Source organism: Dryas octopetala, chromosome 6 (assembly GCF_963921425.1).
Source record: "Dryas octopetala chromosome 6, drDryOcto1.1, whole genome shotgun sequence".
In the NCBI taxonomy this organism is placed as follows: Eukaryota; Viridiplantae; Streptophyta; class Magnoliopsida; order Rosales; family Rosaceae; genus Dryas; species Dryas octopetala.
In genome coordinates, this window is record NC_141371.1 from 16954536 (window position 1) to 17072805 (window position 118270).

General features: G+C 36.2%; 9 protein-coding genes, 1 long non-coding RNA gene and 3 other non-coding genes across 13 annotated transcripts in view; 5 read left to right on the forward strand and 8 right to left on the reverse strand.

The window, feature by feature from the left end:
* The window catches only part of LOC147282883 (PKS-NRPS hybrid synthetase cheA-like), a 3043-nt gene extending 2337 nt beyond the window's left edge, over positions 1–706 (forward strand). Inside the window, exon 6 of the mRNA XM_086248294.1 lies at positions 73–706. Within this exon, the coding sequence (XP_086104420.1) occupies positions 73–706 (634 nt within the window). The remainder of the gene's footprint in view (positions 1–72) is intronic.
* Positions 707–1557: 851 nt separating this feature from the next.
* LOC147282884 (uncharacterized) lies at positions 1558–2911 on the reverse strand. Its single transcript, XR_015123095.1, has 3 exons — positions 2416–2911; positions 1894–2310; positions 1558–1771 (listed from the first exon to the last, which is right to left on the reverse strand). It is a non-coding gene; the product is annotated as an uncharacterized LOC147282884 (long non-coding RNA).
* Positions 2912–3102: 191 nt separating this feature from the next.
* Positions 3103–4384, reverse strand: LOC147282885 (uncharacterized). The gene is made up of 3 exons (XM_086248295.1): positions 4341–4384; positions 3396–3691; positions 3103–3297 (listed from the first exon to the last, which is right to left on the reverse strand). The coding sequence occupies exons 2-3, from the start codon at positions 3687–3689 to the stop codon at positions 3103–3105; spliced, it is 489 nt and encodes a 162-aa protein (XP_086104421.1). The 5' UTR covers positions 3690–3691; positions 4341–4384.
* A 4626-nt stretch (positions 4385–9010) lies between these two features.
* Positions 9011–10066, forward strand: LOC147282886 (uncharacterized). Its single transcript, XM_086248296.1, has 2 exons — positions 9011–9220; positions 9308–10066. The coding sequence occupies exons 1-2, from the start codon at positions 9011–9013 to the stop codon at positions 10064–10066; spliced, it is 969 nt and encodes a 322-aa protein (XP_086104422.1).
* A 147-nt stretch (positions 10067–10213) lies between these two features.
* On the reverse strand, positions 10214–12669 carry LOC147282887 (uncharacterized). Its single transcript, XM_086248297.1, has 2 exons — positions 12535–12669; positions 10214–12493 (listed from the first exon to the last, which is right to left on the reverse strand). Exons 1-2 carry the CDS (start codon positions 12667–12669, stop codon positions 10214–10216), a joined length of 2415 nt encoding a protein of 804 aa, XP_086104423.1.
* Positions 12670–13382: 713 nt separating this feature from the next.
* Positions 13383–14399, forward strand: LOC147282888 (uncharacterized). Its single transcript, XM_086248298.1, has one exon. It carries the CDS (start codon positions 13383–13385, stop codon positions 14397–14399), a length of 1017 nt encoding a protein of 338 aa, XP_086104424.1.
* Positions 14400–28567: 14168 nt separating this feature from the next.
* On the reverse strand, positions 28568–31207 carry LOC147282889 (Ribosomal protein L25/Gln-tRNA synthetase, anti-codon-binding domain-containing protein). Its single transcript, XM_086248075.1, has 3 exons — positions 30692–31207; positions 30379–30508; positions 28568–29176 (listed from the first exon to the last, which is right to left on the reverse strand). The coding sequence occupies exons 1-3, from the start codon at positions 31112–31114 to the stop codon at positions 28953–28955; spliced, it is 777 nt and encodes a 258-aa protein (XP_086104201.1). The 5' UTR covers positions 31115–31207; the 3' UTR covers positions 28568–28952.
* Positions 31208–34206: 2999 nt separating this feature from the next.
* Positions 34207–40759, reverse strand: LOC147282890 (guanosine-3',5'-bis (diphosphate) 3'-pyrophosphohydrolase, putative (DUF2215)). The gene is made up of 10 exons (XM_086248074.1): positions 40613–40759; positions 39679–39901; positions 39283–39440; positions 39045–39190; positions 38268–38330; positions 38071–38163; positions 36910–37071; positions 36210–36301; positions 35672–35829; positions 34207–35051 (listed from the first exon to the last, which is right to left on the reverse strand). The coding sequence occupies exons 1-10, from the start codon at positions 40716–40718 to the stop codon at positions 34750–34752; spliced, it is 1503 nt and encodes a 500-aa protein (XP_086104200.1). The 5' UTR covers positions 40719–40759; the 3' UTR covers positions 34207–34749.
* Positions 40760–50801: 10042 nt separating this feature from the next.
* On the reverse strand, positions 50802–50882 carry LOC147282891 (small nucleolar RNA snoR118). The gene has a single exon (XR_015123166.1). It is a non-coding gene; the product is annotated as a small nucleolar RNA snoR118 (small nucleolar RNA).
* Positions 50883–55824: 4942 nt separating this feature from the next.
* Positions 55825–55917, reverse strand: LOC147282892 (small nucleolar RNA snoR118). Its single transcript, XR_015123163.1, has one exon. It is a non-coding gene; the product is annotated as a small nucleolar RNA snoR118 (small nucleolar RNA).
* Positions 55918–58500: 2583 nt separating this feature from the next.
* LOC147282893 (small nucleolar RNA snoR118) lies at positions 58501–58593 on the reverse strand. The gene has a single exon (XR_015123164.1). It is a non-coding gene; the product is annotated as a small nucleolar RNA snoR118 (small nucleolar RNA).
* A 20037-nt stretch (positions 58594–78630) lies between these two features.
* On the forward strand, positions 78631–87573 carry EGY1 (Peptidase M50 family protein). The gene is made up of 10 exons (XM_086247369.1): positions 78631–79134; positions 80018–80482; positions 80596–80736; positions 81566–81667; positions 84027–84238; positions 84445–84495; positions 84575–84644; positions 86762–86830; positions 87036–87086; positions 87205–87573. The coding sequence occupies exons 1-10, from the start codon at positions 78772–78774 to the stop codon at positions 87361–87363; spliced, it is 1683 nt and encodes a 560-aa protein (XP_086103495.1). The 5' UTR covers positions 78631–78771; the 3' UTR covers positions 87364–87573.
* Positions 87574–98934: 11361 nt separating this feature from the next.
* SDG20 (SET domain protein 20) lies at positions 98935–103928 on the forward strand. The gene is made up of 2 exons (XM_086247582.1): positions 98935–99649; positions 102965–103928. The coding sequence occupies exons 1-2, from the start codon at positions 98998–99000 to the stop codon at positions 103351–103353; spliced, it is 1041 nt and encodes a 346-aa protein (XP_086103708.1). The 5' UTR covers positions 98935–98997; the 3' UTR covers positions 103354–103928.
* The last annotated feature ends 14342 nt before the right edge of the window (positions 103929–118270 follow it).

A 118270-nucleotide genomic window follows, 5' to 3' on the forward strand; every position in this document is an offset into this window, starting at 1 on the left:
ACCTTCATTCTACGCATTAAACACTTATTTAGTTTGTACCAATAATTTATTCACTTCTTTCATATTGTACAGGGCTGAATGGATTGGAGGTGCCTTACCATGTGATTGCACCATTCGTCGGACACACGAGTTGCCATGTGCACATGAGATTTTGTCGTATAGACGACGTAACCGGCCTATTCCACTTGACTCCCTTCATCCTTATTGGAGAAAGTTGGATTACAATAGGGAACCGGAGGTCACAAAACTCTCAGATCCTCCAGTTAATGCCACAGTAGATAGACTAATAAAATGGATGGAAGAGCAAGATGCAGACACCCAGAAGCACATAAGTTTGAAGTTAGAAGAGCTTATAAATCCAAGTTCCACTACTCTGAGGGAACCACAAGTGAAGACCAAGACTAGGGGCCGCCCAAGTAAAGCTGAAACCTCTACTAGGCGTTTGCCATCCGCATTTGAGTACGTACTTTCCGGTTGTGACAGTCATTCACCCTCAACGTCCATTGGCAATGTTGGCTGTACCTCGCCAAAAAAGAAACTAAAAAAACGGGCCAACAAAGTGAAGACGAGTTCGCCCATTCCATTTGCTCAGCCACATCGGTATATAGACCAGTTTCAACCCATCATGAGACCGTACATTTCTGGTGTAACCGACGTCTTACCAGATGGTAATTGTGGATATAGAGTTGTAGCTGCAGCTATGTAATTTGGAGTGGATGCTTGGCGAAAGGTACGCACAGACTTATCCAGGACACTGCTACATACACCGGCTTTGTTTGAGTCAGTTTTCCATGTGCGCGAGCGAGTTATGGAGTTTCAGAGGGTACTTGACTATTTTGATGACACCCCTGCACCCAGAGATCATTGGATGACTATGCCCGAGATGGGATATATTATCGCCACATGTTATGGTGTAACCGTGATCCATTTATGTAGATCGTTATGCCTTACGTGTCTCCCACTATATGCACACTCAGAAGCACATCAGGACGTTGACCTCCGTGAGATTTGCATTGGTTTTGTCAACGGTGATCATTTTGTACAGGTACGGCTATAAATTGTGTAATTGTAAATTTATAGTAGAAAAATTGTCATTGCTAAGTTATTCACTTAATTAATATGTGTAGGTACACTTGTCCCCGGGCCATCCTATGCCACCTATTTCAGATGATTGGCATAAACATGCCGACGCGTATGCCGCACGTGGTTGGTACATTGGATATCAAAATCGCCTTGAGGAGTTCAAGCGAATTAATGGTGACGTGCCTACGCCGGAAATTGTGTCTCTTGATAATGATTGAATTTCAACTTAATTAAATCTAGTGAATTTTTTTTAACCTTTATGGCGTACGTAACATGTATGTGGGATGATATTAACCTTTATTAGATCTTGACTCATGCATAATATTATCATAATATGTGGTGCTCCAATATTTGTTCGGATTGTTTTTATGCAATTTCAAAGTCACTAAATTAAGATGCTCCAATTTTAGCCAAAATAAAAAACATAAGGTCCTAATTACAAATAACTCTCATAATTAGTCATTAACTTTTGGCCCTTGTGTTCATCAAAAAAACTTCTGAACATGAAAGCGGGTGATCACTGCCGAGTGCGGCGCTGGTAGGTCATGGTGCTGCTCAAGTGTGTGCCCTCCAAGATATGTTGTAGACTGTCAATCGCCCTGTAAAGGTGAGAGGGACGCCTTGTGGCCTCATCCTCGCCCAATGCCACAATAGGGCGAGTGATATGCAACATACGGTCAACACAGTCCTGTAAGTAACAAAATCATATATAAGCAACAATTTATATACCATGTCAAAATATAAGCCAATTTGAGCCTAAATAAACAATTTTCACCACCAATTTCAAAATTTAAGCCTTTGGATCCATACCCTGCCAAATCCTGGTGCCACGGTCCTGTGGGGGTCAAATGCAGTCCTCAGTGCTGGATTTTGGATGTACGGATGAGATACATAATGGAACCACTGGAGGTAGCCGTCAACGGTGTCAGATGGAGCCTTCACTGGTACACTGCGACTATCTTCAGACAATAAGTGGTCCGGCCACCTCTCCCACGTACTATCAAAGTACTCGTAAAAGGGATTGTACGATTGTGCATAAGCACCTCGTCCACCACGCTGAGGAGCACGTGGTGCAGGGGGGATAGTTTGTACCCGTCCAAATTGCCTTAAGACTCTCTCCGGATAATATGGCTCCACAATGTCGAAACACTTGATCAATCCTGTGTAAAATGCCACATCTAGTAATGGATGTTGTTATCTACTGGATTTGTAGGGTTCCCATATAACCTGAAGAAAGAAAAAAACCCAAAATAAGTTAGTATCAAATAATTCATCCAAGAGCAACAAATGCAAAATTAAGTCTAATTTTTCATTATCACTATAAATATATACCTCATCCGCCTTCAAATCGTCAAGTCGTTGTCTCAGTTTCTGCACATCTTCACAAGTTGTCCCGGTATCCCTCCTCGGAGTCCATCGGAGCGCACGGGGGCTACTCTCTAAGTAGTTAATGTCATAGCCCGGACTAACAATATGGTGCATATGCTCATACACCCATGCCTCCAACAAGGTCATATATCCACACATTTGCTTAACCTTAGACCTAGAAGCAACACCTAACTGCCGATATAGGAAAGATAAGGCCCCTGCACCCCATGCATAATGGCTAGTGGTGTCGAGATTAGTAAGTAATCGTAGATACTGGACTTGTACCCTTGTGCCAGTCTTATCGGCAAAAAGGGTACATCCCAATAAGAACAATAAATAGGCTCTAGCAGCACACCTCACTAGCTCATCATCATCTGTATCACACACATGGCCAAACCTCGACCGTAACCACTCGAGACGCACATACTCACCAGAATAGTCATCCAACTCCGATGTGGCATCTGCCTCACTCACCCCTATGTATGTTCTCAATAACAAATTTGATGCAATATGATCATGAGAGGGTGTAGAAAGTGATAAACCCACAACCGGAATTCCCAAAATGTTTGACACATCATCTAGTGTGATGGTCATCTCACCGAATGGCATATGGAAAGTATTAGTCTCAGGCTGCCACCTCTCAACAAAGGCTTAGACCACTACCTTATCAACAGTACGGTACGAGCATGACACTACCTTATCAACAGTACGGTACGAGCATGACACCAGTGGTCCGAGCCCAGATCTAATCACATACCCCTTCACATTGTTATTATCATTTCTACTCCACAAGTCCCATGTGCGCAGCTTTGTTGTTTTGGACATGCATCTTAGGGGCTCACGTTCCTATTTTCAAAAACAAGCCACAAGTCAATTACAATATTGCAAACTATATAGTTATAAAATTTTAAATTATATAAGTCATTATGTATAATCTCTAATACCTCATTTTTCCAAATGGAGGCAGCAATGTGACTGTTGAAGCTCCTAAGCAATGACATATCAGTGGGACCTCCAGGGAAAGGCCCATCTGGATCATTGTTGTCATCTTCCATTACATTCTCTTCCGGCTGGACATCATCCCCCCTCTCTTCGTAAATAGTTTTGCCCGTCCTCCTACGCCTCTCTGAAGCTGTAGGACGTGTTCGATCTTCATTTGCATCACCACCTTTAGAAGATCTACCTCTACAAGTTTCGCCTCGAGCAGATTTACCTCTAGATGCTCCTCTCTTATCCATACCTATATTCAAAAATTGAAATCATGTTTAGAATACAGAGAATATAAGTTATCATGAAATATAGAATAAGAGAAAAGTGTATGTAAAAATATTTTATATTCATGTCATTCGGCAGATGTCTACCGAAAATTTCAGATCTATTCGGTAGATGTCCACCGAAATATTAAGATCCATTCGACAGACACCCACCGAACATATATCAATGTTTCGACAGATGCCCGTCGAATGGAACCAGCACCAGTTAAATCAATATATTCATTCGACAGAGACCCACCGAATGACATTTGATATTTCGGAGGATATCTACCGAATAAATGTAAATAATTCGGAACTGAACTACCGAATGAATTTGTAACACATTTCCAGCAAATTCTGTTCGGAAGTATACTGTCGAATATTTTGAAATAATTCGACAGTATACTTCCGAACAAGTTAAGAAATTTCGGTACACCAGTACCGAATGAAATTCGAAATCATATCCTATTTTGCAGACACCCACTTTCAAAATCTCATTCTAATTTCTCTAAAATATCACATATCTGTGTAATTGGAAGGCCAAATATATATATTAATGCATTATACAACCCTAATGTAGGAGGGAGAGAGTGACAGAGAGTGAGTCAGGGAGAGTAAGAGGGAGAAAGCAACCACCTGAAATTGCAGAGGAGGAATCGGCGGTGGAGGGGAGGACCGGCGACGGCGGGGAGGAACGGCAACGGCGGGGCCGGAGGACCGGCGACAGCGGGGAGGACCGGCGACTGGTGGCGTGTAGGCGGGGGTGGGGTCTGCAGGTAGGCCAGGGGGTGGGGTCTGCGGGTAGGCATGGGTGGGGTATACTGGTGGGGTGTTTGTTTGGGTGGGGTAGGTGGGTTTAGATAGTAAAAATGATGTATTTTGTGAAATAAGGGGTATTTCTGTCATTTTAGGGTGGTTAACTCAGTAGAAATTAAAAAAATTATACAAGGGGGTGGTGAACTCAGCAAGGGTGGTCAACTCAGCACAAAATGGTGGTGTGCATAGCCCCCCCCATTCTAAAATACCATACATTTGCAGCAGGGCTGTGAATGGGTCGGGTTGGGCCTATATCGCCCAAACAACCGACCCACTCGACTCAACCTTCAACTTTCTAAAGATTAGAGATGGACTTACTTAGGGCCCGTTTAACACTGTTTTTAGAATTGCCAAAAAGGCTTATAAATTAATAGAAGCGCTTTTGGTAAAGTTTAACAAAAATAAATAAAAGTACTTTTAGGTTCTAAAAGCGCTGTTAAGGGATTTTTTGAGAAGCACCTGTCAAGTGAGTCCTCATAAAGCACTTTCAAGTGTTTTTGCATGAACTACTTAGAATGTTTTTAAAAATATTTTTGTGTTTCTTAGCAAAAGCACTTCAATAAAAGCGCTACTAAGTAAAAGCACTTCCAAGAAGCAGTACCAAATGGGGCCCCAAGTTTAGCAGCTTAGGGATTTAAGGAATTGCAGAGAGTAGAGGAGAGGAGCAGCGGAGGTGGGAGAGGTCGAGGTTGCGCAACGAAGGCCTTCTTGGTCGCCGACGAGAGAGCAGAGATCGTTGTCGCAGATTACGGCCGCGAGAGTGAGAGTGAGTGATGGGATTCTTATTCTCGATGGGCAGCTCACAGCTGAGACAGAGAGGTAGAGGAGTTGGGTCTTGGGCCACATAGTCACAGACAGACACAGCCTGGGTTATAGATTCTAAGACTCAGAGAGACGAAAGACGAAGAGAGTGAATGGGTGTGTGATTGTGATTAGGGTTGAGAGAGAGAGAGAGAGGCTTCTGAGTTGGGTTTGGGCCTAGGTAAATTTGTTCCACTCACACACAGCCCAAGCTTTCCAAAGGCCCAAAATCAATCTCTCATAGTCGGTTGTTTGGGTAACCGACTTTAGCCCTTTTTTCACAACAGCCAACTGAACCAACTTTACCAAGTCAGGTGGGAACAACCGACCCCTTTGTGGGTCAATTGCATATCGGCCACAAAAACATGTTGGTTTTGGGTAAAAATCGACCTATTCTCAGCCCTATATTTAAGGTCCGTTTGATATTGCTTTTAGAATTGGCAAAAACGCTTTCAGATTAGTAAAATCGCTTTTGGTTGTATTTAGCATAAACAAATAAAAGTGCTTATGGATTATAAAAACGCTTTTAAGTGGTTTTTTGAGAAGCACTTCCAAGTGTTTTTGCAAGAAGTACTTGAACTTTTTATAAAAATTTGTATGTGATTATGAGCATAAGCGCTTCCAACAAAAGCGTTACTGATTATAAGCGCTTCTAAGAAGCAATGTCAAATGGACCCTTACTTTCTAAACCCCACATACTGCTTGTTTATTCATTTTCTTTCATTTTGTTTATTCAACCTGTTAAGTTTAGAACATGGGATTAGGTTTACGAAAAAAACTTAGGACCCCTCCGATACCGTTTTACAAAATGAAGTTTTTTGGGAAAATTGTACAAGTACCCCTTCGGCATGGAATCCTATATGCACTTTTAAACAATGAGATTTTTTTTAGAAATTTCCATTTTTTTTAATCCGCACGTTAAGTTTAGAACATGAGATTTGGTTTTACGAAAACAATTTAGGACCCCTCTAGTAATGTTTTACAAAATTTTTTTTTTTTTTGAAAAATTGCACTAGTACCATCCAAACTATGAGTGATTCTTGCATCCACATATGTGGCCTATATGGAATGAGATATGACAATCCTATATGCACTTTATATAACAACCCTATCATCCTATATGGTCAATGAAATATAGCACTAACCATAGACCCTTGTTGTTGTATTGGATGACGAGCTCCTGTTATAGAAGTGCACATATGATTGACTTAAAGAATTTCATGCTGACCACATGTGGATGCGAGAATTTCTGTTCAAACTATAGGGCAGTTTACCATTAGCAAAATAATTTATTATTTGCCACCCAAATTTGTCATTGTCTAGCACTATGGCACCTCCATCTATTTTTTTTCAAATCGAAAATTTGTTTAGCCAAACTTCTCATTCCGTCATTGGATAAAATTCAAAAACTAAAATATTTTTTTAAAACATGAAAAGTATTTCTAAATAATTTTTTTAGCAAAAAATGTTTAGTTTAAACTTAAATCAATTTGAAAAGAAAAATCAATTAAATCCCCATCCAATGCACAGCTCCACACCCTCACCCCTTCCTTCTTTCCAACACAATTCATCCAACAACTACAATTCAAGCCCAATTATGAGAATTCAATAATTAACAACCATCTAAAACTCACACAATATGTAAGATTTTGCATACGTGTACAATCAAATTAAACTAAAAATTTGCACACCCAAATCACATTGCTCTAGGGGTCGGCAATGGGTCAGACCGAGCCAACTCGGCCCAAATCTTTTGGGCTCGGGCCGGGCTTGAGCTTGAATTAGAGGAGCCCAATAAGGCTTTTGGGCTGGACTGGGCTGGGCCTGGGCCTTAATACACAAGCCCAAGGCCCGCCTATTGGGCTTGGGGCTTGCGAGCTTGGAGGGCCTGGCCGGGCTAGACCCAAACGGGAGGCCCAGAATGGGCCCAAAGCCTATTGACACACATATATATCTTCAATAAAAAAATATAGGATTTTGGCTATGTTGTGAATCAAACATGAGACCTCACATAACAAGCTTCAACTCTCAACCAACTGAGCTGACTAGTTTATTTATCTAGTTTTTGAATCATAACATATTTAATAGTTTTTTCGTTTGTTTACTCCAATAAATTATTAATATGTTTATTAAGTTATTATTTTGTTTACTCTAATAAATTATTAATATGTTTATTAAGTTATTATATAATACTATTATGTTAGTAATAGTGTAATAGCATAAATAATAACCTTTTAAAATTATATACAATATTACAACTATAATAAAACATAAATGTATATGTGTATATACAACTTTTATAATACAACTATAATTAAAGTTATTAAATTACAATCGTTCATTAATTCGATCATCGTTATCTCATTTTTATATTTTCGATTGAGTTAATTTTTTGCATAGTTTATCTTTGAGTGGGGAACTAAAACATGAACGATTCGGATTGTTGAAAACACGATTGAGATGTGAGCTTCTACATATAAATACACTTGAATAGTATAATTCTAATAACTTTCCCGTTGAAAGCTTGTCGTTTCCATAATTGTGAAGACAACAACGTGATTTTAACAATTTGAGCCGTTCATTTTCTATGTTCATAGTCAAAGATCATCCTTACAAAAAATCGGCCAAATCAGAATTCATCTACCCGTTCGATTATCATTAGAAAAACCACGATCGTTCATAAGTTGGACCACCGTTACCTAACTTCTACATCTCCGATTGAGCTAATTTTTTACAGGGATAATCTTTGAGTGAAAAACTAAAAAATGAACAGTTCAGATTGTTGAAAACACAATTGCATCGTATATTTATACAACATATGTAACAAAAACTCTAAACCCTAAACCAAACCCCAAATAATACTTTTAAAACAATCCAAACCCTAAATAATCCATTTAAATACAAAACTTGTGATTCCTTATATATTAAATTATTAATACATTATATAAAACCTAATTTATTGGAGTAAACAAATGAAAAACCTATTAAATATGTTATGATTCATAAACTAGACAAATAAACTAGTCAGCTTAGTTGGTTGAGAGTTGAAGTTAGTTTTATGTGAGGTCTCATGTTCGAATCAAAACATAGCCAAAATCTTATATTTCTTTTATTGAAGATATATATATATCTTAACTAGTTAGTAAATTAATACGAAACTAACTATGATTTTGGGCCCACAACATAACTAATCTCATAATCCGAATCGTCCATTATTTAGGTTATATTTTAAAGATTATCATTGTAAAAAATCAACTACATTAAAAATCATTTAGTCATCTAATTGTGATCAAATAAATAGACAACCACTGTTTTCGATAAAAGTATATAAATAATTGTTATCATAATCAAATGGCTAAATGACTTTCGATTTTGGAGATTTTTTATAGAGATGATCTTTGAAGTAAGACCTAAAAAATGGATGGTTCGAATTTTGAGATTACATTATGCAGTGGGCCCAACATAGTGGTTAGCTTTGTATTAACTTACTAACCAAATTTCGGGCCAGATCGGGCTTCGGGCCTTGGGCTTTTTGGTGAGGTCTACATTGCTCCTTAGTCATTGTTATCATAATCAAATGGCTGCCTGGACCTTTCACAACTCGCATCCTGTCCACTCCTCCGGTTGGCGACATTCGGCCTTCTAAGATAACTCCGTATACGGGGAAGGAAGACCCATATGACCACCTCATGAGTTTCCAGTCAGCCCTGGAGTCCAAAGGTGTTGATGACATTACGAAGTGTCGAATCTTCCCTTCCACCCTCTCTGGCAGTGCAAGGGACTGGTTCTACCAACTTCCTCCGGGCTCGGTTGATTGTTTCAACGAGCTCCGAGAGCTCTTCCTAGGCCAGTATATCATCCAGACCGATAGGATTTACACCACGGATGACCTGACATGGGTCCAACAGGGCAGCAGGGAATCTCTTCGGGAATATATCAACTGATTTCATCTAGAGCGATCTCGGTGTCGCGACTGTGATGAGAAGGTAGCCTTCGCTGCTTTCAAGGGTGGTCTCCTAGAGGGGGACTTCTTGTTTGAAATCAACCGCCGCAATCCGCATACCTACAAGGAACTCATGCAAGAGGCCATTGCCTATGCCACAGCTGAATTCAAAACATATGGAAAGAAGCCGCCCACCATGGATCGCCCAAGTACCGACCAGGCCATCATAGTGCCACCCCAGCCCAAGCTCTACTCGGGTAACCAGTATGGGGGGTCAGGGAAAAAGTTCAATAAATTCACCAAGAAACAATTTGGTGATGGTAGAGGCGGAGGACAACGAAGGGAGGAAACTTATCAGACATTCTATGCCTCCAGGTTCAAAGTCTATACAATTCTCACTGTTACTTATACAAAATTGTATTCGCAGATCAAGGACATACTTCCTAAGCTCCCACCCCGCCCACCACAAACACAGTATCGGGCTAATAAAAACTTTTTTTGCCTTTACCATGACAACCATGACCATGACACCGAAGCATGCAGAGCCTTTAAGGAGGCAATAGAGATTTTGGTACAGGAAGGGAAGTTAGATGGTTTTGTAGACAAGGAAGCCACCGAGAAGGCCAAGACCGAAGGACAACGACGGGGGCGAGTCAATACCATCTGTGGGGGCCCGACCCTCGCTGACAACTCCAACAGGGCTAGCAAGGAATACGCCCGAAGTGCTCAACAATGCTCCCAGGGACGGAGCCAGGATTTAGAACTCGAGGGGGCTAAATTAAAAAAAACATCGACGGTATGATGAAATTTCATTAATAAATAAAAAAGAAACACCTAGTTAGGGGGGGACATAGTGAGCCATACCCCTCAAAATGAATATCTATACAAAAACATAGACTAGAAAATAACAACAAAACAATGAAACATGCAATGCAAATACAAGATAAGACTATGCAAATTGAACCCTGCGCTTCTTCAAAACATAAAAATCCTTAATTACTGAATCTGTACTTATAGTATCAGAAACCTCTCTTTCAATGTGGAGAATCATACAATCATCAAGAAACTCATCTTCTATCTTGTTTCGAAGTCGAGTTTTAATAATCTTCAAAGATGAAAATGCTCGCTCCGTTGTTGCAGTAGAAACAGGAAGAGTCAACACTAGACAAATCAATCTATATATCATGGGAAAAAAATCTGACTTCCTTGTTTCAACTAACTGATGACATAAATCAGAAATAGAAGATGTATTATGAAACTTGGGATCAGAACGCATGTCTACCTCATAAAATGGGTATTCCATTCTTAAACTAACTAACTCAGCATGAGTGAAATCTTGAGGGTAGAACTTCATAGCAAGATCACATATATGTTCAGTTTTAAATGATCTGAAACTATCACGAGGATCCAATGATGAGCTAAGAGTAAGAAGTTCCACTGCTTGGGGGTTAAATCTAGTATCTAACTCCACCAACTGAAAATCTATAACAGCATAAAATACATTTACACGATAATGATGTTCAACTGTTATAGAATTCCTTTGTTGACAAGAACGACCTGTACCCACCCTATAACGAGCACCCAAATCAGGCATAATGATTTCATGTAATTCACAAAATGATTCCACTGTTTTCAGAAAAGTATCCCATCCATTTTCTCTCAAGTCTTGGAGAAATAATTTTGTTGTTGAAACAAAATTCAAAGCATGTACAATGTCTTGAGATTTGTTCTGCAATGCTTGAGAAAGAAAGTTAGTGATTTCCATAACCTTATTCAACAAAAGCAAGTTAAACACAAAACCAAAAGATGTCATCCAATTAAGAAGACTATTGGCTTCCCCACGCATATCTTCGTTGATTCCACTTAAAAGCATTCTTTGAAGCATTGTACTAGTTGAAGCAAATAACTCAATCAAGCTTCTACGAGAACGAAAATGAGACCCCCAGCGAGTAGCTCCTACTCGTGACAAAACACACATTTGATTTTTCCCTGTACCTGTCTCAAGTTTTCCAACATCTAACAAATCTTGAATTTCCTCTTGCCGAATAGCTTGTAATTCACAATGACGCTTGGCAGAAGAATCAACAAAATTCACAATGGAAGTTAACATAGAATAAAAATCCCAAGTATTAGACACACCTCTAGCTGCAGCATTTAAAGCTAGTTGAAGGCGATGAGCAAAACAATGCACATAATATGCATATGGGCAATCTTGAAGGAATAATGCTTGTAACCCGTTCCATGCACCACGCATATTGCTAGCACCATCATATCCTTGGCCACGCATATTTTCCACTTGAAGATTGTAGCTAGTAAGCACCTTGCATATATGATTCTTAAGAGTTATGGATGTAGTGTTGGGAACACTCCCAATGGCAAAAAATCGTTCTTGAATAAGGCCATTACAATCAACAAACCTCAAAATAATAGCCATTTGTTCCTTACTAGATACATCAACTGATTCCTCAACAAGAATACAATATGGTTTATCCCCAATTTCCTCACGAATCTTCTTCCTCACTTTGTTAGCCATAATATGTAGGATTTCCTTTTGAATTTCGGGTGCAATATACTTTCCATTATGAGGAGCATTCTCTAAGACAACATCTGCAATGTTAGTATTCAATTTCGCAAACATTTTAACAAGTTCAATGAAGTTGCCTCGATTGGATGAGCTACTAGATTCATCATCACCTCTAAAAGCCAATCCTTGATTTGCTAGAAGCCTAACACCCTCTATTGTTGTCCTAAGACGCAATCGGTTTTGCTCCACTTGTTTTGATGATTGTGTATTCATCTGTACATCAATATGTGTAGAGGGGTTTTTCAAGAGATCCCAATTCTGCATATTTTGATGATGAGTTGAGTTTACAGCCCCTATATACTTACGAACACCACATTTTTTCTCATCATTAACCCTTTTCCAATGTGGATACCCATCCATAGTAAATGTAGGATGAGAAGGCGGGTTAGTATCAAAAAAGAAGCAAGTAAAACAAAATGCCTTGTCACTACTAATTGAATACTCAAGCCAAGGCCATTGAGAATACCAAGAAGCTTGAAATCGGCGCATTTGTCGTCCGTCAAAAGAGGAAGGGTAATCTTTTAATTTCGGTTGACATGGTCCTAAGTGAATATAAGCTCTTTGAACATTATCATGTTCATTAACAGGATACTTCCATATTGCTTGACGTAATCCCGGATCACGTTCAAGAGTACTAGTAGTAATCTCAATATTTTTGGATCAACCTCAACTCTTTCAGTCTCAACTCTTTCACTTTGAAACTCAGAATGATGTTGCTCATCACAAATTGGTGTAGATGAAGAAGGATCGTTTGTTTTCTTAAAATATGAAAGAATACTTTTTCTTTTCTTCGGAATTTGTTGATGATTCGACTCCGACATGACAAACTAAAACCTATTCACCATATATTATAAACATGATATGTAAGGATATGCTAAAATGAAAATCCCTAAATCAAATCCCTAAATTGATAAATACTAAAATACACATTCCATAATACTTTGTAAATTCAATTGAGTCTCAATATATGCATAACTTAATCCCTAAATGACTAAATTCACACCTTAAATTAAATCCCTAATAATAGAATAAAAAATCTAAATTCAGCTCCAATGCCCAAATATTTAAATCTAAATTAAATTTAAAAACAAAAGAAATATAATAGAGTTAGAAATTATAAATACCAAGAGGCAAGAGAAGATGTTGATTGTTGCACTTGCAAAGAGAGGCACGTGAGAGCAGATGCAGACCACTAGAGAGATTGGGGCCACAGCCACTGCGTGTCGGCGATAGAGACGAGAGAAGAAAGTTTTGGCTGTTTGCACTTTTGTGTCTCTGTGATGATCGACAATATGTTGGGGAGCTGTGGTGATGTTTGTTTGTTTTCTTCTTTTTAATTTAGGTGGGTTGTGAGCAGTGGGCTTCGCTTTTTAAAACAAACAATTAAGGTTGGCAGGGGCTGGATATGTGTAAGTAGTGTTTTGTCTTTTTTAATTGGGGTGGGCTCTGGGCTGTATACATACATAGCTTAAAAAAAAAAAATTATGAGGGTGGGCTGGAGCACGTCCAGCCCACTATGATGATCCGTCCCTGAATGCTCCGGTGTTATGGCTGTAGACTTCCACCGTGGAAAAAGACTCCTAAGCTCGGGTGGTCGCCCATTTCCTTTGCTGAGGAAGAGGAACGTGATTTAATCTTTCCACACGATGACTCTTTAGTCATTGAGGCCACCATAGCTAACTTCGACGTGGCTCGGATCCTTGTCAATTGTGGTAGCTCCGTCAACATCGTCTTCGCCTCAGCCTTCACAGCTCTTGGAATTGACCAAGTGAGGCTTGACCGGTCGGTCGCTCCTTTACTTAGCTTTTCGGGCGATATGGTCACCCCTCTTGGTGGAATCTACCTTCCCCTCACCCTCGGGAGGTATCCTTCGTCCGTTACCACGACCACTCAGTTTTTGGTGGTCGACTGCCCCACAGCTTACAACGTCATCCTGGGACGACCGGTCTTTAACCAGCTGAAGGTTATGATTTCCACTCACTTGCTTTTGATCAAGTTCCCGACCCCATGTGGAACGGGGGTAGTCAAAGGCAATCAGGTGTCAGCCAGGTCATGCTATACGACTTCCGTTAAGAAGAAGAAAGAGGCCAAGCCTTCTATGGCTGTTTCTGTTTCCCCTACCTGCCCCACCCCGAATCCTCCTGAAGATCCCCGTGATTCGTCTTTCAAAGCTATTGCCCAACCAGATGACAATCATGTGGAAGAAGTTCTCATCTCACCTGCCTACTCGGACCGCAAGGTACTGGTCGGAACCCAGCTCAGTGTTGTTCTCCGAGAAGAACTCATCCACTTCCTTCGTGCCAATGCCGAAGTCTTTACATGGTCCTATGATGACATGCCCGGGATCTCTCCGGTGGTAATCTCCCATCGCCTGAGTCTTAATCCGCGGCACCGCCCCATCCGCCAAAAGCATAGGCAGTACAAGCCCGAAATCAATGCCGCTATGAAGGACGAAGTCGACAAATTACAGAAAATTGGTTTCATCCGCGAGGTTTCCTACCCGGATTGGCTGGCCAATGTTGTGTTGGTCAAAAAATCAAATGGCAAGTAGCGGATGTGCGTGGACTTCACCGACCTCAACAAGGCCTGCCCTAACGATAGTTTTCCTCTTCCACGAATTGACCAACTGGTTGATGCCACAGCAGGCCATGCACTCCTTAGTTTCATGGACGCCTATTCCGGCTATAACCAAATCCTTATGCACAGCTCCGACCAGGACAATACAGCCTTCATTACTGACAGGGGCCTATATTGTTACAAAGTCATGTCTTTCGGACTTAAAAATGCCGGGGCCACCTACCAGCGTTTGGTCAACTTCATCTTCTCAGAATATGTGGACGACATGCTTGTCAAGAGTGTCCAGGCAGAGGACCACGTCCACAAACTTTCCGAGATGTTTTTCGTGCTCAAGAAGTACCAAATGCGCCTGAACCCTGCCAAGTGCACGTTTGGCGTATTTTCGGGAAAATTCCTTGGTTTCATGGTGAGCCAAAGGGGGATCGAGGCCAACCCTGAAAAAATCAAAGCCTTGATCGATATGCAATCTCCCAGGACTCAGAAGGAAGTCCAGAGCCTAACGGGCCGGGTCGCCGCCTTGACACGATTCATATCTAAGGCTACCGACCGTTGCGCCCCATTCTTCAAAACCTTCAAGGCTCGGACAAAATGCATTGACTGGACTCTGGAGTGTGAGAAGGCCTTCCAAGATCTAAAAGAGTACATGGGCAAATCACCTCTACATTCTAAACCCGAGCCAGGGGAAGAGCTACTCCTCTACTTGTCCGTTTCCCTGACAGCCACCAGCTCAGTCCTAATTCGTCTTGAGGATAGGGTTGAGCACCCGGTGTACTATACCAGCAAGGCTCTGCAAGATGCTGAGACCAGATATCCAGAGATAGAAAAATTAGCCCTTGCCTTGGTCACATCAGCCCGGCGCCTCCGCCCATACTTCCAGGCTCACCCTATCGTGGTTCTCACCAATCAACCACTTAGGCAAGTATTGCAGCGACCCGAGGTCTCTGGCCGACTTATCAAATGGTCCATTGAGCTAAGCGAATTTGACATTTCCTACCGCCCATGGCCCGCGATCAAGGGACAAACCATTGCAGACTTCATTTCAGAGTCTACATTCCTACCCGAGGCTGAGCCCTCCTCCGCCATTGTGTCGACCACCGACCCACCAACTTCTTCAACCCCAGCAATCAGGTTAGATCACCCAATCTAGTCTTTATATGTTGATGGATCTTTTAATCAGCAGGGCAGTGGAGCCGGACTTGTTTTGATCGCCCCTAACCAGACCACCATTGAGTATGCTCTTCGATTCGGCTTCCAAGCATCCAACAATGAGGCTGAATATGAGGCCCTCATTGCCGGCTTATCTTTGGCACTACATATGAACGTTGAGCAACTCAGAATCTACACCTGTTCGTATGATTAATCATCTGGGCATAACGACAAGTCACACAAGGCTTAACATCATGTTGTTTGGGCCTAGGCCCAAAAGCTAAGCCTCTCCTAAACTTATGGGCTGTTAGGCATCAACTTCCTAGGCCGAAAGACTAAGTCCTTCCGGGGCTCCTAGCCCCTGACCTCCTAGGCTCCGGCCCCTGACCTCCTAGGCTCCGGCCTCCTAGGCCATGACCTCCTAGGCTCCGGCCCCCTAGGTCCTGGCCTCCTAGGCTTCGGCCTCCCAAGCTCAAACCTCCTGGACCCCCGACCCGTGTCAACTCACTCGGATCCTCGAGACCGATGACACGTGGCGCTCCTACAGTGCAAGTCATCACAAGGGACACGTGTCATCACCGGATTGGTTGACACTCTTCCAAAAGTACTATAAAAGAGGTACTTTCTTATCACAAAAGGACAATTTCAATCAATATTATACTATTCACTCACTCTGCTCACAGATTCTCTGAACACTGACTTGAGCGTCGGAGGAGCTTTGGCCGGTACCACACCTGTGCCCTTCCCGCTCACTTTTGTGTACTTGTGCAGGGTGCATTGGATATCATTCTCTCTCATTACTCACCAGTCGGACCCAGCTACCCGTTCCTACCCCACTTCGACGTGTCATTCACTCAGTGGTGGGTCAACGGGCCCACGTGGTTCGACTCGACGTTGACTGCTTGACCATTTTTTAGCATCAACAATACCTTAGGAGGGGATGAAGCAAAAAGATTGAGATTTACCCTCAAAACTCGGGGAAGGAAGCATCATGGCCGAGCTAAACAATGTATAATGCCTTTTAAAAAAGTTACAATGTATTTATCAAATAGTTCAACTAAAAAAATATTTCCTTGCATAATTTAAAAGTAAAGATTAAAACAAACTTCAAAAGCCATTTAACAGTACAGAAAATAATTAAGGCTAAAATGCTTTTGAAAAATTGGTTGAAGGACAAGTAGGATCACATGTTTCAATGCTTATGTGTGTCGAATATGAGATTTGAGTATTTGACACGCAGGTTACAATGAGAAATTGAGAATGGTGGACAACCTCTCTAAAACCAGTTTTATTGGACTTGAATAGAATTGAAATTCAACTATAAGATTGGCTGGGATTACAACTTCTACATTTACTGCATCAACATAATTCTTGCCTGGTTATTATATGTATCAATTTATCGATGTTAACATTTTCTTTGAAACATTAAAAATATTTCAAGACTACGCTTTTTTTTTTTTGTCAATTACAACATTTGAAAAGAAAAAAATGGAACTTGGAATTTTCTTTTCATACAAGAGATGTCTAGGCCATGCCTAAGCTAACTGCTCATCTTGAAGAACTCCTTTAATTTACGACCTACATAGTTTCTTCATAATGATCACAATGGTGATAGCATAGTCCAGGACATTAATCCAGATATAGCTTCACCCTAAATTCAATATAAATGAAGACATACTAAACAAGATGTACCACTTAAATAGATATCATGGTCCAAAACCATAGTTACATGGTTTGCTTCTTCGGCATCGACCCATGATCCAGATTGAGCGACCCAAAACGCAGTGCATTCGTGCACCAGTTCTCTGTTGCAAGCGACCCTGGTTCTAATTCTTCTCTGCCTCTTTTCTCTGGTTCTAATTCCTCTCAGCCTCTTTCTTTCATAATTGTTCTCTTTATTGTTTTCTGATTCTATAGCTTTAAGGATGATGAAGCCCTGTGGTAGGAAAATGAAGATGAAATCTGAAGCCCTGTGGTAGGAAGATGAAGAAAAAGTCATGTGGTAGTAACATGGATGCTGTTGTTACTTCCAAATCGGTTACACCTCAACGACTTCCAATGCTCATGATCCTCTCAGATAGTCAGATTTACCCCAAGAACGATTTTACAGCATTTTTGAAAAGAGTGGAAAATTGCAGATTACATAAGGTGGGGAAGAAGAGGCTTTTATGAGAGAAAAAGAAGAGTTTTGAGATTAGGAGAGAAAATGAAGAGTTCTGAGATTTTGAGGCTCTTAATTTTTTAGGAGAGAAAATGAAGGGTTTTGGAATTTGGATGCTTAATCAATGTTGTAGTGACCTTTGATATTGTGTCCGAGTATCAATGATATTGATTAAGCAATACCTATCGCATGTGGAGAGACCTTGATTAAGCATTAATTAAGCATATATCAATGATATTGTGACCTTTGATTAAACATTGATTAAGCAATACCGATCTCATGTCTCTCCGAGAGGACCGAGACTCTTATTAGAATGTCAACATACTTTTCTTTTTTTAAAGAATGTTAATAGACTCTTATTTAGGAATGTATTTCAATAAATTTTTTGAAATAAATTAACAATTAACACATTGTATTTCATTAAATTAACAATTAACACAATGTATTTCATTAAATGTTGTGATTAATTATTTGATGAGAAGAACTACTATAAATTGCCAATCCCAACGTTGATTTTATCATACAATTACATACTTCTCAATTTCAACAAACATAAAAAAAAAAAAAAAAAAAAAAAAAAAAAAAAAAAAAACAAGATGGTTTTGGAAAAAGAAGATATCAAGAACAAGTGTTTTCATCTGTTGGAGAAGAGCATGATGTTCATTCAATGTCAAACGATGAGCATGAAGGCGATGATTGTGTTGAAGTCACTCAAGCAAGTAATACCAGCCAACCATCTTAAACTCACACCGAAGAAGATCAACTTCTTGTGGATTCCAATTTAAAGCCATTACTCAATGAAGTTATTCTCATTGGTGCAGCACAAGGAAAAACTCATGGTGGATCAAAGGCTTGGTCATGCAAACATTGCAATTGTAACTTTACAAGTGCGTACACTCGAATGCACTACCATTTTTTTGGTCCTCCTCCAGGGACAAAACCAAGGATCAAACGTTGTCAAAAATTGATGAATAACTGGGAAAAATATTATGAGAAGAAGAGTACAAGAAGCAGAAAAAAAAAAAAAAAAAGAAGTTTCTTCATCTTTGAAAAATTCTACACTCTTGAAGTGACAATCATCATCAACAACAAGGCCATTGGAGGATGCGTTCAAAGTTATGGGTAGAGATATGGTTGATATGAAGGTAATGAGATTTTTATGTGCTAATGGTATTTCATTCAATGTATTGAGAAATCCCCAATTTCATGAAATGGTTTCAGCAATTAATCATGAGCTTAAGGGTTACAAGGATCATTCATAGGATAAGACTAGAACTACGTTCCTAGATGAGTGCAAAAGAAACGTGGAAAATGAGTTGGATCTAGTCAAAGATACATGGTGTATCTATTATATCATATGGATGGTCAAACGTGAAGCATAATCCACTCCTCAATATAATTGCTGCAAACAGTCGGGGAGCTATGTTTTTGCTGATGATTTTTTCAGAGATTGAAAAAACAGGTCTTGAAATTTCTAAATATCTACTGAAGGCAATTAAAAAAGTGAGACCATTAAACGTCCTCCAAGTGGTGACTGACAAAGAAGTGGAGAAAGTACACAAACATATATCTTGGTCTCCATGTATTGTTCATACTCTGAATCTAATTTTCAAAGATCTTGCAAATGAGTTTGAGTGGTTTATAAATACTTATAGAATTGTGAAAAATATTGTCAAATATTTTTTGAACCACACTTATGCTTTAGTAATTTTTAGAAGTCAGTCAAAATTGGAGTTATTGAAAGTGGCAGAAACATGGTTTGCATCACATTATAATTTGTTGAAGTGACTTCTTGACTGTAGAGAAGCATTAGCAACCATAGTTGTTCTTCAAAAAATGAAAGAATGGTTGAAAAATGGCGATGAACACACAAGAAAGTTAGGTGCTACAGTTACGGAAACTGTGAACAATGACAACTTTTGGGATGATGTGGTGAGTGTTTGTACCATGAATTTCAGATGACATAAAATGAGCCCGAAGGAAATGCTAGCCCAAGTCCAAAGCCCAATTTCAAGGCCCATATGGGATGTCTCTGGTGAATAAGAAATGCCTTGGCGAAATTCTCAGCTATAGCAAGCCGAAAAAATTATGAGATGAGACCATTAAAGGTGCAACACGTGTTCCCATGAAGTTGTCAAAAGTTGGGTGGAAGCTGTCACAAGGGATAAGCACAAAGTCCTAGGCGTGTTTAGGGCCACACACGTGTTGGCTATCCATGAAAAGTACCTAGGGTTTTGGGATCCCAAATTCAAGAAGAAATACCAAGTTACAGCTAAAGTGAAAGTCTCTTCAACAACTCATACACAAACCCAGATTCATTCTCTGAAAATTCTCTGCCAAATGACTTGATCATTCACTTTGTCTGCCCTTTATTTTCGTTAATGCATTGATCTTATTTCTTTTATTACAATTTTGTTTGTTCTTGCACATTTATTAGTTTTATTTACTACTCTTTTTCTCGCATTTATTTTTGAAATTTAATGTATTTCCTCATTGAGAATTAATCAAGGAAGCATTTACTTTCTCAATCATTAAGTGTTTATTATTAGTCCATTATCATTCATTTTCCTGAATTTTGCAATCATTATCTATGACTTGTGATTCCAATTGACATCATTGTCAGATTTGCATCTCCGTAATTTTTTAATTTATTTACTTGTTTTATTTAATCATTTACCAAGAACAACATGAACACATCTTGAGAAGAACCAGTTACAATCGTTTGATTCCCTTTATATTTTATTTTATTTTGTCTTATTTCTATCATTTTAGTTATTTTGCAATCTTTCCAAGTACGATCTATACTTGGTGGCACGCCCCTTCGCTCAGATAAATTAGTGATATGGATCAAATCTCAACCTTACACGTGGCCGAAGCATTTTTGACAATAACATAAATTGGCACGCCTGATTGGATTGTATCGTGCTAATAGTTTTTTAGTGTTCAAGTGTTGTTGGTTTTCAGATTTTAATTTTGATTTTCTTTTGCCATCACGCGATTCTGCGATTCCATTTTCGCCATTTCATGTTTGTTTAGTTTCTTTTAGTTTATGGTAGAAACCCGTAGCCAATTTGCATTAAGAGTTGCCCAAGAGATTAGTGAGCAAAGAGTGACTTTTGAATTCCAAGAGATGGCAGACGAACAAGGACCTTTCGGTGTTTTGGGACCCCTATAATTGAATCAACTTGATTATGGCCTGATTAATACTGACGAACAGGTTCCTAGTGAAGATTTAAGCCAACGATTGAATGAAGTACATGCATCGAACATTCACATTAAAGGAGGACTCAATGGTGATTTCACTGGAATGAATGCTGGCATTCGTGAATTGAGGCAGTCAATTGAAAACATGCAAAATGCAATTGTTTAGGCAATACAAGACCAAGGCTTACAAGGAAGGCAAGACGAGACACCTGAGCGAGTAGTACCAGCATTGGCGACACCAATCTTGAGTTGTACTTCCTCAAGTGCAACGAGCAGCCGCTCTAGAGCAAGCCAATGGTGCCCAGCCTCAAGGAGGAGCTTATGTACCACCACATAATAGAGCACCAGCAACGAATGCTTTCGAGGAGAATGGAGAAGGTGTACGAGCAGAAGTGCAGAGGAATGAACTACCAAGGAACGAGATTCCTCGGCAGCAGGCGCGCCAGCAAAATAATCTAGTGACTAGACCAGTGGAAAGCACATTGACATGTTGGGAGAAATTAAAGATATTATGAGTAGTGGGAAGCACATTGACAAATTTTCACAAGTTGAAAACATTGTGCTTTAAAGGTAAGGAAAGATGAACTGGCCTTTGCATTGTCTTGGATTTGCTCTAACACCCGGAGGCACTATTAGAAGGAGCCCAAATCAAAACAAGGAAGTAGTCATGTGTGTGATGGAAGCCTTTAAAAAGATAGCCGATAGTGAAGAAGAAGCACAAATGTTACGTGATCAGTATGCAATATTCCACTAACAAAAGGGTCTTTATGCTATGGCGGCTACGTAAACTAATATTGTAACTATGGATGTCATTGATTGGTGGTTAACTTATAGTTCAGAAACTCAAGAATTAGTGGAGGTTGCCAAAAAGGTAATGGTTTAATTTTATAATTATTGATTATAATGAATGACTTAAGACCGTTATGACTTAAGACAATACTTGAGTTCCAACTTTCCATTCTCCAACATCAATAATTATGGCTGCTCATATATATTGACTAGTTTATAACTTATATTGGCTTTGTTGACTATGTTTGGGAGTGGAGTTTATATGACCTATTTATAGTGACGGATCCAAGAATTTTAATCCCCGGGGGTCATAGTGTAAAATTCGGCAAGAGGCAAATAGAAGAAACATAGATTAGGTCCAAACATCATAACACTGTAGAATGAGAGAATTTATAACTTGGTTAAATCACAACAAAATAGAAATGAACACCTTCACTATCAATATCATAATAAAATAAAGAAGAAGAAAGAAAGGAAAAAAACAGAAGAAAAAAGCCTACAATCAAAGAGAATCTTGCATTGAGGTAACCGAGCATAAATACTGATGAATCAGGGAAGACATCACAAGTCTGAAACCTAGAAATACAAAATTACCTCCAGTTCACGATTGCACAACTTAAACCAAAGCATTTATTTTAAAGATTTTACATTTCACTTCAAACACAAATCTAGACACACAGTTCAAACCATATTTTGCCCTAAAAGCAGGTTTTGATTTCAAATCATGCAAGGCCATATAATCATCAGGAGCATTAGTCTATACCTGGATATAAAAGCATATTAGTTGTGATGAATGGAGCATCCACTCTTCCCTTATTCGTCTTCAGATAAGATATGATAGTAAATATTTTTGTTTGTTTTTTTATATTTCTTTCGTGTTCTTTCATTTTTTGTCATGATTCGTTCGGCCAACCAGGGCCGAATGGTTCTAAAAATTTTGGCAGGTACTTGCCGAATAATAGAAAATGGTTCGACGGGGGGGGTTTTTTTTTTTAATTATGATTTTCGTTCAGCCTGTTTTGTCGAACCTACATATTCTATTCGGCAGATTGTTGTCGAATGAACCCAATGCCGAACAACCCGCAAACATGTTCACCCCCCAACACGAAATTTCAATCTTAAACCTTAAACACCCACAGTTCAAATCATCAATCTCAAAGAAAAAACAAAGGTGTTGGGATGGATTCAACAATTGAAATTAGATAGGAAAACCTTAGATTAATTTACATTTGAATCAAACAAATTAAAGTTAGGGCATAACTCCAAGTGTTAACAATGGCTATGGCTGTGGAAGAGTAAAGGTTGCAGCAAATCCGGTCGTTGTGAGAGGTCCGACAATGTTGACGATGGCAGCTCCAGCAACGAAGAATCACAAGTGGTGGGGGTGGTGGTTTGGGAGTGTAGGGTGGGTGTGTAGTGAGAAAATTTGTTGAAAGAAATTAGTTTGAATGTAATAGGGGTAGTTAATAATGTGAGGGGTGTTTTATGAGAAATTACATAAAAAGTTGGACGGATGTATAATGAGAAATAGGTGTGTAGAGAGAGGAAATGGGGTGAGCATATATATAGCACAACTCTTTATGTTTTTGTCATTTTTTAGTTTTTATTCATTAAGTCATTTAATTTAGGTTTCTAGTTTATTTCGTTTGAGTCCGTTTTAGTCTGTGTTTTGCTTCTAAGTTCTCGATTCTCAATTTTGATTTTCTACTTGCCGATTTGTAACTCGATATTCTTGTTCATGGATCGAGATTTGGTATGGTTTTTTGTGCTTTGATTAAATAAAAATAGCTTTCAAGAAGGATTAATTATGAGAAACTATGAGGTATTGTTTTATAAGAGTTATTAGATTAATCCAATGACATATTTTTATTAACAGTAAATGTTTTTAACAAATAAAGTGTTTTTTTTTTCTCTTGAAATTGGGCTTAATATTGTTATTGTTTGACAGTGGCAATTAATAACAATCATTTTTATGTTATAATGCGACTGGATGTGACTCCATAAGCTTGAATTTTGCGTTTTATGTTGGTTTAATTAGTTTTTAGCGTATTTATGTAAGAAAAGACATAAGATATATTTACAAGTATCATTTTTATGCAATTTCAAAGAATTACTATTGCACACTGTCTGATAGTGACAATTTTCGAGTGCTCGGTGAATAGTATTAAGCGCTTAACTCATTAAAGTGAATCGGGCTATCACCGTATTTTGGTAAGTGGGCCACCCAATCATGGCCTTTTTAATTTTGGACTTAAAAAAAAAAACCTTTTTATTAACTTAAAACCTCAATTGCCCAATAACCCGTTTAAAATAACTAACCTTAAAAAATAAAAACAAAATCACCCAAACCCAATTTATACTTCGCCCCATTTTTTACCCCATCTGTTGATGGGTTCACCTCATACCCTTCTAAAGTGTAAAATGAGGCTTGTGAAAGCTGCATGTTACGTTTTAATTCTTTCCAAAATCTCAGAGTTAAAACCTAACGTAAAGCTAAAAAATCATGTGCCGTTTAATAAATCTAAAAACTCTTATAAAAAGTTCCTCATAATTAATTTCTCATAGGAGCCGGACTCTTGATAGAATTGGTTTTTGCAAATAATACACTTTTTCTTGCAAGACTTTGAATCTCTTTTTTATTGAAGTAAGGGCTAGAGTTGTCATCTGTATATAAACATGATAGAGTTGGAGTATGTGGAGTACACTTATAAAAGAAATACGAAGAAAAAAAAAACTAATTTGTCATGCCCTATTTGTAAAATTACTATTGTAGTTGCCCATTATTTTCTATTTATATAAATTAATGACATAAAACAGAGAATAAAAATCAATTGGAAATGCATATACAATTGCAAATCTAGTTGCAAAGCATACCTAAGTCACTTTTATCAATAATGTAAAAAGAAACAATTTGCAGTCTTATTTAACATTTTTTTTTTAGTATTAACAATAATGGGGAGGGGGATTCAAACACAAGACCTTTGGTGCACAAGTAAATGCTCTTGACAACTTGAGCTACAAACCCCTTCGGTCTCATTTAAATTTAAATTAGAATTACTCAATTTGCAATTTGATTGTAGGCTCTAACAAAAAAAATGATGACAACATGATGTGTGCAGGGGCAATGTGGTGTAGTAAAAACTGTAATTAATGAGCTCAAACTTTAAGGCGTGTAAGTGAAATTGTTCCTTTTAAAAATAGACTTGCATGTTAAGTAATGGCCCTTTATTTTTAGAAATAATTACCATATACTACATGTCAACTCATGTATGTAACCATACACACCCTATGCTTGATTATGCAACAATTAGATAATGTGTAATTAACAGTCAGGTACTCATTTTATGCATCAAGCAAGGGCCAGCCTACCATGTTTCCTTTAAGTTGTCACTTTTATTGTTTTGTTTTCATTTCTTCTTTTTTTCTTCGATATCTTTCCAAATCTCACAATTAAGCTCCAGATCTCTCTCTCTCTCTCTCTCTCTCTCTCTCTCTCTCTCTCTCTCTCTCTCTCTCTCTCTCTCTCTCTCTCTCCACAAATCATATGAGTTCGAAGAGCTCAGAAATGAAAGATGGCATCTAGATCTTTGTCTCTCTATCTCCCTATTATATCTCCTTGTTGTCCATAAATCGTGTGAGTTTGCAGAGATCGGAAATGAAGGACGGCTGCAGATCACAACCTGAAGTACTAGGCTCCGCTGCTGGCGAAGGAGAGATCGTCGTTGCAGCTGAACTCGTTCTTCGAAAGAGAAGAGAAAGGAAAGTCGCCACCCACATCCGACGTGACATTTTCTAAAGGCCATGAACTCGAGAGATGACTCGGATCCTCGTGGTGAAGGCCTGGTAGCGTCCCAGTGGTAGAAATCACATGAGGGACGTGCTGTTGGTGGCGAGATTGTTTTGTAAAATTATAAGTGTTGATTTCTTTGTGGCCTCTGTTTTCGTATTGATTTTGATATTGAAATCGATTTTGCACATTTTATTGTTGTTGTAGCTACAGTTTCAATTGCAATTGCAGTTTCAGTTGCGGGTTTAGGGTAGTTTCAATTTAGGGTTTAGGTGCAGTTTCAGTTGCATGTTTGGTTGAAATTTTAGTTGTAGTTTCAGAATTCTCAAATTTGTTATACCAATTTGAATATGAGAGGTCTCGGGAATCTTAAATTTTTTGTTATGTAGCAATTTCAGTTTGATCTTGGAGATGAGATTGTAGTTTCAGGTGGTGGTTTCTGATCGTGGGTGAGTTGTGCGCATGAAATTTGGTAAATTGTAAATGAGTAGTGTTTGGATAGTTTGTTTTTTCTTTTTCAAAATGACTTAAGTTGAGACCGGTTTGGAGGGTTGGGTTTGTTATTTTTGTCTTTGTCACAAATGACTAGATGTTGGCCTTCTAAAGTGTGACCTGTGAGTTAAATTTGTGAGATTGAGTACTTTTGGTTAACTTTTTAGGTTGTCAGTACCTTAAAGTTAACAGACTCTTATTCTCATGGCCAAATAAGAATTTCTACTTTTACTATAGTGATAATTTTATATTTATTTATTATTTAGGTTGATTTTAAATTCATATCATAAACTTAAAACTCAACCTAGCTTAGAGTCGGGACACATTTAAATACTTGTTGTTCTCGTGTTGGGTTTTAAATGGGTCGGTCTGATTACTCTCTTAAGTACTTAAGGTGAGTATAGAGTAAGGTTGTATGCCCTAGTTAAAGTTATTAAAGCATTTAACCTAAAATCAGCCAATGTAATAATTGGAGAATGCCAAAGCCTTATGCTAAGCTATGTTTTCCAACACTAACACTAACATTAGTGCAACTTAAATAATATAATTACATTAATAAAAAAATAAGAATTACATATATTTGATATAAATGAAAAATCTAATATTTAGATGATGAGATAGAAACTAAATCTATTCATAAATAAGCTAAACTAAATGAGAGAAACTTAATGAAGTTTAAATGAGTTTACTTTCTAGTGTTGAGAAGTACACGAAGATGAAAGGAGATGAAGAAGAACACAATCCACAGAAGAGACGAAGACCAAGAGATCGCTAAGGTTGAAGACGAAGAGTAGAGTCGCAAACTCACAAACCAAGCCTAGCGTCGCAGACGATGACAGAGAAAAAAACACAAGGGAAACGATGATTTTGTGTATTTAGAAAGTAGAAAATTAGGATTAAATACTAAATATTAATAGTTTTTCAATAAAGCAACAAGACATTAATTTTTTTTAGTTTAAGTACTAGCCTAGAACAAGACATTTTGAATTAGGTCACAAATCAATTTGCTATATAGTTGACAGTCATAGTTGTGACTGTTTTAAATTCATAAAAATTCAAAATTTACAAGGGTTTAATACTTTGATTTAGGCTTGGGGAAAGAAGTCCTATAACCCAGAGACTAAACATTAAAGTTTAAGCCTTGCAAATATTGAAAAAACAACAAATCAATAAAATCGTTATGACTGTTAGACAGTCACAGCTCAGTATAACTATGTTTTTAAAATTTGTACCTAAACTGAAGTTTAGTATCTAAAGTGAAATAACATAAACGTGTTGGTAGTTAAAATAAGAAAATATTGTAATTTGGTACCTAAACTCAATGAACCTTTTAGAAAAAGAAAAATTTGAGGGAAATGACTCCAACTTGTGTGTTGGAGTTAGATCAGGACTCCTGCTTTAAAAGTGCATCTGTTAGGACTATTACTTCACTTAAATGTCAAATGAGGCTATTCCGTCAAATTCATTAACATTTTCCGTTTAAAATATTATTTTTTCACTATTAAAATATTTATAAAATTAATAAAAATTAAAAAACTAAGGACCTATTTGGTATTCTATTCAGAAACAAATTTTTCTTTTCAAAAACACAGAATCCTCTAAAAACAAAAAAATCATGTTTGGCAGCCCCTTTTCTAAGTTGAGTATCCAAAAAACACTCAAAAATGGCCCCTTTTTAAGAAACGATAAAATGCCATTTTTCCCCTTTTTTTTTCTTTAGCATCATCGACGCATCGTTTCCTTCTGAAGCTTCTTTCTTCTTTCTTCTGTGTCAGTTTTTTTTCTTCCCCATGAAGCTGCTTCATCTCCAAACCCAAACCCTCCATCGCTCATTTCCTTTTGGTGTTTTCCAAAGTGCTTGATCCTCTGCTTCTGCTTCTAAATTGTGTTTGAGCATGCCCTCTGATTTCAAAGATGGTTCCAATAAATTTGGGGCTGCATCCATTGAGATCTTTCAGTGGGTGAATATCAAAGTTCATCACTTTTTACTTTCATGTTCTTTGTTGCGACTCTTAACCTTTCATTTCCTCTTAGTCTTTCATCAAACGTTACCTCCCTTCCAAAAATCTTGACAAATAATTTCCTTAACAATTTCTTTAATTTTCTCGAGTCTGTTTTCCATGGAAGTTCCTTCAATTTCTTCAAGATTTTTCCTTATTTTCCATGCCCACCACACACAGCCAAGGAACAATTGCTCTAAACCAAAATGATGGAATCCCCTACCTTCTAGGCTAGCCAATTATACATTTCACAAGCCAGCATTATCACAATTAACAGCTTATATAACTGGTGCAAGCAAGGCTAAAGCCTCACTCATTCTCAACTCGATTAGCCGACAAACTAATCCTGCTAACTGACCCACTGCTGACTTGGCAAGATCGCACCCTGTACATAGCTTCCTAACATAATGTTTTAATGACACCTAATAAATCAAACACAAGAAACCTGCCATTAAAAAAAAAATGTCGAACTGTTGTACTACAATAGTCCTGGATGCATGTGTGTGTGTGTGTGTGTGTGTGTGTGTGTGAGAGAGAGAGAGAGAGAGAGAGAGAGAGAGAGAGAGAGAGAGAATTTGACAAAGAAACACAGCAATTGAACAAGTGACATATCCGTTCATAATTCATTGAGAACATTTATGAACTAACATGTTTATTGCAATAGAATTCTGGACCAGATTCACAAGAACTTCGAAGCTGACCCTGTGTCTTTCTCCCTTCTATGGCTTACTGACCACCAAACCCCGTGTTCTCTCATCCAAAAGAGCAGCAAAGCCAAAAATGTGCAAAATAGGGTGAAAAATCACAATCACATTCCATAGCCTTTTCCTTCACAGCCATTACAGATCAAAAGATATGTGGTCAAACATGTAAACATGTTAGCTGTGAAGGGATAGAGGTGGCAGTGAATTTTCTTAATAATGGGCAACCAAAATCGAAACATAGCAGTTATTTAGTTTTCTTTTGTTGGTCAGAAACTCTCGACCCCATGATCTTACAAACAGGCTCGTCTTTTGACTGAACAAGCTTCAGAGCCGGATGAACCTTGAGGTCTCCCATCACTAGCTTTTGGCCAACATCCAACTCACTCAGATCCACATCAATATATGGAGGAATCAAATCCGCAGGACAAAGGTACTTTACAGTTCTCTTGATTGTATTTAAATAAGCACCTGCCAAGTTATAAAAAGTCGTTTAACTCAATGAGATCATTCAATTTTTTTAATTTTTTTTTATGAGAGAGATCATAAAATTATCTTAACAAAAAAAAAAAAAAAAACAAACTAATAGCAAATAAAGTAACCAGCTTGCACAGGAAACCAATAGCAAATAAATCTATTTGAAAATATATGGAGCTAAATTTAATTTATATGATAGATAGTTAAGCATATGAGCAGTGAAGCCATGATCAAATTCAAGTCATCTCCAAAGATTAAAAATATTTTGAAACTAACCTACACATCCATGATTTTAGCATGCTAAACAAAATACAACAGGCCATCCAACAATGCCTTATCTCCCTATTTTCTACATGCCAAATTTGTTATATTACAATTCCAGTTCAAGAAATGCATTAGCAATTTAGAGTTTTTGTGTTGCAGATCTAGGACTTGTACTACGTACAAGGTATTGTATAAATTGTAAACACTGTAGAATTTCCTTTATCCTATTCCCCAATTTAGAGTTTTTGTGTTGCAGATCTAGGACTTGTACTACATACAAGGTATTGTATAAATACTGTAGAATTTCCTTTATTCCCCCCCACAAAAAAATAAAAAAGACTATTTGGTATTGTTAGTATCTTAGAGTAGAATAGCACCCCCACCATAATCAGTTTGGTAAAAGAATAGCCATAAAATACTTTGATGCAATGGGTCTCCTGGAAAAGGAACGTGGTAAGAATTGTTCCCATAATAATTGTAACTCTTTGCATTCAACAAAAAACTCGTCTGATTCGCTGATAATAGCTGGAGTCAAGTTAAGTAGCTAACCAATTGCTTTACTAACATGTTCCATAGCAAAAACTGCCAATCACCCATGTCATAATTCCAGCTTTGGCAAAGAAAAGACTGCCAATCATTTCATGATCGCTCAAATCTAAGAGACAATGATTTCCCTCCCACATAGACCATTCTACTACAAAAACTAAACTGGAGGGGAATCTATATGGTGGAAAACAAACACAAATATTCTACAACAATTCAATTATATTAGAAGACTCCACGCAAGTCTTGAAATGAATTAATCATCATGACTAAAACCCAGAAACGAAAATGAGTTTATGAAATATGAACAATCAATTGCATACACACAAAGGTCATTTAGATAAGAAACTGCAATTGGAACAATGAAATCCCACATTACATGAGCTTACCTTTCTTCAACCCAGGAGACACATCATCTCCTCGAAACACAAGAGGGATGTCGACTTTCAACAAAGCATGTGAAGGGGCCCTTATGAAGGTTACATTAAGCGGTGCGTCAGTGCCCGAGTGCAGATGAATCTAACAAAATGTCAAATGCGGCATGGAAAACCAAAATCAGAACCCATTTCAAATTTCACATAATAGGTACTCCCAGTTGCTCAAAATTTGTCCTTTCCGAAGAAAACCTCATTTCCCAGAATTTCTGAGCAACCAAACATAAAATTAAGTAAGAGGAGTAATCCTAGTATTAGTGATTATTACCGAGCGGGGCAAAACGCGGACTTTCTCGACGACGTCGTTTGGAGAGTCGAAGTCGGAGAGGACCTCGAGTTCGAAGAGCCTGGAGAGGAAGAAAGAGCGGCCGAGATGGTTGACGAGCTTACGGATCTGGTTGGTGCGGACGGAGATGAGGCGCTTGTTGCCGCCGTGCTGGCCGTCCTCTTGCTCGAACACGATGCTGGGGAGGCGGCCGGCCTTGCGCTCTTTGGCGGAGATGCTTTTGCCGGAGTCTGCGCGCGGGACGGCGAAGATGGTCTCGGCGTATTTTGGGTCGGGTCGAGGGAAGGAGTCGAGGTCAGGGTCGAGCGGGTCGGGGTGGAGAAGAGCGGCTGCGGCGGAGGATTGGGTGTAGCGTCGGATTTGGAGGGCTTTGGTTAGTAAGGGGCGGTGGAGGAACATTGTCATTGTGATTGTGATTGTGATTGTGTTGCTCTCTCAGGAGTGGAGTGGGGGGGAGAGTTGGAGAGGAGGAAAGAGGGTTTAAAGAGGGGTTTTTTGTTTTTTGTTTTGTTTTTTTTTTTTTTGGCTGTTGGGACTCTGGGGAGGCTGTATGTTGTATTTACCAAACTACAAAGTTGAGAATTGAGAAGCTTTATATTTAAAAGGGATTAATACCATTTTGCTCCCCAGACTATTGCACTTGTATCAGTTTGCTCCCCAGACTTCTAATTTGGAAAATTAAGGACTCTGACTTTTTCAATTTTGCCAATTGAGGTTCTTCCTTCAATTTACACATTTTTTATCCAAATCTTTGAGGGCAAAATAGTCCCTTCCATTTAGATCTTATCATTTTTTCCTTATGCATCATTTTTCCTTTTTTATTTCTCGCTAAATTCTGGTTGATCATCTTGACATTTTAGATGAAAAATGTATAAATTGACGGAATAACCTTAATTGACAAAATTGAAAAAGTCAGGGTCCTTAATTTTCCAAATTAGAAGTCTGGGGAGCAAACTGATACATGTGTAATATTCTGGGGAGCAAAATGACATTAATCCCTATTTAAAATGTTGTCTTGTCTATATTTTTGCCTTTCATTTTATAACAGTTCAGTTCAATAATATGCTTTTTTTTTCCATTGGAAGAAAGCATATATTTGTTGGGTTATTGATTAGAGGGAAAATTACATTTGTGGTCTGGTCTCAGTAATTTTGGTTAGGTTTCATTAAGTATTGGTTTAGTTTGCAGATTTGCAGTTTGGGAATAAATTTCATTTTATGTTTGGTAAATTTGTTGTTTTTTATGTGGGGTATGACTGTATGAGATACCCATTAAGAGGGGAATTTTGAAGCCCTTGGGCTTCCTTGGTTGACCTGATAAAAATTTAGGCTATTATTTATTTGTTGGAGTTGTTTTTCTTTAAAATGTTTTAGGACTTTGTTACATAATGTGTTAACTCGGTATTCTAAGATGTTTTATCTATGTTATACTTAGTATTTTTAATGTAATTTTGGACATTAGTTGATTAGTTGACAAAAAAATAAGAAAATTTGGTAAAACACGAAACGACACGAAAATTAACGAGTCAAGTTTGAGCTTAGCATAATTGCAAATGAGACGAAAACAACACAACATGAACACGCTAAAACACGATGCATTGCCAAGTCTACGATTTGGGCTTGATATTCCCAATGTCTATGAAGCATTTATTGTGGGCACTTGTTAACAAATGGCATCCACTAAAAATATTATTTTAAACATAATAAATGAGGATATTATTGGAAATCATTATGCAAACCAAACAAGACCTAAGATTCTTGTAGTTCCAATTATGGTAATTTTGCCCATGTAATTTCCTAACGGAAAATGCTAAGAGTCTCAACATTTGCTAAATCTATGATATGCTCACTCGTCCACATTGCAGTGTTATTTTTGTCAAACAAATTGACAGAATTAAGTAGGGGAGGGAAAATCATCCAACAAACCGCCCGAAGCACAACCGAAACAATCAAAGGGGAGGGAAATCGATCCAACGGCAGGCGGTTTTCTACCGAACCGACGGTTGTCGGTAGCAGTTTGAAAATCTCAAACCATCGGAAAACCGCTATTGACCGACTCTATATTTTTCTTCTCTGCTTCATCTTCTTCTTTTTTTCTTTGCTTATTCGTACCAGCCACCAAACTCAACAACACCTAGCTGCAAGTCTGCAACGTGGCTGCCGCCAGCTCTGCCCTCCTCAAAACTGCCCAACTTCGGTGCTGTGTTGCCAGAGGTGTTGCAGGTGATGGAGCCGAAGAAGAAGAGATCGTGGCAATGCCCAGAGCTGGCAGTGTTCCCGAAGAAGAAGAAAGAGGAGAGAGAAATTGACCGACCACCACCGATACTGAAGTTGTCGGTAACCAAAGGTGTCAGAGGCGGTAGCGGTTGCGTTTCTCCCCCTTTCGCCAGTGTCAACACGATTATCAGTTGCGTAATATCGGTTCAGTTATCGAACAGATTCCACCCCTAGAATTAAGTATGTTTCTTCAAAGTGAAACCATTAGAAAATTATCGGGACAAAATTGACACAACAAAAACTTTAGTGAAATCTGGCTCTAACAGTAAGGAGCAAAACCTTAATTCCACCTTAACTAAAGTGATTCAAATTTAAAATTAAAATTAATTATAATCCTATTAAACTTTCTTAAACATAAGACAACATTCTACATTAGGTTTGGGCATCAACCCTGAAAAACCGACCAACTTGCTCGAGTCTGATTAAGTCGGGTCTAGGTCATCGCGAGTGAGCCAACACTACCAAGCTGCCAAACCGGATTATAATTGGGCCGATATTGGTTTTGAGCCTCCACCGACCGAAACCAATCCAACCGGCCCGCTTCATCCCCATCACCTTCACTAGACCATCACCATCACCCGACCAACTAGACCTTCATCATCACCATCACATTCACCTTCAGTCGATCTCCTCCACCAACGAGCTCCACCACCACCACCATCATCGATCTCCTCCACCACAAACTCCATCACCATCAAATCGACTCTCTCTCTCTCTCTTTCTCTGCGCTGTTGATCTCCTCCACCCATTATCCGACCCACCATCCAACCACGACCCGCACCAACAAACTGACTAGAGAACTAGTCAATTACGACTTGGAAGAATGGCAAACAGCCACCTCGGTTTGCCCGGCAGTTTGGGCACCCACCCAACCCACTCCGCTCGAGGCCCACCCCTATTCTACATGATCATTACTTGAACATTCAAATCCAGCCATTTTAAGTTCGATCGAGTCCAAGGCTTATGAAAGTCAGGCTAATCTACATCTTTGGTGAAAATGATTGATTGGTTGGCTCATGAGAGGTTTGAAATCAAATATCTAACCTCCCATGCATCATGAATCCCTTCAAATTTAGGACAAGACTGGACTTGAAACTTACAGCAGATAACAATAAGAGATGAATAAAAATAAATAATTAAGAAGGTACGAAGAAGAATGCACCTTTAGAGAAGATATAGAATCATAAATCATTTCCAAGAGATGAATAAAAATAAATAATTAAGAAGGTACGAAGAAGAATGCAACTTTAGAGAAGAAATAGAATCATAAATCCTTTCCGCATTCAGTACAAGACTGCAGTTAACTTACATCAGGTTCAATGTGCCTTGAATTACTAAGGCCTAGAAAAGCAGTATGAAAAAAGCTGTGCCTATGACATGGTTAACTAGCTTCACCAAAATCGCCATGAGGTTGACAATAATGCTGAACAGTATAAAAACTTAAGTCCTTCCTACCCAGGTCTATACACCTCTACATGTTCCTTCAAAGAGGCAGTCCAAGTCAGTGTGATCTACATCAGCAGTTACGAAATATAACCTAAGCCAACTGCAAATAGCAAACCCCAAGATTGTTGATATGATATTCTATGCCAGTCACTACCACTTCAGAAAACCAAACCGATCCTTGCTTCCCACAACATTCTCATTGGTAGAATCTGACTCACTTCCCACAGTTTCATCTACATCAGAAGTTAAAAAATACAACCTAAGCCAACTTCAAAAAGCGCACTGCATGGTTGTTGATATGATATTCTTCGCCAGTCACTACCAATTAAGAAAACCAAACCGATCCTTGCTTGCCACGACATTCTCATCGGTAGAATCTGATTCACTGCCCACAGTTTCTTCTGAGCTTTCGCTTGGAAGGAGTTGTATGCGGTCAGCATGCTCAATGATCCAATCAGTGAATTCAGGAGATGCTGCCCATTCTGCTAGAGCTTGCCGGGTTGATTCCTGTGTGAAATCATCCCACTCTTTCTTTGTGAACTTCTTTCGGTTTCGCATCTTGTGGAAGGTTGAATAGTGTTCTGGTTGATTACGTGCCCCAAAGGATGCTGACATGACACCTGCAACAAACAGAAACAAATAGAATAATTGAAAGTGTCAAATGGCAGTCACACAACCTTGCCCGATGTGTCAGACATTTATAAAGTGATCGGTGAAACAAGACACTACAAAACTTCACTGGGTTAAAGGAACAGAAATTGCAAGGGCATCTGACTTTGTTTCACCCGAACATTAAAAAAGAAAGTAATGAGAAAGTCGAGGGGCATAAGAGCCACAAAATAGAGAGAAAAATCTTAAAGAATGATTCACGCTTTAAAAATCACAAGTGGAAAACAATTTCTTCCACTCGAAAAATCAATATCTTGGTCATCAGAACTATATGATAAATTCATTTTTAAAAGTTTTAAGATTCAGGCAAAAGATCTGAAAATGCTTGCAAAGAACTAAAAATTACAGATTGTGCAAAAACATGCACTCTAAGGGATTCCTCTTGCATGATAATTAAGGCTGAAAGGGAATGAATATTGCAATTGTTTAACAAAACAAATAACCAACCCAAACTCTGTAAAAGTAGATAAGATAAGGATATTTCTACTACTGAGCAGTTGCAACAAATGATCAATCAAAACATATATCTTTGTAACAACACACCAAAAAAGCCAACAACAGAAAGTAATACCTTTAACAGGAGAGTCAGACCAAGCAGATGGACTCCTTGGACCGTTCCAGTTCTTCCCTTGAGGGCTGGACCTGCTAAGAAATTCTGGACGACTGTGCTTTCGGGCTTCTCTTCCCTGCTGCAGCCAAGGACTCCCACTTCCAGCATAGGACTGATGCCTGGATGAAATCATGGGAAAATGTTTTAATGTGAAAAACGTAGGATGAAATGGACCAGCTGCAAATTAATCTGGGATACAAATTGTTGTCATTAAATGCTAAGAACATAATGACCATATTCCCATGAAAATTAAAATAATCTCTTAATCAATAATCAGGACTGCATCTATTCATCTAACCAAATTTTCTTGAACTACTCATTTTTCCCTTCCAAATACAAAATTTAGTCAGAATTGCTACACTTATTTCAAGGAAAATATACTGTTCATGATAAAGTTTCAATTAATTGAATGATCAGACAGTAATAAATTATACCTACAACATAAAAACTTGAAAACTATTCCCAGTAAGATGCATTCACTTATTTAATGACGACTTACATTGTTGGATGCCATTTCAGAGAAGTGGTAAGCTTGCAGATAGCCCAGCAAGAAACCAAAGCCCCCATTGCTAAAGGAGTATCGAGAGTGCTCTGAGAAATAATGAAACAGGGGAAAAACTTAGATAATAATAACATATGAGAAATGCAAAAGCAAACACACAAAACCTTGGCAATTACATCAATATATAAAACTAGTTTTAACAGTAGACTACTCCTGTACTCCAGAATCAACCAATCCAATAGCAAGTGACCGTGGGTCCACAAGACAAATGTAAAATAAAAGCAGATTTATCTACAAGCTAAATCTTAGGACACAAAGACATCAGCTTATATTCAGAGAATTCGAATTATTCTCCTCTGATACCCTTGGGCTAAAAAATTGCTCTAAACTTTGTTTGCACTAAAATGTTCATGCAAAAATAATTTTAGCTAAAAGCAGGAATTCACCATGACCTAGTAGGATTCATTTGTTACACATGCTAGTTGGAAATCTGATTATAGAACTGTTAACACAAATACCCAAGCATTGTTTCTGTCTGCAAATGAGTACTTCTCTTCTTAGGGTCCATGTAATAGTACAGGTACAAATTGCATCAGTAATATCCCAAATTCAGATTATGCAAGCACAAACAAAATTAAAAATGAAATGTTTCTACTTCAATATCAATAATACAGCCAAAAGGAATGCAAGAGAACACCTGCAAGATGGAGGTGGTTCCAACGACACGCATTGCCCACTTAACAAATTGGGCTATACCAACATCAACTGTTCCATCTTTTGAGACGACAAACTTCCTCACAATCCAGTACCCTAATGCAGCTCCTGCAAGGATAATTCCCACTAGCAAAAATATAGAGACCTGCAAGCAAAAATTGACAAGTAGGTAAGGCAATATACCATCATGTAATCCAAGAAAACGCATCAGATGCAGCTAAATTAATATAAAGTTTTCTTCCCTCCATTTTTCTTCACACAAGTAATTATGAAAAGGCCTTATAATATAACTCTTACAAATTAGTTTGATTATCTCTCTTGCTAAACTATTAATTTGAACACATGCATGCACAAGACATCCTGATATTGTTTGTTGATGAAGGCTCTATTACCAATACTAAGCACGGCATCAAAGCAAAAATAAAAAAATAAATACAATTCTCTAAGTAAACTAGTGGACATGTGGGATCCAAAATACACAAATTCGTTGTATAAACTTGCCTCTTCAAATGATGTACTAATGTTATGTAATTTGTCACAAAACTGAGATCCCAAAAACTACAGGAAACCAGCCCATCAAAAATAGGTTAATCTAATGTTTGACAATGATATAATATAAAAAAAATCCATAATGATAGTAAGCCCTTTATCCTCCACACTGCTACCACCTATCAGTGCCATTAAAAGTCTTCTAATCCTTGGGTCACCCCACCAAAAAAAGTCTTCCAATCCTTCATATGTAGATGGACGCACAAATAGCTACAACACATTTCAGAAAGCATTTAAATTAAATTAGGTAGAGGTGATTGTGTAGGATTACAAATAAGCTTCAAATTTTCTCCCAGTGAAGGCAGAGATGAACAAGGCTTTCAATATACACCTTACACAAATGAATGTGTGTGTGTGTGTGTGTGTGTGTGTGAGAGAGAGAGAGAGAGAGAGAGAGAGAGAGAGAGAGAGAGAGTTTAAAACAAGTATGAAAAGGCACAAATGACATATCGTTGATATTTCTTGATTCCATATTTTCACTGATATTTATAAAAAATAATGGAGAAGATACATTATATTGGAATTGGAACCACCAGCATCCAAAATATTACGAGAATATTGCCAGTTTAAAAAAAATTAAGGGACAAATACTTACCGGGTTGTGCATCTCTTCACTTAGCCCAAAATTTACCAGAATTGAATTTACCATCACTGAAAACTGATGAAAAAGAAAAGATCCGGCTCCAAGCTGTAAAAGGAAAACAAATTGTGAGATTTACTTGCATTATACATTATATGAAATTATATAAGTTACTTACTCTCAAGCAACAGAAGAATGAAGAAAAATCTTACCACCGATCCATATATAGTAAGATAGAAGACATTTTTTCTTCCAGTTGGCAACAATTTCATTCCCTACAAGATTAATGAAAAAGCATGACGAAAAACATTCCAACAAATTTGCAGATGAAAGATAAATATCATGAAAGCCTGAGTTACCCTTTTTTTTTTTTTTGAGGAGATCTGAAATTACCATTCAAACTATCCCAAAAAATAAAAGCATGCAGACTAAACTCTTCATGGTTCTCTAAGCCATGTGGGAAAGAGAAAGTGTATCGATAGAGGAAAGAAAGTGAATTAATTAAAAAAAGAGAAAGATAAAGGATACTAAATGACCAATATTTAGGACTACAACTCTAATTACTTTCTTTTCTATTACCTAAATTAATTTAAAAGATTCCCTCCCTCAACATTTGGGCTAACACCAAGAGCTTGGGATCAAAAGGATTTGATCAACTAACAAAGAATTTATTCTCTGTTTTCCTTCCGGAAGGATACCAAGCTTTACTATGGCATTTTTCTATTTATAACTCTACCCTCCTATCTGTCTATTCAATAAACTTTAGTAAAATCTAAGTTATCTTCGACATATGTGTATTTGCTAAAATTTATAATATATACTGGATAAGGTCATAAATTCCGAGGTTAATCATGTGCCTCTGTCTGTCTGCTTGTCATGCAAAAAAAGAAAAATTGAAAGTAAAAAATATACTAAATGAATTTTAAAGAAAAATATAACCCCATTCGATTTGCTCTAAAATACATCTGAACCACGCAAAAAAAAAGTACCTGGAAAAGAAGGATTATAATGACCAGAAAAACTCCTACAGCCATTGAACTGCTATAATAAAAAGGAACCCAACTGCTGACAATTGGTGCCACCAATAGCAAAATGAATCCCAGTGCCAGACACACAAGGCGCCATTGCTGAGAATCTGCACAGATAGAGTTAAGATAATTATCAAAGCCGGCAAATTGTAGCATACGAAATTAATGTCAGCTGTATTTTATTTTATTTTTGACAGACCTTCTTCAACAGTGATGGTGACATTTCCGGATATTGCACCAATGAGCTTGACATCAACATATTTTTCCTCATAAGGGGACATGACAGAGCTCCATAACCCTTTCTGAAGATTTTTCCAATCATCCTTTTCACACTGACATAATCCAAGTGAATCATTCCTACAAACAATTAATGAGTCAGACAGACCAATGCACAAGAAAAAAAAAGTGTATTTGTAGGTCTTTGGTGTTTGTGTGTGTGTGTGTATGGGAAGGGGGGGGGGGGGGGGGGGGGGGAGAGGAGAGGGAGAGGGAGAGAGAGGTGAAGAGGGAAAATGAGTAAGGGACAGCACAGAGAGAGGGAGGGAGGGCAATAGAAAGCATGTACTCAACAGCAAAGATAAGACATTTCACTCACCTATGAAAGCAGACCTGAATTTTGCTATGCAATCTCTCCGGGATTACAACTGATGGAGACAAAGTAATCCGAACTGAACTTGCATAACTTCCAAGTTTTAATCTGGATATACCAGAAACTCGTACCCGTTCACACAGTAAAACATCTTTAGAACCAGCATTAGCCGAGTACCCAGAAAGCGGTGCTGGATTGACATCTAGTACTGGGTTTTCAAGATCAACAACTGTGATATTAAATTTCTAAAAGTTATTTTCAGATATATAAACAAACCCAGAAACTATAAAAGCAAAAAGTAAACATAGAGACCTCAGTCAATCGAACTCTTCAAAGTTCAATATACCTAAAAATAGGTACTACCAGATTTAAAATTAAAATCATAGCTAAGTAAAGTGTACAGATTAGTGAATGTTATTGATCTCACTATAATAGTAACCTGAGTGGTACTGTAATAAGATGCAGACCAAATCTAAAAACGAAATCATATTACACTAAAAGATTGAAAATGACATAATTTTTTAGGCCAAAATAGACATGTTCTAAAAGTCATATTCTTTTAACCAGCACAAATTGGCCAACAATTTGACACTTCACTCAAGCAATAGCTCAAGCCAGATAAACCAAAGCGGTATAACGAAACCCTAACACTACCTCATGGTTACCAAGAAAAACAAACAAACGTGAAGACAAAGGCGTAATAGAACTAATAATTTCCATTACAAAAGAACAAAACGCAACTATGCCAAATAAATGCAGAACAAGTCAAGAAGAAGTTTTTCTTTCCTTGAATGGAAAGAAATCAAAACCCAGATGCTCAAACATACAAAGTTCATTGCTTTTCCTATTTTCTCAGTAACCAATCAAGCCACAACGTACCCACAAACATTAAGAAATTTGAAGGTAGAGGAGGGAAAGCAACTAAAAGAAGGGTAGATACCTTTGGTAGTGATCGCGTGAGTGGCACGTGAGAGGGTCGAAAGAGAGAGGCAGAGAGAGAAGAGAAGAAGAGTGGCGAAGGATGAAGAGCCCATTGCAGAGCCCATTCGCTACTCTCTGCGTTCGAAAGAACGAAACGAAAAGAGAAAGGCTTTTGGCTCTGAATCTCTGAATTCGATTTTTATTTATTTATTTGCGCGTTGTTGGTTAAAGGGCAAAATTGTCATTAGCCCAATATGTTCTCCTCATGTTTATTGCGTCTCTGCTACGCTACGCAGTGGCACACTCGACTCGAGAAGAAGCCGTTGTTGTTGCCGAGTCCCGAATTGCCACTGTAATTTGGGAAACTTAACACTAGTTTGGTAATTTTGTGAAAATAATTTATGTAAAGTAAAGTTGTCATAAAATATAACCATTCGTGAAATAAAGCAGCTTAGTATTTAATAATTTGTATTTTTTAGAAGTGCTGTGAAATATAATTAACTGGGTACCATAATCCACTATGAAGCAAAGCAATATAGTGTTTGGTAAATGAAAAATTCTATTTAGGGAGACTTCTATTTATGTCTTTTAATTTTACATTCTACATACTAAAACTTTATGGTTTTTAGAATTCTAACTAAACTATAATAATATTGTAACCATTCTACGTCACATAATATTTGTCCATTGATTTTTATTTTTTTTCATGCATACCAAGCGCTGAATGCTCTGCAGCCAATGTCAAGTGTTTGACAGTACATTTTTGCTTTTTCCTCGAGCCATCGGAACTAGTTTGTCGGGTTTATGTTATGTTTAACTTCGAACCCTAAAATCTTAAAGTTAAAACCTAATATGCAGCCTCCACAATCCCCATCATACATAAAGACGAAGCCATGATTTGATAATATGATGGGCTAAATCTCTAAGCTATTTTTTTTTGTTTTCCAATGGAAGATTTTGTTGAAATTTCAACCTTCTATGATACTTTAGTTTGTTCACTGACCACTAATTATGATTTGTAAAAGGACACTATAATTATTACACAAGCTAACAACTTCATAATATCTGTAAGAAAAACTAATAAAATCACTTTAAAATCAACAAGCAAATCAGATGTGCATTTAAAAAAATAGTGTAATCAAAGCTAATCAATGACAAACGCAACAAATCACAATGAAAATTGAAGAAAATAAATGAAAACTTGAGGAGTTGATGCATAAAACTTCCAACCACACCTAAATTAAACCCCCAAATTTAAAAATGAAATTAAAAGCTTAATGTAACTATTATTAAATCTTAAAAAATCAAAAACTAAAAGGAGAAGAAGAATATATGGGGTTTATGGGTGAATGAGGTTGTGAGGCTTTTTTTTTTTTTTTTTTGCCAGGGAGGTTGTGAGGCTTAGAAGAAGAAGATGGTCCCAAAAACAACAAGAAGAACTGAATATTTGGATAGAGAGATAACCCTGGAGTTGAGGAAGATTTGAAAAAGAAAAAACATAGAAATTTGAAAATGAGAAGATAGGATTAAGGTCAGACAGGAGTGGGAAAAGGTTATGTCTGAACCTGGATGAAGTGGCTGGGGTGGCCTGTGGGCTGGCTTAGACTAGAATACATGCCTAAGAATTTATTTATTTATTTATTTAGATGCATAGAGAGTGAAATCTTTCCTTGGGAGCCTCCAAATAAGGTATGTGTGCATATATATATTTTTTCTACAAATTGTTGTGCATATAACGCTTTAAAAAAAAATTGTTCGTGTTGGTGGACTAGTATTGAACACGATAATGAATTTCAGTGGGTGTCAACCAAATGGGCCATACGGCAGGTAGTTACTGAACAATATACTCTTATTCGGTTAGCATCCACTGAACAACCCACAAGTATTAATCGGAACCCTCCCACCTAATACACATAAGAAGCAAATATTTTTGGAGTCATTTGGTAGGAGTGTTTCTAAAATACTAAACTAATTCGGTGGCTAGCTACTGAATACTCTCATCGTATTCGGCCTACCAGTACCGAATGAACTCACACCATGAACATTCCATCAACCTCATAAACCTACAAAAAAAATCAAATTATTGTTTTCAAATTCATGCAGAAATATCACATCTGTCAACAAGAATGAAGAATCAATCCCTTAAACATAGGAAAATTACCTAAATGATGAAAATTGCCACCAAGAAGTTGATGTGAGATGGGTTGCTGCAATTTGGTGGGGTGGCGGCGACGGTAGATGGTGGTGATAGTGGTAGACGATTGTGGTAGACCAGGCGAACGCTGCGGGGGAGGGGAGCCTTGCACCGACGATGGCGGTAGGTCCAGTCTAGCGTAACTTGTGTTTGAATTTGGGTATGTTGGGTATGAGAGTTATTTTGAGTAAGAAAATAAATTTCAGTGTTAGTATTAAGTATGCAAAAATGAGAGTATAGCAGTCAATTGGGTTGAGTATAATAAGAAAATTAAGAAATTAAAAAGTTAATGTTGGGTTGGGTGCAGTGAGCTAGAAGGTTAGGTAAGAAGAAAAAATTATTGGGTATAATTCTGTAAGCTTCTTCTGCAGTCTATTCTTTTTCTGGTTAATGTACTGTGTAGCAGTCAACGGTCAACCAAGATTGAAAAAATACAACACTAAATAGCAGAATGAGTTTGAAGATAAGCCATAATCGCCTCTTCATCTTTGAGCCCAAACTCCAACAGCTTGATGCCAGTCCCAACTAGCAAAACCGACGAGCAAAGTCGCGAATTGATCGAGTGGACTCAAATTGAAAACTTGCAAGTATATTTTTATTTTATTTTTTTTACAATAGGCACGTAACATTAATTTGGGTTATGTTTTAAAGGATATTACTTTTATGTATTGTATTGTATTGTCATGTCTTTAGATGAAACACAATTTATGTGCATATTGTGCATATTGTGCCCATTTATATGCAAGTATTGTGCATATAATTATAAAGTAAATCACGTAGGAAGTGCAGCTGGATCGTTTGAATTCGAACTAGAGGATAAAGATCGATAAGTTCTAACTTCTAATCTTTAGTTTCCACATTCCAATTAATTTTGCAATTGTGCTTGATTTATGATGAGACAAAGACAATTTCTTGAGCCAGGACACCTACAAACAATAATGGTTTACCATGATTCATTTTTTGGGGTGACATATAAGATATGCTATATTAATTTATATTTACAGCAAAGAAAAATAATAAAAGAAATCATGATCATTAGATCATATATATGTTTGATCAATATGATACGTACTAAATGAGATTCACGTGAATTATTTGGCTCAGATCAACTCTGTCATTGCATAAATGATTGAACTACTTGACGAATCTCGTCGAGTCGATATTCGATCATGTACAAATCGTTTTAAAAAGAGGTCAAATTTCCAAAACTATTCAGTTTCAATGTTATAATAATAAGGATCTATTTGTACATGTCATCTGGAAAAATGAGACTTTCCAGGCATGAAGGGTCAGGGGTGAGGGGTTGCTTTGTACCATGACTTGCACACAAAAGGAACATCCAAAAGCAATGACACCATTCCAACTCTTCCAAAAACTTCCACCAAATAGTCAATGGCTAACTCCTCCCATCTCCTCTGATCCATCTAAAAGAAATGAAATGTAAAAATCAATATAGCTATCAAGATTTCAATATATAGAAAAATTAAAATAATCTGCACATAGGGAAAATAAAAATAAAAACATCACCAGAAAGAAAGTAAAATATTGAAAAATAGAAACAGATTATGGAAAATGAATCACCTTAAATTAATAACCGAGACAAGTAGAGAAAGGTATAGCTAATTGAATGAGAATGGATATCCCATATAAATAGAAGTATGTGGGAATTAAGACAAAGCCATGTCCCCAAAATTAAGAAAAAGATGAACGTTTAGGTTTGTTGAAAATGGAAGAGAGCTATTAATTAATGTATATGTTTTACTTTTTCCAGAGTTATTATTGTATAATTAATACTACAACTATGAACAAATGACCTTTTGTCTCCAGAGGTTATAGGTTCGTACCTGTATTTTTAACATACATGTATTTTTTTTTTTTTAAGAATTAAAAAGTATATGTATAAATAATACTCAAAGAAACAAGCTAGATTTGGTAGGTTTCTTAATTAAGAAATAATAAATTTCTAATCAAATGCTTGTTTCTCAAAGTTTAAATAGAAACTCATTAATTTTTAAGCTAAGGAAAATTACACAATATATCATTTATTACAGTACGTAGTTTGTAATCCTAATTGTGTACCCCCACTTAATTCAAGACTAAGCCTAATTAACTCTTATGACTAATTGTTAATTAAGGTAGAAAGACCATAATTTCCTAAATAATAAGTACAAGGTACCGAGTAATTCATATACTCTAATATCAATTGTAATTAATTTAATCATTAAAGACTTCAAGAGCATAATTAATATTTCCAAGACAAAATTAAGTTCACAATGTATATTGTATATCACATTTCAACGAATGATTTTGTATTCACAATGAACAATTACATATATAGATATTAGATTAGATACATATGGTTGAGATACATTGAGATCCATCTTGATGAAAAATAGAAATTGAATTTTGTATATTTTTTTATTAAAATGAAAAACTAATACACTTGGAGTATTTATATTCTAATTAGAGATTAACAAACCCAAGTAGGTTAGATGTAAGACAACGATTCCAACAATAATTTGTTAAGCGGTTCTAAGCGTGCGTGGCAATCCGTGTGACCTCCTCCTTTAGCTAGCTCTTTATCATGTGACACGTGGCTTTCTAATATGGATCCATCAATACATCTCACCTATATCACAATTATCGTCTGTTTCTCGGGATTATATAATACCATGACCCTTCCATATATTATATCCATCAAGACTTCACCATTCTCTAAAATGCATACAGGCTTCAATGAAAGCTTGTTCGATCTTGCTCTCTTCAACATAAAGCTCTTGAGCTAAAATCTCTAAAGAAACTTTAAGGACTCTAGCTAGTCCAAGATTCTTGGACTCCATATTCCTCTATCATATCCATGTTGTCAATGGGGTTCGTATAAATGAAGAGACGATTTCTTGAAGTCCCAATTCCAATGAAGATACAATCCCTATTGCCACAAGACAGTAATGACACCATCTCCTTCAATTTCTCATCTGCTAAGTCAAAAAAAATGAAAACATACAACAAATCAATATATAGTAGAATTGACAAAAGAATTAATGTCAAAATGTTAGAGAGACTAACAGATCCACATCAACCAAACAATAAAAAGAGAAAGTACTAATGGTAAACCATTAGGGATATACGATATACCTCTGGTAAATCATTGATCCGATCTAATACATAATCGAGGACCTTCATATCCTTCATTAGCATCATCTTCATCTTCATCTTCATCTTGACTTTCTGTAGCTACCCCCAAACACAGCCTACAAATTCCCCCAAGTACCATATGCTCTATCTCCTTTATCGAACTTAACCCCCAAATACACTATAAGAGAGTTCATATGTGCACATATCACCTCAATCTTGGATCAATTTATAGATAGAATGGAGGTAGAAGGAGGGTAAGGGTTTGAAAAACAATGGGCTATGGGCTTCTAGGGTTTGCTTTTAGGTGAATTCTTATCTAGTCCAAGTTCTTCCCCCCATATCTGTTTGGTATAAATATTTCTTTTTCTGTTGCAGATTGTTTGGTAAGTGTTTTAAATGTGTAACTACTATTTGAATACCATGAATAGTGAAATATAAGGAACAAGAAAAATACATTAATTATACATAAATTTATTCTTGTTTTTTTTTTTGTTAGTACTTTATTTTCTTTCTAAAACTTGTAAAATGTTATATATGTAGAGTGCTTATATTCTCACCCCCTGTCATATTTCCACACCCACCATTAAATTTGAAAAAAAATATAAAAACACTCTTCTCACTTCCCATTATTCCTATAATTACCTTTTGATATACCAACTCAAACACCCCCTACTAAACACTCTTCTTACCCCCCTTAACTACCATTCCACCCACCATCTTTTTTCCAAATAGTAGAAAAAGAATCTTATACACATCCTATAATTCATTCCTAAATTCCAAATTAAATCCCTAAAATTAATATTCAATTTCTAAATAAAAAAACATTAAAATAGAATAAATTCTTGATCTAAAACTATAAATAAATAAATAATAAGGGTTTAGGGTAGAGAATAATCATACATTTTAATAGATGTATGAGCATCAACCAAATAGTATTAGCGATTCTAAGTTTTAGTGACAAAGTAAAATTAGGGTTTATGGAAAAAAAGAATTATGGAAAAAGATGGTTGTATGGGATGATAATGAAGGAGGGTGAGAAGAGTGTTTGAATTAGTATATCAAAGTGTATTATATATAGAAATAATGGGAGGTGGGAAGAGTGTTTTAATTTTTTTTTTCAAATTTAATGGTGGGTGTAAAAATAAGGTAGGTGGGGAAATAGGTTAGAGGGCGTGAATATAAGCACTATATATGTAATATAAATTTAATTCTCAATGAAAGTTATGCCTCCTAGTAAAAATCTAATCGTTCGACTAAAGAAAGTCAAACTCTCAAAAAAGAAAATGCATATCACCACAATAAAAACTAATATTCTTACAACGTGCATATTTGTGAAACTGAAATTGCTTTTGCATATATTAAATTTCAAAAAAATAAAATAAAGAAAAGTTGAAACAAATTAGAATTTAAAGAAAAAGTTAGTGAAAAGAAAACTAAAAGTGCATGGACGGAGGACGTACATGGATAGAGGACATGCATGGACGAAGTATGTGCATGGACGGAGTACTTGCATGAACTGAGTAAGTGCATGGATTGAGTACGTATTAGAAATAAAAGTTTTACGTACCGTTTTAATATATAAGTGCCATTGTTTGCTTGATTCATCACCCTGTTTACAAATGTGGATTGTTGTTTCTTAAAATACCTTGTTGCTTAATTAAGTGATTGTAGGAGTAAATAAGGTTTTCAACTCTTAGAATTTGTAGTTAATTAAGCTTTATGTTCTCTGATATTTGTTTCAACTTTGTGTGAGACCCTGTTAATTTTTTCCAAAATTATTTTTGGAGTTATTCACATTTTGATGATTCTAGAAAAATATTCTAGAATTATTTGAATTATTTGTGATTTATTTAATTTTTTCAGAATTTATTTTTAGGAGTTTGAAATTTTCTGAAAAAAATAGAGAGGTACTTGAAAACCCAAAAATGGCAGTTGGGTTTGGGATAAAAAAATCATACCTTAATGGAGGGTGAACAAATTAAGAGGGGATGAGAGCTTGAGAGGAAACACAACACATTCATACTCTTGGAAGTTCAGATTTGTAGGGGACATAAGGTGAGACTAGAGGGTAAGCTGGGTGGCTGCAGGGGCAGAACGTCATTGGGGCCAGGGAGGGCCTTGGCCCCCTATCTTTTTAACTCATACCCATTGTTAGGGGAATTTTATTTATACCTAACAATTTTCTTTTTCTACCCAATACAATTTTTGACCAGGAAGAACCATTATATCCCACCATTATATCCCACGATGAAATGACTACTGATGACAAATTATGTTTAAAATAAAAAACCGAATTTTCTTTCTATACTCAAACAACCTGAACCGTTCATCAACCTCACTCTCAAACTCACTTTCAACCTCACTCTCCAAACCAACTCCAAACCCTAAACAATTTTTGTCCCCATATCATCCAAACAAGGGTTTTTTAGACGAATGAAGAGTGAAATCGTTCCTAAACAAGAATGAAGAATCATACAGAAACATCACAACTACCAACAAGAATGAAGAATCAATCCCTTAAACATAGAAAGGTTACCTAATTAATGAAAATTTGAAAATTTTAGGGTTTCCATGATTTGGTGGGGGTGGCAACGACAGTAGACGGTTGCGCTGGTAGCTATATATGACAGTTATTGTATTATGTTTTTTAATTAATAATTGTCATACAATTACCGTTTTTTAATTGAAAACTATTGCACAATTATTGCCTTTTAATTGAAAACTATTACACAATTACCGTTTGTAGGCTTGGTAACTACATCACCATTCTTAAAATTGAGTCAAAATATTTTTGAAAGACATGATAGTAATTTAACACTAAAAATAATATAAGTCCACCCAAATTGAGCTGGGTCTATTGACTATATGTAAATAACAAATGTGTATATGACAATTATGGAAACCTAAATTATATTGACTATTATAAAATTTTCAAATATTTTATTAATTGATTTGTAAATCGCTATTCAATATCCATTCTGAAATTTACATATTCCCATAATTGGAATAATTCCCATACTTGTAATAATTGACATTGAGAGAGATTTTGCCTTTACTGAAAGAAGAAAAAAAAAAATCAATACCGCCTCTCTTAGTTTGCTGGGTTGATTGTTGATTGTTGAATAAAATACTAAAAGACTCATTAATAGGTAAAGACATTGTATTTATCCTTTTTTTGGCCTCGGACAATGTATTTGTCTTTAATAACACTAGATCCAAATAAATATTTGAGATTAATTATTAGATTGACTATTTGAGAGAGAGAGAGAGAGAGAGAGAGAGAGAGAGAGAGAGAGAGAGAGAGAGAGAGAGAGAGAGAGAGAGAGAGAGAGAGAGAGAGAACAACAAAAAACAACCATAACCACCACCATCACCAAGAGTAACTGGCTACTCTTCATGGTAGAAATACAGCAAGTGATGGTCGAGGCTCATAATGAAAATAAAAAAAATGACCCAAGAAAACGTGTCTGCATTGCACTTGAGCATATATGCAAAATCACACATAATAGTTCCTCATTTATAGTATTCATAACAAAACCATTGACAATCTCACAGTGCATTGTCAAGATAACCCAATTACGGGACACCACTACTATTTGCAGTTGACTGAAGTCCCACAAATATAATTCAACATAATGAAGATGGAGCATACTAGGAAAAAAAATGTCTTTAGACAAGCCCTTCAGATCTCATAGCTATATCTAGTCTAAAATTGATGGTTAACTGCTGAATTATCACCATGAGCCTCTTCACATCTACTGTACAAGCAAAAAAGAAAGAAAGAAAGAAAGAAAGAGATATATATATATATATATAGAGAGAGAGAGAGAGAGAGAGAGAGAGAGAGAGAGAGAGAGAGTGGTGATGATGATGATGCCTACAAATACAGTAAAAATGATAGAAAAGGCTCGTAACAATATTCCACAGAACCACTTCCACAAATGAGTTTTCCATCATCAGGCAAAAGAATTACAATATTATTCTAAGCCCGGAAATTGGTTGGCTCACTTGCAAACAAGAAAAGAGGAAGAAGAAACATGTAAAAAAACAGAAGAAACATGTAAAAAAACAGAACGGATTACTAGAACAGCATCGCTACTTCAAATTCCCAAATACTCATAGCTAGAATAATACATCAAACAGTTATTTGCATTTTGACAAAGATTAGTCCAATGGATGACGGTAAAACAAGAAATCTACTAACAGATAAAGGAAGAGCATAATGGATAAGCATAACAAAAATCATTAAAAAAAATTCAATAAGCATATCATAGAAAAAAATTTCACTGGATAAGCCTTCAGATCTCATAGCTATATCTGGTCATCGATGGTTAACTGCTGGATTACCACTATGAGCCTCTTCACATATTCCAACTGTACAAGCCATAGAGAGAGAGAGAGAGAGAGAGAGAGAGAGAGAGAGAGAGAGGGTGGTGGTGGTGGTGATGGTGGTGATGGTGATGGTGATGGTGATGGTGATGACTAGTACAGCAAAAAAGATTGAGAAGGCTCATAATAATAATCCACAGAACCGCTCCCACAAATGAGTTTTCCATCATCAGGCAAAAGAATTACAATATTATTCTGAGCCTGCATATAGGTTGGTTTACTTGCAAAGATAGAGGAAGAAGAAGAAGAAAAAGAAAGAACATGTAAAGGCATAATACAAAGAAAGACAGGTAGACTGATGCTTACACTTTAAAAAACCAATGCTTATCTCTATGTAAGACAGAAAACATGGCACAGCATCACTGCTTCAAAGTCCCGGACACAGTTTATCTCTACCGAATCAAGTGCTTGCACATTAAAAAAACAATCTAGCAAAACAAAATTACATTTGAAACACCTGTATCACAGCAAAACAAAAGAATTTCAATCAGAGTGATATATAGTTTTCTAGGTTGCATTTCCATCAATAATAACAGTTATAAACTGCTCAGATCCCAGTGCAATCATTGGTCCCCAAAAACTCACTTGACAGTTACACCAAACACCCCTACACAAGAGAAAAAAAATCCAATTCAAAAGTATGCCACTATAAACTACCGGCAACAAGTACAAAACATAGTCATGTACAAAAGTGAATTTTAGACCAACTTCACACCAATTTCTTAACACCCAGAGAAAAATAAGGGTTTTTATGATCACCCATTTCACAACACAGTATAAACAATCAGTTGCTAATCAAAAAAATAAATATGAAAGTAAGGAAATTTGGGACCCAATTACACATGAATGGGTCAAACTGACTTGTTGGAGCTAAATCCACATATAGTTAATTGCTTATCACCAGATCTATGCAAAAGCCCTCAGAACTCATAGCTTTGAACAAGTCATTCACGGTTTGAAGCCAGTAGCGTTACTCAAAAGCCTTTACACTCCACAACACTACACATAAGTGTGTGCATGTCAGCATGTGTGTGTGTAAATATCATATATATGTAGGGGAGAGAGAGAAGGAGGAGGAGGAGGAGGTGGTGGAAAAAGTGAGTAGAGGCTAATGAATCAAATCACGGTTACCACTCTAGATTTTCAATTTGGCATCATTGGGCATTATAATTGAACCAAAAAATTAATACTAGTTATAATATCCATAACATAAGAAAAAAAGATTCAATGATGATGACAGATAAGAGTGATATAGGTGTAAGGGTTTGAGTGTCAAGGTGGCTTTTATTATACTTTTCTAGGGATTGCTGTTAAAGACCTCAGACTTTTATAAAGAAAAGCCAAATCTAGTTTTGAGCCCTCAGACCCCATAGCAATAAAATGATAAAGACAGTGAAGCTTCATTGAAAGCCATTCAACATTTAGGAACACCACCCATCACCACAAATAATAATAATAATAATAATAATAACAACAATAACTCTGACAGAAGAAGAAGAAGCAGTTGCAGCAGCTAGGATTGATGATGGTCAGAGTGGTGCAATAAATGGAGGCTTAAAATGAATACAAAAGCACTAGTCTGAAACATGAGTTTCCATCATTGGGCACATAAAAAAGAATGCGCAAAAGCATTACCAAAAGAAACCACCATATAAGTGGAGGAACCGTGTTTTTCATACAATCATAGCGTGAACTAACTTGTAGACAGGAAGAAGCATATGTCATATGTGTGCATGTATGCATGGACAAAATTCATGTACAATGAGCCACTGGTAAAGTAAACAATTTGCAGTAATTGTTATAAAAAAAAGGATAATGGAAAAATAAATACACACAAAAGACTTTTTTATAAGGAAACTTCACCAACTCAAGGAAAAATGATTTAGATATCAAGTCAGCTCAACACAAACAGACTACAATGGCACTCTGTTCTGTAATTTGCAATCTTATCGCAATAAACCGTTCAAAAGTTATAACCTTAGCATTTAATAAATAAAAAAAAAATGTTATACCTTAGCATCAGCATAAACCGAACTAAACTTAGAAAACAGATTGAAAGTGATCAGAAACTATGTATTATAAAAATATATTCGATAAATCACTCTTATCGAACAATTTGTTTGCTTAAACATAAATCATTCCTGCATAACACATAGCTTTCAAATCACAGACAATATGGGGTCCGCAGGCCCTCAAATCACATAGCTTTCATCAAATCATATCCGGCTTAATGCTAGTGGAATCTACCAAATCCTTCCCACACAACCAAGAAATACACCCATCCATACATATATACATACAAAGGATTTATATAGAAAGTGGAGAGGCAAATGAAATGAAGGCAGTTTGGTTGTTGGTTGCGTAGTGGAGTATAAAGGCTAATAATTAATCAAAATAAGGGTGAAGTCCAATAGGTGCGTGCATAAAGATATGCCAACACATGAAACATGATGAAGATAAAGATATGACAAAGCATGGGACAGCATCCATCCACCAGAAGCAAGAAGCAAAACTCATTGTGACAAAACAAAAAACGGTATCCAAGCTCCGGGATTTTCACTAATTTCCAGTCTCAAAATTTAGAAAGACAACCTTTTCTTCCAAAACCACTTCCCGAAGAAAAAAGAAACAAGTTGCCCTCAGATACATCATATCCAGAATTGTAATTTAGCTAATGAATTAAATATACACCTTAAATTTCTAAACTATCACTAGCAGATACAAAAATCACCCTAACATTGCAAAACTTGTAACCTACACCAATGCTAAAGGATTTCAACCAGGGTCCTAAATAGCTTTGCAGGCTGCATTTGCATCAATAATCGCAGTTAAACTGCTCAGAGCACAGTGCATGTATCACATTCTCCGCAATCCCACTTAACAGTTAACACCAAACACCCACTACCTATTAAAAAAGTTTCCATTTCAAAACAAAGCCATTATAAACTACCAACCACAAATACAAACCATAGTCATGCACATAAGAAGGTTTTGCACAGACTAAACACCAAATGCCGTACACCAGGTAAAAGAAATAAGTTAATGAAAACCCATTTCAGAACTAGTGCAATATAAGCAATCGGTAGCTAATAAAAAGCATAACTATGAAAGTAAGCAAATTTGGGACCCAATTATACATGCAAGGGTCAAATTGACTTGTTGCAGAATTTCGATCAGGTTTGGGGCTAAATCCCCAAATGGGTAATTGCGTATAATAAAATCTATGAAAATGCCCTCAGATCTCATAGCTTTGAAACAGTCATTCACGGTTTAAATCCAGTGGCGTACATCAAAAGCCTTTACACTCCACATCACTGTAAGTGTATGTGTATGTATGTATGTATGAAAGAGAGAGAGAGAGAGAGAGAGAGAGAGAGAGAGAGAGAGAGAGAGAGAGAGAGGAGGTGGTGAGTAAAGGCTAATGACGAAAAACAACCATGCTTTCCGCTCTTTAGATTTTCAATTGTTCCATCATTGGGCATCATACTTGAAACAAAAAAGAATGAACATCCAGAACACAAATCCAATGGACATTTAAATTAAATAACTTATTCATTAAGCCATGCCAAACCTTGACACATAAACAAGTAACAAATAATTTGATGGGCACTCTAAGAGTTCAATGGTTTCAAAAGTGCAGCACAAAGATAGTCAAATTGATTGAGATATATTCAGCTCAGAGTTACTTAAACAGATACTAAAAAAGGTAGTCTGTTCTATAATTTGCAATCTTATAGCAATCAACCATTCAAATCAAAACCATGGCACCAGATTAAACTTAAAAAACTGATAGAAAGTAACAAGAAACTGTTAAAAAAAAAATCATTCAATAAATCACAATCTTATCAAACACACCACCAAAAAAAATGATATATGCAATCCAAAATAAACCTCCCACACTCCAATCCATGCACTCACAGAGGAGTGCAGGAGGTTTATTTTTTAATGAAAATAACATTCACTCAGATCACATAGCTTTCATCAAATCTGATTGATGCTAATGGAATCTACCAAAAGCCTTCCCAAACCGATACTCACACACACACACACACACATACATATGCGCGCGTGTGTACATAGATGCACAGGATCTATATAGTAAATGGAGAGGTGAAAGAAATGAAGGCAGTTTGGTCATTGGCGATAGGATAGGGGATTATAAATTAACAAGGGTTAAGTCCAATACATGAATGTAAAGACGTTCCAATACAAGAAACATCAAGATGAAGATAAAGATTTGACAATGCATAAGACAGCATCAGCCCACCAGAAGCAAAAAGAAAAATTCATGTATCCAAGCTCAAGATTTTTCAAGATTCTTCAACCCTACGTAACTAAGAAAAGAGAAACAAATAGCCCTCAGATACATCATATCCAAAATTGTGATTCAAGGATAGCATGGCTTTGATTTTCATTTTAAGCCTTTTAACATTTAAATGACAAGAACAACAACAACCACCACCACCACCACAAAGACCAGAAGTGATGATCAAGGCTCATAATGGAAATCAAAGCAACCAACCAAGAATGAGTCTGCATCACAGGGCAAATGAACAAGATTACACTTGAGCATATGTTCAAGAATCATAAATATTAACTTCCCCTAGTACATATTAAACCAAAAGAAAAACTAAGTTCCATTGTCAAGGTAACCTTAGAGAGGATGCCTATGCTATGGTAATACAAGACAGAATAGACTTTAGAGGAGCATGATTGTAAATTAAAAAAAAATTTACAATCATAGAGGAGAACCTTAGATATCAATACAATACAATTAAAGCAATAACTAACGATCAAAAATAATTAAAGATTCAATAAGCATATCTGAAAAAAAAAATCTCTCATGACAAGCCTTCAGATCTCATAGCTATATCTGGTCATTGACGGTTATCCGCTGGATTATCCTTATGAGCCTCTTCACATCCTCAACCATACAAGCCAGAAAGAAAGTGAGGGGGAGAGAGAGACAGATAGAAAGAGAGAGAGAAAGAGAGAGACAGAGAGAGACAGAGAGAGAGAGACAGAGAGAGAGAGAGACAGAGAGATAGAGAGACAGAGAGACAGAGAGACAGAGACAGAGAGTGGTGATGATGATGATGATGACTAGTACAGAAAAAAGGATAGAAAAGGCCACTAAAAATAATCCACAGAACCCCTCCCACAAATGAGTTTTCCATCATCAGGCAAATAAAGAAATTGCAGCATCATTCTGAGGAGAAATGTTTTGTATGTGTCCGATACACCACCTGGCATCATGACCTGGTGTTTCGGATGCAAACAATAATTTCTCCATTTGGAGGCTGCAAACAAGAAAAACTCAGACAATCACAAGTAGAGCATGCAAAGACAGAGGACGAACAAATAACAGGTAGATCTGGTAATCACCACAGCATCATTGCTTCCAATTTTCAAATACGTAAGCCTAAAATAATATCTAAAGTACCACTACAGATGCAGAAATTGCACTCTAACATTGCAACACCTGTACCACAGAAATGCAAAAGGTTCAACCAGGATCATACATGGCTAGATCTAGGCTGCATTTCCATCAATAATTGCACTTAAAAACTAACTGCTCAGAGCCCAGTGCATGTATTATCATTTCCCACAATCCCACTTAACAGTTAACACCAAACACCCACTACCCATTAAGAAAATATCCATTTCAAAACTAAGCCATTATAAACTACCAGCCACAAATACAAACCATAGTCATGCACATAAGAGAATTTTGGGCCAACTAAACATCAAATGCCGCACACCAGACAAAAGAAATAAGGATGGTGATGAAACCCAATTTCAGAACCAGTGCAGTGCAAGCAATCATGAGCTATATAAAAGCATAACTAAGAAAATAAGAAAATTTGGGGCCCAATTACACTTGAAAGGGTCAAACTGACTTCTTGCGGAATATAGATCAGGTTTGGGGCTAAAACCCCTAATGGGTCATGAAATTTGTGTAAATGCCCTCAGATCTCATAGCTTTGAACGAGTCATTCGCAGTTTAAAGCCACTGGCATTCATCAAAAGCCTTTACACTCCACGACACTGTAAGTGTATGTGTGTGTATGTATGAAGAGAGAGAGAGAGAGAGAGAGAGAGAGAGAGAGAGAGAGAGAGAGAGAGAGAGAGAGAGAGAGAGAGAGAGAGGAGGTGGTGAGTAAAGGCTAATGACGAAAAACAACCATGCATTCCGCTCTTTTGATTTTCAATTGTTCCATCACTGGGCATCATACTTACAACAAAAAAGAATGAACATCACACAAATCCAATGGACATTTAAATTAAATAACTTATTCATTAAGCCATGCCATACCTTGACACATAAACAAGTAACAAATAATTTGATGGGCACTCTAAGAGTTCAATGGTTTCAAAAGTGCAGCGCAAAGGTAGCCAAAATTGATTGAAATATATTCAGCTCAGAGTTACTTAAACAGATACTCAAAAAGGTAGTCTGTTCTATAATTTGCAATCTTATAGCAATCAACCATTCAAATCAAAACCTTGGCACCAGATTAAACTTGAAAAACTGATTGAAAGTACCAAGAAACTGTTATTAAAAAAAATCATTCAATAAATCACAATCTTATCAAACACACCACCAAAAAAAATGATATATGCAATCCAAAATAAACTTCCCACACTCCAATCCATGCGCTCACAGAGGAGTGCAGGAGGTTTATTTTTTAATGAAAATAACATTCACTCAGATCACATAGCTTTCATCAAATCTGATTGATGCTAATGGAATCTACCAAAAGCCTTTGTACACCGATACACACACACATACATATGCGCATGTGTGTACATAGATGCACAGGATCTATATAGAAAATGGAGAGGTGAAAGAAATGAAGGCAGTTTGGTCATTGGCGATAGGATAGGGGAATATAAATTAACAAGGGTTAAGTCCAATACATGAATGTAAAGACGTTCCAATACAAGAAACAGCAAGATGAAGATATAGATTTGACAATGCATAAGACAGCATCAGCCCACCAGAAGCAAAAAGAAAAACTCATGTATCCAAGCTCAAGATTTTTCACTAATAGACAGTGAGAATTAAAAAGAAAACCATTTCTTCAACCCTACGTAACTAAGAAAAAAGAAACAAACAGCCCTCAGATACATCATATCCAAAACTGTGATTCAAGGATAGCTTGGCTTTGATTTTCATTTTAAGCCTTTTAACATTTAAATGACAAGAACAACAACCACCACCACCACAAAGACCAGAAGTGATGATCAAGGCTCATAATGGAAATCAAAGCAACCAACCAAGAATGAGTCTGCATCACAGGGCAAATGAACAAGATTGCACTTGAGCATATGTTCGAGAATCATACATTATAACTTCTCCTAGAACATAATAAACCAAAAGAAAAACTAAGTGCCATTGTCAATTAAAAAAAAATTTACAATCATAGAGGAGAACCTTAGATATCAATACAATACAATTAAAGCAATAACTAACGATCAAAAATAATTAAAGATTCAATCAGCATATCTGAAAAAGAAAATCTATCATGACAAGCCTTCAGATCTCATAGCTATATCTGGTCATTGACGGTTATCCGCTGGATTATCCTTATGAGCCTCTTCACATCCTCAACCATACAAGCCAGAAAGAAAGTGAGGGGGAGAGAGAGACAGATAGAAAGAGAGAGAGACAGAGAGAAAGAGAGAGACAGAGAGATAGAGAGAGAGAGAGAGAGAGACAGAGAGAGAGAGAGAGACAGAGAGAGAGAGAGAGAGTGGTGATGATGATGATGATGACTAGTACAGAAAAAAGGATAGAAAAGGCCACTAAAAATAATCCACAGAACCCCTCCCACAAATGAGTTTTCCATCATCAGGCAAAAAAAGAAATTGCAGCATCATTCTGAGGAGAAATTTTTTGTATGTGTCCGATACACCACCTGGCATCATGACCTGGTGTTTCGGATGCAAACAATAATTTCTCCATTTGGAGGCTGCAAACAAGAAAAACTCAGACAACCACAAGTAGAGCATGCAAAGACAGAGGACGAACAAATAACAGGTAGATCTGGTCATCACCACAGCATCATTGCTTCCAATTTTCAAATACGTAAGCCTGAAATAATATCTGAAGTACCACTACAGATGCAGAAATTGCACTCTAACATTGCAACACCTGTACCACAGAAATGCAAAAGGTTCAACCAGGATCATATATGGCTAGATCTAGGCTGCATTTCCATCAATAATTGCACTTAAAAACTAACTGCTCAGAGCCCAGTGCATGTATTATCATTTCCCACAATCCCACTTAACAGTTAACACCAAACACCCACTACCCATTAAGAAAATATCCATTTCAAAACTAAGCCATTATAAACTACCGGCCACAAATACAAACCATAGTCATGCACATAAGAGAATTTTGGGCCAACTAAACATCAAATGCCGCACACCAGACAAAAGAAATAAGGATGGTGATGAAACCCAATTTCAGAACCAGCGCAGTGCAAGCAATCATGAGCTATATAAAAGCATAACTAAGAAAATAAGAAAATTTGGGGCCCAATTACACTTGCAAGGGTCAAACTGACTTCTTGGAATATAGATTAGGTTTGGGGCTAAAACCCCAAATGGGTCATGAAATTTGTGAAAATGCCCTCAGATCTTCATAGCTTTGAACGAGTCATTCGCGGTTTAAAGCCACTAGCGTTCATCAAAAGCCTTTACACTCCACGACACTGTGTGTTAGTGTGTGTATCTGTGTGTATGTAGACTCGTAGAGAGATGGAGAGAGACGGAGAGAGAGAGAGAGAGAGAGAGAGAGGTGGTGGTGAGTAAAGGCTAATGAAGAGAAGCAACCACGCTACCGCTCTTTACATTTTCAATCTGTCATCATCAGGCATCATAATGAAATTTTAAAGAAAATAAAGATTTAAAATAAAAACTCTGAGAGAGAGAGAGAGAGAGAGAGAGTGATAGAGAGGGTGAGCATTTTTGCAGAGGAGGATTCGAAGACTGATATAGGGTATGAGTCTCGACTCTCTCGTTTTATTATCTTTATGAGTGCTGCTGTACTAAGTTACTAACATTATTTTTTGAGATTAATACCATTTTGCTCCCCAGACTATTACACTTGTATCAGTTTACTCTCCAAATTTCTAATTTATAAAAGAGATTAATGTCATTTTGCTCCCCAGACTATTACACATGTATCAGTTTGCTCCCCAGACTTCTAATTTGGAAAATTAAGGACCCTGACTTTTTTCAATTTTGCCAATTAAGGTTATTCCGTCAATTTATACATTTTTCATCTAAAATGTCGAGATGATCAAGCAAAATTTAGCAAAAAATAAAAGAGGAAAAATGATGCATGAGGAAAAAATGATAAGATCTAATTGGAAGGGACCATTTTGCCCTCAAAGATTTGGATAAAAAATGTGTAAATTGACAAAAGAACCTCAATTGGCAAAATTGAAAAAGTCAGAGTCCTTAATTTTCCAAAGTAGAAGTCTGGGGAGCAAACTGATACAAGTGTAATAGTCGGGGGAGCAAAATGGTATTAATCCCTTTATAAAATTAAAGACTCTGACTTTTTCAATTTTGCCAATTGAGATTCTTTTGTCAATTTACACATTTTTTATCCAAATCTTTGAGGGCAAAATGGTCCCTTCCAATTAGATCTTATCATTTTTTCCTCATGCATTATTTTTCCTCTTTTATTTCTTGCTAAATTTTGCTTGATTATCTCGACATTTTAGATGAAAAATGTATAAATTGACGGAATAACCTTAATTGGCAAAATTGAAAAAGTCAGAGTCCTTAATTTTCCAAATTAGAAGTCTGGGGAGCAAACTGATACATGTGTAATAGTCTGAGGAGCAAAATAACATTAATCTCTTATTTTTTTGGTCGAATACTATACTAACACTCTTTTCCTCACTTCATACCGCCGTAAATAAAGGGCTATTTACAAAAAAAAAATTAATAAAACATTTCAAAATTACAAATAAGCCTATACACAATTCTTAAATTTTAAAATAGTCACTATTAATTAAAATAAATTAAATAAAATTATGCATTATACAAAAAAAGACATAACAAATTCTAAAAATTACAAACACTGCCATTAAATAAAAACAATTGACTGGGGCAAAAGGGTAAAATGAACTTAAAGAAAAACCAGTAATGGGTTGGAGCTCGCAGGACTATTGATCAAAACGTAATTTATGAAATTATATAATTGACTAAAATGAGATAGAAAATCGGGGGTTTTTTTTAAAGCCCAATTATAAAATAATAATGATTGTGCGGCCCAGTTGCAAAAATGCAGTACTAACGCAGCCCACTTTTAAAATGGCCTGGAAGAGTCGCAACAAAAACCATTAAAAAGCAGCAAATTTATGGCCCCTGCCATCGATTCCTTTAACTATCCGTTAATTGCCATAACTGCAATTAACCTCTTAAAACCTCCTTAAACCGTATTAGCAGATGATTATAAAAAACTAAGGAATCAAAGAGCCTTTTGGAATCAAAAAAACCCAGAACAAAAATCGTCTTCGATTGCCTTGTAGAATAAAAAACCACAGATCTATTCTAAAACGAGAGATTCAAGCAAAGAGAAACAAAACCTAGTAGCTACTGACCACCATTGTCGAGGAAGAAGAAGAAGCAACACCCAATTTCTACCTCAATATCTACTGACTTCCAGGTACAATTTCTTCTACAAAACATTATGTATTGAACCGAGTACCAAAAACAATTTTGATCGAAAACCCTAGACCCATTTCAATGAAAGACAGTATTATCAATATCTACTAATAGCCATAAACCCATTTCAATATTTATTAAACGGTTGCTTTTTAATGGTTTTTCAGACTCATTCTTGACAAGGGATCCAAGCAGAGAGAAAGGAAACCCTAATAACTACTGACCACCATTGACAAAGAAGAAGAAGAAGAAGCAACAACAAATTTCTACCTCAATAAAACATTGAAAAAGACGAAGAAGAAGCTACTGACTACCAGGTACTATTGGGTTGCTTGGTAATATATGTCATTGTCTGGTTAAATTGCTTATGTTTATGTAATATTCCCCAATGTCAAATATGTGAGATTCTAATTGTTACTGGATGGTAATAACAATTACAATATCACAAATTAGATATGTCAACTGCCTATGCAGATTTTCCAATGATAAATACGTGGGAGTCTAATTGTTACTGGCTGGTAGTAATAATTAGAATATCACAAATTAGATATATGCACTGCCTATGCAGATTTTCCAATGACAAATACGTGGAAGTCTAATTGTTACTGGCTAATAGTAACAATTAGAATCTCACAAATTAGATATCTGCACTGTCTATGCAGATTTTTCAATGACAAATACGTGGAAGTCTAATTATTACTGGTTGGTAGTAACAATTAGAATCTCACATATTAGATATCTGCACTGCCTATGCAGATTTTCCAATGACAAATACGTGAGATTCTAATTGTTACTAGCTGGTAGTAACAATTAGAATCTCATAAATTAGATATGTCCACTGCCACTGCCTATGTATTGCACATTTTCTTTGATTTGGAGACTGGCCTGGGGCATTGGGTTAGACTTAAAAACACTGTTGCAGTTGAATTGTTACTGAAGGAAAAGAGTGAGGATTCTTAGGACTGAAAAGTGGAGGAAGTGGGCTTGTTAGAGGTAGCCAAATACGTGGGAGTCTAATTGTTACTGGCTGGTAGTAACAATCAGAATCTCACAAATTAGATATTGGCACTGCCTATGCAGATTTTCCAATGACAAATACGTTGGAGTCTAATTGTTACTGGCTGGTAGTAACAATTAGAATCTCACATTTGGTAGTAACTATCTGTTTTTTTGCAACCATATTGCAGGATTCAAAGAAAATGGCCACAAAAAAGGCAATAACAATTGCAAAAGAAAAAAGGATTGTACCAAAACAGTCCGGAAAAATTCAGTACAGGTGCAACATGGTTGCATTCCAAAGTACTATAGATAAAATTAAAGATGACCTGACTGCCAAGGCATACGAGAAGCTACATAAAACACCTTTTTGGCCACTTATAAATGCATTTCGCAATGAAATGATGGGAAGCAACCCTGTGAAATCAGACGACGGTGTTGGATTCTTCATCCAAGCATACAACAAGGAAACAGAGAAGTTCCATTTTGGTAAGAAGGAAATAGAACTTATAACAAGTGACATTGCTGATTTATTTGGGCTGCCAGAATTGGGAAATGAAGTTCTCTTGACAAGAAATCCAAGTTCATTACAGATCACTTTAAGGATGATGAACAAAGGATAAATAGAACTTCAGTGCAAAATGCTCTCTATAAAGCAGTAGAGGAAGGAAAACAACCTCAGACACCAGCAGGGAATCAGAAAACTTCAAGGAAGAGAAGACTGAAAGACAACAGTGACGATGTTGTACGTTTGATAATTTTGTACATGTTGGCTACTTTCCTATTCCCAAACTCTGGATACCACCTTGCTTGAGACTTGGTCAAGCATACTGAAGACTTGAATGAAATGGTACATAAAGCATGGGCAAAAGGAGTGCATGATTACTTGCACAAATCATTGTGCAAAGACAGTAAATCAATGGCTGGTTGTGTCGTTGCCATACTGGTAAGCACTAAACTGAATTTATTAAATATGAATGTATTATTTTAGACACTATGTTTATTGTTTATTACAACTTTTAACCATTTTTGTACAATTTTTCTCTTTGATGAATTCCAGTATTAGATATGCAAAAAGACAAACATCATTAATCCATTCAAGGGCAGAGAGGAGGAAACTCCTGGCATAGTCAAATGAGATCTGGATGATCTCAATCTCAAGTTGAAACATTACATACTTGAAGACTTTGAGGTAAAAAAACAAAACAAAACATAGTTACTATGTTTACTTTATACCAATAACTATTTTCAAAACCAAAATACTAACAATCTTTATTTTAAATTGTGAAGAACATGTTTGATGATGAAGAAAGAGGGGAGAAACCACCTAATGAGGAAACATGCTGGCTAAGAGACACATAAGAAACATAAGAAGATAAAGATCCACAACTGACACTCCAATATTGATTAGATAAAAAAGAGAAAGAGGAGGAAATGGAAGACGTCACTCGAAGCTTGGGTAAGAATTCAAAACTAATAACAAAACGCCACTGCATATTTATTGTGCATGTTTATTGTATAAGTTGCCATTATTAGACAATAACAAACACCAGAAAACCAGAAATTGTCACTGCCTATGCATATTTCTTAATTGTTATGTATATGTCATACTTTCTTTTATTTTGTGTCTTTTATGAGCAACCATACAGTAGCAAATATGTGGGATTCTAATTGTTACTTCCAGGTAGTAACAATTAGAATTTCTCATATTAGTGTGCTTATTTTCTACTGTCAAATATGTGAGATTCTAATTGTTACTTCCAGGTAGTAACAACTGGAATTTCTCATATTAGTGTGTCTATTTCCTACTGTCAAATATGTGAGATTCTAATTGTTACTTCCAGGTAGTAACAACTGAAATTTCTCATATTAGTGTGCCTATTTCCTACTGTCAAATATGTGGGATTCTAATTGTTACTTTCAGGTAGTAACAACTGGAATTTCACATTTTCTTTTGTAATAAAATGTCACTTTATGAAAGTAACAATATGGCAACCACTAACATTTTCTTTTATGCATGCAGTTAGACCGCTTTGAAAGTGAGCAAATCAGTAAAGAGGATAAGAAGAACATAGAAGAATTCCGTAACATCTATGAAGAAGTCATAAAAGAATTAAAGACATTAGTGGTAAATGAAGATGAAGATGAAGATCACAATGAAGATGAAGATGAAGTCACAGCACTACTACAAAAATGTCAATATATATCAGTCGTGGACTGATATCTAATTGAGTAGTCGTCTAATATAGCGAGTCGTGATATCTAATATCTAAATTTTTTTTTTTTTTTGGTACAAGAGGGGCTGAAGCCAAAAAAACCTAAACAATTACAGCTCTAGGACAAGGAGTACCAAGAGCATCGGCAGAAAGAAGAGAGCAGACCTCATGAGGGGGGGAATCAAACCAATGAACACCCAAAGCCCTCCCTACACTTAAGGAGGCTAAACGATCAGCACAAAAATTTTGTTCACGATACACATGCCTCACCAAGCAATTAGCAAACCCACCAACAAGCAGCTTGCAGCTATTAGCAAGACTAAACAGAGGATGAGCAACATCAACCTCCTTAGATACAAGGGAGACAACCAAGGAGGAATTACTTTCCACTTCAAGCATAACAACACCTTGATCACGAGCAAGGGAAAGACCCCAAAACAAACCCCACAATTCAGCCTCAAGGACAGAACCAACACCAAGATTAGCAGTAAAGCCTTTAATCCACTCCCCAACATGATTCCGCAATAAACCACCAGCACCAATGATCTCAGAAGAAGGATTTCTGCAACCATCAATATTAAGCTTCACACAATCCTCAACAGGAGGCCACCAATGAAGATCAATCACCTGCCTAATAGATTTAGAGAAACTAACCTTATTTGCACTATACCAATGCCAAGCATATTGAAAGATAATGCAATGGGGATTAATAGGCAAAGTAAAGTGAGGATCAAAAACAAAGCAGCACCTCCACTTCCATATATACCATAAGGTCGCATCAAACAACAAAAACCAAGGGATTCCCTTCCTAGTAGGGATATTAGCTTTCATATTAAAACCAAGCCAATCTTCAAAGCTATCCAAACTACCCAAGGAAACTAATGTCTAAATTTTAGATATCAGTTTTAAACTGATATGTAAACATTGTTTATATATCCTTTTTGTTTTTCAATCTAATATCCTAAATACAAAATAGATATCCAATTTGATATTATTTCTGATATCTATAAAATCCGAGTATTAATAGCTCTAATAAATAGATATCGTATTTGATACTAATACTGATATATAACTCGGTATCAATATCATGTTTGAGGTAGAATATGATATAAAACCATGGTATCAATATCAGGTCTATGGTAAAATCTGATATATAATCTTGAAATCAATATCAGGCATAGAATAGACCCTGATATCTAAACATTGTTTACATATCAGGTCTAAAAAAGAATTTGATATCAAAATGTTATAAAATATCAGTTTTTGAGATATTGTTTATTATGTAAGTTTTTTTTTCACCTACAAGAGTTATCAATAAATTGAACATACAATGGTGCATGTAATTTGAAATAGCCTGAAATTGTGCGAGTATAAAATCTTTCATTTCCATATATTTCATATTTCAAGTACGAATACATTCAAAGTACCCAAAAAGGGATTACAATACAATACCCAAAAAAAAGTGTTCTAAAAACTCAAAATACATGCAAGTTCCTATATAGTTAAATCTTATATACACCACTAGAAGATATTACAACCAAAGATATTACCAATTACTAATAACAAGACTGTCAATAGTCTTCCAGCTATTAGACTAGATGCCAAAGAAAGATTGTGGGCACCAACAAAGTATGCATTCCCTGACTTCTCATCTTTCACTTTAAAGCTTGAAGAGCCTAAAAAAGCAAAACAAACAAAATATTGTACAACCAGATTGTCATAAAGAACCTGTACAACCAGATTGTCATAAAAGGAAGACAACATCATAGAGTATATTAAGCTTCTATTGAAGAAATAACTAATTGTAATGTGTTTCACGCCAAGAAATAAAGAAGTTGATTGAATATTGAAGAAGCCAGATTAACAATGCATGACAGCAAGATAAGGTATATAAAACAAACCTCATAGGTCATGTTATCATGATCCTAACTCTACCATCTGCATAATTACAAAGAGAAATTTTTTGTATAAAGTCAGACTGCTCTTAATCTAGAATTTGTGTATTACATGAACATGAAGCTCTTAAATGATAGCACAAATGCATAAGGCTACAAATTTGGAGACAAAAGAAAATCACTTTTATGTGAAAAGAAAAACATCTCCATAACTTAGTGTAAAGATTGATCAAACATCCATAACTGATAACTGAAGGTGTAAAGTCGCATTCCTATAGCCCAATTAGAGAGTGTTAGTGTACCATGCAAGGAAAAAAGTAATGGTAACAATAATAAGACAAGACACTATGTACATTGAATATATCTCTTTTCCGGATAAGTACATTGCATGTATCTCTTATAGGACACAGTAGAGAGTAAAGGTATTTTAATGGCTTGAAAGACCCAAAAGCTCAATGGACAATCTTAAGAACCCTTAGAGTTAAACGTAAAGGATAGCTAAGCTACATCCGTGGATATTATCACGCATCATAAACGAACAACTCCCATATATGGATTCTATAGCAGTATATGTTATTTGTATATTTCAGAAACATGAATATAAAACAAGAAAATGCTTGAAACACCACAAATCATAATACGAAGAAACATGTTAAAGCTTTTGCTACATACCTTAAAAAACACATCAAAGTGATGTTGCCTGGCCAACATCAATAATATAAATGATCCACTCAGCTTTCTCCTCACTAAGTTTATACCTATACATTGGAAGAAATGACCTCACTAAGAAAGACAACATCCTCTTAAAGATGTATAAATGGCAGATAAGAAAGAATAATACTAACCCAGGTACTCACTGCATAATGCATGCAGATGCCTAATTAAAAAGAGAGGGCAGAGAATGATATTTTTCTTTAAAGGAAACATATATACCGCTTCACTATAGAATTTCTGTTACTTCCATTCATCGTAAGGCCAGTGTCAAAAATTGAGATCATTTCATCACAACATCCACACTAATGCAAATATTGAGGGGGGAAATGAAAAATTATAAAGTAATCATTGAAATATAATGAAGTAATATATTGAGTCAGAGAACAAATGGACTAGTGTGCAAACATCCAATAAAAATATCCATCCAATAGTACTAGAGAAATAAGGATCAATCTTAACTTCTCAACCATCACAAATTAATAACTTTTCTTGAGAAGCACAAATCAAAGACCAGATGACATATATGGTTAAATTCCAGGTTGTACAAATGAAGCAATAGATGAGAGCTTTATACAAATTAACATTAAAAAAACCTGTAAAACTATAGAATCTACATTTTCCATACCTTATAAGTCTCTTATCTCTCCTTTCATTTGACCATATTGCTTGTAAGGAATTATCCAAATGAATGAATGAGCAACAAAAACATGACAATTAAATGAAAATAAAAATAACCAAATAACTAGATCCAGTTTTTTCAGTTGTATATATATGTCAGACAACTTACAATCAAATCTTCCAGAGCAGTCTCAAATGTGTACTCTAGCTTCTGGTAATTCCTTTAGTATGTCAGTATTAGGTGGCACAAACCAAATGAAACAAAAAATTAAAAGGTATTACTAACCTCAAAAGTATTAGCATATTCTCACGCAAACCATCCTAACTCATAAACAAAACAAGTAAAACAACCTTATCAACTGAAAAAGACATTTGGCGCAGAGCCTCAATGAGTGGCATTGATTCAATGTCACCTAAGAAGAAAGAAAAGACTAATATCTTGCAGATGAAAGTAAGGATTAACCAATAGTATTAAAGAAAAGACTAATATCTTGCAGATGAAAGTAAGGATTAACCAATAGTATTAAGTTTTCTCATTGCTGCGCTATAATTATCACCATATGATTTGCGTATTTCCTCCAACCTGGACAGAGCAATTCTACCAATTTCAACTCAAAAGCATCCAATTAAATCGAAATGGGTCAGAAACGAGTCAAAGAAGCTCAACCCCACCACTCACGGCGGAGCCCTTAGTGGTCGTGGATTCCAAATTGGGCTTTTCGATTCTATTAACAATTTAGCAAAACGGAGCCAACAAACATGTAGAGGATGAAGAGAAGATTGAAATCGATACCTGACTCGATGGAATTAGCCGCTGGAACCGTTGAAATCGCGTCGAAGCCGCCGCTGGCTTCTTGGCGTCGATTCGCCTTGTACAGTGGTCCGATGAACAATCGGAGGCCACCAACATGTTCAGAATGACGAGAGCTTTAAAACCCACAAGGCTTGGCATCTCAACTTCCCCGGGATCGATGGATTGCCACAGGAGTGGCCATCGGCCCTGTGGCTTCGATTCGCCATGATCAGCGGTTGTTTGGGAAGGAGAGAGACACGAGGAGGGAGAGTAGAAGAAGACGAGCCTTTTAGTGGTACTCCTGTCGTCGTTGGCCTTCGGACGACAACGAATTTTCCGAGGAAGACGATTGGCTCGCGAGAGAGAAAGAGAGAGAGAGAGAGAGAGAGAGAGAGAGAGAGAGAGAGAGAGAGAGAGAGAGAGAGAGAGAGAGGCGAGAGAATAGAGAGAGATATGCGGGTGAGAGGAGAGAGAACATAAACAAAGATATTGATTTGGGTTGTTTAAATTAACCCTAGGATGCCGAAATACAAAAATTAGTTCTTTTTTTGGCCAAAAAAATACAAAAATTAGTTCAATTGATGTTAATATATCAGTTGACATGTTACAGTGATATGATAAAAATGTGTAAGAAAAAGTAAAAATTTTTTATATCAGGTGTTTGGGTGGGTGGGAAAAAAAATGTAAACTTAACATATCAGTTGACAATTTAAACTAATGTCTTTATAAATTCTTTAAAAAAATAAAAACATTATATATCAGTTGATAAAAATCATGTGATTTCTAATAAAGTTTAGAAATCAGCTAAAAAATTATCTGATATTATAATTTTTACAATTTCAGTCGATTTCAAATCTGATATAAAATGGGTAATATCTGTTGACAATTTTGTTGTAGTGCAGGCAAAAAATTGATTACACAACTCACCACTTACAATGTCATACTTGATGAGAAAAATGCTAGTTATTGGCAAATGGTTTTTACTGCAAAGGACGAAATTGGGAAACTCAAGAATGACAATTATGAACTGAGCCAAGAAAATAAGAAATTGAAAATGATGAACAACAAAGTTAAGCAATTACTCAATGAAGAGAAAGAAAAGAGAAGAAGTTATAAAGAGGAACAACAAGTCCAAGAGGCCAAAACAAAATCACTCTTTGAAGAGATTGAGAAGCTGAAAGAAACAATTTCAAAACAAAAAAAAGATGATTGAGAAGTTGGATAATAGTGGGAGCATTGAGTATGTTGCACAAAGGTCAATCCTACTTGTCTCACCTGAAATAGACGAGCAAATGGAAGGAGAGCATCAAGCTGAAGATTCTTTTAAGTATCAACATGAGCCTCAAGCTGTAAGGACTCATCAACAAGAGCATATAGCTAAAGACTCTTCTGAGCATCAAGATGAGCCTCCACCATCTTTTGCCTTTGAGAATGCTGCCTTAGTTGAATTAACTCTCAATCAACCTGCAGAGCATCAACCTGAACAGTCTTCTCTCTGCCTTGCAATTGTACAATACTCAATGATGGGAAGGTTAAGGTTGAGAGAAGACAGAGTTAGGAAGATTGATGATATATATGAATACAACTTTGAACCAAGGAAGAAGAAGAAAGCTGCAAGAAAAGACGTACCAGAATTGCCACCCAAAACAAGAAAGATAAAGAAAAGAGCTGAAAAAGGCAAAGGAAAAATTGAACAACCAAACTTTGATTTGGACCTGGACCTGACCCAGGAAGATGATGACCTGACCCAGGAAGGTGATACAGACTTAACACTACAAGCTACAAAAAGACCAAATATGGAAAACATAAAGTGGTCAAAGTATCCGGTCTTCAAATTATTGAATGAAAGAGTTCAACAACTCCTAATTGAATTTTGGACAAATGCCCCACATAGGTATTATTACATTTTATGTTGAATTTTAAAACACCTGATTGTCACTGCCAGACAGTAACAATAGCTTAAGCTACTGGCACACACTGACTACAATATACTGTTTATACAGCACCTTACTATGGCAAAAAGGAGAAAGTGGAATCAGTTCAATCTCTAAACAAGATGTTCTAAACTTGATCATGGACAATGCAGTGGCAAATAATGTACGACCAATTACTACGAAAACTCAAATTAATTTAAAGAGTAAAAATTATTTGAAACTACTTAACATTGTTTAAATCTTGCATACTAGGTGATTGATGCATTTGGAAAACTAGTGCAAGAGGAAATGGACAGAATAGAATCTGAAACACCTGCAAAGTCAACATTCCTCACAACCTTTGTTTCAGTAAGTTCATTTAAAACTTCATTACTCAAAATTAACCAAGACTTCATCATTGTCACTGACAGTCAGTGGCAATTCAGTAACATTAAAAAATTATATGTTTTGATAACAGATTAATGATGCAGAAGATGATTAGTTGGGGATAGAACAATTCCTTTTTGAACCTTTCCTTAATTGCTTGGGGAAGTCGGACAAGATATTCATCCCAATGGTCACTTCTGAAGCTTTTCATCACACACTACTTGTGATAGACAAGGATGCGGCAAATTGGCTTCACTTCAACCCCCTGAAGCAAAGAAGGATCAAGATGGATATATGCTACAAAAAAGCTCAAAGACTGGTATGAAATGTGTTTAAATTTCATAAAACTAAATTCTATGTACTTAAAGATTGATATGAAATGTGTTTAAATTTTTAAGAACAATGTACTTTAAAATGCAGAAAGTGCGCGTGGACAGCTGGATCTATGTCATGCAGGAAGTAGCGGATGAGATTCTAGAATCAAGAATAAGAAGAAAGCTAAGAAAATGAAGCACTGCAAGAGAGCTCAAATTCACTGAAGTTGAGCTCACAGATGACAATGAAGCAACACTCAGATGGTTGAAAGACTTCAGCAATGACTACGAACTTCACCAATCTAAAATTTGTCCACAGCAATCAGAGACGTCGTAAGTCGTCTATCATATGCATATAGATCAATTTCAACAAAGTTATTAAAAAAATAATCTTAAACTGATGCCATTCAATTTTATAATTTGCAGATTGGATTGTGGGGTCTTTGTCATGTATTATATGTACAAAGTTTCAAAAAAAGAGCTGAATAACAACAAAATCACAAAAAAAGACATTCAAAAGTTCAAAGCAAATGTAATTGAAAGGTTCATTAACCATGAACAAAGCTGGACTTCACAGCAACTTCAATCCTTCAAGAAAATCCAGAACAATGACTGATCACACTATGTGCTGTGCCGAAGAAAGACTTTACCTACTGTTTTTTTATGTTTTAAAATTCAAGTTTATGTATTTTTGTTTCAAACATATTGCATAATTTTAAATCTATGTTGAACTCTTTTGTCTTTTTTATTGAAATCTTTTAGCTTTTTATTGTACTACGTACTTTCAATTTTTATATTGAATTTTAAAATGTTTAACAGGTTGACACTGCCACACAATGGAACAATACGCGATTACCACTGCCAGGCAGTAACAATATGTGATTGCCACTGCCAGACAGAAACAATAATGTGATTTAAAAACAAGGGAACCATAACACATGCATGGACTTCATAAACCACCATATTAAAACAAGCACAACAATTTAAAATCATAAGAATAACATAAATCAAAATCAAGAGATGAAAAAATATCATTTCCAAAAGCCAAAACAAGGAAAACACAACACAATACAGTAACAAAACACTATCAAACTATAACAATATGTGATTGCCACTACGAGGCAGTAACAATAACGTGATTTAAAAACAAGGAAACCACAACACATGCATAGACTTCACAAACCACCATATTAAAACAAGCACAACAATTTAGAATCATAAGAATAACATAAACCAAAATTAACAGATGAAAAAATATTATTTCCAAAAGCCAAAACAACATAGTAGCAAAATGTTACTATGCAACAGTAACAAAAAAATATCTATCCAAAATATCATTTACAAATGGGCTTCTATTAATAAAGTCACATATTGCCAATGCATGAAGGTGGCAATCATAAAATTCCCTCAATTGTTTAAAACCTATAAACCAATAAACTGTCAGGCAATACCATTATTACTAAAACCTAGAGCAACCATAAAACTAAATTGGCTCTCTACATGTCTTCCTGTTATGACCATCAGGTTTTCCGCAGCGGCTACACTTTCTGGCACGAGCAGCTTCTTCACCTATAGACTTCGACCTGTTTGTCTTCGGCCTACCACAAGGTCTCTTAGTAATAGGAGGCTGAACTATCATAACATTTTGACTAAAATCATATAATGCTTGATCAATATTTGGAATCGGAAAAATTGGAAATTCATAAGAACCCTTAAAAGAATCCGTCTTGAAATAACTGTCAATGAAACTGTACATTGAAGCTCCATGTCTCTGAATGAAAGCATAAGCACAAGAGAACCCTGAAACACGTCACTCATGGCATGAACAAAGCTTCTTTTCCAAATCTACACACACAGTCACCTTTCCTTCAACTTGGTAGACATGAGATGAAGATCAAATCACCTTCCAGTGCAAACCAACTTTGGATCTCTCTCTCAACTTCAGTTCCAAATTAGGACAAAGCTCAGTAGACCATGATTCTGCCTCTATTTTTCGATTTGCCATATTCTCCATCACTTTGGTTCTAATGCCTTCAATCATATCTAAAATGGGGAGGGACCTCAGCTCCAAAATCCAAAAATTAAATGACTCGGACACATTGTTGCACGTTTCCTCATACCTGTTACCTTTAAAAAAAGCATTAGACCATTTTTTATACGGTGCTTCTGCCAAAAAGTCAATAGCAGGATGACCACCCTCTGCCTCCAGTTTCCCAGCAGATAAGTTAAATGCCTCCTCAGTACGTGCATAAGCACAACACATGAACAAATATAACCCTCTCACGCATATACTTATTGTGCGTTGTCGGATACCTATTTGCAAGGTTACGTTTTAAATGCTGAAAACAAAAATTGTGAGGCTAACCCGGAAAAACAGTAGCAATAGCGTTGATGAGACCAGCATTCCGATCAGTAATGAAAGTAACTATCCGCTTTTGAGGAACCAAAACATCAGCCAACCTTTCCATGAACCACGCCAATTATCTTCAGTCTCCGAATCCACAATTCCAAAGGCAAGAGGATAGAAACCTGCAAAAACAAAGCATTATAAGAAAGCTTCTAACTGACAGTAGCAATTAAATCAGACAGTTTTAACACTTCAAATCAAAATGAAAACAAACCAAATTCACAAAATACAATCACATTAAAAGCAAATAAATTACCTTCATTTCCGTTCTTTCTAGTAGCAGCAAGCAATTGGCCCTTAAACTTGTTTTTCAAAAAAGTACCATCAAGAAAAAGCATCGGCCTACATGCCATGAATCCCTTCTTGCAAGCACCAAAACAGATAAAGAGCTTCTGAAAACGTTGTGTCTTACCATCCACTTGCAATTTCGCATCAGTACCATCATTACTCAATACCAAAGATTTCAGATACCAAACAAGCTGCTTGTATGACTCCTTGTCATCACCGTAAACAACATCTTTTGCCAACTCTTTAGCATACCAGGCAGTACGGTATGATACATCTAAACCATAGCTATTTTTAATGTCTTTCACAACATCAATTGGCTTCTTCCCAGGATTAGACCTAATATCATCAACGACAATATTTTTCACAACACGAGAAACCAATCTTTCAGACTTTGTTTCCCGAATCACACCACGACATGTGTGAACATTATCCAAATGCCTAATGTAAAAAGAACCATTGACTCTACAAAGATACGCCTTTACATGCCAATGACAACCATCAGAAAGCTTCTTAAAATACTGAGCATACACACGAGTTTTTTCATTTTTAATATACACAAACTTAAAACTCATCTCAATAGCATACTTGCACAACTTTTCCCTAAACTCGATAACACCACCTTCAAATCTTTGACCAACACCTTCAATATACCCTTCCTAAGCCTTGGTCAAATAAACCTTCTCCTCCTCAGCCTTATAACACCATAGATAATCATTTTCAACAATTGATGAATCACTAGAAGAAATCCCACCACTATTTGCAGAACACAAAGATTTGCTACTAGAACCACTATTAGTAACAAAAATATCAACTATTTGACAATTGAATAATGACAAACACGTAAACAATATCTTCAAGTCTTGATCATCCGCCAATACACATCCAGATTGACCACCAAGAACATATTTCAACATAAATGAACCAATCTTCAACATACTAAACTTTAAGCATATTGAATTGCACAAATCACAAAAACTCCAACTAACAGAGAGTGGCAAAACCACAGTTTGAGAAGAGTAAATAACCCTCGCAACAAGATTTGAATCCATGATACCTAAAAAAGCAAAAAAAAAAAAAAAGCAAAACTTTAATCACATGCAGTAACAATAACAATAACAATTCAAACAGTACCAATTCTAATAACAATAACAATGAAAAAAATAACAATAACAATCACAATGAAAAAATAAAACAAAAGCCACACCCTAAAATCATAAATCAAAACAAAAAACAAAAAGATTATGAACGTAAAAATCTTCAATCGATGTAAAATTTCAAACATACAAAAATCGAAATCAAACAACAATACAAAAACCATACCAGATGAAGCACAAACCGAGAGACAAAGAGCCAAAAATAAACAGATTCTGAACCTAAAATCTTCAATCAATCTAAAATTCCAAAAATACATAAATTGAAATCAAACAACAATACAAAAACCATACCAGATGAAGCACAAACCGAGAGAGAAAGAGAAAGAAAGAGAGAGAAAGAGAGAGATAAAGAGAGAGAGAAAGACAGAGAAAGACAGAGAGAGAGAGAGACAAAAACCATACCAGATCAAGGTAGACAAAGCTTGATTGATCGAGTAAACCAAGCTCAGTTGATCACCTGAGCAGAGATACAGAGCAACTATGATCTCATCGCGACATTCAAATATAACGATTTATAACAATAAGGGTAAAAATGACATTTGAAAAAAACAGTGGACCGGAAGAAAATTAAATGGGCCGGCAATTCAAAGAGGAAACTAGGCCAAAGTAGAAAACAACAAAACCACTAGGGCTGCAAAGGAAGTGCATGCCCAAAACTGGGTGTTAAAATCATTAACTTTAGAAAATTTAGTATTGACTTTTTTGTAATTTTGAAATGTTTTATTGACTTATTTGTAATTATCTATTAAATAAAATGGAGTTTTTTCATATTTGGTACCTGAACTTTGACCAATGTCCCAATGTGGTACTTAAAGTTTAATTTATCCCAATTTGGTACTTTATCTATTATTTTGTCTCTAATTGATACCAAACTAAATTTCTGTTATAGAAGTTAACAGAAGTGGTGCACATGACTATATTTTTTAGGGGCATTTGGGTCAATCAATTCATAACACAATTTCTTAATTTTTTTACTCTCATCTTTCTCTCCCGCACTCTCTCTATCTCTTCCTTCCTGCAACCCCCACTTGCGCGCAACCACCACTGGCCAAACCACCCACCTCCGGCTAGCTTCTTGGCAACCCAAGGCCACCGAAGTGATCCCCTCCAACTGTCTGACCTTTCCCCACCAGCAGTCTCTGGCTAGCCGAGCGGAAATCGCACCAGAAAACCCTTTGTCGATTTTGACTACCTCAAGCGTCGGATTGACTCGATTCTTTGTGGGATTTTCTCCTCTTTTCATAGGCTTTAATTCCCCACTAAAATTGTTGGTTGATTTTGAGTTTTTGAAAAGTTGAATTTTGGGGTTTAGGAACCCATTTCAGGTTCTGTTTGGATTTCAAAATTTGGGGTGTTCTTGAAGTATTTTTGGACAATTTTCACCCTTAGGAACCCCCAATTGTTAATTCTAATGAGAAATTTCAAGAAAATTTAAGGATTGATGATTTGGTGGTGGAGTTGAATGGATTTAGTTCTATAGAGGATAGAAAAATAAAAGGTATTTAGGAAAGACATGAAGATGGGCAAACGAACTGGACAAAAATGCCCCTGTTCTGTTAATTTCTATAACAGAAGTTTAGTTTGGTACTAATTAGAGAAAAAATGATAGATAAGGTACCAACTTAGGACAAATTTAAGTTTGTACCACATTGAGACATAGGTCAAAATTTAGGTACTAAATATGAAAAAAAAACTCTAAATAAAAAGTGCTGCGATATGTAAATGCACACCTAATTTTCTCTGAATCACTACACATATCTTTCTCATTACACCCCTCCAACTTTTTTAAATTTGTAATTTCTTATAACACACCTCTCACATTATCAAACTTCTCCTATTATCAAACTAATTTCTTTCACCAAATTTCCTCACTACACACTCACCCTACACTCCCAAACCACCACACAACTAAAGCCATTATTAACATTTAGAGATATGCCCTAACTTCAAATTGATTCAAACTTAATCTAAAGTTTTCCCATTAATTTTCACTTATTTAATCCATCAAAACTTTTTTTTTCTTATTTGTGATAATTTGGACTGCGGCTATTTAGGGTTTAAGATTGAAATTTCGTGTTATGGGCTGAACATATTCACGAGTCGTTTGACACTGGTCTGTTGAAACAATTAGGTTCATTCAACAGCAATCTGCTAAATAGTTTCTGTCGGTTTGACAGAGCATGGCCGAACGTAATTAGTGATTTAAAAAAAAAATTGTTTGATGGGTACCTACCTAACCAACATAAACTATTCGATAGATTGTTGCTGAATGAATCTAATTGGTTTGACAAATCAGTGCTGAACCTTCTGTCGAATAAAACATTCTTTTCTCTCTCTCTCTCTCTCATTCCCTCTATCTCTTTCTCACTCTCTCCTCTCTCCCTTCCTCTCTCTCTTTAGTCCCGCCGACCACCATTCTGGAGGTCGAAAAGGTCTCCGACCTTTGCAATAGACCTGATCGAAAGGAATAGAAGAGATAAAGTAAAGTGTAATTTCAAAAATTCAAAGGGAGGGGTGTGCAGTGAGAGGAAGTGAAGTGTGCATATAGCGGCACGCTTTTTTTCTTCTTTCATGTTTATGTTCTAGCCTAGTTATGTAATTTTGGACTTTGTTGGTCCATTTGGGGTAACTTGGTGGCATTTTTGTAACAAATGTGTGATGTTAGCAAGGAAGAAAATTTCGTTTTTTGGAGAGGGCGAAATTTTATCACACTACCATATAATCTTCGTTTTGATTTCGGAATATTTCGCCGAAATTTTGAAAATTTCCCCGAAAACCTCGAAATTTCTGCCAAATTTTCGTTGGTTGGGATTTTTGGGTTTAGGGAGGCTGGGTTTTGGGGAGGCTGAGGCCGTGGAGGAGGGCGGAAGAAAGAAGAGACTGGGTTTTGGCAGCAGGGGCGAGATGAGGGTGGGCTGGGATTGAGATGCCGAGAGAGAGAGAGAGAGAGAGAAGCACGGGGGATGGACTAATTGAGATAAATGAAAGAAAGGAGATGAAGAAAAAAAGAAGAAGGCTGAAAGAGAAAGCCAGAAAGGAGAAGTAGAAGAAAAAAAAAGGGCTGAAAAAGAAAGCCAGATTCGCCAGAAAGAAGAAGAAGAAGAAGAAGAAGAAGAAGAAGAAGAAGAAGAAGAAGAAAAAGAGAGAGATGAGAGAGAAGAGAGAATGAGTGTGTCATGGGGTAGGGGGTAGGCGTGATTAACTTCTAATACATTTTTGGTGCGAGTGTGTGGTCCCAATTAATTGAATCATAATTTATCAAAAAAAAAAAAAAATTGTTAACAAAGTTTTTGTCCATCAGTATTCAGGAGTCAGGAGCTTGGCAAAGAATAAAGTGAAAATAAAAAGTGTATTATCCATGTGTGGTTTTTTCAAAAAAAAGAAAAAACATATTTTTATAATAATAAAAATTAGAAATCTCAAAATTATCAAATTTTTGACTTACAAGCTTAGGTACAAAAGTAACAAAATAGTTGGTTTTGTTTATTTTTTTTTTTTTATGTTTAAACAATTGGGCAAAATCAAAGTGGTAAAATTAAAAAGACAGAATTTTGATACATTATTTTTGACAGTTCAGTCTATATCATCTTATATCATATGAAACTTACTATATAATTTAGTTTTTTGAATAATTTTTTATCAATGTAGTAGATAATATGTTAAATAAACATATGATAAAGTTTTATTCAAAATTTTGGTATTTTAATAAAAATTTTAATCATTTTTGTCTAATTTTGTCGAAATCAAAATTTTAATTAAAATTTTCATCAAAATTTTCATTGAAAATTTATTCGAAACTGAAATTTTACTCCTCGATGTTAGTGGCCTTTGTGTATCTTTTAAATAAAAAGTGGACCGGGTCTTATTAATTTGTATGGGTGGTTTTGAGTAAATAGGACTTTTATGGTGTTAGCCCAAAAGAAAAATCGAAAACAGATATTACAGAGGATATTTTCACTTATCGAGTCACAGCAATAGGAGCTAACATCGCAGTTCTCTGGTCTCCCCCTTCCTTCCCCAAATGGTGTTGTAATTTGTACTCTTTAATCATTTCAAGGTGTTTTTGTGATTGAATGGGAACGCTCAGTAGCTGCACTTTGAGCACCCTGGACTTCAATTTCACTCTCAAATCCCGTGAAATTCCGAGGCTCCAATTGCCCAAGAATAATTCATGCTTCTTGTGCAGAGCCAACATAATAAAGAGGGAGAGAATTGGGTTCTCTCGTAGGAGTTTTGGTAGAAGGCTTAGTAGTAGATGTTATAGCTCTAGTGATAATGATGGAGAGAGCAGTAGCAGTAGCAGTAGCACTAGTAATAATAAGTCCAAAGACTCCACCACCACCACAACAACCACGACCACCACAACCGAAGAGGCCGAAGACACACGCAACAGCGACTATGACTCCGATCCCGACCCTCCTTCGGTTTCTTCCAGGGTACATTGCTTAACTTTGCTATATCATATATGTGTACCCATTTGTCTAATTGCCTTAGTTTTTTTATTCTAGTATTTTCTTTTCTCAATTTTGGTTGGTACATAAAAGCGTTTCAGTTTTTTTAGTTTAAATTTATGTATTTAATTTCAATGGTAACTTTCTGGAAATGGGAATAAATGGGTTCCGTAGTTGTAGAACGCAGCCATATTTTCTTAGTCAGTGGAGTTTATATGGGCCCCATAGTTAATGGCTGAATCACAGTTATAATACCAATAACAAAAAAATGATAGCAATCCAATTGTGGGTTTTATGTTGCTCTATTTGAGGATGCCTTTGAGGTCATCTTCTTTATTAGTAATTTAATTATGGTACATCTTCTTTGTTAGTATTAGTCTCTTTGTTGGATTGCTTTAAGAATTTGGTGTTGAATCCAATTTCCATTTTTTTCCCTTGTTTTTTTTTTAATTATATATTTAGAAATAGTTATCTTATCCAGACTTCTGAATTTTTGCTAAACTCTGGACCTTAGCTCTAAACTGTTGAATGTATCCATAGGTTGAGAGCTCAGTTTTAAAAGAATAAAATTGTGACTGACAGCAGCGCATCAATTGTTGCTGATTTCGTGTAATCCGGCAATGAATAGCCCATGAATTATGCACATACAGACCACAGAGTCACACACACATTGCTTTACGTTATTGAATGGCTCATGTACAGCTGATTGTATGGCTAATCTCCCATGAATACAATATTCATAGTCCTTGGATGGTAACCGACTATCACTGCAGATATATTCATATATGCCTACAACATTTGATTATGTGTGTTGTGCAAAAATAACAACACTGACTCGAATCGTCTAATGTATCAATATGTCCTCCAGCCACCAACTATATCACCACTCGGACCCGCTTACAATAATTTCCAAGTTGACTCATTTAAACTGATGGAACTCCTTGGACCCGAGAAGGTTGATCCTGCTGATGTAAAGCTGATTAAGGACAAGCTTTTTGGCTATTCTACCTTTTGGGTGACCAAAGAGGAGCCGTTTGGAGACCTTGGCGAGGGCATTCTCTTCCTCGGGAATTTGAGGGGAAAGAGAGAAGAGGTGTTTGCCAAATTCCAGAGTCTGCTGGCTGAGGTCACGGGTAATAAGTACAACCTTTTTATGGTGGAGGAACCCAATTCAGAAGATCCAGATCCACGTGGTGGGCCACGTGTTAGCTTTGGTTTGCTGCGGAAAGAGGTCTCAGAACCAGGGCCGACAACACTTTGGCAATATGTAATTGCTTTCTTGTTATTCCTTCTAACAATTGGATCATCTGTGGAGTTAGGAATTGCATCTCAGGTATGCCAATGCACTTCCTTCTTTTGAATGTGTATTTCTTGAATGGTTTGTCAACAATTGGTTTTGTTCTCATTTTTAAAGTACTACCTACTTTCATGCATTTTATTAAACAGATAAATAGACTTCCACCAGAGGTGGTAAAATACTTCACAGATCCAAATGCCATTGAACCACCAGATATGGAGCTTCTATTCCCATTTGTGGAGTCGGCTTTGCCCCTAGCATATGGTGTACTAGGGGTTTTGCTATTTCATGTAAGTGAGATCTCTTGCTGTTTGTTGGTTTTGGTTCACATTTAAAAGTATTATTGCATGGTTTATATATTGGATACTGCACTATGCTCTTGAGTCAAGTCTTTCTTTTCTGTTTTCATAATTATTTTTTTTGTTATAGATCATAGTTGTCCATTTAGTAGTATATTTAAGGCTGCCTGTCATGCCCATGACTAAGATAGTAGAAATCTGATTAAATGTAATAGTGCATTACATTGTTACTTATGATGTGAGATGTCTGTTAATTATCCACTTTGTTACTGTTTTTTGCTACTGTTGGCTCTTGAACTGTCTATATTTTCCCAAAATAAGCACATCAAACCTTACATTGATAGAAGTTCAGATATGAAACATTCAAATTAATGGATTCTGACTCTATAAATCTGCTTCTTGTTGCTTATATATGTACACATTTTATTGAAAATATAGGAGAGGAATATGTAAGTTGGAAAATGTGTTAATTATGACTCCTCTATACCAAAAGCTCCAATTTAGACATTTTTTATTTTTTTTTTGGCCATAGACTTAATTCATATTTTCCTGTCTTTCTCTACTTTTCTACTACTTGCAGTTCTAAGTGAAATAAAATATCATAACTTGTATATCTTGTGAGTGAAAATGCCACAATAAGCATAAGTTATTCATTTGTTATCTTTTTATGTTTTAGATATACTCCTATTTTAACCTTTGTCCAAATGGTGTTTCAGTTTTTGGCTAATGAGTCCATATTCTATATTACTGTAATTTCCTATTTAAACTTTATGTTTTGACTGTATTTTAATAAGATTTTGATGGAGTCAATCAAATGCAGGAAGTTGGGCATTTACTGACTGCTTTCCCAAAGAAAGTAAAACTTAGCATTCCTTACTTCATTCCTAATATTACTCTTGGCAGCTTTGGTGCAATCACTCAGGTACCTCTAATTGCCCATGTATAGCTTTCGAAACATGTAAATGTTAAGTGGCCGAACTTGTGTTTAATATTTTGTATATAATCTGAGTAGGAATGATTTCCATGAATTTGCAGTGTTGGTTTAAGTGATTTGGTGTGCTTGATAATTTGGTTAAGAAATGCAAAGAATAATACGAAGATATGTAATGTACTAGTTAGGGAATCATTTATCATTAAGAAACCTTATATTGGTGGTATAGGTTTCAGGCTTTCAGCAGGTTATTTTTTTATAAATTGATTACTGAACATAGTGCAAAAGATATATAGTTTTTATTCTAGTTGATAGTCATCCACTTAAACAAATCAGAAACGTTGTTTTTTTATAATAATAAAAAAAAAAAACAACTCAGAGACGGAAATTCTAGGAGCCTTAACAGGGTAATTTTACCTTATCCAACAAGACATTGCATAAATTTGCATCTGGGAGATTTTATTTATATTTGGTTCTTTTTTTCTTTTGATTTTTCAGAATAAACTTCTTGTTAGAAAATTATGATATGGTAACATCTAGATTAAAGGGTAATTTATATTAGTCAAGATAAGTTTAACGCAACCGTAATCAAATAGACAAACACACACACACACACACAGACACAGTCAAAAATACATTCACAATGTACAGTTGTACATATTTATTTTTCACTCAAGAAAATAGTATTTAGATCACCCTTTTGTTTTTAGATTCTTGATAATTTAGAGTTAATTACACTTACACCCCCTGCGGTTTATCGTCTTTTCACATACACCTCCTGGGGTTTCAAAAATTACGCATACACCCCCTAAGGTTTTAAAACTATTGCATATAATCCCCTACAAGAGAAAAAAATAAATAAACAAAAAAGAAAATATTTGTATTGAGGTTGGACCTTACACCTTGAGTAATCTTATTAGGCCATTTAACCCTTTAGCATGCCTTTTTGCATAATTCCTCATCATTTTTTGTCTCACTATAGGGGGTTATATGCAACAGTTTTGAAACTTCAGGGGGTGTATGTGTAATTGTTGAAACCCCAGGGGGTACGTGAAAAGACGATAAACCTCAGGGGGTGTAAGTGTAATTAACTCCATAATTTATTATAAGATTTGACCTTTACTTCAATTTTTGGTAGGGATATTTTGTGAAATAACTCCTTTTAATACTGGATTTACTTGTTTGATTCTCAGCTCCAAAACTAATCTTTTTTTACTCCTTTGACACTTTTGGGACCAAAATACCCTTTTAGTCGCCAAGTCTGTCGCCATGTCGACCATATGGCAATGACCGAGTGACCATATGTCGACCAAAAAATCGACTACTCAAACATTTGAATCTAAATCAATGAAGATGCAATAAATAATTTCTCAATAAAACCCAATACCCATATATTATCCATTTATCATTTTCATAATGAGTTTATAAAAATAGAAAAATTAGATATGGGTTTTCATAATGATTTCATAAAGCCATTTATATTTCACCACTCCTCCCCCTCTTCTTCGTTCTCCAGTATTCTTTTGGACGATATCCACTTCTCTATCAAAACCCAAATATTTTGACAGGACTTCAATTGACAAAAAGAAACCCATTTCTTCAACTTGTTGGCTCTTGGCTGTTAGATCGTGCGTCTAGGTGTGGCCTTGTGGTCGAAATCCACTTCTCTATAAAATTCCAAATATCCACTCAGGTTGTTTGGCTAGGTTTATAAGATTCGTTTTTTTTTTTTCCTTTCTTTCCTTTCTACTCAGATCTGGATGTGTCGCTGGACAATCAAATTTTTGTTTTTGCCATATTTGGGTTTGTTATTCTGGGTTTTCTGTGTCGCTGGAGAAGAAGAGGGAGGAGGTGAGGGTGGGAGATTAATGGAGAGGTTAACAGTGAAAATTAGGTTGACACAATGGCTTTCACAATATATTTATATGAAGGATAGTTTAGATATTCCACATGCCAAAATGGTCAAAAAAGTTTAATTTTGGAGTGGAGGGTTAAAAAAGTTATAACGGAATTAAAAGGGGTTATTTCACAAAATTTCCCTTTCTGTTATTTAGGCAACCAAGGTTGAGGTCTTTGCTAGTTCACCTGACATAGGCTAGATGTCACAGAAATGCTATGCACTTCTTCCACCCCAACCCAGACATGGAGTTTCACATTTTAATTTAAACCAAAATAGTTGGTTTTATTAAGCTTCTGTTTCGAGTCATTAGTTTGTGGATACCTTTGCCTGAAATAGGATATCTGTGCACCTAGACCCATTATTCTTATCATCCTCTAAAAGTTATGTCTTTCTTGTTTGTACTTAATTATGACCTTGAGAATTTCTGCTCATCAGTCACTGGTTTTGTAGTTTAAATCAATTCTTCCTGACCGGAGCACAAAAGTCGACATATCACTGGCGGGCCCATTCGCCGGTGCTGCATTGTCATTGTCAATGTTTGCTGTAGGCCTGCTGCTCTCATCTAATCCCAATGCCACAGGAGAGTTGGTGCAGGTTCCAAGCATGCTGTTTCAAGGTTCTTTGCTTCTTGGACTCATCAGTAGAGCTACGCTTGGTTATGCGTATGTCCTTCCTTTGCTTCTGTAACGTTATTGAACCAAAATTATTGTTTGTATTTGAGCTAAGAAGGCATTTATAGATGCAATGACTACATGAAGTTCAGTAAAAGACTATTTTTTCACATCTAGGCTTCATTTATTTCTTTTAATTTCATTTCATTTCTCTTTATGATATTCATAGTTGACATGGTACCATAATAAACATGCAGATCAATGCATGCTGCGACGGTTCCAATTCATCCTCTCATGATTGCTGGATGGTAATGTACTATTTCTGGACTATGTTAATAGCTTTATTGCGATGTGTAACATGCTTGTGACTCGAGTTTAACATTGCAGGTGTGGGTTGACGACAACAGCTTTTAATATGCTTCCAGTGGGGTGTCTTGATGGTGGAAGAGCTGTGCAGGTAAACTTTCCTTCCTTTTGCTTTGAACTGGTAAAATTACACCTTTAAGGCTAGAGAAATCAAGATATACAATAGAGCTTGAATGAAATCTTAATTTGCAAAGTTGTGCAGTGAATTTTTTCCCATTTTTATTATGATGAGTTCACAAAATATATATTTCATTTATTTATTAAAGTAGCATAAGGTAGACTTTCTACGGTGATGGTATCTCTTTTGGTAAATGGTTTCTGGTGTGGATTGCCTTTTTTAAAGAAGTTTTTCCCAGAGATCTACCTTATTGCTTCTGGTAGGGATGTTCAGTGGCTGATTATATAAATTGGCCAAATAGGTGGCTGTGATGAATTCAACTTCCAATAGTGGTGCATAATTAGGAGCTGTAATTGGTGGTCCCATTTATATATATATATATATATTATATTATGTGAAAGTCAGACCAGATGAGAATAATAGCATGACCTGGCTTCCTGACAGAGGTGGTAATTTTGTTGTTAAGTCTTAATATCAGGCTTTAAGAGGTGGGAGGATTAACACTTATCCTATCAAGAGCAGTTGGAAATCCCCACAAAGGTGGCAGTGTTTGGGTGGGAAGCTGCCTGCTATAGCAAAATTCTCACAATGGATGATTTTGTGGAAACACTTTAGGTGTACTTTAGATTGGAGTTGTCTGTGCAAATCCAGTGGTGAGATAGTGGATCATCTTTTCCTTCTTAGTTCAGTTGCAAGAGATGTATGCAAGTTTTTTATTCACCAACAGAAGTTAGTTCGGTGATGCCTCATTCTCTGGTGGTTTTGCTTACGTATTGGAGGGACTATTTTGCTGAATACTAGTATAGTGTACTTTGGAATATGATTTCCTTCTGCATCCTATGTTTTTATGAAGGGAGAGAAATGCAGGGATGTCTGAAGGGTTAGAAAGTTCTTTATCCAAATTTGGGCTTCAACAAACCTTATGGTGTGTGTGTTGATGTCGTATTATAAATGAAATAAAGAGACATTTTAACTAGCATATGAGAGTACCTTTGAGCCTTTTTGGACATCCTTCTTTGATATACATATCACCACAAGGTAGTATTTGTTTCACGGTTTTGGCACTTTGGAACGGGTACAAGATTCCTTTTTCATTTTGGGCAAGTGTAAATTGTTTTGGGTTTTCTTCTTCTCAAGGGTTTTGGGAACCTAAAAAGTGGGGTTTTGCATTCTCAAAAGACGAGGTGGGTTCCCATTACCATTCTTTGGTCATAACTTTATCATAAATCATGACAACCAGATCCTTACATTTATGGTTACACACAAATAAAATAAAATTCCCTTGGTATCCTGACAAAAATTATTTTCATTCCCAGCATTTCCTAACACTGGGAATGATGGATTTCATGGGTTTCTACAAACCCCATTCCAAGGAACAGATATGGGATTCCTAGAATCCGACTCCGCGAAACAACAGCTACCCAAAAAGTATAAGTTGGTGGAATCAACATTTGATGTATGCAATATCTGGAGATCCCCAAGGCTTGATTTCATCATAACAGTTTTATCTATATCAAGTGGATGGATGGTCCCCTTGTGTTTTGCTTATAAAAGAGTATATATATATATATATTCATATCCTCAGGTGCCAATCTTGATATAGTTTTTCGAGGGCCTCTTTCTCTGTCTCTCTCAATGTTTGATCAGAAATCTGCACGAGTTATAATAGCAAGTAGTTATTCTCTTCTCTTTCTTACAAAGTTTTTTCTTGAGTTGTTATATATGTAAAACTGCCTAGTCTGCCAAATACAAGGATTGACTGGTGTTAATTTTTCCGACTAATGTTCAAATTGAAATTTTAAAAACTTTCTTGAGTTACCTGTTTCTATATGTTTATTGACATTGACGGAATTTTGTATGATCAATCCATAATAACTAGTAGTTTTTTTTTCTTCTCTCGGTTAGAAATTTTTTTAAGTTGTCCTACAAACTCACTCCTTCTGGTATAACTCCCCATGATCCATGGAATATCCGGTGTTTATTAAATTAGACTTTCAAAAACTATCTTGAGCATAAAACCTTATGTACTTTTTAATTATGCACTTTTTAATGTATGGCATGTATGGAAACTTAATGACATATACTTGCAGGGTGCTTTTGGGAAAAATGCGCTAATTGCATTTGGTTTGACAACATACACGTTGCTTGGATTGGGAGTGGTATGTCAACTTTTACAACTTAAACATTACATGTTAATCTTTGCTTCCAACATTGGGTTTTATAATCATCATGGTTCTTCCATTGTTGCCTCTCTACACCTGTCCAACATTCACTGCCTCTGCTTTACTCCTAACACATAGTAAAAGCATTTATTTGTTCCAATTTTAGTTAAATTTGATTCCTTTCTTTTCTCCTTCCTTTCAGCTCGGTGGACCTTTGTCACTTCCCTGGGGACTCTACGTGCTCATATGCCAGGTTTGCAAATCTAAATTTATATATTGTGGTTTTCATGTTTCTTTTTTTTTTGGGTCAATGGTTTTCATGCTTCAACAATCCTCAATCTCATGATATTATTTTGACTATATATGCTCAGAGGACGCCCGAGAAACCTTGCCTAAATGATGTAACAGAGGTTGGGACATGGAGGAAAACAGTTGTTACAGTGGCTATTTTCCTTGTTGTACTTACACTTCTTCCTGTATGGGATGAGCTTGCAGAGGAGCTAGGTATAGGTCTTGTAACCACATTTTGATGTATCATACATGAAAGCCAATTTTTGCTTGATTCATTCTGCCAATTTTTGAAAGCCTATGGAGTTTGTGATATTCAGATATGCATTCAAGTATCAACCTAGTAAATGCCATTTTTTGAAGACTTCATGAGCATGTATCTTTATAAGATACACAAATATTTATATTTGACAGATATAATTATACAAAATAGTTTTAATGTTCTTTTTCAATATATATGTATTGTATACATGAAACAAAGAGAAAATAATTAAACATATAGTTGAAGATCAAATAAATTGGAAAATATATAATATTAATATAAATTCGGAATTATCAAATTGGAATGTCTTAGGAATTTTTCTGCTTCTTTCTCTTCTATTGGAATTTTTTTATTATTTGTTGGGTGTTATTTAATATTTCACTAAATAGCCTATTTTGAGGTGGGGTTGGAATGACTTTTTAACCTAGCAGGGTAATTTCTTGCATTTATAACCTTTTTTTTTACACACATACCTCTTACCAAACCGGACCAAACTGGTTAAAATTTTTTGAGTGGTTTGGTTTAGATCAGTTTACTTTGTGACAAACCGGACTGAACCAAACCGTTAAAATTTATTGGTTTGGTTTTCGGTTTTGATACATATTGACATATTGTCATATTGATATTATGGCATGCTTCATTGTTTTGTTAATGTAGAGTGTGCATTTGAATGCTTTAGTGAACTTATTTTAAATTAATAATTAATTAGTTAATACTATTTGAATTTAAGGCTTTTTTTGTAAACAAACCGCTTAACTAAACCGGACCAAACTGGTTATGAGAGGTTTGGTTTAGTTTGGTTTACAAATTATTTTTATGACAAACTAGACCAAAACAAACATTTACAGTTTATTGGTTTGGTTTCCGGTTTTGATACATATTGTCATATTGATATTATTGCATGTTTCATTGTTTTGTTAGCGTACATTGTGCATTTAAATGCTTTAGTGAAGTTATTTCAAATTCAATAATTAATTAGTTGTATTAGTACTAGTTAAATTTAAAGTTTTTTTTTTTTTACATACAAACCTCTTAACCAAACTAGTCATGAGTGGTTTGGTTTGAATCGGTTTACTTTGTGACAAACCGGACCAAACCAAATTGTTAAATTATATTGGTTTGGTTGCCGGTTTTGATACATATTGTCATATTGATATTATGACATGTTTCATTGTTTTGTTAGTGTAGAGGGTGCATTTGAATGCTTTAGTGAAGTAATTCAAATTAATAATTAAGAGGAAATTACAAATTTAGTTCAGTTATTTTATACCTAGTTCAATTTTGGTTCGCAATCTTTTTTAAGTTCTGTTTTGGTCTACTAATTGTTCCATTTGTTCAATAAAGGTCTAGATTTGTTTTCTCAAATTTGGCATGTCTTTTACCCTATCAAATCTCACTCAAATTTAGTAAACATATACTTGTTTTAAAGCTATGCATGTCTTCTTTACAACCATATAAAGATCATTCAAATTGGAGTTCTAAAACTCAAGATAATTGACCCCAAAGTAGAGTACCCGAAACTGCCAATTTTTCAAACTTCACTCAATCTCAATTCTCTTAGATTCTAATACTCCAAATTGTTTCTATGACTAAGAAATGATGAAATATAACTTATACTTCAATTATAATTGAAGAAAACACAACCCAAAGGATTTAAAGTCACAAATCTGGACTTTGATTGAACAAGTGAAACAATTAGTGGACCAAAACAGAACTTAAAAAAGATCGTGGACCAAAATTGAACTAGGTATAAAATAAGTTGACCAAATCTGTAATTTCTTCTAATAATTAATTAGTTAGTACAAGTTGAATTTAAAGTTTTTTTTTTTTACACACAAACTGCTTAACCAAACCGGTTATGAGGTGGTTTGGTTTGGTTCGGTTTACAAATTATTTTTGTGACAAACCAGACTGAACCAAACTGTTAAAGTTTATTGGTTTGGTTTCCAGTTTTGATACATGTTGTCATATTGATATTATTGCATGTTTCATTGTTTGGTTAGTGTAGATTGTTCATTTAAATGCTTTTGTGAAGTTATTTCAAATTTAATAATTAATTAGTTTTATTAGTAATACTTGAATTTAAAGTTTTTTTTTTTTTTTCACACAAATCGCTTAACCATATCGGTTATTAGTGGTTTAGTTTGGTTCAATTTGCAAATTATTTTTGTCACAAATCTGTCTGAACCAAACCTTTAACGTTTATTTGTTTGGTTTTTGGTTTTTATACATTTTGTCATATTGATATTATTGCATGTTTAATTGTTTTTTTAGTGTAAATTGTATATTTGAATGCTTTTGTAAAGTTATTTAAAATTCAATAATTAATTTGTTTTATTAGTATTAGTTGGTTTAATTTGTTTTTTTACACACAAATTGTTTAACCAAACTAGACTAAATCGGTTATGAGTGGTTTGGTTTACAAATTATTTTTGTGACAAATCAGACATAACCAATCCGTTAAAGTTTATTGGTTTGGTTTCTGGTTTGATGTCCAAACCGGACCTAAACCTCAATCATCAAAACCTAGAAGATCTCAACCTTGCGGTCTCAACCTCGTGATGTCAAAACCATAGCTCGACTTGGCTTTTGACATTGATGAATATGAAATTGAGGGTTTGCAACAATGAGAGAGAGAGAGAGAGAGAGAGAGAGAGAGAGAGAGAGAGAGAGAGAGAGAGAGAGAGAGAGAGAGAGCGCTAATTGTGGAAACAAAAAGATAATAAATGGAAAGTAACAAACGCTAGAAGCCCATCCCAAAATCCCAAACGGGCAAAAGAGGGTCAAAAATGAAATTAAAAATTTTAAAAAGCCAAAATTGGATTAACTTATTTTGACTTGGGGGTTTGGGAAAGATCTAAGTGTAAATAGGGGATTATGAATTAAGTGTCATTTAGGGTGAGGGTTTTGAATTAACTTGACTCAAAATTGGGGGTTTATAATTATCTACTACAAATTTTTCAAATTTTATTTTTGGAGTTGGGTGTAAAGAGTGTGCATGTACTTTAGCTAGTAGACCAAAATGAGAAAGAAACTTAACCTATAGTTCACTCGACCTAAAACTTTCCTCCCAGGACAAAATTAGTGGCTAGGGCTCAACAATACTTTATTGAGTGTTCAGTAGCTTCAGATATGCAAAATAAAAGTTTAGGTATGCAATTAGGACAAATGAAAGTTCGAGTACTAAATTGATACACACCTCAAAGTTCAGGTACCAAATTCGAAAAGGGTTATTTTCTATATATATATTTTGGTTAATTAGGTTTTCATTATTTTTTTTTTTTGGTCAATGGAATTGTTGAAAGAGTGCTTATATTCTCACTTCTTGTCCTATTTCCCCACCCACTTTATTTTTATACCTACCATTAAATTTGAAAAAAAAAATATATAAAAACAGTCTTCCTACCTCCCATTATTCCTATAATAAACTTTGATATACCAATTCAAACACTCACCTACTAAACACTCTTCCCACCCCCCTTAACTATCATCTCACTCACTCATCTTTTTCCATAATTCTTTTCTTCTATAAACCCTAATCCTACTTTGTCACCAAAACTTAAAATCGATGATACTATTTATTTGATGCTCATACATGTATTAAAATATATGATTATTCTATACTCTAAACCCTTATTATTTATTTATAGTTTAAGATAAAGAATCCATTTTATTTTAATGTACGTTGTTGATACCTATATCGATTGAGTAGAACTACGCGACGTAGAAATGAAAACGACGAGTCTTGGGATTGTTGTTTGCCTAGACATGGGCTAAAGAAAAATGCCCAAGAGATTAGAAACGCGTCCATAGGCCTGAAAAGGGCTAGGGGATGAGACAAGGCCTAAACATAGGGTCGAGACCTAAGGAACCAAGGCCCAATTGTAGGCTTGGAGACCAATGGGCCAAGACCGGTGAGGCTTGGTGACCAAGAGAAGCAAGGCTAGAGTAGCCTTGACTTAGACACGGGTTAGTAGCCTGTGAAAGATCGTGGGTTAACTTCCATGGATATGAGCGCTCAATATTATAAAGGTGCAAGGCCTCTTAGGGCCTTGGTGCATTGAACGTGCAAGGCTAAGATGAGCTTAGCCTTGACATTAATGGAAGGCACAAGCCTGATGATATAGGCTTAGGGCTTCGTTGTAGGGGAGTCTTAGAGGCCTACACCCATGGGCACGCCTTGGAGAGGGGGACGCTCTGGAGATGGCTCAGTATCGGTATTGGCCCATGATTACACTTGGGACTTATGCATGAGGTCCCAAGTAGTAAGGTCTATAAGTGACTAGGTTGGAGTGATAGGCTTCTTGGCTAGAAGACCCAGCTTGCGTGAGAGTTAGCCTAGGAGAAGGCGTGTTCTACTTGAACAAAAATTCACGGCCTATCTAAGCTAAGACTTAGGCAGCAAGTTATCAAGAACCCTAATTGGACAAGGACTAGGAGACCCTCGACCATAATCACTATAAATAGGGCATTCTAGCCCTCAGGTATGACATGCAACCCTAGCTCTTTAAACTACTCTGAAAATGTGTAATTATTGACTTGAGCGTTAGAAGGTCCTTGACCGGTACCACACCAGTGCCTCTTTACGCTTAGTGTTCTTTGTTCTAGTATGCATGGTAGAAAGAGAGCGATTTAATCTTAGGGATTTAATTTGGAATTTAGGAATGAATTATAGGATGAGTATAAGATTTTTTTTCTTCTATTTGTAAAAAGATAGGTGGGTGGAATGATAGTTAAGGAGGGTGAGAAGAATGTTTAGTAGGTGGGTGTTTGAGTTGATGTTCAAATGGTATTATAGGAATAATGGGATGTGAGAAGAATGTTTTTATATTTTTTTTCAAATTTAAAGGTGGGTGTAAAAATAAGATGAGTGAGAAAATAGGACAAGGGGGTGAAATATAAGCACTCTTGTTGAAAATAGGACAAGGGGGTAAAAATAAGGTTTAACAATTTTGGACTGATATAGGGCTTGTTTGACACTGCTTCTAGGAGGGCCAAAAGCGCTTTTAAAATAATAAAAGCACTTATTAATTACTATAAGTGCTGGAATTTTACTTTCTTATTTGTTACTCTCATTTTAGGGATTTTTTCTCATAGGAAACTTGGCCTGGGGGATTACATGCAGCAAGTTAATTACATAACTTCCAAAGAACATTACAAGTAAGTTCCTACATCCTGCTTTATATACACCTACAAATGAAACTTATTTTCTTTATAAATTCCAATAAAACATTTTATCTTGGGAAAGCTTCACTGGATCTAGATAAGAACAAACATTGCAATTTGGTGACTTCTTTGAAACATTGCAATTTTATCTCGTCTTATCTTGTGTGCATATGTTGGTGACTTCTTTGAAATTTTTCTTCATTTGTTTTTCTTGCTAAATAGAAATGTCTAAGAATATAGTTAAGCCATCACAAGATGAATCTATGGAAGAAAATGAGAAACATGGAAAGGCACATTGGGATGATGCTGCTGTTGATGCATTTGTCAAAATTTGTGTTGATGAGACATTAGCTGGAAATCGCAAATGTGGTCATTTTAGTAAGCTTGGATGGAAAAATGTTATTAAAAAATTTAATGATCTTACTCAAAGGACCTACACCTTTAAACAACTCAAGAACAAATGGACTGCTCTCAAGAAAGAATGGCAAATATGGATATCTTTGGTTGGAAAAGAGACTGGCTTAGGGTGGGATCATGCGAAGCAAACTATCAAGGCTACTGACGAATGGTGGGACAAAAAATTAAAGGTGAATTTGTTATCTTTGTTACAACTAAATTAGTTCTTAAACCAAATACTTAATTTATGGGAGGGAGATGAATGACGAACGCGAGAGGATTGCAAATCATCTTATGTCGGGTTGATACTAGTGATAAATTTCATTGTCATTAGAAAATTCATTTTCTTTCAACAATCGTTTTACAATTTGATTTGTTATAATTTTTAACGTATTATCTTTTATTTTTATTTTAGAAATCTTAAATTTTTATTTAATATATTTTCATTCAATTTTTTTTATTTATGATGATAAATAATTTAAAAAATAAAATAAAAGCACTTTTTCTTTAGGCAACCAAACGTCAACAAAAACACTTTTGTACAGTATAAAAGCACTTCTATGTTAATAGCCAAACGACAAACTGCTTATGTATATGCTACCAGTAAGAAGTGCTATTGGCAAAAGCGCTACAACACAAAAGCGCTTCCTAAGAAGCAGTGCCAAACGGACCCATAGTGATGTTTGGTAAGATGCTTTAAAAACAGTATTTCTAGACTTTTTTTTTTTTTTTTCAATTCTCTATGTCATTAGTTTAATTTCCTCTTCTTTTGTTTGTTTGTTCATATTCCTCAATTAGCAGTTTCCTCAATTTTAAAAGGGTTAAATTTAAAATAGGAAGTGGCCAAAAAAATAAGGGTTAAAATAGGAAAATGGATATATTAAAATTTATATAAAATAAAGAAATATACATATATATATATATATATAGAAAAACTGAAAAAGGGAGTATGGTTAAACATTCAAAAACTCCGAAACCTTGCAGGCCAATTCTCAACCTGAATGCAGTGCCCTCCACATGGTTTTGTCAAGCTAAATGTCAATGGCATAGTCAATACACAAACTGGTATTCGGGGTTTTGGCATGCTGATCTGAAATGTAGAAGATTTGCTCATGATGGCTGCTTCAAAGGCCATCCATCGACACTTGTCCCCAACTCCCCACTAGCAACAAAGTTATATGCTGCCATTTGCAGTCTATGTATGCATTTATAATATAGGCTTTTTTGCACTTGTACTTGAGATGGATGCTTTCTGCATCTTTTCAACTCTTTAGACTCCAGAACCTTCTTGGTCTGCTGATGGGACTCTAATAGAAAATTCAAAGAACTTAGTTGTAACTTTCACAATTTCTGTTGTCATTATGTGGGTAGATCATGTAATTAGACAGCGCACCAATTAGCTTGGAGTGTGCTTATGTTTCCTGATTTTCAGGAGTCGGTCGAGGATGGCCCTACCTGGTTATCAGATGTACTGTACTCTGATATCATCTACACAAAGTACATTCATTCTAAAAAAAGAGAGGACAAAATAGTAAAACATTAAATTAAAAAAAGGAAACAAAGATAAAAATAACAAGAGAACCCAATTCCAACAATCAAATAAGAACTCCAACATTGTAAATAGAGAAATGATATCTACTTTCTCCTCCGACTTTTTCTTTTATTATTTTCATTTCGCAATATAGTCTTATTGTGTTTGTTGACGTTGTGGTCATGCTTCTTTCTTCTAAGACTGGTATTTATAGTGGGGGCTGGTTTAATAACCTAGAATTTCTCTTTTGGGATTGTTGACACATATATGTACGCTTGAATTCGAGTTAGGCTAGTGCGGTTGAGTCCATTTCCTTCTTGGGTCGTGGGTTTTGGGCTTTGCTAATTATTTTTCTTTTTCTCTATCCATGCCACGTGGCCGACCCAATTTGTGGAGGTCCAAACAAAAAATAAATAAATAATTGGTAGGCTATATGAGTGAAAAGAGATGGAGGAGAAATGAAGCAAGCCCATATTCAACAAGTGAGCTTCATGCTTGATCATTTCCTTGTTTTTCTTCTTTTGCAATGGGTTATTGAATTGGTATTTATTTGCAATGAGTCAATGCGCAGGACGGATCCACCAAGGGACAAGGGTGGTCACTTGACCACTCGCCCGCCTTGCCAAGCTCGCCGGGTTGACCCTCCTCCCCTGGAATGACAACCTGCAAGCACACCCACAACCTGTTCGAAGAAATGAGTGAATGGTTGTGAGACATTCTTCACCTTTTTTTTTTTTTTAGTTTGACCCAAAACGACGTCGTTTTGGTCGGATCTAAGAATTTTTTTAAAAATCTGAGTAAATAAACAAACAGGAGCTCGATGAGTGTTCACCATTTATCCCCAATTCACATTTTCTCAAACCCAAACCCCTTACCCAGCCCCATCTACAGCCGCCCCACCCGCTTGCAAGTCGCCGCCGGCAATCCTCTACTTACCTGCGACCAGCCCTCACATTTACACTATCACCCCCAGGATAAAATTCTTGGATCCATCACTGTCAATGTGTGTTCCTGAAAATGGAATCTATATTTCATACTTACAATCTCCAACAACAAGGTTTGATAACTGCAGTCAGACAAAAAAAAAAGTTTGATATATAACTACCTCTAGTGGCTTAGTGGGGATTAAAATACATGATATTTTTCTTTGATGACTGCTATTAGAGCACCCTTCCTCTTCTTACTACACACCCTTTATTCACTATACACCCATATAACTTTTTATTTTCGTAATCTCTCATTACACACTCCCAACATTCCCAAACATCCATGCTTGAATAAAAAAAAAAAAAAAAAAAAACAAGACCCACTTAACCCGTTTTCTCCGCCGACCCAAAATTGTCATTTTGGATGGTCAATGGCGTTGGAACCACCTCCTCCTCTTCTCTATCCCTATGGTATTTTTTTATCGAGTTATATATTTACACTTACACATTCTGAGGTTTATCGTTTTTTCACATACACTCCTAGGGTTTTACAAAAATTACGCATACACCCTCTGAGGTTTCAAAACTGTTGCACATAACCCCTTTCTCCTTAATGCATTGACTCCTCCACTCACTCTTCCTCTTCCCCTTGAAACGTTCACACCACCTCTTTGTACACCTCCAACATTCTTATTTGGACACCTCCTCTTATTATGGCCTAATGTTTTCTCTTGCAGGGGGTTATGTGCAACAATTTTGAAACCTTAGGGGGTGTATGTGTAATTTTTAAAACCTCAAGGGGTGTATATGAAAAAATGATAAACCTCAGGGGGTATAAGTATAAATAAATTTTTTTTTTATCCAATTAATAACCCATAACGAGGCTACAACGTAGAACGGGCCTGAAGCCCTTTTCCCATGATATGCCTATTTCGAAAACATCGCGACGTCGAACCTCCCACAAACGCTTCCCCTCGGTGAGCTGATGAACTTGGTGTCACTCCCTTGCTACGATGATTACTTTTGTCGTTGTTTTGAAACCCTAAAGTCGAAGACTCCTCCACTGGCAATCTACATTTTATGGCAGTGTCATGGCTTCCCATTACCAACAAAAGCTTCCATCCAACCATTGTAGACGGTGGTTTGAAGCTCAAAAGTCTGTCTTCTCATCATTTATTTTTTTGTGATTCTTGAGGGGGTGCAAATAGAGAGAGGAGGAAGGAAAAGAAAGAGAAAGAGAAAGAGAAAGAGAGAGAGAGGGAAGAGAAGAAGCCCCAAAGACAGATCGTCGGCAATAAGGGCGATGGGAAGGTGCAAGAGGCTGGCAAGGTCTGGTTCCATTTTTTTTTTGTGTCGATATGATATTTTCACAAATTAGATGATGGACAAAAAAAGAAAAATGGAACTAGACCTTGCTTCTTGCCACCCATCATCGCCCTCGTCTCTAGCAGTCGGACCTCATGTTGCCTGCGCATCTCCTCCTTCCTCTCTCTCTCTCTTACCATCTCTCTTTCTCTTTCTCTATCTCTCCCTTTCCTCCTTCCTCTCTCTATATATTCGCACCCTCTCGCTTTTACCATCTCTCTTTCTCTTTCTCTATCTCTCATTTTCCTCCTTCCTCTCTCTATATATTCGTTCCATCTCTCTTTTACCATCTCTTTCTCTTCTCTATCTCTCCCTTTCCTCCTTCCTCTCTCTATATATTCGTCGTGGGTGATTAGTTGGACAAACGGATACTAGAGGGAGAGAGAGGAGGAGGAGGCGGTTCCAATGCCACTGGCCTCACCAAGAATGTCAATTTTGGGCAAGTCGAGTCGACGGAGCGAATGGGTCTTGGTTTTGTTTTTTCTTGGGTAGGTAAGGATATTTGGGATTGTTGGGGGGCATTTATTAAGATAGGCTTAATTATCGATTTACCACCCAAAACTGTAACTTATTCCCACTTTACCACCTGAAAGTTTTTTTGTCCCAGATTACCACCTGTAACTTACATCCATGTCCCATTTTACCTTGTTCCGTCAACAATTCCGTTAATGCTGACGATCTGGCCGTTAATGCTGACGTGGCGCGCTAGATGTGTGCCACGTGTCACATTTTTTTATTTTTTTATTTTTCGTATTTTTTTATTTTTATAAACTTTGAAAATTAATTAAAAATAGCTCCGAACTTAAAAAAATACACGAAAAATTCCTACAGACTCCTCTTGACTAGCACTAATTTACTATAAGGTTAAATTACCAATTTGCCCTCTAAAAATTTTCAAAAAAATTAGAAAGTCCAAATTTATTTCTAAAAAATTAAAATAAATTTTCCTCTATTAAATAAATTCTAGAATTTTCGTAAACTCTTGGACAAATTCTCAAAAATATTTTGAAAAATTACAAAAAGCTTGTTTTAGAGAATTATTTCGAGACTTTACAGAAATTTTAGAATTTTTCTAGAATTTATTTTATAGAGAATTTTATTTTTCTCTAAGACCGAGAGGTCTTTTTGGTAGCAAGTGTTCACGAGAAAGGTATTGTTAGTTTTTAGAAGACTAACGGTGCAGACCTCATATTTTTTGGAGTTTGGGAGATTATTCTATGAATTTTTAAAGAGTCTAGAGTATTTTAATTTTCTAGAAATAAATTTGGACTTTTCCAAATTTTTTGGAAATTTTTAGAGGGAAAATTGGCATTTTGACCCCATAGTAAATTAGTACTAGTTAAGACAAGTCGGTAGGAATTTTCCGTGTATTTTTCTAAGTTCGGAGCTATTTTTAATTAATTTTCAAAGTTTATAAAAATAGAAAAATAAAAAAAATAAAAAAATACAAAAAAGATGTGACACGTGGCGCACATCCAGCGCGCCACGTCAGCATTAACGAAATTGTTGACGGAACAAGGTAAAATGGGACACGGATGTAAGTTACAGGTGGTAATCTAGGACAAAAAAAGTTTCAGGTGGTAAAGTGGGAATGAGTTACAATTTTGGGTGGTAAATCGATAATTAAGCCTAGTAAGATATAATAAAAAGTTGTATGGGTGTGGAGTGACCAGTGAGAAGAGGAGAAGTGTTCAAGTAGGAAATAATAGTCATTGGTGTATGGTAAGATGAGCAAGTTATTGGATATAGATATAAGGGTTAAATACAAAAATGATCTTCGAATTTTACTGTAATTTTTAATTTGGTCTATTAATTATAAAAAGTGTCGAATTGGTCTATGAATTTTCCAAATTGTACAAAAGCAGTACAAATGTTAACTTCCATCTAAAAAATAAACGGAATTACTTATGTGCACAACATGTGACTGCATTTTCAAAAGTATTTCAGTTCATTCATCACATTTTGGCTTAATTTTTTACTTAATTTTTGATGAAAGTTAACGTTTGTACTACTTTGGTACAACTTGAGAAATTTATGAACGAAATTGACACTCTTTATAGTTAATAAATCAAATTGAAAATCACAGTACAATTTATGAACTATTTTTATATTTAACCCTTAATAAAATGTTCCGATAAAAAAAAAGGTATGAATAGAATCTCAAGGGTCAGGGTTAAAACCGTTGAATAGAAGAGAGCTCTCTCTGAACCAGGCAGCCACTACCCAAAGGATGCAGCAAACCCAGTCATCACCTGCATCCAAACGCAATCCCAGTCCTTTTCTCTTCCAATGCTTAGAGCTAGTCCTTCCATGGCTAACCCCACAAGAGCTCGCCATCATATCCCTCACCTGCAAAACCCTCCACAGACTCTCCAACTCCATCACTCTCCGCCGAGCCTCCGACGCCTCCCGAGCCTTCGAGACCCATCCCATCCCATTCCACAACTCACTCGACCAACACCCCTATGCCTACTTCATCTATACCCCGTCTCAAATTTCGTCTTCTTCACAATTCTCACTTCGCCAATCTTGGGGCTCCACTTGTTCTGCACACAAATCGGACTTGGTGGCTAGACTCGGCGTCGAAACGGTGCGTTTTGTGGACGAGAAGGGAGAGAGTGCGTCTGGGTGTGAATGTGAAACTTGTGGGGAAGAGGGGGATGGGGGTGATGGTGATGGGTGTCCTTGTTTTGAGCTTGGAGGCTTTAACGACGTCGTCGAGGAGTGTGGGCCGAGTTGTAGGTGTGGGTTGGATTGTGGGAATCGGTTGACTCAGAGAGGGATTGAGGTTAAGTTGAAGATTCGGAGGGACAGGAGAAAAGGGTGGGGTTTGTATGCCGACCAGTTCATTCCAAAGGGTCGGTTTGTGTGTGAGTATGCAGGTATTAATCACAACCTACATTTGGGAATTGGTTTTTGTTTTGAAAAATATATATGGGATTGTGTGTTATTTGTTTTAGTGTTCATGGTTTATAGCACTTTAGCACTCGTAAATTGTAATTGATTTCTAGTATGTTTCCTGGTGGTATGTGATTGGTGTTTTTTGTGTTTTCTGTCAGTATGGAATTGATTGTGACTAGTAGGCGGAAAAAATGTGACTTTGTTGACATAAAAGTCTTGACAGATGATGAAAAATGTGCTTGGATTTGGTGGGGAAGTCTTGATTTAGGTGCTATTATATTTTCTGTAGCTCAATAGATATGCACAACGTTATACACATCAAATGAGTCAAAATCAGAGACCTTATAAATCCTAAGGGCCTGCATGAGAAGTAAGAGGCTGAATTCTAAAACTGTTTTCCCATTTAGAGTCTGGTGGAAATTGATGGCTCACTGTTTTCGGGAATGGAATTTGTTTCTGTCAGTAGTAGAGGCTCTCTCTCTCTCTCTCTCTCTCTCTCTCTCTCTCTCTCTCTGTGCCTCTCTCCCCCTCTCTGTGTATCTCCTCTGCTGTGTAAGATGGATGATATTGATTTATTATAAGAAAAAAGGATTTATAATTAGGATGGCTGATGGAAAGATCAACTGATAATGGTTTAGATGGCATGAATACTGTTAATTTGTATGTTTAGACTCAAATAAGTGGAACACGCTGTACACAGTTATTCTGTTGTGTAGGGATTACCAATTGAAAGTCTGGTTAAAAAGTATCTTGTGCATGTATCATAGCAAGGCGAAGGGAGATTTCCTGTTTCATTGCAAAGGAGGTCCAATCTAGATGACAGTAAATCGCAAGAGACGCAGGATATTCATTTTCTAGAAAGTGAAAAGCTCAACTCTTAAGCCTGTCAAAAAGAACATAGACGTCCGTAGGTGCTGATACAGATGCTTAATTAAAGGTTACAGTTAGAATGGAAGCCACAAGATGAGTGGGAGAGAGATCTTGTGAGGGAGAGAGAGAGTGAGAATAAGTGAGAGAGTGCTCAGAATGGAGAAAAAGTGTTGAGAACTGAAAATTTGAGCATCTAGCAAGATATTTTAAAATTGAACAGAGAGTGATTATAATTGATGAGTTTTCATTTAGGGGAGCAATCAGGCTGACTATTAAAAGCAATACACCAAGAACCTATCGGATAGTAGTTGAGTTGGGCTGTGTTGATTGGTTGAAAGACCGGCTGAGGGAGGCAGTAAAGGAAACTCTTACCTTGTATGGTTGGAGAAACTCGGTAACAGAAAATGATATGTTTTAAGCACTTCTCAGAAAGTGGGGAATGCTCTCCATCCTCAGGGTTTATTTACATTGGATGGGCAGATCGCTGAAAATTTGGAGAGTATGCCGTTTGGAAGAAAAAGCAGAGAAGAGAAGATAGGCCAAGAAAGGAAAAGTAAGGAAAAATTACAGTAGGAGGTTGTACATAATTCTTCAAAGGGAAGCAATGACAGTTTTGCCAGAAAATTGGTGTTTGGGGGAGTGGTATTTGCACCAGAAAGAAGATTGTGGATCAGTGTGGGAAATTCAAAGAGCGTTGTCAAAACAGTTAGAATTCAAGGTTGACCCTAAGCCTTTTTCAAACTAATAAAGCTCTATTTCTCTTTTTTCAGAAACATTAAAGAGGTAGAGGAGATTGGAAATTCAGAAAGATGCTTTCTAGAGGGAAGATTTATAATTTTATTCTAGACATTGCATCCGTGGTGCAATTCCAACTGCAGCAGTATTCTGTTTTGGGGAGATTGGGCTGGGATAGATGGTTTGCCATTTTTCTTATGATTTGATGAAGGTCCTGCAGAAATTTCACTGAAATGGGGTAATAAATGCAGCAACTAATTTGCCTGATCGTAAACATATAATACAGGTGGTCAATTTGTGTAATTACAATTATGTGATTCTCTTTCTTATGGACCAATAATTGTCAAGAAATCATTGGAAAATAAAATAGACATTTGTTTCAAGACCAATATGGATTGGTACAGGTCAGTGAATACTTTTTTTTACGACCAATATGGACAGCTTATCAAAGGAGGTAAACTACTTGAATTTCAAATTCATGATCATATTTGGGATGAATTTCTGGAGTTTGGTGCAATTAAAAGGGAATGATTAAAATCAAAGGAGCTATTGCAAGCCTTGGGGCTTGATGAATATTCTAGTAAATCTTGTAGTTCAATACAGTTTAGAGAAAGGGTCGAACTATGTGCTTACTTTGCTAAGATGCTATTGGTTAACTTACGAACGAAATGAAGCAATGCAAGGTGGGATTGTGACATTATACGCTTTGGGATGAATTTGATTGAAATTCATCGTACTTGTGGATGAGGACTTTCTTACCCACGGAGTATAATGCAATGCATTCAGTTTAAGTATGATAGATTCATGAAACATGCCAATCCGTTGGTTCATATAAGCAAGGTATTAAATATCGATATTAGTATTAAACATTGACCAAAATAAATATTGATGTTAACAGAAATATCGAAGATCTTGAATATTGATGGAAATATCAACAAAGGTTCGATATGGAGAGAAATTATGTGGAATTTTTGGGTGAAATGTATATGTGGAAATAATCGAAAAGATGCATCACATATTTGTACTCGTTGAAATTTTGGGTGCATCAACACCTAAAGGCTTGTGCCTCCCCTTGCGGGACATATAGAACCTCACCTCTATGCCTTGCCTTTGAAAATATTAGGTGGGAGACATCATTCAAAAAAACAATTATATCTTAGAAAATATATGTTTTGGCTTATCTTTTATCCTTTTCTTGGTTGTCTTCTTGTTTTATATTTGACCATTTCTTTCTTTATCTCCTGCGTCAGCTGAGATGTGGGGGACATGGACTGCTGCAACGTCTGACCACACTGCATAATGGTTGAAATTCATGAATGGCTTTCAGCTGTTGCTGCTCAAGATTTCCCCCAAGTATTTTAGTTGATGCCAAAACTGTCAAGATAGAAGTGAAAAATATTCCTGTCAAAAGAAGAGAAAAATCTACTTCCATATAATGATGCTTGTTTATGGCATTCTCAAGCTTGTTCCCTGGATGTTTTTCTCATTTCTGCCGCTTAGCCTCTTAGGTTGAATAACATGTTCTCTGCAAATGATTGATTGCATGTTTATCTGTGTGCATGCATGGGATTTGATTTCTCTCTCTCTCTCTCTCTCTCTCTCTCTCTCTCTCCACACAAACACATGTATGTGTGCATCCTGCACATTGGATTATATAGGATTCTCATTAATATTTTTTTTCTTGGAGAAAGGTGAACTCTTGACAACCAAAGAAGCGAGATTGCGGCAACAAATATACGATGAACTTGCATCAGGTGGTCATTTTTCCCCAGCTCTTTTGGTTGTGAGGGAGCATCTTCCATCCAGAAAGGCCTGTTTAAGATTCAACATTGATGCTACAAGAATTGGAAATGTGTCAAGGTTCATCAATCATTCGTGTGATGGTGGTAATCTATCCACAGAACTGGTGAGATGCTCAGGTGCAATACTCCCACGCCTTTGTTTTTTGGCTTCAAAAGACATAAAAGAAGATGAAGAGCTTACTTTTAGCTATGGTGAAATGAGGGTAAGGTCTAAGGGTTTTCAGTGCTTTTGTGGGAGCTCTTGTTGTCTTGGAATGTTGCCCTCGGAGGAGACTTAATTGCAGTTTTTGGGTCTAAACTCTGCAAAAGAGCTTGAATTTTCCCTTTATAGGATATATAGGAGGGGAAAGAACAATTGGGGCATGTATAGGATTGTGCATTAAGCCATAAAAATGAAAAAGGAAAGAGAAATGAAGAGATGAAAATACTATCACAAGTTTGTTATACCTATATTCTTTAACTGAAATCTGTAATCTGTTTAACTTGCAATATGCTTCAGATGCAGATGCAAATCTTGCTATATGACTGGTGGGAAATTGCTCATGTATTTCAAATGCAGTGGCATACCAGTAAATTAATTGCCGTATTTTTAGTGGTGGATCATGATTCGCACTTAATACTCTATTCAATTGGTTGTATTTAAACATTTGAAAATTTTATTCAACTTACCAGCAGTCAAGACGAGTCTAGTTAAGAGAAAACCTCACAGATTCTCCCCTCCTAATGCTTTATGAGTCTGGTTTTGATTAAGCTAGCTTGTAGCAGGCTTGTTCAAGGCATTTTTCTTTTCTTGGAGATGTGACAGCTCCAGCTTGATTTAAGCCTCACTTTAACTCTAAATTTATCTCTTGAAAAGGCCTGGGTTATTCCCATTTTTTAATTTAGTCTTTTGAGATTAGAAATATGATATGGACACCCTACACACTTTTGGTTTTTCCTTCTCCCATGGTTTTCCTTAATTCTTCTCCTAGACTAATGTGAATTGCAGGATTGTTAAGACCTATGCTACTCAACAAAATTAGTTCTATGTTATTGAGGTCTGCGTTTGGTGATTGCAATATCATATTCCTTCTATTTTCTTTTCACTATATTTATATATATATGCCCATATAAGAGTTGAATATTAGTGCCGCATTGATTAAGTGTCTAATAAAATTTAATATATCCATTGGATCTCTCCACCTAAAATCTAAAGTTTTTTGAGCTACTCACCTCTACATAAGTTAAGAACAGTAGTGCGAGGTGTAGTCAGGCAGCATGGACCCTCAACAAATGGTATCATAATAGATAATTCTATGAGTGGTTGTGATATTGGATCAAATAGTTAGTCTCACATCTGATAAATACGCACCCATCAAACGTGGACAGTTTTGAGTGATATACCTACAAGTAAAGGCCTGGCTCTACGAATCAATACCTAAAGGTTCATTAATTTGCTAAAATCAACAATTTAGTTGGGTTAATCTTTCGGCTTAACTGGCCAACAATGTTGAGTGTGGCTCAAAATAAGGAGAAGAATGCAAAGTTAGGAGTTGGTGCTCGGGTGAGAGTCAGTACTGCTCAAGTAGGTAAAGGAACCTTCTAGGTTTTTAGACCACGGGCACTCAAGAGGAACTGCAATTTTTGTGCTCGAGCTCCAACTTGTGAGCTTGAGCGTGACAATGTGAATCTAAGTTTTCTTTTTCCATTTTGTATGTTTTTAAGCTCATTTTTCATATCTTTTTGTTCCCTTGTTACAATAGGATTAGCTGATTAGGATATTCTTTCCTATTTTGACTTAGATTTGTGTGATCCTATAAATAGGTTGTGTAGAGTCTTAGCCTCCTTATCTCTTCCTTTTTTAAGAGATTTTAGAGATTTGAGAGAAGCTTAGGACTTTTGAGAATTTAAGAGAGAATTTTCAAGTTGGGAGAGGTTGGGCAGATTTGGAATAGTCTATTGAGAGTTAGGTCGAGAGGAGAGAGATTATTTAAGAGTGTAGAAGAGACTCTTGTTAGTAGATCCATCATCTCCATAGACGTAGCACAATCTTAGGTAAACCACATAAATCTCGAGCTTTAGCCCTTGTGCTTGCTTGTTTTTGTCTTACTTTCGCTTATCAATTCAATCTTTGGGTTGAGAATTAATTTGGAAGAGTTTAATTTTTTGGATAGGAAACTTGGGAATTTGGAATGTGAACTTGAATTTCCTAAAGATTCATATCAAGGCAGGGTTCTAGAAGTGAGCAAATGGATATAGATGATGTGTGTCAAGGATAGGTTGGCAGCCTAACAATTGATATCAAGGCAGGGTTCTAGAAGTGAGCGAATGGATATAGATGACATGTGTCAAGGATAGGTTGGCAGCCTAACAAGGCAGGGTTCTAAAAATGAGTGAATGGATATAGACGACATGCGTCAATGATAGGTTGGCAGCCTAACAATTGATATCAAGACAACGTTCTAGAATGACAGGTCCTACGGTTCAGATTTCACTTCATAGAAGATGCATATAACTTGACTACTAAAATTTAAAGGATCTCTTTGAGGCTATGTTATGAGAGGAGAAAGATTGGGACAGACTCAACAAGAAGGCCCTTGGGGCTATTTGATTGATATGCAACATCAGACGCATTTTACGACAATTTGAGTTGGTTGAGACTTTTTGGAGATGTGTGAGAAGCCATGAGTTTAACAATTGTATCTGATGAGGAAGTTGTTCACTCTAAAGATGCCAAAGGGTGGTTTTGTGAATCAATAATTAGACATTAATTGTGAGTGATATTGTTGAGAATTTGACGTTGGTGAATGTTGTCTTCAAAGAACACATCAAGTGTTGTTGATTTGTATGTCAGATGATTGATATGTTATGGCAAGCTCAATATGTAGTTATGTTGGGAAGACGTTGGTCTACAACGAGATTCATGATATTTTTTTTTAGTGAGGAGATTAGGAAGAAGCAAGTGGGAGCAGTGGAGAAATCTGCCTCGACTCTCAATGTCGAAGCAAGAAGAACTAGTGAGAAGTTATGCATGGGACATAAGTGTTAATGAGTTTTAGAGATCAAGATAAAGAGTATTGCTGCTATCGACAAGCATATGAGGTATAACTATCAGAGCATATTAGATACCCCATAAACTAGCCTCCCTAGAAATTTCTCCACTGCTCCCACTTATACAACCCTTTACTCTCATATCATTCATCAATAATCATAACAAAAAAAACCATGCAATATGACAAGCAAAAAACATACATTTTCGCACGTAACAATATTTAGTACATACACACAATAAATGTCCCATAAACATTTTTGCGTGCCAAGAAGAGGATTTCTTCCAAGTCCTACTAATTGGTCATCATTTTATAATTACTTATATTGAATTCATCAAAGATGGGATGCCGGCCTTACTCCATAAACTGTCTGCCACTCAGCTACGCATGCCAGGTCAAAAGAATTAAGGTTAACAGACATACTACCAGAGATAATTATAGCAAAAATCTCAATCGCAACAAGTTTTAATTTGGGTTATACTTGTGCGGCTTTTGAGTTGGTAATGAGACAATTCGGGAAGTCAATTGCTGCTTTGAGGTTAAGGGCTGCTGTGACAGCATGAGAGGAGTCGTCTGAGGTTGGTGAAGATTATATTACCTGACTAATTTAAGAAGTTAGAGCACATGTGACTACGCTTGAGGAAAAAAATAATGAGGATGATTAGATAAGACAGTTGGCCGAGATTACTGAAAAAGGAAAAGGCACATATGATTGAGCTTAGTGAAGAGGATGATGATGATGATCCGCCAAGGCAAGTGGCCGAGATTACTAAAAGGTAGGGTCATCCTAAAGATTTTGGGGCCCCTGTGCAAAAATTAAATTAAGGGCCCTATAACAGTCTCACATAAAAAATCTATATATATTTTTTACCTAATATTAATGCCGCACCAAATATTATAATTAAATTTCATCATACATTAACAAAAATAATCATTAATTAACAAAACGATAATCAATTCACAAAGTAATCATCAACTAAGATGCGAAGACAATAAAAATCAAAATCATCATGATCAACTCAAACATTGAGGTCTCACTTAAAAATTGTTAGTCTATTTAATCGAAAGCAATGCTAGTCTATTTAGTCTTTCTTGCGACTTAGTTGATTGCAAGTAAGATTTCAATAACTTTAACTTCAAAAAACTTCTTTCTGCAGATGCACCAATAACATGTATAGTAATAAAATTCTATATGTAATGCTAGCATTTGAAATTTTTTTTATGAATTTCAATACGTCGCCAGCTGTCACTATTTCTTTTGGTAAAAGCTCTCGTAAGAGTTTCAATTCTGCAAATAGATCAATCTTATCAACATCAGAAGAGTTGCCACTTGTTAGAGTCTTTTCAAGACGACTACAACAATCTTTCAATTATATTCTCATATGCTTGATATATATTGATCAAACCTTCACTTCAATGAACCAATAACTTGATCAATTATATATAAGAAATACTGAACTCTAAAAGATCAACTGATTCATGAGCCGATTGTGACGACTCACTCACATTCTCATCAAAATGCTTTTTTCTACGAATTTTGCGTTTCTCACGAAACGCTGGATCAATTCCCATATTAGTAATTTCTTTGGCAGTAATCATAGCTTGTGTAAACCCAATCTCTCTATATTTATCAAAAAAAGAAATCAACCCTTTTACTTGATCTATAGCAACATTAATAAGCATGTCTTTAAATTGTAAATGTTTTTTGACCAAGTTAATAGAAGACAGCACATCAAACCAAATAATCATAGCTAATAACAACTCAAAATATCAAACTCATATCTTGCTAAAGAACCAGCTTCTTTATTTTGGAGTCATTGTCAGATTCTTTTACTTGAAGTAGAACCTCTCTTATTTATGGAACTTGGAATCTTATTGCTTTAACACTTTCAATATGACTTTTCCAATGTGTGGCTGATAATGATTTGGGAGTAAATTTTACATTATCTTTCAAAATCTGTCACCGCTTCGTAGAATTAGCAAACAATGTATAAATACGTACAATGTATGAATACGTTGCATAACTTTGAAAAAATCTTTTGCTTTGCCACAAGAATTTGCATGTCATATCACAAAGTGTTAAGTTAAGACTATGACAACCACATGGGGTGTACAATGCTCTAAGATTAATATCTAAAATCCTCTTTTGTAAACCTTGGTGTCTCCCTCTCATATTTCATCCATTGTCATATCCTTGTCCTCTCATATTATCAATATCAAGATCCAAAGTTTTCAACACGTACATTTTTCAACTCTTAAAATAGTCTTTGTCCAGTTGTATCATTCATATTCAAAAATTCTAGGAAGTACTCTTCTCCCTTGATTGGGCTTGTAGAGACATCCACACATCTTAATATCAAAGACATTTGCTCTTGGTGACTAACATCAGGTGTGCAATCAAGTATCACAGAAAAATATTTAGTTTTTTTATTTTATTATTTTATTTTATTTTTATGATTATACCTTTAATTTCAGAAGCTAACAAAAGTATCAACTCATTTTGAATCCTAGGACCAAGATAATGATGATGAATATCACTATCGATCTTTAATACGTTGAACATGTTCTTGCATCACTAGGTGGATCCCACTCTACAATCATTTCAATTTGCCCCAAAAAATTCCCTTACTATTTTCATAGAGCTTTTCATTAGTTCCACGAAATGCCAAGTTTTGTTTGGCAAGATGTTTCATAACTGAAATGATTCTTAGTAAAACGTTTATCCAATGTTCTTTCTCTTTATTTATGTAATGTTCTAAAAAAAAAATAAAAAAAAATAAAAAAAAATAATAACAATAATAATAATAATAATAATATTTATGGGCTTTAAAATTGGGTTAAATTTCTAAGTTTGGGCTTTAGCCCAATTGTTTTACAAGAGATGAAAAGCCAAATTAAAAAAAAAAAAATCTAAATGGATTTGAAGATAATAACCAACGCCACCAGCTTTCTCAAAACTAGAACACCTAAGCCTTGATCAAAGGTGATGATTCCTTTAGGGGATAAGTCCTTATCTAAACAATCATTAGATACATCCCTTCTTAACTGAAAATGCATGCCAATTAGACTATAAGGTATGCTTAAGAATAGTCTTGAGCAACAAAAAAAGAAAACTGAACAGAGGAGACCAAAGAAGAAACCTGAGAGAAAAAGAAAAGAGAGAGGAAGAGAAAGAGAAGAGAGAGAGAGAGAGAGAGAGAGAGAGAGAGAGAGAGAGAGAGAGAGTTAGAGAAGGAGAGGTTGGAAACTCTAGTAAGGTTAGAAATTGAAATTTTATCTTAGAAGTTTTTCTTTAAACTTTCTATAAACTAACCCCTTTTTGTCATCTATGGTTTTTCTTTACTGTAGGAACTCACAGCTTTTAGCCTCTATAGAACTCAAGGGGGGTATAAAGAAAGGTGAGTTTAAGGAACCCATGGAAACATGGGTGTCCTTAACAAATTTTTTTTTCTAAAACTTGTTGTTTTATAATTTTATTTACACACCTTTCTTTTATGTTGTAAAACTAAAAATTAGGTTGTAGATAGCCTTATTATAGCCTTAGAAACATGTTTTGCAGTTTGGAATTGAAGGAAAATGAAAAACAAAGAAATATGAAAAATCTGGAAATTTTTCCAGAAAATTTGCATGTTCGTATGGCCTCCTTTCGAGCATTATAACTTGAGTTTTAACCGTCCGTTTTTCATGTTCTTTATATGGTTGTAAAGAGGTGATGCAGAGCTTTAAAACAAGTATAAGTTTGCTCAATTTGGTGAAGGTTTGATAGGTCAAAAGTCGAGTAAAAAAAAACTGAAAAATCTGGAAACAGGGACTGTTTAAAGAAGACGATGAACAGTGACCGGCCAGCCACCCCACTCGCACCGCCGGCACGTGGTGGCGCGTGCGGCTGTTTTCGGCGACCGTTTTCGCCCAATTTTTCACCCTCCTAACTATATTTTTCAATATGAGTCCAATGGTACAAGTTTCGCGTCAATCCGACACCTCTAAATTAGAGTGTGAGTTACACTCTCCTTAAAAAGAGAGTGAAATAAATTTAAATTTAATTAAGTTATATCTAAACTATTTTTTTAAAACTTTTTAGACCCGAACACATAGGAACGGACCAAGATGGAACTCGTGCTCAAGAAATTAAGGTAGGGTCTCTATTTCCCCAATCATTGGACTATATTACAATTAATCCTTGTGTCATGTTGTGTGATTTATTTTCTTGTGATAATTTATCTTTATTATTTGTGATGTTATTTCTTCATTAAATGTATCAAGTGCATTATATTTGTAAATAAGCTTTTATTATTAATCTTGTGTATGCACTGTGAAATTCCTAAGTCTGTGATACACTCAAATTGCGTAAGGTTAAATTATTATGTATGTACTATTTAATTTCTCTATACATGCATTAATGTTTATCTTTACATGCATAATCATAAGTGCATAAGGAAAGTATGATTGTGAACAAGATTAAGAAAATGATTAATTGAGACACCAAGAAGAGAGGGAGATGAACTTGGTGGTCTCGTGATTTATTAGAGATACCATGGAGAAAAGGAGATGTACCTGATGATCTCATGATTTGTGGAAGAATTATTGAAGAAAAAGTGGAATTAATTATATTCAAAATATTTGGGCTTAAGGGACGGACGGGTGTTGGCTCATACTTGGGACATTCGGGGCCACAGTGGAATGATGCACGGTATGAGACGTGTAGGCCTGTTTGTCTTGGATATGTGTCAACGGGAATGGTTAAGGAGTGAGTACACACATTCTCATTGCATATAATTGAAATCATTATCTGTATTTATTTTCTTTTACTGAGACATTGATTAAATGTGATAACTGGCCATGAGGGATCACTATACCCTACTGAGCCTTAAAAGCTCACATCTTAATAAATCATGCAGGTGACGGAAATATGACCAATGATGTGGAATACCCAAGGGAAATTTAGAGAATTTGCTGGAGTACTATGTTTTGTTTGTTTATCAATATATTGTAATATCTAAGAAGATGAACATCTAGTATGGTACTCTTGGAATAGTAGTTTGCTAAATAAAGTCTATTTTTCATTTTCACTTTACTTAGTCTCTTCAATTATTTTATATTATATTATATTATTTTATTTTATTTTCTTCTCACGTCTTAATTGTAGAAAAATTTTATTAATCTGCGATTAGGACGTAAGTCACGCTTCACTCCTAGATATTAGATTTTATTCAGGATTGGGGTGTGACAATTTATTTGCTCGTAAACAACTTTATCAATTGTGTCATTTTTTTCCCAATCTAAGACGCAAATCAATCAAAGTGCTCATGTGAGTGATATGCTCAAGGCTTGTCTCATGCTCTTTAAGCCTGGCACGTCCTAAATCTCTTTATCATTCAATTGCTAATTGACCTTTTTGGGTCTTTTCTTAAACAACTTGCAACAAAAACAAAATAATTTATCAAGCTCCTTGGAATACACTAGTCATTCTCTATCAATTTTCTCTCAATTAGAAAGATATCGAGTGTAAAATGTTGACGAAATAATCTTGAAGATTGATCTTTAGGACCTTGCTCCATTAAAAGATCTCTTACCGGAGCTTTTTCCTCTAATAAATCTCTCCATTTAGTATCAAGGCTATCCCAAATTCTTGGATCATAAATGTCCAGCGGAATAAAACTTGGTTGTTCATTGACTAAATTAAGAACATCCTCATTGCCATCATTTTCATTATGTCCTACATCACCAAAATGTTCATTGTCATCATTTTCATTATCGTCCACATCATCAGCACAGTCATTGTCATCATTCTCATTATGGACAAGATCATCCACATATCCCTCAACAAAATTTTCATTAATGTTCAATTCTTTGGCAACATTTTGTTGTTGATCCACTTTAACAATGAATCTATCAAGAGCTCCTCTTTGAGATTGAGTCAATTGATCAATTTTTCTCTTTTTTTGACATGTATTATATCCAGAGAGGTATTTTCTAGGAGGGATTTTATAGTGCAAAGAAATATCACAAAACAATAGAACCTGGCTTTGTCTCCAGAAAAGTATGTGCTTTGCCTTACTGCTCCCCGGCTCTCCAGAAAAGTATGTGTTTTGAGCCTTAGCCTCACTGCTCCCATGCAACCAAAATCACATAATTATCCAAATGAAAACATTAATATCTGAATTTATTTGTGGATAAAAATATAATTAAAAATATCACATTCACATAATAAAATAAAAAATATACATACCTCAATATGGCTAGAGCGATTTGGGTTTTTCCATTCAAATCAGATTATGGTTTTACTTTAGGGTTGTGAATTTGTGATGAACTTGATGAAAATTGAAAAGAAATTAATAAGGAGATGAAGAGTTGAGAAAGAGAAAAGTTCACTTGTACTAAAAAAAAGAGAAACATAAGAGTTCACTATTCATGCTGTTGACTTTCTTTTGTAGAGAGAGAAGTTATAATTCATAAAGGTCTAATTAAAATGTCTTTTTTTTTAATCTCCTAGTGGAAGAAGTCAGATGAAACAATAATTAAAAAAAAAGGGAAGCCAAGCTAACATCATGTAGGAATAGGAAGTTAAACCGTGCATACTAAGAAAGAAATAGAAGCATGGGCCCTTTTGTTAGCCTTGGTCATTATTTTTATATTGAAATTAATTTTAATTGCAAGAAAACATATATCTATAGCTGAAACTTTTTTTTTTTAGGCCCTGTCTGGGTGCACCTGTTGCACTTGCCCAAGGCTGGGCCTGCTGAAAGGGATAGGCCACATGTGACCGGGCTTGGGGAAGAGGATGATCCGACATGGCAAATTTTGGAGCTTACTAGAGAGGTTTATGCAAATGTGACAAATGATGATCTGCCAAGGCAAGTGGCAAAGCTTCGTGGAGAGGTTATTGCACATGTGCCTGAGCCTCGGGAAGAGGATGACGAAACACGATTATAACTACAAATGCGACAACGTCAAACAATACGAAGAGGGTGACGACGACGATGATGATGAGAGACAACTTCATCATGGGATAACAAGGCTTATATGAGGAATTGGTTGAGGTAAGGCTAGATATTGTGGAAGACGAAATATGAGAGACATTTGAGAAAAGAGTGATTATTTGAGAGTGTGGAAGATACTCTTGTTAGCAGATCCATCATCTCCATAGATATAGCCTAATCTTAGGTAATTCACGTAAATCTCGAGATTTTGCCCTTATGCTTGCTTGTTTTTGTATTACTTTCGCTTATCAATTCAATCTTTGGGTTTGAAATTTGGAAGGGTTTTATTTTTTGGATAGGAAACTTGGGAATTTGGAAGGTGAACCCAAATTTCCTAACGATTCATATCAAAGTGCGTGAATGCATATAGACAAAGTGTGTGAATGCAGGGTTCTAAAAGTGAGTGAATGCATATAGACAAAGTGCGTCAATGATAGGTTGACAACCTAACAATTGATATCAAGGCAGAGTTCTAGAATGAGCAAATTAATAGTTATATACGACGTGCGTCAAAGATAGGTTGGCAACCTAACACTTGATATCAAGGCAAGGTTCTAGAATGGCAGGTCCTACGATTTAGATTTCACTTCGATGATGAGAAGCCATGAGTTAAAAAATTGTATCTTATGATGAAGTTGTTCACTCTGAAGATGCCTAAGGGCAGCTTTGTGAATTAATAATTGGACATTGCATGTGAGTGATATTGTTGAGAATTTGACGTTGGTGAATATTGTCTTCAAAGAACAAATCAAGTGTTGTTGATTTGTATGTCGGATGACTGAGATGTTATGGCGAGCTCAATGTGTAGTTATGTTGGGAAGAAGTGAGATTCATGATATTCTTTTAGTGAAGAGATTAGGAAGAAGCAAGTGGGAGAAGTAGAGAAATTTGCCTCAACTCTCAATGTTAGAGCAAGAAGAACTAGTGAGAAGGGCTCTAGTCGTGGGATATATAAATCTCAATGAGGTTTAGAGATCAATATAGAGATAAAAATAAAGAGCATTGCTCCTATCGACATGCATATTAGCTATAACTATCCAAGCATATTGGGTACCCCATACCAGAAGGACATTCGACTAGCCCGTCCGTACAAATCCCTTCCAGAAGTTTAGGGAATCAAATCCAAGGTTATAAAAATACAACACTTTACTCTCAAATCATCCATCAATAATCATAACCAAAAAATCCTTTCGATATGACAAGCAAAAACAATGTCTATTCACACACAACAATCACTACTACAAAAAACATAATAGACATCGGTCAATAGACAACGGTTCTTGTTTTGTCCGTTATCTTAATTTACCACACATCGGTTTTTAACAAACTGTTATATTAAGGTATATTATCCCATGATATTTGGTTTGATAACTTTTCCTAACAATTAACAAACAATAGTATTAGCGAATACCATTGTGTTGGACAAGTTTCACAAAAATAAAAAATTTTGTGGGTCTTTGTATTTGACAAATGCACGCCTGCTTTAATGAAAAATTCCTTGCGCGCAAGTCTTTTTGGGTCAAAGCCCTGACTTCACTTCACTACTTTGTGTCTTTTAGACACACTTACAACACTCATCCCCATTCGAACTCCATCTACATCCTTAGAACACTCAGATATTTGCCCTAAGATCTTCAGATCGCCCATCTCTGTCCTACTAACTCAGATAGTCCCTCGATCTTAGCCTCATTTCTCATCGCCCATATATGTTCCTCTAACTTAGTCCTTCATCTTCCTTGATCTTAAAAGAGCGTCGCCGACGTCGTCCTCGTCCCTCGATCTTTACAGCGTCGCCGACGTCGTCCATCTCCTTGTTCATCATCTTCGCGCTTCACTCAGGTAGTTTTGTGGATTTCTAGTGGCTGATTTATGTTTTGGGTGGCTAGGGCTAAGATTTTGATGGTGGGTTTTTGGGTCTGGAAATGGGGTTCTGGCTGGGATTATGTTTATGTGGCTTGGAGTAGTTTCGATTTCAATTTTGTGTTGGATTTTGGTTCCAATGATTTTGTGAGTGGGAGTCTATTTTCGTCTTTATGCTTTGGAGGCTGGATCTGACATTTAAAGGGCTTTGAAGGTGGATTCCAACTAGCTTTGGTGTGGGTTTCAATTTTTTATCGTGGACCTTTATTTTTCTTCAATTAATGAGTCAATTTGCCTATTATTCTGTTTTTCTCATTTGTTTTTGCTTTCCCTTGGAATTTTAAATTGGTTCTTGTTTGTTTTTTTTATCTAATTTGACTGGTGACTCTTTCATTCGACCCTATTTGAGGAATTTGTCTCCTTATCAGCCTATTTGCCATTTGAGGTATTCCAATCTGAACCCAGCTCTTATTTCCCCTTTTAAATTCATTTAAAGTTTGTGTTTGGTGGTTTAGTGGATATTTGTGAGATGAATGGTGAATAAGTTATGCTAGACTTGATAATGCTTGCGGAATTATATGACCTTGGTGTTTACTTACCTTGTAGTGAAGTGAGATTATTACTAATTTTTAGTGAAATGGCTGAGCAACTTAGTTCTAAACTTATGTTTGTTTATGTCTATTCAGTTGGCTGTATAATGTGTTCTTCCATTCCATTACATTACATTCCCTTCACTTCTTTTTTGTCTTTTATTTTTTGTGTTTCTATAAAAATTGATATATCCTTGATTTCTTTCAGGAAACCAGAAAGCACTCTTAGAGTTGGTTGATCTACTGATCGAGACAAATTTATATGATATGGCATTTACAATTCTTTTATGATTCTTTAAAGGTTCAGAGATAAAGAATTATACGTCTATACTATAGTATTTTCACAGCAATATTTATTTCCTTTGTGATGCATAAAATGTATTCTGGAGTTCTTTTTGGTTCAGGGGATTGGAAAGAGTTTTCTCTACTATATTACTGAAATGTTGTCCACATATAGTTTAGTCTTCATGGGTTGGGTAAGATAAGTCTTTTCAATGTGATGCAAATGGCTTCAATACTCTTAAAATGTGCAGAATCATGATTTTGTAATAATTTACTTTTATTTTATATATTACATGAATTAATAATCGCCAAAACTGAATTTAAATGATGTTTCAGGGATGATTCCAGAGCACATGGTCTTTTGTTGACATCATCAAAGGTTGAAGTGGTTGTCAATGGTTCACCTGATATGGGTTCAACAAATCAACAATCCAAGGGAATTAGTCAATGGGGAACTCTTGAGCTTTATCTTGTTCGTATCTTATGCATCTTTAGTCTATTTCATATATATTCCTTTTCTTAACCCTCGATGCACTTTATGTTATCAAATATTTTAACTCTCAACTTCTTTTATTAAATAGTAGAAGAAACGATAGTTAAAAAATAAATAATAAAAGAGAATAGTACGTCTCCAGATTTGGGATGTAAATGGTTTATGACACAAGTGAAATCCATATGTAATTTTAGATAGTGCAGACATCATTTCTATTAAGACTTAATATGTTTAACTCTTAAACCATCTGTCTATTTATTTCATAATCATAGACATGTTAGGATTTTGTTTTCTTCCAATTTCTAGCTGAATCTGATTGTCTTTATATGAGTTTAAAGCTCTATATTTGATGAAAGTATCATATATTTGCATTTGCATAATATTATAAAAGCATCAAACAGGGGAAAAAACTTTAGTATTCCTTTTGAATAAGACAAATATGCTATAGATCAGACTACTTAGAAGTTTTGCTCTTAATTTCTTGGGAGTTTCTCTTGCATAAACATATTATCTAGTTTGAAGACTTGCATAAGGTTAACTCAGGCTTGATTGGTAATTTCTGCTGTCATATGGTTCTTATTTTATTGTATCCATTGTCTATCATTATTATGATTATTGAACTTTCCCACTTGCAGTTTCTTTTTGACTTCCATGCTAATTTGTCTTCTGCATGAATTGGATATAATGGGTTCCAAGAGGTTGTTCAGATGACAAGCTTCCTTGGGCAAAGGTTTGTATATGCTAAATTGCTAATTGTGTTGTAAATATATTATTGTGTGTGGCTATTCCTGTAATTAGTTATAGGGGCATACTAGTAAATATTCAAAACCTAGTAAACCCTACTTCTATATAAGGATATTTATAACATGAATGAAACAGACTGATCATATTCTCTCTGCCTCCTCTCTTCCACTAACCCTAGATTTCTACATACTTTTACAACACGTTATCAGCACGAAAAGCTCTTTGGATTGTGGATCGCTAAACGAAAGAGGATCATCATTCAATCCGTTCTTCAACCAAGTAGGTTTTATAAAATAATTTTATGTTCATGGTTATTTAACCTTGATTGATTGAAAAAACCCCATGAAGCATGAACCCTAAATATATGTGATTTATTTATTTGAGATTATATATTTTATACATGCTTTCTTAGATTGAATGATTAAAATAAAAAGAGGAAGAATTTTTGGGTGATCGGAAAACCACCCCGAGCAGCAGCCCCGCGCTTCCAACTCCCGCTGCCTGCAGCAGCCCCGCTGCCTTGCGCGCTGCCAGCGCCTTGCAGCAGCCTCTCGCTGCACCCTGCCAGTAGCAGGGCAAGCAAGCTGCCAGCAGCAGCTTCGCTGCCCACCAGGCAGCCCACCAGGCCAGCAGCTCCTCCTCCAGCAGCCAGCAGCAGCGCCCAGCCTTGCTGCCTGCAGCAGCAGCACGCTGCCAGCAGCCCCTCGCTTCGCTGCCAGCAGCAGCACTCGCGCACCAGCAGCTCCCTCGCGCAGCATCCCTGCACGCTGCCAGCAGCCCCTCGCTTCGCTGCCAGCAGCAGCACTCGCGCACCAGCAGCTCCCTCGCGCAGCATCCCTCGCGCGCAGCCTTGCTGTGCCCTTCTCGCAGCAGCAGCCTTGCTGCCCTTGCTCTTGCGCCTCACAGCAGGCTTTGCTGCCAGCAGCAGCCCACCAGCCCAGCAGGCCATGCTGCCAGCAGCAACCCAACTGGCCAGCAGCCCAGCAGGCCCAAGGCCCACCTCGCAGCCGTTGCCACGCGAGCTGCCACACAGGCAGCCCAGGCCCGCCACGTCCGTTGCCACGTGTCCGCCACGCAGGCAGCCAAGCCGCTGCCACGTCAGCGCCATGCAGGCGCCACATCATTGACACATCAGTGCCACGTCGCTGCCACTCCCACGCTGACACATGGCGAGCCTCCTGAAACTTTGTAAAAAGGAGATGTTAATTCTTGTCATG

What these genes read in the sequence shown, in the direction of transcription:
- LOC147282889 (XM_086248075.1), bottom strand. Translation starts at nt 31,114, where the DNA reads ATGACAATGTTCCTCCACCGCCCCTTACTAACCAAAGCCCTCCAAATC. An exon ending in TCCGCGTTTTGCCCCGCTCG is followed by an intron (nt 30,509 to 30,691) that starts GTAATAATCACT and finishes ACATTTTGTTAG; the next exon opens with ATTCATCTGCACTCGGGCAC. An exon ending in GTCTCCTGGGTTGAAGAAAG is followed by an intron (nt 29,177 to 30,378) that starts GTAAGCTCATGT and finishes ATAACTTGGCAG; the next exon opens with GTGCTTATTTAAATACAATC.
- LOC147282890 (XM_086248074.1), bottom strand. Translation starts at nt 40,718, where the DNA reads ATGGGCTCTGCAATGGGCTCTTCATCCTTCGCCACTCTTCTTCTCTTC. An exon ending in TCACGCGATCACTACCAAAG is followed by an intron (nt 39,902 to 40,612) that starts GTATCTACCCTT and finishes TTAATATCACAG; the next exon opens with TTGTTGATCTTGAAAACCCA. An exon ending in GTGAAGAGATGCACAACCCG is followed by an intron (nt 37,072 to 38,070) that starts GTAAGTATTTGT and finishes TTTTGCTTGCAG; the next exon opens with GTCTCTATATTTTTGCTAGT.
- LOC147282888 (XM_086248298.1), top strand. Translation starts at nt 13,383, where the DNA reads ATGCTCCGGTGTTATGGCTGTAGACTTCCACCGTGGAAAAAGACTCCT.
- LOC147282886 (XM_086248296.1), top strand. Translation starts at nt 9,011, where the DNA reads ATGAGTTTCCAGTCAGCCCTGGAGTCCAAAGGTGTTGATGACATTACG. An exon ending in CCACGGATGACCTGACATGG is followed by an intron (nt 9,221 to 9,307) that starts GTCCAACAGGGC and finishes TGTGATGAGAAG; the next exon opens with GTAGCCTTCGCTGCTTTCAA.
- LOC147282887 (XM_086248297.1), bottom strand. Translation starts at nt 12,669, where the DNA reads ATGTCGGAGTCGAATCATCAACAAATTCCGAAGAAAAGAAAAAGTATT. An exon ending in CTGAGTTTCAAAGTGAAAGA is followed by an intron (nt 12,494 to 12,534) that starts GTTGAGACTGAA and finishes AAAAATATTGAG; the next exon opens with ATTACTACTAGTACTCTTGA.
- SDG20 (XM_086247582.1), top strand. Translation starts at nt 98,998, where the DNA reads ATGCAGCAAACCCAGTCATCACCTGCATCCAAACGCAATCCCAGTCCT. An exon ending in GTTTGTGTGTGAGTATGCAG is followed by an intron (nt 99,650 to 102,964) that starts GTATTAATCACA and finishes TCTTGGAGAAAG; the next exon opens with GTGAACTCTTGACAACCAAA.
- EGY1 (XM_086247369.1), top strand. Translation starts at nt 78,772, where the DNA reads ATGGGAACGCTCAGTAGCTGCACTTTGAGCACCCTGGACTTCAATTTC. An exon ending in GCTTTGGTGCAATCACTCAG is followed by an intron (nt 81,668 to 84,026) that starts GTACCTCTAATT and finishes CTGGTTTTGTAG; the next exon opens with TTTAAATCAATTCTTCCTGA. An exon ending in CGTTGCTTGGATTGGGAGTG is followed by an intron (nt 86,831 to 87,035) that starts GTATGTCAACTT and finishes CCTTCCTTTCAG; the next exon opens with CTCGGTGGACCTTTGTCACT.
- LOC147282885 (XM_086248295.1), bottom strand. Translation starts at nt 3,689, where the DNA reads ATGGATAAGAGAGGAGCATCTAGAGGTAAATCTGCTCGAGGCGAAACT. An exon ending in CCTCCATTTGGAAAAATGAG is followed by an intron (nt 3,298 to 3,395) that starts GTATTAGAGATT and finishes TTTTGAAAATAG; the next exon opens with GAACGTGAGCCCCTAAGATG.